At 44.0% G+C, this 144,179-nt stretch overlaps 1 protein-coding gene across 1 annotated transcript; it reads left to right on the top strand.

The window, feature by feature from the left end:
* Positions 1 to 27,574: 27,574 nt before the first annotated feature.
* On the top strand, positions 27,575 to 115,037 carry KCNU1 (potassium calcium-activated channel subfamily U member 1). The gene is made up of 27 exons (XM_082200745.1): positions 27,575 to 27,801; positions 28,668 to 28,763; positions 32,783 to 32,844; positions 36,987 to 37,077; positions 41,217 to 41,328; positions 42,364 to 42,439; positions 44,705 to 44,780; positions 44,898 to 45,068; positions 46,502 to 46,593; positions 49,262 to 49,372; positions 50,713 to 50,818; positions 52,363 to 52,445; positions 53,719 to 53,788; positions 54,152 to 54,304; positions 56,146 to 56,258; positions 56,733 to 56,801; positions 58,391 to 58,477; positions 60,378 to 60,487; positions 64,326 to 64,431; positions 85,544 to 85,643; positions 92,593 to 92,817; positions 94,748 to 94,922; positions 106,545 to 106,631; positions 108,026 to 108,147; positions 111,459 to 111,659; positions 114,249 to 114,349; positions 114,827 to 115,037. The coding sequence occupies exons 1-27, from the start codon at positions 27,619 to 27,621 to the stop codon at positions 114,993 to 114,995; spliced, it is 3,147 nt and encodes a 1,048-aa protein (XP_082056871.1). The 5' UTR covers positions 27,575 to 27,618; the 3' UTR covers positions 114,996 to 115,037.
* Positions 115,038 to 144,179: the final 29,142 nt, after the last annotated feature.

Raw genomic sequence — 144,179 nt, 5'->3', positions numbered from 1 at the left:
CTTCATGGAATGGATAGATATGAGGCACTACCATGTCCACCTCAGATGGCAAAAATGTATTGGGCTCACTCTGCTCAGACTGGTCACTGGGAACATATCAGATTGATTTGACTGTCTTTTAGTCTAGTTCTGAGTTCTGTGTTTCTGAGGCTTACCAATAAGGACTTAAACTGGGGCAGGAACCTTTTTCAGCTCAATTGTCATGTTTCCTTCAGGAGTTTAATCATTCTGATTAGCTGTTTCAATTTTCTGTTACTTTTAATAACTCCAGACTTAATATTGTTTTTACTAGATTTTATGCTATTTGTTTTACATTATTTCAAGCCGCCTTGGAATCCCGTGATGGAGGACACTATACACATTGATTAAACAAACATGTAGAGGAAACACTTAATCTCATTTTGGAATTATCAGGTGCAAAACAAGTCATGCAAAAATAAGATTGTATAGCCACTGTTAGAGCAAGAAAGTGGCTGTTTGGGGCACATACAGAAAAGATCCCACCAGTTTTGTGGCTGTGAATACCATTAAAAGCAGCATCTCCCAATAATTTGGGGAGAATGGAAGGTTCACAGAGTGCAGAATGTAGGGCAGGGCAGGGAGATAATAGTCCCAATTCTCTTTCTCCATCTGCAAAAAGAAATAAGAAACCATACCATTTGCTCCAGCCAAACTTTTTTAATTGCATGTTTTGAGGTCTTTATTCTAAAGGGACCATTTAAATGTGAGATTTCCTTGCAAGAAAAAGAATAATCATGATAAATGCATCCTTCCCACTATTATTTTTTCTCGTAACTCCTGGCCTTATCCATGCACAAGTTCTTTGCAGAGGCCTGAAAACATGGCAGGGTTGCAATGAAGGGTAGGCAAGCAATGAGTGGGGCAAAGAGAGAGAGAGAGAGAGTCTTGAGGACTCATAGGCTGCAATTTGTGGGCTTCAACATCTCAAAAGTTAGTCTCTGCGGATGTTTGGAATATAACCACCATTCTTAGAGTACACCGGCCCTTCACAATGAATGCCACATTAATACAGTAATGAGGCAAGCAGGGATGGGGCCTGATGCTAAGTCTGTATGTAAGAAGAAATCTCCTAGCATTAAAACCACAAGGCAAAGCCATTTCCCCTAATTGCAAACCTACCTGCATGCAGTGGAGCCCCTGCCAATGGGAGCAAAATGGTGCCACTCAAAAATAAAGCAGGGGTTTCTTTCTACATAGCCTACATGGGGAACCCTCTAAGTATGCAGTATATAAGTTTGCAAATCAAAAGGAAAACAACATCAGCAAATAAGAAGCTTGACAGGTGCCTGTGATTTTCCAGGGTATATTGAATGTTTAGGTAGCATTAAGGGGAAACAGAAGGAGTGGGAGATTATTTTCTGATTTAAACTATCCTTAATTTTTGAATACTCAAACCATATCCCCATGCTTTATTCACGTATTGACAGATAAACATAAAACCCATCAGGTGTTTATTAAGGCTAGAACTATCGCCTGTTATGACTTCTTCACCCATCAAGATGACTAGAAGCTAATGATGGGAAAGCTGCATTGGATGCCATAAGGTCATGGAAGATTGGATTTTGTGCAGTGGGCAAGACTCTCACGGGATTTGCTGTGTGGGTGGGGGTTTTGCTTTCTACTTGCAAAGCTGCTGGGCATCAGCGTTTGAAGCACCACTTCTGAGCCACTGTGAACCCTTCTCTGTGGTGCCTGCGATGCCTTAGGCATTTGGCCCCTTATTATTCCTGGCATATATATCTATTTTTTGTACCCTCATTAGGCTTAAGAGGCCCCATCAGATAAAAATACGATATCCAAATCAGCCTGATTGAGGCAATCAAGCTGCTTGCACAAGGCTTTTTTAAAATCCTTCATTAGCCTCAAGGATCCCTTTTTATATGAATGTTGCAGCCAAGGAAACTCATTGACCAACTCACATCGACCCTAAAGAGCCAAAATGATGGGCTGAAAGGGTTCAGAGATGGTTATGCAGACTGGAAACTATGCCAGTCAAACCACTGGAATTGTTTTGAATGTGTTCATCAGAATACACTTCCTTTAGATCTGCATATCCATAACTTGATCTAAAACTGCTGGGTTTACATAGCCTCCAACATTTCACAGATGAAAATAGGGGTGTATTTGCAATGCTCTTAAGATGTTACAGCTTATTGATCTTCCAGAACATGGCTGGGGTTCAGCGGCGTAGCGTGAGTTCTCAGCACCCGGGGCAACGCAAGTAATTTGCGCCCCCTAACCCGGGGCAAGGCAAGTAATTTGCGCCCCCCCTAACCCGCGAGTTGCCGCTGGTGCTGCCGCCCAAACGACGCCGCTTGCCCGGAGGAGGAGGGGGGCAGAGAGGCGAGGAAAATGCAACTGCCCAGCAGCTGCAGCAGCACCGGCGGAGGCGGGGCTGTGAAGAGGGGCTGCCTGGTGCATCCTCCGCGGCGAGCGCTGAGAGCCGCTGCCTGCCGGGCGTCTTCAGCCCGGACGCGCACACAGCTCGGCGGTTCCGCGAGACATGCGGCTCCGCTACAGCCTGCGCCCGAGGCTCTTCGGCGACTCCGGAGGCAGCGAGCGCGCCCCCCCAGATGTTGCGCCCGGTGCGGCCGGCACCCCTGGCACCCCCCACGCTACGCCACTGCTGGGGTTGCATCAGCTAGCAGTAGGGGGCAGGAAAAGGGTAAAGAAATCCCATTGCTTAAGTACCAGGGTGATGAGGAGTAGTCATCACTGAGACTGTGCCCAGGCCCAGGCCCAGGCCCTTCAATAAAGTCAGCCCACCCAGGGCCAACCCAGAGATTACCTGACCCATGATGGATCCATTCACAGCAACTCGGGCTTTCAGAGGATCTCCTGGGTGCTGTGGCTTTCCCAATCACCAAGACCATGTTAAAAACTAGGCTGTGGGACAGAGATTGCCAGGAACTAATCTCAGCTGCAGAAAAAACATGTCCCCCTCTTTATTTTTGACTCTCTTGGGTGCAAGAATTTAACCTGAATTATTTACAATTTTTGTTTAACCCGCAAGAAAGAAGGGCTTTTTCGCTGGCTAGGTTCAGTTCTAACCCTTCTAACCTCCTTTGGGGTAGGTTTGCGGGTATGGCAGAAGGAGATAGGATCTGCCCATGTGATGCCCACCTGGTGGAAACTCTAGCTCACAGGGACCTTAAATGTAAAACGTATGATGATCTCCGCCAACAATTTCTAGACCATCTATGCATTCCAACATGGAAAGCAGAGACAGAGGTTATAAACTTCTTATTACAGGGGAGAGACCAGGAGCTCACCAAGACAGTAGCCAAGTTCCTCTATTTGATGTTTTGTCGCCAAAGGACGCTACAAGATCCTGCCCTTGCTGGAGACCCACAGAGATGAAATAGATTGTTCACCTCTTCTTCCCTTTGGCAAATGAATGTACTGTTGAAATGGTGACAAGATCACACTGGCCTATTTATTCTGAATGTTTGTATGTGATGCCAATAAAGGTTTGATGATGATGAAGGATCCATCCCCAAAGCAATTCAGGGGCAAGGCTAAGGGTTTTTTAAACTCCATTTTCAACACATCGTATAAGGCAGGGATAGGAAAAAGGAGACATAGCCATCTCCTTCTCCACCCCTCCAACCAAGAGCAAGAAGATTTTATCCTGGGGGTGGGGGCACACAGCAAGTGACACTATGCAGGCTCAAACCTCCCTGCTTACGAACTGTAATGTAACTTAGAATAGATGCATACTTTAAAACAGATTTTTTATTTGTTTACTTGTTTTTTCAAATTCAATATGGTATGCATAGACCAGATGCACAGAAAACAAAAACAATCTAACGTGGCAAAATTCAATTGTGCATAGAGTCAGATATCTGAAGAGAGTCTGATTACATAAAGATTGGGGGGTGGGGGTGGGGACACTGTCAGCGCTGAAATGCAAGCCCACAGATGTCTTGGCAATATGTCTTTCCAGAAGGAGTTCTGAGGACTTGATGGTACTAGAAGCCCCTTCCTGCCTAATGAAGAGCTCCCATGGCTCTATAAAAGGACCCTCTGATTTATCGCCTGAGAACTCAGTTTTGCTGTGTTGCCTTCTCAGCTAAGACTATGCACCACACAGTTGACCTTCTCAATGTGACAATCTAATAATGTGAATGTTGAACGGAGACGTATATGTCCAGTGATGGGTAATTTCCAGGTGAGCACAGAACCATTAGCAGAAAAACAATCAAATTTTTATAAAGCAAATCCTACATTGCATTAGGAAATATCAATAGTACAGCTAACCCTGGGTCTAACAAGGCTATGAAAATGCTGCAAAAAATCAATGCCAAAAGGGGCATTAAAGGTAAAGGGACCCCTGACCATTAGGTGGCCGACTCTGGGGTTGCGGCGCTCATCTCGCTTTATTGGCTGAGGGAGCCAGCATACAGCTTCCGGATCATGTGGCCAGCATGACTAAGCCGCTTCTGGCGAACCAGAGTAGTGCATGGAAACGCCATTTACCTTCCCGCCAGAGCAGTACCTATTTGTCTACTTGCACTTGACGTGCTTTTGAACTGCTAGGTTGGCAGGAGCAGGGACCGAGCAACGGAAGCTCACCCCATCGCGGGGATTCGAACTGCCGACCTTCTGATCAACAAGTCCTAGGCTCTGTGGTTTAACCCACAGCACCACCCGCATCCTAAAAGGGGCATTAGTAGCCATTATTTCCAAATTTTGCATATAAGAGGAAAGAAAAGTTACCAAGAGACTGGCATTTTAGGGGCACTACCTTTTAAGTATAATTGTTTAATTCACACTGAAATGGAGAGTGCCTGTGTATTTCTAATGATGGGGATTTCCTGTGGCAGCATACTGAGATCTTTCTGAGCTCTAACCAAGTCAACGATTAACTGAGAATATTAAACACCTGAGTATTTTGCTTTGGATCACATAAGGATCACAATTGCAAATTCTCCATCTCGAAAGGAGTTGCCAGTTAGTCTTTCTCTGGATGCCACAAAGACAACAAAGGATGTGATAATGGCTCTCTAGGAGCTCCTTAGGCTGAATTCAGACCAATGCAGGCAGGAATGGGAGAGTGACACAGTTTTGATTTCTGGAAGAGGTACAGTTATTTCTTATAAGACACTGAGCCTGTGCTGGACATCCATAAGGTATTGTATGCAACTATTTTGGATGTATCACTATTGTTTTTGTTTTGTTTTGAAAAAAAGTTCTGCAAGTAAAGTTTTGAATAACATTTATGGGTCTGGACATAGTTTATTCCAAACAGAGCCAGTTTTTAATGCATCCAGTTGCTTCAAGCTGTGCAATATTAATATCTGCAATACTACCAAATCAATGCTGTACTGTTTTCCATATCAACTTCTTCCTGAAGACAGGTTTAAGCAATGTAGCATCCTGATGAAAAATGAATGCATGCCTATGTTCTACCTCCACTGCTGGGTGCAGTATACCTTTGAAACTGAATGCCAGGTGCAGGGATTCACAAGTGAGGAGGGTAGTGTTGCGCTCAGCTTCTCCTTTCAGGCTTCCCATAGGCAACGGGCTTGCCACTGGGAGAACAGGATGCTGGAGTAGATGGGCCATCGGCCTGATCCACCCAGCTGTTCTAATGTTTGTGTCAGGGACTGTGCTGAGGAGGGCTGTACTGAGGAAGAATGGTGGGAACCACCCCCTCCCCTTGATCCTGATCCTGAATCTTCCCAGGAGCAGGAGGACAGTATAGATTTGGAACAGTGGTTTGCAGAGGAGCATAGTTCAGAAGGCAGAAGCTGGGAAATACTGGATGGGGAGCAACTAGCAGAAGAAACACTAGAAGAGAAAGGGTTAACTGATTCACAGTCTCTGGACAGCATTCAGCCCCCATCCCCAAAGACACGGAGAGCTCAGATAGTGTTAGAATAGAAAGCAGAGAGGGTACAAGCTCAGATTACAAAACGTAGGAGTGACGTAGATTAATAGGTATGCGGGGGAGTAAACCTTAATTTGGAGCACCGCCATTTCTAGGAGAAATGTTCTTTTCTCTCTCACTGTGATTATTAAATAATCTAAATGGTAAGACATTCCTTTCATTTGATCTTATCATTCACGGCCACAGGGGAGGAAGCCGATTCCCCGAAGCCTGACACTATAATGCTATATTTGGTTGAGTTTTTTGTTGTTTGTTCACCTGTTGTGAACAAGGGGTTCACCCATTGTGATAAAAGTGGGTCTTCTCTCCTCCACCCCAACAATTAAAAAAAAAGCATATTGAATCCATGTTTCGTGGTACTAAACCTCTTCAATATTAAAAGAGCATTGTACATAAGAGCATTGTGCATAAGAGCATTGTACAAGAGCATTGTACATAAAATCGCTGCTGAGTGGACATGGATAGTGAGAATCAAAAACAAATATTAACAAGTTATCAGCTAGAAATAAATAACAGAAAGACTATTGGGTGTTTCCTTATAACAAGGCTCAAACAAATATTCAAGCCTACTTTTGGGGGGAAATGTGAAATACACAGACCTACCTTATTAAATGAGTTCTTCAAAGAAATGAAAAACACCTACCACTCAGTGTAGAGATGCGCAGATTTTCTGCATGCCACTAGTGATGGCAGAAAGAAAGTTTTAGTTTGCTAGCACTCAACAAAAACTGCAGGCGTTCTTCAGTGGGGCTAAGGACAGCAGAGCCACCTAGCTGTTTTCTTTATTGAGTGTGACCTTGCAAGTGAAATTGACTTTGGGAAATAATTCATGATTTTGCAATGAAAAAATCCAGAAAAACAAAGCTTTGATGTCCACTGGTTTATTTATAAATGTTTGCAGCCCTATTAGTCCATTAAAATTGTTGGGCGGGGGCGGAATCAAAACATCAACAGGAAAACCTTAAAAAAATCCTTTCATTCTAATAGTCAACGCTTCTGCAATATAATGGCTATGTTAAACCAAAACAGCCACTGCCGAAGCAGCAAGAAATTGTGATATCTTGGGTCATGGTATAACATCCCCCTTTAGCCAACATTCATTATCATCATCATCATTTATACCCCACCCATCTGGCTGGGTTCTCCCAGCCATTCATGTGTACAGTTCAACATGTAAAAAGTGGTGGCATACCTATAAACTTGGATACATGTGTACCATTGTATATGATGGGGGTTCTTGATTGCATGAAAGCTGAACATGCAAAGGGACCTCTTTTAGGCATTCCATTGAATGTGTGGATGTTGAAGTATGACCAAGGGGTTCGGGGCTGTCCTGTCCTGAGGCAGAGAAGTGAGGAGAAGTGGTTGTGGAACCCAGAAGCTGCCACCACAAACCCACATCACCCTGGTAAGCGAGGGTTTAGCCTCAGGTGGATAAATGGGACAGGCTACCTCTGAAGGGAAAGTTTCAGTATCAGAGGACATACCTGGTGAGCGTGCCTCTGCTCCTCATGCACATGTTAAGATAAATATCCGTGCTTTTGTCTGAGATCAATATTAATGTCTTTAGTTTCTGTTGTATATTTCTACTCTGCAATAGACTGGCTTCCATTGGTTGATTATTATTTTTAAAATGTGGTTTTGCTCCTTGGTTAAACATATATGGAGGGGAGAACGGATTGCCCAATAATATGTGACTTTGCATTCATGCACATGTGCTTGCTTATGCATTCACTAAAGACAATATGTATTTGTCCCCATTCAGTGAGTTCAATAATGGCAGCTTTTGTCCCAAATTCAGGCTGTGTGTCAACTGAGTCCTTTTTTGTTTTGTTTCTACCAAGTGTTTGTGTGAAAATGCGTACACTGGTTGATTTGTACACGGCAACTACAGTGTATACCCATATAGCAATTCATGTGTACAACGGTTGCACAACTTGACTATTTGTGTACACAGGAAAATGGTCTGTACACTCACCGAACATAATACGTGACAACTGTTAATGTAATGAGATTTCTGGGATGGAATTCTTTGATTGGTATCATTGTTACAGCCTGGTGGAGAGTCATAAGAGTGCCTGTTTGTCCTTCTTTGGCAGGAAATATCACCATCTTCACAAGGAGAATATGAAACATGAATGAGAATATATATATATATATATAACACTATAAATTCCCCACACCAATACCTTTGATGTTGTGCCTGCATTAACCGGAGTAATGGCCTCTCGGAAAAGATATTAACAAGAAATTTTCCTCTTGGAGCTGGTGGCATTAAGATGAGATGCCCTGGCTATTACGCTGTCAATTTGTTTAATGATTATTAGAGAAGTAGGTGATTTCTATTAAAGAGAACCGACAGACTGCCCATTAGATATAGATGCATGTTTATTAAACTGGAAACTGGGAAGGAACAGAGCCGACTGGGTTATTTGCTTCCAAACTTCGGGCTAACCTCTTTATTTTCTAATCTAGAAAGTTCAGGTGTCTTTTTTCTTTCTTAAGTGACTTGAAAGGAAAGTGCTTAGCCACATGACTTTTATGAATATATGAAAGGATGCTAAGGGTAGGTGTTTATTTTAATCTGAGTGCCAAAGAGGATGGAGAATAATAAGAAGGTTTTAACAGAAACTGGGAATGATGTTATTATTGTGTAGTAGTAGTAGTAGTAGTAGTAAAATTTTCATCTGAGCTGAGCTGAAAATGTCAGTCATTTTTATTATTTTTTTTGCCATTTGATGGATGAGTGGGCAAGAGGGGGCAAACTGGCACCTCCAAAACATGGGAGGGGGAAGAAAAAATAATTAACTAACATTTTCAGTCAGGATTGCCCTTATTCTACTTTAAACCACAGCATTCTCTCAAGACATCATTTTTCTTGTTCTGTACTTTGGGTTAAGGGCTCTGAAGGTTTGGATAGTGCACACAGCTCTTATGGCAGCAGTATCTGTACATCTGTCCTCCTCTACTGATACCTGTAGAACCATGTTCCCAGTGGCGTTGCAACGGGGGTGCTGGGTCGGGTGGGTCTCCCTAGGTGCCATGCCTGGGGGGGGGGTGACAAGAAGGCACCCCATGGGGGCTCGCCCCATGGCAGCAGCACAAGCAGCCGTTGCGCCGCTGCAGCCGCAAGCAGAGGATCCCAGCACTGTCCGTACGGTGCTGGAGCTGCACCGCCAGCAAACCACTATGTACAACTCATGTGCAGCATCGCTACATACAGCGCATGCATTGTACGTAGAGACGCCACACATGTGCCCTACGCAGCAATGCCCCGCCCCGGGTGTCACGATGCCTTCGTTCGCCCCTGGGCCCGATGTCATGTCACGGGGAGTCAGGGGGAGGAGCCAGATGCCCTCTGAACACTGAGGGGTTCCAGCCCCCTGGAAAACAATTGGGGTGCCCAAAACTGCCTTGGCTCCCCAGGAGTCGGTGCCTATGGGTGAATCGGAGATCTGGGAATGGATGGAAAAGGAGATCTCCAGTCTCACCTCACCCTTCCATCTTCTGGTGCAACCCTTGCCGCTGTCGCTGACAGCCTGGGGCATTGTGAAGCATGGTAACTAAAATTATAGAGCTACCTTTCCATCACCTGCTGTTAAGCCCAATTCACTTTTAACTAGTAATAAGTTTCTCTGGGTTTGTGCTGTGAGCCTTTTGCTTACTATACAGGGGAAACTCGGGCCTTGGGGTCTTTCATTTTCTTATAACATGTATCTGGAAAGGAAAATTCCCTGCTTTGCTGTAAGCTGCAGAAATGTAGGTTAAATACAGCCAAGGAAGGATGAAGAGCATGCACACCAGACTAGGATACTCAAATAGCATTTATGCCTACACAAAGATTACCCCAAATCTCTATTTAGCAGAGGAAGACCAGCCTTTGAAAGACTGGATCAGAAATAATTCAGTGGCAGAGGAGATAACACAGAGCATTGGGCTACACTGGGGTGGCCAATGTGGTATCGTCTAGCTCCTGTTGGACTACAACTCCCATCTGCCCAAATCAGCATGGCCCATGGCTGGCCAGGGATGGTGGGAATGGTTGTCCAACGACAACTGGAAGGCACCACATTGGCTATGCTACATTATATAACAGCTGACACTGTTTTCCCTATGAATCCAGGTAATGGCTAAAATAAATACTGTGCCTAAAAACTGAAGAACATCTTTGTGGAATTGTGTATGCATCTGAGTGAGATAACTTTTACTTATCTGTTGTCTTCCCTATAGCCCTACCTAGGCATTCTAACTGTAGTAGAGACACAGGGCCTTCCATCCTAACCCTGGAGCAGAAAGAATTTGAAGGGAGGGTTGCCAGCACATTTGACTCTAGACTCCTGCCCACAATTGGGCAGGGGCATAGCATGGGGAGAGCAAGTGGGGCCATAGCCCCAAGGACATTATGTTGCGGGGGCACAAGCCAGGTGTCCCAGTGCAGAGATCCCCACCTTCCTCTCGGGGTCTATGGGCCACAAAGCCTGGTCTGGCCATCGTGTCTCTGCCCCCCTCACTGACTGGCCACCCAGCCATTGTTGGGGGGGGATGTGTCTGCCAAGAGCCATGCTAGCCGGCTGGGCTCCTCCCTGTGTGGGTGGGCAGGCAGCACAGTGCGGCCCTATGGATCCTCTGTGCCCCATATCTGCCCGGCGGCAGCAAGGCTTGGGCTGGCCTGGTGGGTTTTGTTCACCCTCCACACCCAGCTCCTGGTCTTTGTCATGGGACAGGAGTCAGCTTCACCTGCTGAGCAGCAGCCTAAAGGAGCAGAGGGTGAAGTGACTCCACCTGCTGCTGATCAGCCTTCTTGCTGCTGAGGAGACCCTGTTGGCTCCAGCTTTCTTAAGCAGGATTTCCAGCCTCAGTCAGGTGCTGGAAACAACATCTGTCATTCCTGACCAGATATTGCTGCTTCTTGCTTCTTGTGATCTAGGACCAGGGGCGGAGATGCCTGCTCTGGCACCAGGAGTGGGGGGGGGGCTAGCCAGCCCTCACGGCAAGAGTCCCTAGCCGCCTGCACAGCAAGTGTGGGGGAGTGCCGCGCCGCCCGCGAGGTGAGTGTCCTTAGCCGCCTGCTGCTCATGCGGCGAGTGTCGGTGGGCGCCACTAGTTGCCTGCGGCAGCATCGTCCCTAGTGGTCCACTGCCTGTGCAGCAAGCATGGGTGTGGGTGTGATGCGGTGATGTCACCCACATTCAGGGCTGACACCCGGTGCGCACCGCACCCCCCGCACCCGCTTCCTCTGCCAGTGTCTAGGACCAGAGCCAGGCAGAGGCCCAGGCCAGGTAGATAATGTGCCCCCCTTTTTTTACCCTGGGGATAACTGAAGTCTTATAAATAAGTAAGTATATAAATAATTTTCACAAAAGTTATGTTGACAAATGATTTTATTTCAAGGCTTGAACCGTATCTGCATATAAAGAGTGCATCCACTGCGATTGTGAATATGCTGACCGAGGCCCTCTTTGGAATCGGAGGCCCGGGCCAAGTGGCCCATATGGTCCACCCCCCCCACCCCGTCTGGGCCTGTCTAGGACCCTTGTCTTTCTTGACCCCTGGATTGTCTGACTACGTGAACTGAGATACTCCTGACCTTAGTGTTACGATATAGAAGCAATGCGGCCGCGAGCTGGTAGCTTGAAAGCAAAACATAATGGGAATGTTGGGACTGTTCCGTGGGAAACAGAGGGACAGTCTATTCACAGTGCAAAGCACCGGAATTAGCTCAGAGTGTAATATGAGCTGTACAGGAAGTACAGGAGGAGTTTGTCTCTCGGCTGTTGGAGTTTGAAGAGAGCAGTCGTGTTTTTCTGTAACGCTGCAAAGACAGAAATAAAGGCATGTAAATACGTTTCTGTCTATCTCTTTCCCCTGCCCGGGGGGGCAGGAAAGAGGGGGGGGTGTTCTTCTCATGCCAAGAAGGATCGCCTATCGCAACCTAGCCTGTACCCTGCCAGGGAATGCAGACAGGGAGGTCAACCGGAGATCAAGCCGGGTGCCTGGAGAGTGGCCAGTTTCTCCTGATAAAGGCTTGATTCCCAACACTTAGGACTGGACTGGACCTTGTATCTGGCCTCTGCCTCCAGGCAGGTACCCTCTGAGACTCGGCTGGCTGGCTTCTCCCTCCACTGAGCTCTGCCATGGCTGGCGGCACAGGACTACTGCAGTCTTGCCTTCTGTACGCATGCATGCGGACACTCCAGATGCTAACAAAGGATGGAACACCACTGCAATTGGGGACCACAAGGGGGAGGAGGGGTGAGAATGAGTGCGCACACCTGCTTCCGCAAACTGAACTTAAGAATGTCTCAATAGGGGTGCATTCAAACATGGGAAATATTGTGTTGGCTTTCCTGGTTGTGATGGTAACTTTTGGTCCCCTTTTCTAACAATCCTTTCACACTGCAGTACCTATTGCTTTGTGGACTTGTGGCATTTTGACCAGTATACCAGCATGTCGTGGTAAACTTCATTCACACCAGTAGATGCAGTGTGCCACAGCGGGATTGGACAACGTCACTACTCCCCCACCCTTTTCGCACATGCATGCTTCTCTGCCCCCATGAAAATGGCAGAAAAGAACTGTGTGCCGACGTACTGCCCCAAATTTCGTCACTTTACTTCTCCAATTTTGTGGGTTAATGTGGTTGGAAAACGGATTATTTCTGGAACCAATTAACATGGAAATGAGCACTAAACTTCCACCATATTCTGCTAGATTTTCAGAAGTGGCTCTTACGTGTGAAAGCTCAGAGATAATGTAGAAAGTAACAATTAGGGAGACATGGGGGGAAACAAAATAAACTGCTGTGCACATGCAACCTAGGGCTAGCTACACCCATACCATTCAAACACATCACAACATGTTTGTAACACTATTTCTGCAATGTTAAAGTAAAGGTAAAGGGACCCCTGACCATTAGGTCCAGTCACGGACAACTCTGGGGTTGCGGCACTTATCTTCCTCTATAGGCCGAGGAGCCAGTGTTTGTCTACAGACAACTTCCGGGTCATGTGGCCAGCATCACTAAGCCTCTTCTGGCGAACCAAAGCAGTGCACGGAAACGCCGTTTACCTTCCCACCGGAGCAGTACCTATTTATCTACTTGCACTTGACGTGCTTTCAAACTGCTAGGTTGGCAGAGGCTGGGACTGAGCAATGGGAGCTCACCCTGTCACGGGGATTCGAACTGCCGACCTTCTGATTGGCAAGCCCTAGGCTCTGTGGTTAGACCACAGCCCCACCCACGTCCCATTTCTGCAGTGTTATCAATATTAATCATTATCATTATGAAGTTGAAGAACTCCTTGTCTCCATCACTGCAACCTCCTTGGCTTCACCTCCATTTAGCCACCAGGTACACAAACACACAAACACACATTCTGCCACAGGCCTGGGAATAATGGCAGGGGAAAGGAGAGGCCTGGGGAAAGTCCCAAAGACTAGGGAGGTCTGGAGGACAATATTTGTCCTCGCCTGGGCAGGGGCTCCAACTTGGGCCCCAGATTATGGATGCCCAGTGATGCGCAACATAACATGACATTATGATGTCACACCACACAATGACATGATGTCAGGTTGTGCATGCCGCAGTGGCACCTGGGGAGCTCAGAAATCGTGTCCGGGGCACCCCCCCCCCATATGGTTGGCACTAGTGGATGTGGGGTTTATTGGTTTAGTTTTCCATGTTAATTTGCTAGCACCGTTTTCTAATGTTCCCCTTACACTGCAGTAACTGTTGCCTTATGGATCTGTGACTTTTTCATTGATATACCACCAAGACACACTAAACGATAAGTAGCAGGTGTGGGGGTGGGGGTAGGAGGGGGAATTATATGCCAGGATACTGCCCCAAATTTCAACACATGAAATTGCAACACAAAACTCAAAGTGAACTGGGTTGCAAATAGATCCCTCACCTCTGTAAACAATTAACATGGAAATGAGTGCTAAACCTCCAGCAGATTCCACTAGGTTTCCAGAAGTGGCATTTTCCTTGTGTGGAAGTTCACACAAAAAATGGAAAAATCTGGTAAGGGAATGCCAGGAAAATGGAATAAAACGCTTCCTGGATTCAGTTTAAGAATAATGAAAACACGAAAAAGCCCTTTCCAGCCTTAGTTGCGTATTTCTCACAACCTACCTTCAATCACATTTGTGAGATAGAGTTTGAGTCTAATAGGAACAAAACAAAGGCTACAGTGGTACCTCGCAAGACGAATGCCTCGCAAGACGAAAAACGCGCAAGACGAAAGAGTTTTCCGTTTTTTTAGTCGTTCCGCAAGACGAATTTCCCTATGGGCTTGCTTCGCAAGACGAAACGTCTTGCGAGTTCTTGCGAGTTTGTTTCCTTTTTCTTAAAGCCGCTAAGTCATTAATAGCTGCTAAGCCGTTAGTAGCCGCTAAGCCGCTAATAGCCGCTAAGCCACTAATAGCCGCTAAGCCACTAATAGCCGTGCTTCGCAAGACGAAAAAACCGCAAGACGAAGAGACTCGTGGAACGGATTAATTTCGTCTTGCGAGGCACCACTGTACATACACACCATAGATTTAAACTGCAATTGAATCACTCATCCCCCTTCCCAGAATCCTGGATACAATATTTTTTAAGGGTGTAGTGAATTGCAGCTCTGGGAGGGTTAAACTACAGTTACCAGGATTCCTTGGGGCAGAGGTGGGGTGCTTTAAATGTGTGGCTGCCAAATACAGTTTATCTGTGAGTTAACTTTTTTTTAAAAAAAAAAAAACAAACCAAACTGTCCTTGTTACTTAATGGACAATTTCCATTTGCATGTACTGAAATCAATGATTATACAAGCAGCAATTCATTTCTGGAAGATTGCTAACTACTGATTGTCTTTTATATACTGAAGTAAATGCAAAGTCAACTGCGACACATCCCTCCACGCATCACCAACTCTGCAGTAAATACAACCTTGCAGCTTGAAATCAGAGTAGGAGTAGCAGTGTCTCTAATAAATCACGCACATTTCCCTCTACACCCTTCCTGTTTGTGTTTTTGCTGTACAAATTTGTGATTTGTGACTGACTTGTTTGCACTAAGAAGTGAATGCTGGTGGCACTTCCTTTTAAAGGCAGGAGAATGCTGCCATCCAATGGTAAGCCCTAGATATCAGCCTGCCTTCACCAAAACAAGCTGCAGATGATGGCTGTGACTATAAACCAAGAATGGTGCCCATTTATGTGCTTGCATTGGCATTAAAATGCAAGTTATCGGGAAAGCTACGGATACTGGTGGTTGAATAAGCAGACCACTACAACATTAAGAGATAGGAGGAAGTGTGGCCTGATTGTGGGGGAGATACAGCTGCAAGATTTGGAGGATTACGCTTGCTGTAATGAGTGTTATCTGAAAACAGAGACTATGCAAATATAACAAAGACTACATTTTTAACTGTTGCTATATCTGTATTGTCCCTGTTATACCTAACTGCAAATTCAAATGTATCCCTTTGACTTCCTTGATATTGTATGTGGGCTGGAACTGGTCTGTGACCGAAATAATAAAATTCTTTCTTTCTTTCTTTCTTTCTTTCTTTCTTTCTTTCTTTCTTTCTTTCCTTCCTTCCTTCCTTCCTTCCTTCCTTCCTTCCTTCCTTCCTTCCTTCTTCAGAATTAATGTCTTATTACCTGCCCACTCTCAAGGTGACTTAAGAGACAGGACATTTGGTTTAAGGTTATATTTATTAATATAACATTAGGATCTACAGTCAACAATCCAAACTTAAAAAGTGCAGGCAGGTGGAATCTGTCTGAAACAAGGTCGGGGAATATCCCTCCTTTCATCCTGGGCAATATTTCCCTGCCTCACCTCTTTCTGTAAGAAACACTATCATCTGCGTGAAGTTGCCTGAGCCTTAGGATTGCTTTCTGAGGCCATGCTCTGTGTCTCATCATTTGGGTACGTTTGGCCACTTCTATGCTGTCTAAAAGGAGGATAAAGATTTGCGCAATATTTTCCTACACCTTGTCTAAGGTAATGAGGAGTTTAACATTCCATGATTCTTCGCCCCCTCCCAATTGTTGCAGTCGCTTAACATCTGATCTACTGCCTTCTAGGATTCGGTGGTGAGGTTCTGCTGTGATGATGATCAACTGGTGCCATGATCCACCAGGCCTTTGGCTATTAAATAATCCATGGCCTGTTATATTCGTGTGAGGGAGGCCATTATTGTTATTATTAGTATGCTATTTATCATTATGCTCTGTATTATGCTTTTTAATATTCCATAAAGTATGTTCTTAATATTGTACACCTCCTTGGGATCTTTCGATAAAGGGTGGTATAGAAATCAAACAACAACAATAATCAGTTTACTGTCCATGTTATCAATAACCAGACCTTTCAGTCCCCTAGGATGACAAAATATTTTAAAAAATATAACAATTGTCCAATAGCACCTTAGAGACCAACTAAGTTTGTTCTTGGTATAAGCTTTCGTGTGCATGCACACAAAAGCTTATACCAAGAACAAAATTAAAAAGGTAAAAGACCCCTGACAGTTAAGTCCAGTTGCAAACAATTCTGGGGTTGCGGCACTCATCTCGCTTTACAGGCTGAGGGAGCCAGCGTTTGTCTGCTCTGCAGACAGTTTTTCCGGGTCATGTGGCCAACATAACTAAGCTGCTTCTGGTGCAACAGAGCACCAAAACCAGATCAGAGCACGGAAATGCTGTTTACCTTCCTGCCAGAGCGATACCTATTTATCTACTTGCACTGGCATGCTTTCAAACTGCTGGGTTGGCAGGAGCTGGGACCGAGCAATGGGAGCTCACCCCGTCGCAGGAATTTGAACCGCTGACCTCCTGATCAGCAAGCCCAAGAGGCTCAGGGGTTTAGACCACGGCGCCACCTGCGTCCCAAGAACAAACTTAGTTGGTCTCTAAGGTGCTACTGGATTATATATACAATGGTACCTCGGGTTACATAAGCTTCAGGTTACTTATGCTTCAGGTTACGGACTCCGCTAACCCAGAAATAGTACCTCTGGTTCAGAACTTTGCTTCAGGATGAGAACAGAAATCGCACGGCAGTGGCGCGGCAGCAGCAGGATGCCCCATTAGCTAAAGCGGTGCTTCAGGTTAAGAACAGTTTCAGGTTAAGAACGGTCCTCTGGAATGAATTAAGTATGTAACCAGAGGTGTGTGTGTGTGTGTGTGTGTGTGTGTGTGTGTATTGACTGCGTCAGACCAACACGGCTATCTACCTGAATCTAGAACCCTAGGATGACAGTTTTCACTGCAGTGCCCCATGGAGAATCAGGAGGTTAGACGGGCGTGCATACATTGCATATGAGCAGATCCACCATTCACTGACTCATCTTTATAGAGATGGTGGTATCCACCTTTCTACTGAAGGATGTGATTTATTTATCAAGGATCCACATAGGGGCCTGAACGACCTTGTGCTCTGCAGGTGGGCAGAGGGTAGAAGAAGAAGAAGAAGAGTTTGGATTTGATATCCCGCCTTTCACTCCCCTTCAGGAGTCTCAAAGCGGCTAACATTCTCCTTTCCCTTCCTCCCCCACAACAAACACTCTGTGAGGTGAGTGGGGCTGAGAGGCTTCAAAGAAGTGTGACTGGCCCAAGGTCACCCAGCAGCTGCATGTGGAGGAGCGGAGACGCGAACCCGGTTCCCCAGATTACGTGACTACCGCTCTTAACCACTACACCACAGGGTAGGCCAGCTTAAGCTCTTGTGGCACATAGTATGAGCAGGGAAGGAGTTTAGCTTAGCACCCCGATGAGCACCCAAGGGCAACATCTACCCCGACTCCTCACCAGGAACAGAAGAAAAAGACCTTGAGCATTAGAACAGGCTTCCTTCGAAATGCTGGGATACAACTCTTGGATGCCCACCTCAGCTTGATTTTAAGTGAGCAGACATAAAGGTAAAGGTAAAGGTACCCCTGCCCGTACGGGCCAGTCATGACCGACTCTAGGGTTGCACGCTCATCTCACTCAAGAGGCCGGGAGCCGGCTCCGTCCGAAGACACTTCCGGGTCACGTGGCCAGCGTGACGAAGCTGCTCTGGCGAGCCAGCACCAGCGCCGCACACAGAACGCCGTTTACCTTCCCGCTATAAAGCGGTCCCTATTTATCTGCTTGCACTTAGGGGTGCTTTTGAACTGCTAGGTGGGCAGGAGCTGGGACCGAACGACGGAAGCTCACCCCGCCATGGGGATTCGAACCACCGACCTTGCGATCAGCAAGTCCTAGGCACTGAGGTTTTACCCACAGCGCCACCCGCGTCCCAAGCAGACATAGAGGGGTACTAATCCATTAACCATCTAAATCTGGGACCCTGAGCCAGGACTGGGTTGCCCAGATGATGGGCTGGGGAGTTCTCAAAGCACCTTCATCATGTTAGGCTTCCTACAGTTCCCTAGATTCATTTTCTCTCAGTGCCTTGATAGTTAATAAAGTTGTGACGTTGAATCCCAGTCACGTCTTGCTTCTAGGGGTGGGGACCACCCGTGTATTTGCATGCATACAATCTAATTCTAGAAACTTGCTTTTCAGCAGATGTTGGCTTGAGCATGAGGGTATTCCACAATGGAGAGTTGGTGATAATTGTGCTGGGTCAGCTGGGAAGGACTCACATGTGGAAATATAAAGAAGAAGAGTCACATTGCCAAAGTTACAAAATGGCTACTGTTGGCACATTGCTTTATTCACACGGTAACACTGACTTGAACTGGCCCCCTTTGGCTTTCACAGTGGGGAGGAGAGGCGTTCAGTAATAGCTATATTTAAAGGCCACAAAATATTGCATTCTTTGCCCATCAGCCCTCATGCTAGGGAACTGTTTTGCTGCTTGGCTTTCCTGGGCATGTGTCCCCTTTTCAGACAAAAATCACCATTTCCCCACTCAACTGTTCTGATTGCATGAAGAGAAACCTGATTGCGTTATTATTCATCCATTGGTTTCATAAAAGATTTTTTAAAAACCTCTCTATGAACCCTAGAGATTTTGATGAAATTATATTCCAATGGGGAGTGAACGGCTGAGATAACTAGCTCCATCTGATTCCAGCAGCTGCAGAAGTGAGGCTTGAAGCAGGGGAAGAAGGAAAGAGGGATGTTCCATTATATCAAGCGATATGTAGAATATAGTGCGTCATCCTTTATGTCTCCATTGTCTGTTCCCTCTGCCCAAGGCCTAGCCTGAGACTCAAACTTGTTGTGACACACAGGGGGCTTGTTGTGGCATGGTGGGAGCTACCGGGGTGGTGGGCCCGGGCACATTTGGGGAGGGGCACAGTTTTGGGAGGAATGTCTGTTGCGTCCTCACACTGGCCCTGCACCCTCGCCATGTGCCACTTTGCAAGAGCAACTGTGTTTTGTTTTGCTGCTGGTGCGTTTGCCCAGTGCAGTGCAGGGGTCTCAAGGCAACTGCAAGTGGGGGTGGAGGATGGTGGAGGGTTGCCTGGACCAAAGGAGGGCCATGGCAGGGTGGTGGGTGGGTAGGGAGCTAGCAGTGAGAAAGAGGCACAGAGGAAGGAGGAGGAAGAGGAGCCACTGCTGTGGAGGCCGCTGTAGTTTCTCTACACTTGTGAAGGAGCCAGTTGTGGGAGCAGGGGGGAGGCAGGTGGTGGTCAGGGGGACTGGCAGGGAGGACGCATTGAGAAGGAGCTTCTGCAATCTGTGCAGCCCACTCACCACCTGTTCCCTTAACCTTCTTACACTCTGACAGAGACTGAATCCATTGAATGAGTGCATCCAGGTCCTACGTGTGTAAAAGGTAAAGGTAAAGGTACCCCTGCCCGTACGGGCCAGTCTTGCCAGACTCTAGGGTTGTGCGCCCATCTCACTCAAGAGGCCGGGGGCCAGCGCTGTCCGGAGACACTTCCGGGTCACGTGGCCAGCGTGACATCGCTGCTCTGGCGAGCCAGAGCCGCACACGGAAACGCTGTTTACCTTCCCGCTTGTAAGCAGTCCCTATTTATCTACTTGCACCCGGGGGTGCTTTCGAACTGCTAGGTTGGCAGGCGCTGGGACCGAACGACGGGAGCGCACCCCGCCGCAGGGATTCGAACCGCCGACCTTTCGATCGGCAAGCCCTAGGTGCTGAGGCTTTTACCCACAGCGCCACCTGCGTCCCGCAGGTGTAGACATACCCAAATAGAGACTTAATGCAGGGTTGAGGGACCCCGTAAGTCACACCTCCCTGCTCGCTTCTTCGCCTCTCCTGTGAGGGGTTCCAGCTGCCTCATTGTCCAGGTGGCAGCATCATTCATTGGCTGCGAGGAGCCTCTGGGTTGGGGTGGGACAAGGGAGGAAGGAGCAGTACAACTGTCAACACCAATGTGATTGCCTGGTATGCACCACCACCCCAGTTTCCCAGTCCACTAGGGGGGCACAACACTTCCCCATGCTGGGCACAGGCAACCCACACTACGCCCTTGGTGACATAGGAGATCTGCCAACTCTTTTTATTTACTTCCAATGGATCTGAGAGTTGCTGTAGGATTGTGAAAGGAGTGCTGGGGTTAATTCTTCCCATATTCCATTTGCCAATTGGTGTTGTTTACCAAAGTTACTATGGGTCCCTCTTGAAGAGAACATGCCACTCCCCTGAGTCTCACATGGAGATAAGTTGGGCTCACTCGAATGGAGGAGGAAGCCTTGACAGACTTCCTCCTGAAGGAGGAGAAGAGAAGATGTTTGTACCTTAGTGGGTCAATCAGAAAGGGGATGGGTCTGGCCCATAAAGGCTCATTCCAGCCAAGTGACACCACTGCACCTTGATTGCTGTGGTGTTTCATCCACCCACCCTGGGACAGTGCGGGTTTACCCAGTCACCCTTTCGGGGCTAAGGAAGCAGCAGCTGAGGCAACTTTCTTTGTGTAATCCACATTGTTCCTTGTTCAGCTGGTATTCCATAAACATAGCTGTCAGGGGTTCAGAAGCAGAGACGCAGAGAAGGGTGGAAACAGAGAGCGAGGGGGAGGAAGCCGAAGGGAGAATGAGTGATGATGACGACCCGAGATCTCCAAGCCTAAGCAGTGAGTCAGAGGACTCCCAAAAGGGAGCCCCAGTGAGCAGAGCAAGGGGGGGATCCGGGGGGACACCCCAGGAGGAAGGGAACAGAGGAGATTCAGAGAGCAGCAGCTGGAAGTCGGGACCCACGCTCATAACTGAGGGCGGCAGCAGCTGGAAGTCGGGACCCACGCTCAAGACTGAGAGCAGCAGGGAGGAAGGTAGCCAGGCATCGGGTTCCGGAGGCTGTCAGCAGGAAGGAGGGCACGAGTCAGGGGTGGTCACGCCCTCCTCAGAGAGCGAGGCAACGGTTAAGAGGAAAGTAGAGAGTTGGGCGCGCGCGCCAAGTTCAAATGCAGCGGAAGCTGGAGCAGTAAGCAGCCCGGAGAGTGAGCCAGGTCCTAAAGCCCGCCGCAAGGAGGCAGAAGGATCAGGGGGGTCAGCGTCAGAGGAGAGTAGAAGGGAGGAGGCCCAGGGGGGCAGAAGGACCCAGAGACGTAGGGAGAGGCGAAGGAGGTGGAGCAAGGCTAGGGTATTAAGCTGGTGTGCAAGAGGCGGGGACTCAGACGGGTCTTCGCCGACCTAGAGCAGAAGGTGTAGAGCTGCACGCTGCAGTTCGGAAATGAAACCTGTAACTCAATAAAGACTCTTTTAAAGTGGACGCTGTGTGGCGTGGTCCTATGTGAGCTGGGACCTGGTAGCAGCTCAGACAGTAAGACCCGTCTCTTCAAAGCTTCAGAAACCTGAAACCTCGCAGCGGGAGCAGAAGCCGCTAGGGGAGGAAGAGGGGTGTCTGTAAGCGAGCTCACAAAGGTTAGCAAGATGACGGAAGAACAGAGGATCTCCGCGCTGCAAGAGGCAGTGACCCAGTTGTCCTCAGAGGTATTGGCTTCCAAGAAACGGGAGGAGGAGACTACAGCCGCCTACAGAGACCTACACGCCAGGTTTGAAATGCTTGTTAAGCAAGGGCAACCGGGACCCAGACCGGAGGGCGTGGGATTGGCACGGAGAGCAGGAGGGCTTGTGGCTCACTTCGATGGGACTTTGCAACAGTACCCTAATTTTAGAGCAGACGTAATGTGCGCACTGCAACTGCTGGCAAAAGACTTTAGAGATGAGGAAGAGAAGGTGGGGTTCATATTGTCCCATTTGCATGGGGATGCCAAAGCCTGGCTGCGCAATTTGTGGAGGGATAAAGATCCGGCGCTTCAGAATGCAGATGCCTTTATCAAAGCGATGGATGCGTGTTTTTTGTCTACTATTGATGTGGATCTTGCCAGACGGGAGATTCATGGACTAAAACAAGGGAGGGCGAGCGTCCGGCAGTATCACGCCCGATTTTTTGCGCTGGTCAGTGCTTTAGAATGGGATCGGGATTCGCCCCCTGTCAGAGACCTCTTCTGGGAGGGTCTAAGTTCAGCGGTTAAGGATGAAATTGCAAGGGGGGAGAGGCCCCGAAGCACGCAGGAGGTGGTCCAAAGGGCGCTGACTGTGGGGGTGAGGCTGGAAGAACGTCCATGGTGCAGAGATGAAGGACGTGGAGGGCGCGAAGCAGCGAGAAGTTTCTCTTTCGTTCCGAGGGAAGCAGCGCGTGCGCAATCCACACCTCCGCCAGGAGGGGGAGGGGAACCGATGGAGGTTGGAGGTGCAAGGGCTCAGTCAGCAGCCAGAGCCCTAGCACCGGCAGCAGTGAAAGCGAAGCCTCCTAGAGGGAACAGGAAGTGTTACATCTGCGAGGATCCAGGCCATTTGGCGAAGGAGTGTCCCCGGAGGCTCCACAAGCACACTGCAGCCTCAGCAATGGTGACTGCAGCAACGCAGCAAGGAGAACCACAGCAGGGAAACGACAATGTCTGGCTGGAGACGGAGGCACTGGGGCCCAGCCAGACGCATCTGTGAAGCAGTCCCCAGCAATCTTGCAACCCACGGATCCCCTCCCACCCAAACCAGTAGTGCAGCTCACAGCATCTCTCCAGCTACCCGACGGCGTCACTATCGAAGTGCCGCTTTCTGTGGATTCTGGAAGCAACGCAGACTTTATAGCGCAGAGCTTTGTGGAGCAGCACGCTATACAGCTATTGCCTGCCACTCTGCCCCTGCAAGTCGTCACAGTGGATGGCAGAGAGTTGCTAGGGGGGCAGGTGGTGAAGCAGACGCCACCGATGGTGATGCGCCTTGGCAACCACAGGGAAGTCATCAGTTTTAATGTCACCCAACTGTCGGACACGCCCATTGTGTTGGGCATGAGTTGGCTGGACAGGCACAGTCCGACACTGGCTTGGTACCAGAGACAACTGATCTTCGGCTCCTCTTATTGCGCAGAACACTGCATCCTGCCCCGACGGGAGGGAGAGGAGGAGGAATCACAACTGCAGTTGGGAACGTTGCAAGCGGTCCCCCACAAATACGCGAGCTTTTTGGAGGTCTTCTGCGAGAAGGAGGCGGACAAGCTACCCCCTCACCGGCCATATGACTGCAAGATTGACCTCCTACCGGGGGCGACGCTGCCGAAGGGGCGGCTATACTCCATGTCTGAAGATGAAATGCAGGAACTCAAACAGTTCATCGAGCATAATCTGGAGCGTGGCTTCATCAGAGAGTCCAAGGCAGTGGGGGGCAGTCCCGTTTTCTTCGTGAAAAAGAAAGACACGCCCCAAAAAAGACTAGTTGTGGACTACCGCCTTTTGAACCAGATGACCAAACCGTCTGATTACCCCATGCCCAGGATTGACGACCTCCTCGCGACGGTGCGCAAGGGACGCGTGTTCACCAAGTTGGACCTGCGAGGGGCGTACAATCTCATCCGCATGCGGGAGGGCGATGAGTGGAAGACGGCCATGTTCACACCGCTGGGCACCTACGAATACAGAGTTATGCCCTTTGGATTACAAAATGGCTCTCACTGTTTTCAAGCTTTTATGCATCACGTGTTGGAGGGACTCCTCTACAAGACATGCGTCTGCTTCCTGGATGACATCCTGATTTTCTCTGACTCGCAGCAAGCTCACGACCGAGACGTGAGGGAGGTGCTCAGCAGGTTGCAACAACATAGACTGTACGCCAAGCTGGAGAAGTGCCAGTTCGACACGACGGAGGTGGATTTCCTGGGATACAAGTTGTCGGACAAGGGGATAGCCATGGACAGCACCAAGGTTCGTGCGGTATTGGATTGGAAAAGCCCGCGCAACCGGAAGGAGGTCCAGCGGTTTGTCGGCTTCGCCAACTTCTATCGCAAGTTTATCAAGGGGTTCGCGATGCAGACGGCAGCAATTACGGACACGCTCAGCTCCAAAAAAAAGAAATTCATCTGGACGGAGCAGGCGGAACAGTCCTTTCAAGCGCTCAAGCATCTCTTCGCATCGGAGAAGCAACTGCTGCATATCGACCCCAGTAAACCGTTGAGGGTAGAGACAGACGCGTCAGACAGAGCCGTGGGAGCTGTCCTGCTGCAGCGAGACCCGCAGGGGGTGTGGCGGCCGGGAGCGTTCTACTCCAGAAAGCTCAGCAAGTCGGAGCAGAACTACACCATCTGGGACAGGGAGTTGCTGGCCATTCATGCAGCTTTCAAGGCGTGGAGGCACTTCCTAATCGGCGCCAAGCACACGGTGCAGGTCTGCACGGACCACAAGAATCTGGAGCACTGGCGCACGGCTCAGTTCCTGAACCAGAGGCAGATACGTTGGGCGGAGTTCTTTGCTGACTTCAATTTCCGAATAGAGTACGTCCCAGGCGACACCAACATCATGGCGGATGCACTGTCCCGAAAACCGCAATACCTAGAAGAGGTGACGCCAGCGGCGGCCATGCACATCTTCGCACCGACGGCGTGGGCGTGTGCCTCAGCTACAGTAGACCTGGATGCGGTGCGACGTGCATTGCGGGACGACTCATTCGCGCAAGACAAGATGGCGGAACTGCTCAGAGGCACGGCTACCACGGACGAGTTCCAGGTGCGGGACGGCTTGCTCCTACGCAAAGGGGCTGTCTATGTACCAGGAGACGACCTTCGCGCCAAGGTACTGCAACAGTTGCACGACGCACCCACGGCCGGTCACTTTGGCACAGAGAAAACGATGGAATTAGTCGCGAGAGACTTCTGGTGGCCCAGGCTGAGAGGAGAGGTCGCGGACTACGTCGCGAGGTGCGACACCTGCCAGAGGGCCAAGCCGGTACACAGACCACCGGCGGGACTGTTAGAACCGCTGCAAACACCGTTTGAACCGTGGGAGAGGGTGGCCCTGGACTTTGTGACGGATTTACCCAACTCGAGAGGCAAGACAGCTGTGCTAGTGGTGGTGGACTTGTTCACCAAGATGGCACATTTCATTCCGTGTGCGAAGGTGGCCACGGCGGAACAAACCGCCAAACTGTTCATAGATCACGTGTTCAAAGTGCATGGCCTGCCACGGTCTATCCTGTCCGACCGCGGACGCCAGTTCATCTCGTCTTTCTGGCAGAAGCTGATGGGTTTTCTAAATGTCAAGGTCAATCTGGCATCAGCAAGACACCCGCAGACCAACGGGCAAGCAGAGAGGGTCAATGCCATCATGCAGCAGTACCTGAGATGCTATGCCAATCAACAGCCTGCGACGTGGGTGGATTACCTGCCGCTAGCCGAGTTCGCTTACAACAACACGAAGCACGTGTCCACAGGAGTGACGCCGTTCTTTGCCAACAATGGGAGGAATCCCAGAACCTTCCCGGGACTGGAGAGAGTGGGGGAAGGAGAACCACAGACGGCGGACGCGTTCGCGTCAGAGCTGCAGGCGGTCCACGATCAACTCAGACGGCAGCTGGAGCTAGCTAAGCACGCCTACAAGGTGCAAGCTGACAAGCACAGGCGGGTTGGCGAAGTGATCCAAGTGGGAGACTGGGTCTGGTTGGCAGCCCACGCAGTGCCGACCAGGTCGCTTGCCAAGAAGAAGTTGGGGCACAAGCAGATCGGTCCGTACCAAGTCGAAGCGCAGATCAACCCGGTAGCCTTCCGACTGGCGCTGCCGGAGGGTTCCAGAATGCATCCGGTGTTCCACAGGTCGGTGCTCACTCCCTACAAGGCACCTCACAGGTTCCAGGAGCCAGGGACGGCGCCAAGTCCGCTCCGGGAACGGACGGAGACGCGGGAGGTGAAGCACCAGGACCACATCAACGAGGTCACGGAGATTTTGGACTCCAGATGGGGGGAAGAGGGAGTCGAATACCTCTTAGCCAGAGAGGGCACCCGGGCCAGCGCCAATAGCTGGGCACCAGACTACGCTTTGGAGGAACCCCTGCTCAAGGACGAGTTTCATGCCCTCTTCCCACACAAACCCATGCCAGCGAGCTTCTTCGACGACTGGTTGTTCACACCCACACTTTCTTCCAGCACGTTCCATGGATTCGACTCAGAAGGGGAACCCGCACGGAGCACCCGTTCCCCAGAAGGTTCACCGGCAGGTTCGGCATCAGGCAACTCGTATTGGTGGGACGATCGACCAGAGGAGCGATGGCGCAGGAAGTGGCTGGAGATGCCAGGTCGAGCGACCGACGCAGAGACTGACATGGACGTGTTCGGGGAGGACCTCGGGTTCGAGCACGGCGGTACAGAGATGGAAGAGCAACAAGTCAACGTCGACGACCGCGAGGGGGAAGACTCGGAGGTCTTCAGTTGGCGGCCACCCACGGGGAGCGACCTGTATCCAGCATTCCCTCCCATGATGATGGAGCGCCCAGCACCCACACCTGACAGCGGGGAGGGGGGAAGGGGGGCTTCGAGGGGGGGATGGATGTCAGGGGTTCAGAAGCAGAGACGCAGAGAAGGGTGGAAACAGAGAGCGAGGGGGAGGAAGCCGAAGGGAGAATGAGTGATGATGACGACCCGAGATCTCCAAGCCTAAGCAGTGAGTCAGAGGACTCCCAAAAGGGAGCCCCAGTGAGCAGAGCAAGGGGGGGATCCGGGGGGACACCCCAGGAGGAAGGGAACAGAGGAGATTCAGAGAGCAGCAGCTGGAAGTCGGGACCCACGCTCATAACTGAGGGCGGCAGCAGCTGGAAGTCGGGACCCACGCTCAAGACTGAGAGCAGCAGGGAGGAAGGTAGCCAGGCATCGGGTTCCGGAGGCTGTCAGCAGGAAGGAGGGCACGAGTCAGGGGTGGTCACGCCCTCCTCAGAGAGCGAGGCAACGGTTAAGAGGAAAGTAGAGAGTTGGGCGCGCGCGCCAAGTTCAAATGCAGCGGAAGCTGGAGCAGTAAGCAGCCCGGAGAGTGAGCCAGGTCCTAAAGCCCGCCGCAAGGAGGCAGAAGGATCAGGGGGGTCAGCGTCAGAGGAGAGTAGAAGGGAGGAGGCCCAGGGGGGCAGAAGGACCCAGAGACGTAGGGAGAGGCGAAGGAGGTGGAGCAAGGCTAGGGTATTAAGCTGGTGTGCAAGAGGCGGGGACTCAGACGGGTCTTCGCCGACCTAGAGCAGAAGGTGTAGAGCTGCACGCTGCAGTTCGGAAATGAAACCTGTAACTCAATAAAGACTCTTTTAAAGTGGACGCTGTGTGGCGTGGTCCTATGTGAGCTGGGACCTGGTAGCAGCTCTGACAATAGCTGATGTCTACAGCTCGCTCTATGAATGACATCATATGTTGGCAGTGACATCACAAAGATTCTAGAAAGGAAGGGTATTTCTTAGAACATCCCAAGTGAACAGTAGGAAAAAAGCAGAAGAGACAGCACAGGAATGAGATATGTATTATCATAAAGCGGGTGGAAGCTGGGATGAGGAAATTGGGAGCCACTGCACTGAATATGTTCAGCTGGCCTTTATGTCCGCCTGTCTGTCCATTTTTGTGGGAGGCATCCTCTTCATCTTGATGTTCAGAGTAGTTGAATACACATTGAAGTCCTTGTTTAAATTTACTGGATTGAAGGTAAACACACAATTGGATGCTGAGCAAAGAGGGTTTGCATGCCTGGACAATATACAGCAGATGGAACTAGTTACAGCTGGTTACTAAGAGCCATCCTTGGGGAGGTATCTTGGTTCTTTGGGGTGGGGGCTGCTTTCTCGCCCCCCAACCACGCATCAGGGATAAAATATTGGTGCGATTGTACTCAAATATACCTTTCAATTTATCTTGTGTGATGTTCTGACAACGTACAACAACATCCATGTGCAACAGTAAACAGCTCACGAGCATGACCTTGGGAAATATATCCTAAAAGGCTAAGAAAAATGTAAACAAATTGAAGAAAGTGAAAGCTGGGGCTGGCTGTGAATTATCTAGTTCTGCTGCTCATGATTGCTATCCAGTTGTTCGTTGTATGTTTTTAAAGAATTGGGGGGTGTTAGTGGGATTTGAGTAATTTTTCTCTATTTGTTTTTATTGTTAACACGCCAACACGCTGAGGGGTTTCCAATATTTCCAGAAACCACACTTCTCTCACCCCATTTTACACCTGTGTCTGTTATTTAATATTCGGGCTTGGCGCTCCAATAAGAGATATGCCTTGCTCAACAGCAGGATCAAAATGGGCAGGTGTGTGCTTAGTTTCCCCCCCCCTCCCAGTTTCTTCAAAAGATTCTGTCCCTATTTAAACACCCGGGCAGTGTTCTCATGCTTTTACAGAGACAGCTGTGCAGATCTCACTTGGGTGGAGAAGTGGGGATGTGGAGAAGTAGCAGGGGGCATACAGCAATAATCTGAGAGATGAAAGCACCCTGCTTGCCTGTAGCACAGCAATGTGGATTGTGGCCCATTTCAAGGACTCAGCTCCTTTCTTTCCCCCTTAACAGACTCAAAGGATGCCTAGGTTAAATCTATGGAAGAGACACTTTCAGGTTTGGGTGGTCAGGATGATCTCTGCTCAGACTGTTGTGGGACGTATACTGGTGAGTTGTTTAATTAATATATATGCATTGGGAAGGGAAGTATTATTATTATTATAGTGGTGCCTCGCAAGACGAAATTAATCCGTTCCGCGAATCTCTTCGTCTTGCGGTTTTTTCGTCTTGCGAAGCACAGCTATTAGCGGCTTAGCGGCTTTTAGCGGCTTAGCTGCTATTAACAGCTTAGCGGCTTAGTGGCTATTAACGGCTTAGCGGCTTAGGGGCTTTAAGAAAAAGGAAACAAATTCGCAAGAACTCGCAAGACGTTTCGTCTTGCGAAGCAAGCCCATAGGGAAATTCGTCTTGCGGAACGACTCAAAAAACGGGAAACTCTTTCGTCTTGCGCGTTTTTCGTCTTGCGAGGCATTCGTCTTGCGAGGTACCACTGTATTATTATTATTATTATTAATTGAATTTATATACCACCCTATACCCGGGGTTCTCAAGGCGGTTCACATAATAAAATCAAGCTATAAAACCACAAACTACATAATAAAAATAAGAACAACAACCCAATAGCTCCCCCCACAAAAAAACACATTTTAAAAGGGCATAGGATGTCAATCAAATCAACCAAAGGCCTGGTTAAAAAGGAATGTTTTTGCCTGGCGCCTAAAGGTGTATAATGAAGGGGCCAGGTGAGCTTCCCTCTGAAGAGCATTCCACAGATGGGGAGCCACTGCAGAGAAGGCCCCGTTCTCATGCTGCCACCCTCTGGACCTCTTGAGGAGGAGGGACATGAAGAAGTATTACAAATAATCACACATGATACTGCAGGAGGAGAGGAGGCAGGGCTGCAAGATGATAACCACCCCCATACACATTCCTTGCGTTCAGGCACCACAAAACAACACCACTCATGCAAAATCAGAAGGTACTGGCGGATTCAATAAAATCTCAAGGTTTTCCAAAGTACAAAAAAAAGAACGTTAGGAGAAAAAATTAGCGACATGAGCTCCAGAACATTCTAGAGCCGATGCACACTCTTTATCAGCAGATAATGTACAGCCAAAAGTTGCACTCAGGAGAGCATTATTTACAAGTTTTATTCAATGGACGTAGAACAAAGAAAGACATGCCTGCCTGCGTCAGTGTCTCCAGCAGAGAGAGAGAAACGAAAGCAATAGGAAACATAAACATCCTGTGAACAGGAAATACGCAGACTCTGTGACTCACAGCCTGCTCCCTTTTAAGGTGGAACGGAAATGTCCTAACAAAAACCCTACCCAGAATACTGCAGTCGGAAGCAGTGTCCAGGCGGAATTCATCAAAATGTCTGGGAAAATCCAGACATATGGCAACCCATGTTGGCTGTGTTGTTTTTGCTGATTTTCCATAAAAATAGCTCAAAAACATCAACCCTGGGTATAGCACTCCACACAGTAACTTTATGTTGCAGGTTCAGTTTGTTATTTCAGTTAGTGATGCGTGAGGTTCATTGTGGCTTACATTGGGGATTGGCTCAGATATAAGCTGGGCTACTTTCCCACCAGGGATGTGGGTGGCACTGTGGGTTAAACCACTGAGCCTAGGGCTTGCTGATCAGAAGGTCGGCAGTTTGAATCCCCGCGACGGGGTGAGCTCCCGTTGCTCGGTCCTGTTCCTGCCAACCTAGTGGTTTGAAAGCACATCAAAATGCAACTAGATAAATAGGTACCGCTCTGGCGGGAAGGTGAATGGCGTTTCCATGCACTGCTGTGGTTTGCCAGAAGTGGCTTAGTCATGCTGGCCACATGACCCCGAAGCTGTACGCTGGCTCCCTCGGCCAGTAAAGCGAGATGAGCGCCGCAACCCCAGAGTCATCTGCGACTGGACCTAATGGTCAGGGGTCCCTTTACGTTTACCTTTACTTTCGCACCAAACCCTAAAAAATAGCTCAGCTTATTTCCAAGCCAAGCAATATTTGACTTCCTCTGCTTTGAGGTCAGCATTACATGATATGGAAGCTCGAATGCAGACCCTAAGCCCAGCATGCTCCACCAAAATCTCTGTTGTCAAGAGTTCAAGGCCTATAACGACAATGTACTGCAATATATGGACAGATTGCGCCCTCCCAAAAGATCACAAACTTACATTCCAGTCCTAAGCCTCATAGATTTTACTTCCAACTAAATGTTCTTTGGATTGAAGCCGACCACTTCTGATCTTAAATAGCATTTGCTTGGAGGTAAGCTCCATTGATTTCAGTGGAATTGGCTTGTATTCTGAGTAATAGCATTTTAAGATCCGAGTGTACCAGAGCATTCACACCAGTTTTTCCGTCCTAGTAGATGCCTCATATTCTGGACAGAGTCAGTGATTAGTGCACCACTTCCAACTTCAATTGCAGTCATGCAATCACATCAACCTTCCCCTCCCCAGAGTTTTATGAATGCAAACATGTGCAACCTGGACATGCTACAATTCCTGAATTAGTTTTAGAAATTATAGTTTTAAAACCAAGATTCAGGAGGCGTGGAGAGCAGGGCAAAGTGAAACAGAGAAACAGTTTTTTTAAAAAAAAATGGAACCAGGGGAAGTTGCAAATCCCAAATTCATATAAAGTGTGGCAATGAAACTGCTAGCACATTTGCCAAGCTAAGTAGGGTCTGCTATGGTTTCAAACTGGATGGGGGACCATGTGTTGAGATTCCTGCATTTCATGGGGTTGGACTAGATGGCCCTCGGTGTCCCTTCCAATTCTACAATTCTATTATTCTATGTGTGTAAAAATTGAATGCAGTGTGTAAAATTGAGGGTTGCTTTATGTTACCCTAAGATTTTTTTCTGATGATGGTTGCAAATAATAATAATTTATGTTGTGACATCTGTGTACATTCCTGGACATGTTTAATTTCATGTGCTGATATATATATATATATATATATATATATATATATATATATATATGCATGCAGGCCTTGGCGTCTTCGGGTGTCTTCCCGTGTAAGAGTCGGGGTGTCTGGGCGACGTTTCGACGAGGTCTCACTCGTCATCTTCAGGCTGGTGCTTTCGGCTTCTTGTTACTGGAACAGAGCAGAATCTGGTGTTTGAGTTTCTATAAATACTGTTGAGGGGTGTGGTGTATAGCCTCCAACGTTCTGGGCAGAGAGGAAGTTCCTAGATTAGTGTGTCTTTTCTTCTTTTGTTCCTTAATTACTTGAGGGATATCTTGAGTGATTTCATGAGTGATATTCTGAATACCACGAAACGTCGCCCAGACACCCCGACTCTTACACGGGAAGACACCCGAAGACGCCAAGGCCTGCATTCCTGTACCCGTGAAAATCTACGAAAGCATATATATATATATATATATATATATATATATGCAGGTTTTGGTGTCTTCGGGTGTCTTCCCGTGTAAGAGTCGGGGTGTCTGTGCGACGTTTCGACGAGGTCTCACTCGTCATCTTCAGGCTGGTGCTTTCGGCTTCTTGTTACTGGAACAGAGCTCTGTTCCAGTAACAAGAAGCCGAAAGCACCAGCCTGAAGATGACGAGTGAGACCTCGTCGAAACGTCGCACAGACACCCCGACTCTTACACGGGAAGACACCCGAAGACACCAAAACCTGCATTCCTATACCCGTGAAAATCTACGAAAGCATATATATATATATATATATATATATATAAACAAACAGTGCTTGATACAGATTAATCCATTTGTCCTGTTCCTGCATAGTACGAACTGTGTGATGAACATATGCTTGGAAAGAGACGGTGTATCGTCACAAAATAAAGTGTCTAGTAATCTACACATGAAAGCCATAAGGTGTACATCCACCCAACATTTTAGTGAAGTTTAAAGGAAAGGATGGGGAACTTGTGCCCTCCAGTTATTGTTGCACTTATTTTTCACCAGCCACAGCTAGCATAGGCAACACCCAGGGATAATGGGAGTTAGAGTCCAAGTGAATCTGAAGGGCTACAGAGTCCCCATCCTTGTTTCAAGAAGATAGTAAAATGGTTTCGCATCTTGATATTTGAATGGCATGATTTAGAATCAGCTGGATTTTCATATCAGTTATCACTGTTTTAGGTCATACTGGTGTTCCTGTTTAGCATTGGATCACTCATCATTTACTTCATCAACTGTCAGAGGTAATTATAATTCAGAAATCTATCCTAAAGTGTATTTTTAATTTGTTGCTTTTTAAAAAAAAAAATCAAGTGATATAGCTATTCAAAATATTTGTATCCTCTTTTCTCCTGAAATCACCAAGATGGCAAATAACACAAGCAACAGGGAAGGATAATAATAATAAAATATAAAATATAACATAATAAAAATAAAATAATAATAATAATAAGACAATATTAAAATTCATATTGAAACTCTCAGTAATTCATCAATCACATTAAAAATCAAATGCACAAATTATATTGGGAAGGAGCACTCCAAGAAATGCTCACTAGAATTATATTTGGAGGCAAAATGCCCCCAAATATCTATCTTTGCGGTGAGCAGAGGTTGAAAAGTGAGCAAAACATGGAGCCAGGTGGTCTTCCCTTGGGGACACAGAAAATGCCTTCTCCCCCCAACTATTTGTCATATTTCTGATATTAGAGGAACCTGCAGCAGGAGTCAGACTGACCTCAGCCCTCATAGGAAGCTCCTTATACCAGTCAGAACCATTGGCACACCTGGATTGCTATAGTTCAGACAATGGTTGGCAGCCAGTTTTCCAGTGTTTCAGACGAGTCTTTCCCAGCCCTGTCCAGAAATGGTACAAGGCAGCTCCCTATGTTTCTGAGCCAGACCATTAGACCATCTAGCTAAGTCTTGTCCACAATGGCTGGATCTCTCCTGGTCCTACCTGGAGATGCCAGGGACTAAACCAAGGGTCTACTGCATGCATGGTTTTGACCTTTAAAGCCCTTCACGGCCTAGGACCCTCGTACCTACAGGACCGCCTCTCCTGGTATGCCCCATGGAGAACCTCAAGGTCCATAAATAACAACACCCTTGTGGTCCCGGGCCCTAAGGAAGTTAGATTGGCTTCAACCAGAGACAGGGCCTTTTCAACTCTGGCTCCGGTCTGATGGAACGCTCTGTCTCATGAGACCAGGGCCCTGCAGGATCTGATTTCTTTCCTCAGGGCCTGTAAGACAGAGTTGTTCCGCCTGGCCTTTGGCTTGGAGCTAATTTGATCCCCTCCCCCTCTTTCTTTTTCCTTTCTCCTCCTGTGATGAGGCTGCATTTTAATGTTTTAATGTTGTATTTTAATCTTGTTTTTTTAAGCTGCATTTCAATCAACTTGTTTTTTATTGGTTGTTAGCCGCCCTGAGCCCGGTCTTGGCTGGGGAGGGCAGGGTATAAATAATAAAAATTATTATTATTATTATTATTATTATTATTATTATTATTATTATGCAAAGCAGATGCTCTGCCACAAAGTTATGGCCCTTGCCAATGCCAGGGATTGGGCCTTTTGCATGTGAAGCATAACAACAGAAGAAGAGCTCCTCTGGCTCATTCTCATCCAGTCTAGGACCCTGTTCTCACATGGCTAATCAGGTGTCCATGAGGAACCTGCAAGCAGAACCTAATTGCAACAGCAGTCTCCTTACATGTGTTTAACCACTGAGCTGGTGGTTACTCTTGCTCAGACAGGCTCATATGTGAGTAGACAGTGATACTCTTGTTCTTGGCCATGTAGGGTTTTAATTAAAGCAACAACCTCAGTACTTTGAATTGATCTTTGGAACCTACTGGTAACCAACATAGAGGAGACAGTAGTGGCACTATGTGGTGTGTTTGCACAGTGTGTATGTTTCGGCTTTCACATTCAGATTAAAGTACTATATTCCACACTTTATTCAGAAATTTAAAATACAAGGTATTCTATCAAAGTCGCTAATACTCCAAATTGAGGACCCACATGAGCAGCTGGGGAATAAATGGTGAGAAAACAGCTACTGTATCTGTTAGATACTTGCAACTGAAGCATATGGTCCCACTAAAAGATATAGGGTACAGGCTACATCTTGAAAAGTGGGGGGGGGGGTTCTGGGTTGGAAACAGCAACATCATATTGAAAAGCACAAATCAAAATGGCTTTGGGAATTTCGTTCTGTCATTCTGCACTTGTCAAAAACACAAAATGTGGAAACTGTCAAAGGTGCCAAATGGAATGTGAAATTCAACTTGTTGATATTTGGGAGGGGACATAGCATGGTGATGTAGCATGAGGGTGGTTTTGCTCAGTTGCTGCCAGTTCTGAATATCTCATTAAACCCAAATTTGCTTTTAATGACAAATCTTGCACCAGTCTATACTGGTTGAAGGAAGAGAGTCAGGCATATGTCACACCTTACTATGCTTTACAAGCATATGCTTTGCAAAGGACCATTCATTGCCCATGTCTCCAATCGCTCATGACTCTACACTGGCTGCTGTGTGGTGCCCTATTCAATAGCCTGGCTTATATTAATTTGAAAAGGAACTAGGCCATGTTGGCCTCCTCTTTGGTTAAAATTAGTGCAGTAGCAGCAGCAGCAGCAACAACAACAACTCCAGCTCCTCCTGTGATGAACCCCCAAAATCCACCTCTCTCCTTACCTAATCTAAATTACAGAAAGCTTCTTACTCTTTATACAGAGCCAGGAACTTCAGTTTATCTCAGGCACCTGCCGCGTCTCCTAGTAACTTAACAGTTTCAGATGGATTGACTTAAAGCAAAACAGCACTCCCCCTCCATTTCCCTACAATATATATCATAAAATCATGGAATTATAGTTGGAAGTGATATCAAGGGTCATCTATTTCATTTTTTAAAAAATATAATATTTATTAAAATTTTACAAACAATAAAGAGTTTCAAAGTTTAAACATAAGAAAGTAAAAACAAGGAATAACCCTAATAAAAGAAAAAAGAACTACAAATATACAAAAACAAAACACGTGAAAAATGCAAAATAGAAAACAGTTATAAAGAAGAAGGGAAAAAAAGAAAGAAATCAATATTTTCATATCTTATACTTCATTTACTAGTTTCCTGACCTCCTCACGCCTCCCTTTTTGTATTCCAGTTCAGATATTTAATTCAGCAAGTTCTTACCCTCTGTCATTTGTCCTTACTCAACGTCTTAACCTATTATAAATATATATTTTCCACCATTATCAATCCATATTTACATACTCTTGTTAATCTTTTTACCAGTACCGCATTGTTTTCAATCCAACATCTCTTTAACATTCATTAATTTTACAGTATTTCTGCAAGTAGTCTTTAAATTTTTTCCAATCTTCTCCCACCACCTCTTCTCCCTGATCTCGGATTCTGCCAGTCATTTCTGCCAATTCCATGTAGTCCATCACATCTATTTCAACCCCTGCAATGTAGAAATCAGAGCTAGGGGGTCCCTGCCATGTGGACATCTAGCCTCTGTTTAAAAAATTCCCAATGAAGGAGAGTACAGCACTTTCTGAGGTGCCCCTTCTCAGTTTCTGGCTTCCCACTGAATGGCCTTTGCCCAGAAAAAGGAGTCTTCCATGTTTTTTTGCTAGCTTCACTCCTAGAATAAGTGTTAGTGCTGGTTCTGGCTCCAGATGGTGACGAACCTATGACCCAAAAAAAATGGGTGAAATCATGCTAAAGTCATATTTTGTTCTGCCAACTTGAATCAAAATGTTGCCTGGCATCCTATCATTGACAAAGATTGCCACCCCCACCTCTGGAATGCTTGAATTGGTTGTGGTGACAGTATCTTGAGATGTGGTCGAATCTACGCCAGAAGGCTGGTGAAGTCATGCTAAAATCAGGTTTCAGTCCATCATCTTGTTTCAAAATGGTGCCCTAAATCCAAACATTGGCAAATACTACCACCTCTTCACCTCAGGAACCCTCATGCTGAGTTTGGCGATAGTATATGAAGTGGCATCCAAATCCAAAGAGAGCAGAGGAACAAACAGACAAACAAACCACGTCCCACAATATTTATTTCTATCCCAAATTTCATCCAATGAGCTCAGGGTTATGTGTTTTAACCTTTTAATATTTTGTTGGAAGCCGCCCAGAGTGGCTGGGGAAGCCCAGCCAGATGGGCGGGGTATAAATAAATTATTATTATTATTATTATTATTATTATTATTATTATTATTATTATTATTATTATTATTATTTACATAGAACTCTGGTCTCCCTGGTCTCAGTCCAAGAATCTAACCATTAAACCACACTGACATGGGAATTCATATCGGCCTGTAAACAATAATGAATCACTTTCCCTCTCTTCTCCAGTGTTAAACAGTTCTGTCTCTCATTTGAAGACCAGACAGTTTTTGTTGACCTCTTCTTCAATTTATTCTTCCTCTTTTACTTTGGATTGAGGGTAAGAAATATTTTTCTTTTATAAATTAATAGGGAAAGTCATGGCCATGCATAAAGGAATGTGCAGTTGTTAGAATAACATATGGCAAAACTGAGGAGATATATCTCCCCCAACACTCTCAGTAGCAGGTGAAGTGCTAAACTTTTTTTTCCCCAGGTGGCTGGTGAAAAGTCACGTCATGAAATGCATGATGGGAGACATCTGTCAGCAGGGCTGGCCCACCCATGAAGCAGGGTGAAGTGACTGCCTCAGGTGGTCAGATCCACAGGGGCAACAGATTCTGCTTCTGCCACTCTGGTGGCAGTGACATCTGCAGCCTGCTCCTTGGAGGCCAGGCAGTCTGCCTCCCCAGCAGTCGCCCACCCAAGCTGCCTCTGCTGCAGCCTCTCAGTGACCAGGAGGTGCTGCTGGTCTCATCCCACCCAGAGGAAAGAAATAACACAGGCTGCCCTGCAAAGGGACAGCTGGCCTAGAACCTCATCAATGTGATCAGGAGCCCAGTTCATCCACAGCTCATGTGAAAGAACCTGTGCAAATGAAGCCAGCCTCTGTATAATTGGGAACCCCCTTTGGCTTCTCTCTCTCTCTCTCTCTCTCTCTCACACACACACACACACACACACACACTCTGGGGTTGCGGCGCTTATCTCGCTTTATTGGCTGAGGAAGCCAGCATACAGCTTCCAGGTCATGTGGCCAGCATGACTAAGCCACTTCTGGTGAAGCCACTTCTGGTGAACCAGAGCAGCGCACGGAAATGCCGTTTACCTTCCCGCCAGAGCGGTACCTATTTATCTACTTGCACTTTGATGTGCTTTCAAACCACTAGGTTGGCAGGAACAGGACCGAGCAATGGGAGCTCACCCCGTCGCGGGGATTCAAACCGCCGACCTTCTGATCAGCAAGCCCTAGGATCAGTGGTTTAACCTACAGTGCCACCCGCGTCCCTGGTGGGAAAGTAGTCCAGCTTATATCTGAGCCAATCCCCAATGTAAGCCACAATGAACCTCACACATCACTAACTGAAATAACAAACTGAACCTGCAACATAAAGTTACAGTTTGGCGTGCCATACCCAGGGTGCTGCTAGGTTGGAAGAACAGGGACCGAGCAACGGGAGCTCAACCCATCATGGGGATTTGAACCACTGACCTTCAGATCGGCAAGTCCTAGGCTCTGTGGTTTAACCCACAGTGCCACCCGCGTCCCCCATCAAAGACATATCTTCCTTATTTTGCATATGTCAGTTTTGTCAAAATGAAAATCCAACAAAAGAATGGACAGTTTGAAAGCACGCAGTGCAAGTAGATAAATAGGTACCACTCTGGCGGGAAGGTAAACGGCATTTCCGTGCACTGCTCTGGTTCGCCAGAAGCAGCTTAGTCATGCTGGCTGCATGACCCAGAAGTTGTATGCCAGCTCTCTCTGCCAGTAAAGTGAGATGAGCGCCGCAACCCCAGAGTCTTCCACGACTGGACCTAACTGCCAGGGGTCCCTTTACCTTTACACTATATTTAGTTCATATTTTGACTTCTCATCCTTTCCCAATTTTTCCACTCTAATAAACCTATTACCTCAATATATTAGTCATGAAATAATAATTTTCATACATATATAAATCTGTTTTCTCCCTTTTAACCTATATTACTTGCAGAGGTTACTCAAAGGCTGCTACCAATTTCAGATTGCAACAATTATCCTTTAAATATCTCCTTAGAGGTTCCCAGTTTGAAATGAACTCCTGTTTAGACTTATCTTTGATCTTTTCTGAGAGACTGTCTAATTCAGCATAGTCTACTAGCTTTAGATTTACGAAAGCTACTAATTTAGAAAGCTGCTAGATTTAGATCTACTAGCTTTCAGATTTAGTGGGAATTTTGTCATTCTTCCAATGTTTTGCTATAAGTATTCTTGTGGCAGTGGTGGCACACAGAAAGACTTTTCTTATCTTCCTTACAATGTCTGGACCTGGAATGTCCAATAAAAATGATTCTGGTTTCTTCAGAAAAGATGCATTTAACATTGTTTTGAGCTCTCTCTATATATATCATTCCAAAAGGTCTTAATCTTTTTACACACCCACCACATGTGGAGGAGAGTTCCACCTGGTTCTCCACATCTCCAACATGTATTTGGAACATTTTGTACATTTTGGAAAGCTTACAGGGGGTTAAATACAATCAATATAGCATCTTTTAGAGGTTCTCCCTTAATGTAAAACATGCCGTAAATTTCCAATTAGCTTTCGATAGATGAGGAACCACTTCTGGACTTTTTGTGTGAAAAAGAAAATGAATACGCAATATTTGGGCTGGGAGATTGAGATAATACTGGTTTGTAGAAAGTAGAATAGTTTGATGTTATCGTGGGGCAAATGCTTTGAATAATTCTTTTTATATAACTTACAGGGGGAGAAACGCTTTTTCTTTTCTTTCCCAAAATCTATCTCCCCATTTTCAGACCACCTTAGGTCAACCAGATGTTTTTTAGATTAAATGGCTGGTGGCAGATGTTGATAAATGCATCAGTTATAGGGTGGCACTTTTTGCTCAAGCAGAAAGAAAGGGCAACCTTTATGGATAGTGCAACTGTCAAACCCTAAGGATACTGACCAGAAGGAATGTTTTTTTAAAAAAAAAATAAAAAATCTGGAAATTGTAGATTTGTCTTGGTCCAGTGCATGCAACATCTTTCATTCTGAAGCTGTGTGATTTGTGCTTATATTGTATTGTGATGGCCATTAACCATAAACAATAAAAATCTATTGGAATAATTCTTTTTATATAAATAACAAGGGGAGAATTGGAAACCCTTTTTCTTTTCTTTTCTTTTCTTTCTTTCTTTCTTTCTCTTTCTTTCTTTCTTTCTTTCTTTCTTTTTTTCTTTCTTCTCCCTCTCTCCCTCTGCCCCTTTATCTTGTTGAATCAGGAAAAAGCTTTATGGAAATAAATAAATAAATAAATAAATAAATGGTGGAAAAATGAAAATGGATTCAATTTCTCCCCCATTCCTAGCCGGAAATAATCATCATCATAAGAATTTTATTATTTGTACCCCACCTGTCAGGCTTTGGAGAATGGCTTCCTCCCCCCCCTTTAGACAAGCAGCAGCAGAACAAAGCATTTAGAGACCCTTACCAGTTTAAGAGTGTTTAATGATCACAGCAAAAGAACACAGCAGCCATTCTCAGAGCTAAGGTGCTCCCAATTAAGTTTTCCTCCTCCTCCCCCCCAAGTCACCGTCACTTCCCCTTCTTGCAACCTGATCTCGCAACCATTGAGCCTTCTGCATAGCAACCTTATCAGCTCTCCTTGCCTTTGGAGAGATAGGCTGGGCACTCTCTAGAGAAGGGGAGTCAGTTATCTCTCTCTCTTCCTATTCTGCTTCTTCTAACTGTTTCACACTCAGCTCTGCCCAGCTGCTGTTTTCTGAACCATGTCCCTCTGCAAACCAATTCTCTAAATCTATACTGCTCCACTGTTCCTGAGCAGCTTCAGGATCCTGGTAAAGAGCAGGAAGAGGGGGAGGTTCTCACCATTCCTCTTCAGAGTTGTAATCCTCAGTCTGCTCTCTGACACTGCCCATCTGACTAGGTTGTCCCCGCCACTCTGGGCAGCTTCCAGCATATACAGTGGTACCTTGGGTTACATACACTTCAGGTTACAGATGCTTCAGGTTACACCACTAACCCAGAAATAATACCTCGGGTTAAGAACTTTGCTTCAGAATGAGAACAGAAATTGCACAGCGGCAGCAGGAGGCCCCATTAGCTAAAGTGGTGCTTCAGGTTAAGAACAGTTTCAGGTTAAGAATGGACCTTGAGAACGAATTAAGTTCTTAACCTGAGGTACCACTGTACAAAAAGTAGAGGATAGGACAAGGATGCAGGATTCAGTATAATAACCTTCTCTGTACTAGCTTTTCATATGAAGGGCTAATATCTGAAGCGAAATGGTGGGTGATCATCAGCTGGCAAGCAGGCAAGAAGAAGGCATTGAACAGCAACTTCACCCAGTCACCCTCCCTGAAATGGTGTATATAGCTAGTTTGGGAGGATGGATATTGGATGAGTGGGTGGGTGGAAAGACAGCTAGACAGATATGGTCCTTGTGTCATCTGATTTTGTGCAGTTTTTCTAGTTCTTTGCAGCAAGTGACAAGCTGACCTTCTGGGTTGAACTCAATTCCATTGTGGACTTCTTCACCATTACTCCGGTCTGTATCTCTTTCTATTTAGGAAGAAACTGGCTTGGTGAGTACACCAATATTTCCATTAACTTGCATAGAAAACAGCATAAATTCCCAAGAAAGACTGAGGTAGGGAAAATACCACTCAGTCTCTCTCACTCACACACCAAGGACCCTCTTACCCCAAGGACGGTTGACTGGAGCAAGCTTCTGTCCCCATGAGGGATATGGCAGGCTTCTCCTTTCCACAAACTGCTGTAACTGGAGTGCTCTGAGAACATAATTGTTGTGGTTAAAAGTTAGATCTGCCCATCAAACCTAAAGAACCCCCCTTCCCTGTCAAGCTCTGAGCATTTCCTCAATCTGTTTGGTTTTGTTTTTCAGTAGGGAAAAACCACAGGATTTGAGGGAGGAGGCAAAGCAACCTGCTCCGGTACCCAGAGCATTGCATGTCCCAGGGGGTGTGGCATGCATCCCAGTGGGCGTGGCATGTCATCTGTGGGGGCGTGGCACACGTCCTGGGGTGTGTGGTGCACATTCAGAGGGGTGTGTGCCATTTTGTCACCCCAGGGTGACACCCCCCTTTTGAATGGCACCCGGAGCAGACACACCCCGCCCCCACCTTGGAACACCCCTGTGTGAGGGACAACTGAAGCCCCGGGTTACTCAAAAGCTTAGGCTTTCCCTGCTCCAACTTTGGATGCCTTTTTAATAGTGCAGCGCAACACAGAAATATGTGAACTTTCTGAAAATCAGCCCAATTGACCTTGTATTTCAGGATACGAAAGGAACTGATGTACATACTGCTAAATGACACTGTAATTAGCTATGAAATACTACCAAATACTCAGTACATGCATGCTGACCATCAAATACTACCAATTCTTCTCCTCAAAACCCTGTTTCCATCAGGAGCCATTGCTATACTCTAGTAGTCCACCTCACTGAGTTCAGTGGGACTTACACCTAGGTAAGGAAGCTTAGGCTTTCAACCTAAGCGTAGCAGACCAGATAATAACAGGGGTTATGCACAAATGCTCACCAATACAAGGACATTTCCCCCCGCTCACAAAGCCTCACTCTGCATCCTTTCCTGTAGGTTTACGTTTCTTGCGAGCACTCAGACTGATGGAACTTCCCAAAATTTTACAGTTTCTCCAGATTACGACGACTGCGTAAGTCAGACTCGCATCATACCACCTTTCTCATAAGCAATAGATTTCCCTTCTGTCCCTCCTTCCCCACCTTGGGATTTTGATAGCCTGGGCAGCAAGTCAATTGCTTAGTGTGGAGTTTTGCACACAGGATTGTGATGCAGACAGCTTTTGGTTGGGAGAGACACAGGGCCAGAGCTACTGAAGGTAATGGGGCCCTTTATATGTCCAGCTGTCCTTTGTCAACAACAAATTGTCACTGGTTTTTTGTGTGTTTTTTTGTTGTTGAATATATGCCATATGGTAATTTAAGGACTTAAAAGGTAAAGGGACCCCTGACCATCAGGTCAGGACTTAATTTAAGGACTTAATTTAATTTAATTAATTTTAATTTAAGGACTTAAGAGGTATCTAAAACGATTTGCACATAACAAAGAGGAGCCTACACAACACAAAACACTGTTCCTGTATGTAGGTTTTATTTTATTTTATTTTTATCTTATATTTTGGAAATGTACATCCAGGGTTTTCTTCCTTTAAATTTTTTGGGGGGCCCAAGGGAGTGGGGCCCTAAGCTATAGCTTGTTTAGCTTATACGTAAATCCAGCACTGGAGAGACAGCACAAAACCAAAGATAAATCAGTGGAGGTTTGACTAAGGACTCCTACTTCCTACTCCCTCCCTCCCTCCTTCCTTGGAGGTTTGTAAGCAGGGGTTGGATGGCCATCTGTCATGGATGCTTTAGCTGAGTTTCCTGCAGATTGTAGGGGGTTGGTCTAGATGACCCTTGATGTCCCTTCCAACTCTACAATTCTATGATTCTAACTTCTCCAGCAGTCAGGGGCCAGTTAGAGTGTTTCATCCTTGGAGTTCTGTGGATCCAATTAAATTCCACACTGTGCTTGTGGAATGTCCTCCTGACATCACCATGAATCCTGTATAGAGAACTCATTATCTGAGGCTGTATCCGCACAACATTTAATTCTCAGTATCAATGGAGACTACCTTCTATGTAGTCCGCACACAGTCCAGATCTGATGTATATTTTGCCCTTCAAAAGTGCTTCTTGGGAAACTGGTCTCATTCCAAAAATAAAAGCTCAAAGCTCATTGCAGGTGACTTCTGCATTACACTGCAGTTTGTCCTGGCTACAGGTGTGTGTTTAAACACACATGTGCCCAATGGCATTGCACATAGGTGTATGCCAATATCACAATCCCCATTTCCTTCTTGGTTCACCTGGATAGCAAGAATCTAGAATCAAATTAGATTAAAAGCAGCATGTTGAGGATGAGCATGGATGATTCCTGGGACTGGTACAAGCCTGAGACTGGTCCAAGATCAGCCAACAAATTTTCTTGATCAGTAGGGATTTGACCCCCGGTCTCTCAGGCTTTATCCCAACACTCTAATCACTACACTGGCTTTCTAACTGAGTGTGGTTTCTTATGTAGTCAAAAGGGCTTCATCCATGCATCAGAGGGTCAGGGAAAGCTTTATGATTTGGGAAACAACAACAACTTTAGGGGGGAACCCTAAATGGCCCATTGAGGATTGAACATGCTCAGTGATCACAGAATCCCAGCTGACTGGGGAATGGATGCATAACCTGGGGGTAAGGATGGAATGGTATATCCTGGAAGTGGGTATGGCTGGCTTGCTAGAACCCTGCATACGCTGCACTGCAACATTTTGTTACATGTCCTGTATGTCCTTTGGGAGTCCTACTGTGCATTGGTAAAACACCACACACAAAAAGTGTGTGTTCAAGAGCACACAAAGTTGTATTAATTGCTTTTTTGTAGTTTTTCATCAAAACACAACTGCAGGTTGCTTAAAATGCAATGGATGGGAAGATAAAAAATGAACTGCAGGAACTGAAAGCTATGGCAAAATGTGCTGTGTACAACATATGAAAATTGAAACAGAGCAGTAAAAAAAAATCTAATGTGTTAGTGCCATTTTGTATGCAATAGCAGAAAACCTGGAACTCTGAAATCTGGAGATAAATTAAGATAAAGAGGAAAATGGTATTTTGTTGGGAAATTCATACATACAGTATGTTGCGATTATTGGTGGTTAGTCACTTTGTGTGAACCACAGGCCAAATGGCAGAATGTAAAGCATAATTCATGAATGGATCTATATTTATCTCCAGTTGAATTACTTATGATAGTGGTACGGTGCCCAAGTGGGATTCTACCCATCTGAGTAATGTTAGGAGGAATAAGTAGAGATGACTTTGGCACTTTGGCACTCAGGTCATGTCTTCCCTTGCCGCTTTAGCACTGCAGTCAAGCTGTCCAAACTCCTAGCTGTATCTGTCAGCACTTGTCTCACAGCTGCAGGATTTCTTCATTGGGTACGTAAAGCAATGGCTGCAATGGCTCATGCTTTTAGGTGAAATTATTTTTTTACACAAGGTTTTTTTCTTCTATTTTAATTAATTTATTCATTATTATTTTTGTTTCTTGCACAGATCGAAAATTCTGGTGATCCCTGGGCACATAGTAAAAATTCCCAAAGCCTGACTTACTTTGATTGCTTATACATGATCATGGTAACCATGTCTACAGTTGGATATGGCGATGTGGTGGTAAAAACCTCCTTAGGGCGTTCATTCATCATTATTTTCATCATTGCTGGCTTGGTAAGAAATTTCTTAACCCTTTCAGATCTGCTCTACAGTCTTCTTCAGAATCCTGTATCTGAGGTCTTTAGTTCTACCTAATTTGATGCATTACAGAACAGCCTTTTTTCATTGGCACCTTTAAGTAGCAATTCCCAAGTGCATAAACCACTATAGTAACTCATTTGCCAAACTGACAGATGACATGATGGAGGAGGCCACATTGCTGAATAATCTCAAGGGGAGGACTGAGATTCTCAAAGAGTTCAAGAGGAAAGTTACCCCCCCCCCATTTCCTCAAAACCTTGGTCAGAATTTCTGTCTGAGAAATTTCAGTTCATTAAGTGTGTCAGGTCAATGACATCTTATGTGTACTAGGAAGTGCAGGAAACAGTCTTCTTTTGAATCAGACCAACTTAGCATTGTCTTCACTGACTGGCAGTGACCCTCCAGAATTTCAGGCAGGAGTCTCTTCCCACCCTACCTGGTGCCAGGAGTCAGAGTCAAGCATAGGCTGAAACAGTGTCTGTCCCTTTAATTTCAAAGAAACCAAAACAGTACAGACCTTCTGATCCCAGCAACTCTTCCCAATAGGCCTTACTCCAACGAGGTAGCTGTGAGGACCGAAGCTCCCCACCTTCCCACCACTCTCTAAGGCAGGCTTCCTCAACCTCGGTCCTCCAGATGTTTTTGGCCTACAACTCCCATGATCCCTAGCTAGCAGGACCAATGGTCAGGGATGATGGGAATTGTAGTCTCAAAATATCTGGAGGGCTGAGGTTGAGGAAGCCTGCCCTAAGGCTCCTCCTCTCCAGGGTCTTTCCCAAGCAGCTGCAAACTATACACAACCAATCTCTGCTCTGCTCTTTTCATTTCTCTGCATGTCCTAGGAGACCAAGGGGGAGGAGAGATGGTTGCAGGAAGAGGGGAAATTCCCTGGTTTCTTCCACAGCCTATCTCAACGCTGCCTCTTGGCCAACCTTCTCTCCAGTCTCTGCTGCAGCCTTGGAGTTTGAACTGCTCTCTGCCAAAGTCTCTTCCTCCTCACTAAATCCTGTTACCACTTCTACTTCTGATGCTTCCACCTCCCAATCTGCTCCTTCTTCTCCCTCTGAGCACGCATCGTCGTCCCACCACCAATCCCCTGGCTCTGAGCCTTCTTCCCCATGGGGGTCCCTTGGGGGTCCCCCAACTGGTGCCTCCCACCACTTCTCAGCATCCAGCCAGTCCGTGATACCTGAAGGTTGAACCCAGAGCTTCCTGCATACAAAGCAGATGTTCTACCACTGAGCTGCAGCTCTTCCCAAGACTTCTAAATGTATGGTGAATAATAGCCTCAGTGCTAACATTTATTTTTTTCTTCCTCAAATGTCCTTGGGTTTCCTATTTATTTACTTAAGAATTTTCATCCCGGCATTTCATTTAACTGAGCTTGTATATTTCCATTGTCCTAGATGCTTTTTGCAAATTTGGTGCCTGAAATGGTAGACATTGTTGGAAGTACTAAACTACACAAGGGTTCCTACGTGGCTGTGAAAGGCAGAAAGTGAGTAGATTCAAGTTCTCCTTTACTTTAATTACTAAAACAACAACAGCTCAGAATGAGAAAGTTTAATGTGATTGGTATTGCCTGATCATACTGGCTGCTGTTGAGTAAGAGATTGTGAGTATTGGTTGCCGGTTCATTTCTGAGCCCAATTCCTGGTACTCCCCTTAATTATAAAGCCCTAAATGACTCAGACCCCAAATATCTGAAAGAACTCCTCCTTCTCTGTTGGTGCTTCTAGGTTCTTCCACCACCCTCATAAGTTTGGGGAGTTGTGGCCAGGGATTGGGCATTTTCTGCGGCAGATCCTAGGTTGTGGAATTCCCTCCCCACAGAGGTTGTGTCTGGTACCCTCTTTATACTGTACATCTGCTGAAGTCACATCTCCTTTCCCTGGACTTTCACACGTGACATAGGTGTCTTCAGGACCTACCCTCTTCCTGTGACTGTAACCTGCTCTAGATGTTTTAATATTGAATGTTAAATGGTTATAATTCACTCTGGAACCTGCTGGTGAAGGGTAGAAAAAGAATAGCAATTTAGGGCACATAGACAGTGGGATGTCTTTGCACACTTGTGTCTTCTTAAGCGTCCCACTCTACTCTTCTTCCATACAGCATAGGTGTCTGTTGTAAATGGAGGGGGGGACCATAATCTTTTTCTTTGTATAGAGTTTTATTATACATTTATTATCTGAAATGTAAGTGCAATAAAACAACTTGTATTCCAAAAGCACTTAGTCCACATTTAAGCTTAGTTGTTCTCTCCCTCCAGCCCATCCATCTCTTCCTTAGAGGATTTTAGGTTTCCCGTGAGCATCGTTTTGCCTTCCCAATGCCCTTTCCTAACCACACGTGGGTGTTTTTTCTTGAATTTTAAAGAGATTTTATAAATAAATAAATAAAGTCAAACTGAGGCAAAATAGAGATGTATAAACAAAATGTTGCTAGGAAGAGGAATCCTTTTGAGCTGCACTGCTGGGATACAATCCTAGGGACATGAATGGTGAAATCCAAAGCCATGCTGAGCTCAAACCAATGGGGCAGAAGCAAAAGGGTGTGTGTGTGTGTGCATTTTTCCATATTTTTATCTTTTAGTGCCTCTCCCCACCAATTTTTCCTCCCATTGCTCCCAAACAGAAAGGAAATCAGTATGCCAATTCCAGGGCTGCTGCATTTCCAACTTGTGATGGAACCACGTCAGGAGAGTGGGAGAGCTGTGGATCCAGTGGCTCTAAAGCCTTTCCCAATCCACCCTGGAATGAAATGATCCATTTTTGTTCTTATCATCCTTGGAACTGACAGTGGATTCAGCAGCAAAGCAAGCCAATCGGGCGTCTGGGGTGATGTACATGCCCTGCACCCAGGGGCGGGGCCAGCCACCTGCGGGGTGGAGCGAGCCGGGGCAGGACGCTCCGCGGGCCCTCTGAGGAGTCTGCCTGCCTCCTCCAACTCAGCCTCCCTACAGCTGAGGGGGAGGCGGCAGGCAGACCGTTTGGGCAGCAGGGAGTCTGCTTTTGCCCAAGCCACCGCATCTCTTCCAGGAGAGACGCGTAGCTCGAGTGTGCTGCAGGCCCCGTGGTGAGTGCCACCCGGCATTTTGTCACCTCCCTCAGTGGTGACACCCGGGGCAACCCACCCCCACCGCCCGCCTTCCTCTGCACCTGCATGGATTGACAAATGTGGATGAGGTTTTCACCTCCACGATGGAGTAGTCTGCAAGGATAGACCTCCTTCTATGCAGGGCACATTGACAGATCTGCAGTATCTCTTGGGTTCTGTGACATCTTTCCAAGGACTATAGGATTGCTCTCTAAATATGTGATATAATGATTATATCATTAGACGCAACATCATATGAATAAAAAGCCATACATTATATGAATGAAAACATATAATTTCATCAGGATTATTTTTGTGTAGTGTTTTACCAATCTGCAGGTGAACTTTTTGAAAAATCAAAATCTGAGTAAATATCACAGCAAGCAGAAATAGAGTGGGATTCATGAGGAATGCAAAACACGGTGGATCAAACCAACAGAACGCTAAAGGAATGGAGCAAGGGAAATCTTTTTACCCCCGCTATTTGAACAAGAAATGCTGCTTTCTCTAAATGAATGTAGATTAGGGCGGTAGAATCTTGCTTTCAAATAATGTTTTCTATGCTCTGGTGCAGCATATAAATCGCAAAGCACTGAAGCATAGTTGAGTCCCAGCCTAACAGCACTACATGCAGATGTTTGGGGGTGGAGCAATGTGAAGTACATAACTTTAGATTTCAACCTACTTTTGTCCCTTCATTAAATAAAAAAGTACCTTAGATATTGGTTGATAAAACACAATTACAGTACTTTTAAAATAGATAAATAGCAAAATCAATCAAATTTAGACAAGGAGCTTCTATATGCCTACTTGGGAGTAAGACTCATTTATTCAGTGGGGTATATTTGTGTGTGGACATGCATACATCTCAATTTGCAATATTTATTGTATTATTATTTTCTTAAGAATTATATACTGCTTAATTAACAAAAGCTTCTAAGCAGACTTCAATATAGATTTGGATTGTCTTGGTGGCAGCTACGTTGGTCTGCAGTTTCCTAATTTGTAGTGTTGTGCTACATTTTCCAGACAAGAAAATGATCTGTGGACATTTCTTCTTCCTGCAGATATATTGTGGTCTGTGGTTATATCACTCTGCACAGCGTAACTACTTTCCTAAGGGACTTTTTAGCCCCAGGCTCAGGGCAGGTTGCCACTGAGATTGTCTTTTTGGGAGAGTAAGTATATCACATTGATTTCAATGGGGAAAAAATACATACCATCCAGATTCCTGGAGTGGAAATTGCATTAATTCTTGCATCTACTAGCAACACAACCACCATTCTTAAATACCTTGCATTGTGTGAACATATAATGCTAACCTTCTTTAGTGCTGCACCAAATGTTTCGGGTGCAAGCAAAGCAAAGCACTCAGCAAGTGGGGCTGACTGTCACAATGAAATTGCAGGGGGGAAAACCTATCTCTTACTACTTTATTGAGCAAGCAACACAGAAACAGCCAAAACCACTCTCTTACCTATGGATGCATAAAGTATCTGAGCTGGTACCTGAGTAACATTTCATAAGAAGACACAACTGCACAATTCCTGAGACATCCTTAGTTGTTTTGCCACAGGTCAAAGGCCCAACCATACGGGGACACTCCCTCCACTTATTTTAGCAAGGATCCCTTTTCTGGGTGACTGACAGAAGGAGGTAGGGTTGGAAGAACTTGAGAAATACAAACAAAATACTCTTGGTTAATTTTCAATGGGACCTTGCCTTGCTGAAAGGGAATGATGGGTTTGAACTTTTCAGGATGGGCAAAATTATTACTTGATTTAGTACTTGTTTCACTCTTGTTGCTCCAGCCACACACACACACACACACACACACACACACACACACACACTTTCTTCCAAGGGTGTTACTGCAGATGTTTAGAACGGTACTGAAAAAGCAAGCATATATTGTTGCACATACCCCAGTATCTGAGTGGTGAGAGACTCCAGGGGTGCCCCAGTGCTTACTCAGGGTTCAGTTTCCTTGGGATGGAGGTCAACTGAGACTATGATGTTTGTAGCATTTATGGTTTTATTTATACACGTGTACAACCTGAGCATAGGATAGAAGGTCTCACGGCATTAACATTCCAACAGACCTTGCCTCCCCATTTGGTTCCTAGCCCCCCAGGCATACACTTGGATCCAGCACAGCCTAGAAAGTCAAGCCTTTCTCACCAGCTTCCAACCCAATCAAAACTCAAACACCAAAAACAAATTCCTCTGTCCTATTGTCTTCCTTCATCAGATGACCTGGCATCCAGCCAAGTGGGGGTGGCGGGGTAGGCTTCCCTCCTGAAAGCATAATCAGTTGTCACTTTGGCAAGACATCTCTTTAAGATGCTGATGAGGCCAGCCAAGACCATCACCTTCACAAATGAATTGGTTTAACCAGTTCACTAGTAAATTCTAAGCATCGACACAGAATCACAGGCCTATATATATATGAATATATATTCATTCTCAGGAATTGATGGACACCTTCATTCTCTCTGCATACATTTCTCCTATCTAGAAGTGATCCAGGTCTGGAACTGGAAACTATATTCAGATGTTATGCTGCATATTCCACTTTCTTCCAAGGTTCTGTGATGAAGACTGAAGATCTGCAGAGAGTTCAGGTAGGACTTTCTCTTCTTATTCACAAACAGAGTCTAATGGGAGAGTGCCTTAGCTGTGAATTCTCTTTTGCAGAACCAAAGGAATGATAGAAATATGGGAAGCTGCATTATACCAAGTCAGACAATTGCTCATCTAGTTCAGCGTTGTCCATACTGCAGCAGTTGAGGTTCCCAATCTTAACTTTGAAATGCCAGAGATTAGTGTGGGACTTTCTGTGTGCCAAGCAGATTTTATACTACTGAGCGACAGCCCTGCTTGTAATTTGCAGGTGTTTACTGAGTTTGAGTTGGAAATAATCTTCCTGCACTAGGAAAGTAACACTCCATTTTGAGTTGATCCCAAGTCCCTGTGAGTCTGGGGCAGAGTTGAAAAGGAATGCAGAATGAGCAGAACTTTCCCCCAATATTTATCCTGCAAAGCTTGAGTAGTAGCTATATGAACAGCCAATAACTAAGAGTTGAAAACTTTATCAGAACCACGGAATAACTTATGTTCTGATTCCTGCCTAGGCATAAAAAAACCCACTGTCAACAGCCAGAGTGGAAACTGAAACTAAACCAAAGCATGTGATTTGTTCCTAAGGGGCAATATATACAGTACAGTATATAGTTATTATAGCTATATTGTAGCAGCAGTGGCTGCTGATTCAGTGTAGATGCTTAACTAGGTGGGTCAATGGTTTCATCCATTATTTGGCAGCTTCTTCTAGTCCAAGGATGAGGAATCTTTGGCCCACCAGATGTTGTTACACTCAAACTCCCATCAGCCCCATCCAACAAGAATGGAAGTTGAATTCCAGCAACCTCCAGAATGCCACACATTCCCCATTCCTACCCTATTCTGTTGGGAAACATTCACAATTGCCCACTACAGATATTTGCCCTTGCAACTTACCATTCTCTTTATATGAGCGTTTGTTTCTTTAATGTATTGCACAATTGAGCTGAATTTGGATCATGTGAACTGATGGAGGGAGGGTCTGGAAGCAGACATTCACACACACACACACACACACACACACACACACCCAAGTGCTACCACACCCTCCCATTAGGTTGTAGGAGTTGTCAGCTGAGGGTACTGAGAGGAGCTCTGATGCAGCAGTGAAGCTTAAAATCAAGGAGGAAATTTAGAAAAGCAGAGAAGACCTCAGGCTTCACTCCTGAGAAATAATTTCAATATTTTTATCCTCCCCTGAAAAAGAAAAGAAAACCACCAAAATGTGCTTTTCCAATTTGCTGCTGCCTGTGAATGGAGTATCAAATTGGAGAGGATTACATTTTCCCCAATCCCTTTTCTTAGTTGATGGTGGGAGGGTTGATAAGGGCAGAGAGCAACTCCTATTTGCGAGTCAGGCTCAGCTCAAATTAGAGCCAGACTTTTATTAACAGCAGCGCTTGTACAAAGGTGAGGCTGCAGTCCTGTTCAGATGTAAGGGTGGACTAAGCCCAGCTGAATACAGATTTACTTTAAAGTAAATATGAATAAGATTAGGCTGCCAGCTTACTTCTAGCCTCCCCTCTCTTCTCTTGTTGGGAAATAGATGGGGAAAGCTGAAGCATGTCTCGTCTTGGCTGACACATGTTCTGCCAACCCCTATATCGAGGATACTACTAACATCATGAGGTAAGACAGGGGTTTTTTTTTTTTTTGCTGGGGGGGTAGTGTTAAGTATAATAGTTTAATTGTACATTGAAATAGAAAATGATTCTCTACGTATTGCTAAAGAGGTATGGGAATTGCCATAGGAGTTAAAGAAAAGCTCTCTGATGGGTTATTGTTTAACTGTTAAAGTATCTCTGCTCTGCTCTCTCATGTGGTGTTTAACTTTAGATCACATGAAAAACTTATTCAGTTGCAAACAGCCATTTTGAGGAGAGTTATTCTTTTTCTGAAAGCCACAGAGGACAAAAGATGGGATAATGATTTCTCTTCAGGAGAACATCGCCTTAGGCTGGAATGCAGGCTACGAGAAGGACAGAGCTTTGTTTTTAACTCTGATCATAGTTATTTTATATTTGTAAAAAGCTGAAGCTATACTTAGAATCATAGAAGCAGAGTTGGAAGAGACCACAAGGACCATCGAGTCCAACCCCCTGCCAAGCAGGAAACACATGTGATTTTATATAACTTTCTGGATGTAACATTGATTTTTTTGTGTCTGTTTTGGAACAAGTTCTGTTAGTAAAGCTTTGAAACCATAAACCCAAACCATCTTAAAAAAATATCTTGTAGGTTGCTTATTCTTTCATTTTTTGAATAGGAATAAGCCAGGAAAGACCAGGTGATATGTAGGTTTTCTAGAGCTAAACTCTGCTTTTCAGATTCATTTTTCATGTTATGTAGAGCAGATACAGGCCTAGTTCTAGTACACCTGTGTGTGGAGTGAATCACATTAGATTGCTTGTGGAGAATTACACAGTTGTGAATGCATCTATCTATTTATTTGTAAGGAAAATTCTGAACATAGCCATCTTCTTGATCTACCAATTTTGTTTGCTAAAACCTTACTCTCTGAGAAGAATATTTTTAATGGAGGGCTATTCCTTTATGTAAGTCACTACCTGCAATCTGGAGTGGCTGAAATGAGATTTAGGCTTAATACATTAGTGAAAACTGGGTCTCAGTCATCTGTATAATACATACTGTATCAAGATTAAGCATGGAGAAGTCTGTCAATCCTGGTTTCTCTCAATTTTTAAATTTTCCAATGATAAGTTTAGTTTTCACATAGGCTTATGATTTTTTTAAAAAATAAATATAAAAATACCCTCAGCATGGATCTCAGAAGCAGAACATTCGAAATAGAATGTGTTACATGATTCATTTCTTCTGATTCTGTGGGTGGGTTGGTGGGATTCATGGTTCTGGAACTACAACTATTTTCTTTTTCATTCAGGGTACTGTCCATCAAGAATCACTTCCCAAACACCAAAGTCATAATACAGATCATCCAGTCGTCTAACAAGGTGGGGCTGTCTATTTATCTGTGGTGTATATCAGCTGCAAACGAATCCCAAATCCTAAACCAAAGTGTGGTAACTCAGAGATATTCTTGGAATGTCTCAGGCACCACCCCAAGTTGAAGTGAGGTTGTTCCAAAGTGTCATGTGATGCCTTAGTGACTCAGACACCAACAAAATGTGCTTAGAAACCAGCGGTGGGAAAATGTTTCCAGCCTGAGGGCCAGCTTCCTTTCTTGACATCCTTCCAGGGTGGGTGTCACTTCCTTACTGGCCACATAGTCCTCTTGCTTGTCTGTTTTAATTGGAAACTTAATATTCTGCTGTTTCTCATCCTTCCACATTTCCCCCCTTTTTCACCTGAAACAGGTCTACCTTCCAAAGATCCCCAACTGGGACTGGAGGAGAGGGGATAGTATAATCTGCTTTGCTGAGCTCAAACTTGCGTTAATAGCACAGAGTTGTGTGGTGCCCGGCTTGACTACACTGTTGACCAGTCTGTTCATTAGGGAAGACTCCAAGGTAATTCATTTTCCAATTCTTTAATGGGTGTTGAGTTAACCAGAGCATTCCTTACTGCAGATTTATCAGTACAGCTGTTCCACTGTTTACAGTTAAATAAATAACAGATATATATTTTACAGGTTTGGACATCACCATGGGCTAGGGTGATTCTCCATAGAACCTGCAGCCCTCTGGATAACTGGATAGCAACTAGGGATGCAGAAGGAATTTCTTTGGTCTGCTTTTTGCAGTGGACTCTCCATACCTGACACTCCCAAACTTACTTGTACAGTGGTACCTCGGGTTAAGTACTTAATTCATTCCGGAGGTCCGTTCTTAACCTAAAACTGTTCTTAACCTGAAGCACCACTTTAGCCAATGGGGCCTCCTGTTGCCGGCACGCCGCTGGAGCACGATTTCTGTTCTCATCCTGAAGGAAAGTTCTTAACCCGAGGTACTATTTTTGGGTTAGCGGAGTCTGTAACCTGAAGCGTCTGTAACCTAAAGTGTATGTAACCCGAGGTACCACTGTAGATCAGAATGCAACTCCCAGATTATATAATAATATATGGCAGTATATTACATTGCACACACACATGTGCCTGTGTGCGTGCACACACACACACACACCTCACATCTTTGCTGTCCTGCCTCACTTTCCCCCTTTTATCTCTGTATCACTATAGACACACACAGCTTTTTTGCTGTCCGTAGACTCAACGTACACAGTGCAACAATAGTATATATCAACAGTTAATAAGGTATAAGTTTGGCCTTGCTAGGCAACAGAGGAGCTTTAGCCTATACATACTGATTTCTGATTTTTACTGCCTTGAGAGGAATTTTGCTACAGCCAGTATAATAGCATCAATCTTATTCTCGAGGAGAACATTGACATGAAAAGAGCCAGCAATTCCAGGTTGTTCTGTTAATATTGGATTGATTAGGTGCTGTCTGACCTGTTTATACAGACTACATTATAATAAAATATGCTTCATACATTCAACATCCTGGGAACATGGGCACAGCCTATCTTGGTATGAGACACCAGCCAATCTTCCCCTCAGTACTTCAAATGGCAAAACAGATGGTGATAGATACCATCAAATATATATGGCAATAGTTAGATATGGTCAAATATATATTACTATACAGTGGTACCTCGGGTTACGTATGCTTCAGGTTACAGACGCTTCAGGTTACAGACGCCGCTAACCCAGAAATAGTACCTCGGGTTAAGAACTTTGCTTCAGGATGAGAACACAAATTGTGTGCCAGCAGCGCAGCGGCAGCGGGAGACCCCATTAGCTAAAGTGTTACCTCAGGTTAAGAACGGACCTCTAGAACGAATTAAGTTCTTAACCCGAGGTACCACTGTGTGTGTGTGTGTGTGTGTGTGTGTGTGTATACACACACATACACCATATTTTTCTGTATATAAGATGCCCTCATGTATAAGACGACCCCTATTTTTTTAATCCAAAAATTAAGAAAATACACTATGCACTATCTGTATATAAGACGACCCCTTATTTTAAACTTCGAAAATTTAGGAAAAAATAGCCTTATACACTGAAAAATACAGTGTGTGAGTGTGTGGGTGTATGGTCATATATATTTGAATGCAGCAAGGCTAGAACAAGGTTTAATAAGATAAATGTTTGTTATATCTATTTATATCAATGGTACAGCAATGTTCTTGAAGCAGTTAAACAACAACAAAAATTGACAGTGAAATCAAAGTGTTAAAACAGCAAGCAATCAACAAACTTATAAAAGCAGAGCGCATTTCATCTAACTTAGTTGTTAGATATTGTTAGTTGGCCAGATGATGATGACAATGATGATATTTGTTACAGAAACTGCTCACTTTGAATAAGCACCTACATGAAATAGAAGGCCAGGATTATAAAGTGATGACTCAGCTTCTATCCAACGATTTTATTGACATGTCCTTCAAAGACGTGGCCAAGTAAGTCCAGGATTTCCCACCACCACTGCCTTAGTTGATTAGTAAGAACATGAAATCTTTATTGGGTCACACCAGACTCATCTTGTCCAGCATTCTGTCCCCACAGTGACAAATCAGATATGAGCACAACAACTTCCCTGCTCATGCTTCACAGCCACTGGTATTCAGAAGTCTTGTTGCTTATGGGCCTCATTCCATCCAGGGGTTTGTGTTGTAAGCAAAGCAAGCCAATGGATGGGTCTAGTGTGTGATGACATGGTCTCGCTCTTCACTCATGCATAATCATTTTTCTCAAGTAGAGCTCATGGGACAGCTTACTCACATTGTGTTTTACCTGTTGCGCAAATGTCTCCAGCAGGTTTTAAGAACTGATAAAGTTTTCAGCAATGGTTGCTACTCTGAATCCCCCAGATTCCCCTCCTTTCTTCACTTGCTTGTTCCTTTGTCAATAACACAAACTAATCTCTTTCTTAGATTGTGCTTTTTGAAGCTGGATCTCATGCTGCTTGCTATCGAGTTTCGATCTGGCACGCAAGGAAATAGGTGGGCACCTATCCTTCTGAACTTCTTGCATTTAGAAGGATTAACTATGATATCGTAAAATCTTTGGGTTGGAATGTCACCATGGCCAGAGCAACCTGCCTAGGACCTGAGCAGGACAGATTGCTGTGAGACTACAGAAAAGCAGAGGAAGAAATATGAGAGCCAGTGTGGTGTAGTGGTTAAGAGCGGTAGTCTCGTAATCTGGTGAACCGGGTTCGCGTCTCCGCTCCTCCACATGCAGCTGCTGGGTGACCTTGGGCCAGTCACACTTCTCTGAAGTCTCTCAGCCCCCCTCACCTCACAGAGTGTTTGTTGTGGGGGAGGAAGGGAAAGGAGAATGTTAGCCGCTTTGAGACTCCTGAAGGGGAGTGATAAAGCGGGATATCAAATCCAAACTCCTCCTCCTCCTCCCCTTCTTCTTCTTCTTCTTCTTCTTCTTCTTCTTCTTCTTTACAGATAAACTGGGACAAGAGAGCCACATTGGGCCTCAGAGTAGCCATGCCAAGGGGAGGCTGTACATTACAAAATTGCCCCAACTCTGCTAGCATCAGATCTAAAGCATCTTTGTTCTTCCAACATAACCTCTCCCAAACACTTTTTTTTCTTCTTATCTCCATCAGAAGCCCATGGGGCTTATCCATACTTGTCCCACTGCTTTCCTCCAGGGAAAACTGCTTTTTAGAGCTGAATTGGAGCAAATTGCAATCGGGACTTGCCCTGGATTGCCGTTTATTCTGATCTATCGCTAAAGAGTGGGTCTTTTCAGGGGTGACACAAACGGAAGTGTGGGCGAGCTTTTGAAAAGGCAAAACACCACTCCATTATGTCAGCCTGGATAGCTCAGTTGGTTAAAGCATGGTGCTGATAGCACCAAGGTTTCAGGTTCAATCCCTGTATGGGATGGCTGCATGTTCCTGCATTTCAGGGGTTAGATTAGGTGATTCTTAGTGTATCTTCCAAGTCTATAATTCTATGATTCTATGTTTAATGCCTATGTAAGGAATTCAAGTGGTGAAACTCTGGATGTGATAGCAGATTCACTTACTTTGAGTAGAGATGGGGTACTTACGCCCCTTGCTGGACTACAGATCCTATCTTTCCCTGGTGTTGGCAGGGGCCTGGTGAGAGTTGGAGTCCAACTACATTTGGAGGAAACAGATTTTCTGCCCCTGATTTAAACCCAATTCAGTCTCTGCCTGCTTTGTTTGGCTCATTGAGTAGTCACCCCACTCGGCAGATGGAACAATCAGATTAGTTGCTACGGTCTTGGCAAGGCTTCTCTACTTTTTTCTCTTTTTTTGCTCATGTCAATATTTGCCTTCCACAGAAGAAGTAGGTCACCAGGATAGAATATTGGAGTTATTTTGTTGGAGACACTGAATTCAGTAAATTGGGGGAGCTCTTCCAAGTTATCCTGGAGAAATCTGCATTTGCACCCTCCGTTTGCCCTAAAGATCATCTTTCCCCATCACCTCCTAGTTTCTGATTCTGCATGTAGCAGCTGTACAGATTTAATACAAATGTTTAAACAGTAAACTAAGGGAGGCTTAAATGACATTTCTTGTTGTTCTCAAACTGTTTTACAATAGCATCCTGATCAATCCACCTTCCATTATTAAACTCCATGTCGACACAATGGGCTTTTTCATTGCCAAATCTGCAGCGCAACTCAGAAGGTAATTTCTTTAATTACTTGCATCCATATTTGAACTGTATTCTAAGTTGTTAAACATTGGAGTGGATGTCAAACATTGGGCAGGTGTTTTTTGTAACAGTATTATTTTGTGCTGTGTTTCACAACCAAAGAAGGGAAACTCTCATCGTTTATATATACAGGTGAATACAGATGCGGATGAATCTCACATTTAAATGTGAATCTACCTAATTTGCAGTTTCCAAACAATATGCAAACCCACACAATTCTGCCCTTTGAAATTTGCACAAATTTGGTGATTGCATTATTTTTTAAAAAAATGCTGCAAAAGGCATATTGTCAGGGAAAGCATGCAACACAATGCACATATCCTCCCCCAACACAAAGACAGCCTTGACTCGTGCACAACACATATAATAGGTGTGGGGAACTTTTGGTCTTCCAGATGTTGCTGAACTATAACTCTTATCAGCCCAGCATGCATGGTCAATGGCCAGAGATGATGGGAATAGGAATTCAGCAATATATTGAGGGTCAAAGATTTCCCACACCAGACATATAAGGATATACATTCCTGAATGACATGCCTGACCCCCATTTCTCTCACCCCCCACACACATTTCACTACTATTCCCAGAATTGGGAGAGGTGAAATGAAGTAATTTTCTCCACCATATAACATTCTTACAGGCCTGTATCTTTTCCCATAAAATGAATCAACATTGCAGTCCTCTCTTCCAGATCTCTCTGTACCTTACAAAGCATTCTGTCCCCCTCGCTTTCCATCTTTGTCCACCATAGTCACCCCCAGGACTTTGATTCCAATCTCCCCTCATCCGATGCACTTCACAAATTTATAATAACATTCTCTTCATCCTCACAAGACCCACCGTTCCTTCTCCCTCCTCTCCACCCCCTGGCCTAATTTCCCTAACTGTCGCTTTCCCAAAAGTCAAATTCCCTTGACACTTTTGTCCAGACTGTTCAGAACTATCTCTTTCCCCTCCCTTGCCACACACAACTAGATACATTTTTTTCATTATCACCTGTTTTCCACATACAACTAGCCTTATGAAATATATTAAAAACCAAAACAGAAACTTTATTATGGAAGCATTTAGAAAATTAAAATAGGTTAAGGTACACATATTCTGGAAGCATTCAAGAATTCTTACTTTTTCTATTTTCAGTTAGTTTTATGGTTGCTTTTAAAAAATGTTATCATGCATTGTGAACCTATGTTGAAAAGCAGGCAAAAACAAAACAACAAAAGAAAAAACAGCCAGTGTGGGGTTAAAGGTAAAGGGACCCCTGACCATTAGTTCCAGTCATGGCCGACTTTGGGGTTGCGGCACTCATCTCGCTTTATTGGCCGGGTCATGTGGCCGGCATGACTAAGCCACTTCTGGCAAACCAGAGCAGCACACGGAAATGCCGTTTACCTTCCCGCGGGAGTGGTACCTATTTATGTACTTGCACTTTGACGTGCTTTTGAACTGCTAGGTTGGCAGGAGCTGGGACTGAACAATGGGAGCTCACCCCATCACAGGGATTCGAACTGCCAACCTTCGGCAAGTCCTAGGCTTTGTGGTTTAACCCACAGTGCCACCCGCGTCCCAGGTGTGGGGTTAGAGTGGTTCAAATTACCAGTTGAAATCTCCACTTGGCTGGGAGCTCACTGGGTGACCTTGGACCAGTCACTGCCTGTAAGCCTAACCACAGGGTTGCTTTGGAGACTAAATGTGGGGTGGGGTGGGTGGACCATGTACACCACTTTGAGCTCCTTGGAGAAAAGGGTAGGATATAAATGCAATGCAATGCACAAATAAACAAGGAAATGCATACATACAAATAACTGTTCTGACTATTTTCTGTCCTGTTAAATTTAATCCAGACGATTTTTCTTTTCCTTTGTTGTCTAGGGCGCGGTATTACTGTAGACAATGCCACAGTGACATTCTGAATCCAGAGCTAATTGTAAAGTGTCGTTGCAAAATGAAAGTCCCGAGAAAAGCCTCAATCTCCCTTTCTGGTAAATTCTCCCTACATTTCAACCATGTATAAGTCAGAGGTGGATTGCGTAGCTAGCCTTCAAGTCCATCATCTATCAATTTTATTTTGATATAAAATGTATATCTCCAAAGATACGGGGGAAATGAGACTCTTGTGCTCGTAGCTGTGTGGCTTAGTAACACCGCATGCATGGGGAAAGGCAGTTTATAGCAGTACTAGACTAGACTACTGCAATGCATTCTATGTGGGGCTGACTTTGAAGATAGTTCAGAAGCTGGAGCTTAATTTGGTGGCCAGACTTATAACTATGATTAGGAGGACCAAGCTTACAACACTGGTCCGTCTACACTAGCTTGTGCTTGGTTTCCATACCAAATTCAAAGGGCTGATTTTAACCTGTCAAGTCTTATATAGCTCAGGACCCCACTACCCTTTCCCATATGAACCTGCCTGGACCCTCTTGCCATCTTCAGAAGCCCTTCTCAGAGGACTCCATTCGGGGGAAGGTACAGAGGGAGACGGCACAAGAAAAGGCCTTTTCAGCAGCGGCTCTCCATTTTTTGAATGCTCTTCCTAGGGAGGTGAACCTGGCTCCAAGTCTAAGATCTATTTGGTGCCCTCGCTGAAGTAGGGTTTTTGTTTAGTGCCAAGAATGAGCTGCCACTGTAGTCCAGTGTGTGCAGGGGCATCAGAAAGTGGTTGTAGGGGCATGAGATTGCCAATTGGCTAGCCATCCTTCACCAGGCTGCTGTCAGCGAGCCAACTGGCTAGCCAATTTTAGGACCACATGCTTGCATGGCCCTGACTGAAGCACCCTCTGCTTCCATAATCACTACCTTCTGGTGTTTAGTGATGGGAATTCCTCCTGATGGTTACTGCAAAGGGAGATGGCTGCTTCATTGTTTGGGCTGCTTTACCAGCTACTGCTGAGCACAATCGTAGCCACTTGGGTCTTTGTTACTGGGAGCCATGCTTGTGCTAAGTTGCTAAAACAGCACAGGGCAGCCCTCAGCAACCTAGTGCTCTACACAGCTTTTTTGAAGCTGTGTTTGAACCACAGCTCCCATCAAGCCCATCCTTGCTGGCTGGGGCTGATGGAAGTTGTAGTCCAAAACATCCGGAGGCTACTAGGTTAATGAAGATGAGCACAGAGGCTCGTCAAACAGGAACATTTATCTCCCAGAGTATGTGAAGCTGTAGTTAATGCCAGCTTTACTGCTTTGAGAACTGTTACTCCCACAGAGTGTTTGAACTGGCCATGGTCTGTTCAAGGATTTATCCTTAAACATTCTATCTTTTATTTGAACAGCAGATGGCAGGCAAGCCCCATTGCTAACCCGACTGTTTTGTTGCCTTGGTAGATTTCGCAGGAACACACATCCTCAGTGAGATCTCAGAAGTGCACACCTGTGGGCTTGTTCACACATTACATTCATGAGAGATAGGGGTGGGAGGGGGAATTCAGTTCAGTTCACTTTTAACATGAACCTACTGAATTCACACTTCCCCAAACCAATCTGTGAAACGAAAGACAGCTATCCTTTGAAATTCTCACTTGCTCTGAATTTTGTGCTGTATTTCCCCAACCACATAATGTCTATGCAAATGTATATATTAGGAGAAAGTGTGCATTTAAAAATTCATATATTAGTGAAAATAGCACACATTACATTAGAGGAAATTGATTGTAATAATATTTAGGGTTGGATAAACAACTTACAAAATGAATGTGCATGTTTTTGAGGAGAAATCTGCACTAAAATGCTGATGAAGTCTCTTGAGGTCTAGCAAACTGACATGGAAATGTAGAAAACCCAACGTAAACATCTGCCTATCTTCAGACGAATGTGATTTCTCTATAGTGTTCACGTTTGGTGTCAGTTCCATAGCTACATAAAATAAAAAAGCTACTGCTCAGCCCAGTGTGGTTTCTTGTAATTCCACAGCATTCAATTTCCGCTGAAGGTCTAGTAAGTTCTCTTCCACACACCAAGCAAATGGAGCATTTTTGGCCAATGACTCAGTGGCTTTGGGACAGGTGGGGCATAAGTTTCCCACAGTGCCCTTGCAAGAGTCTACAAGAAGTTGTATTATCCCATGGGAGCTCACATGGCGTGGGAAAGGCCAAGTGCTTAAAAGCTTCACCCACAAGTAGATTGGGCACTTTTTGCCCGGTGAGCTATCGCACCTGCCCACCTGTGATGTTAGTGGCCTCATTGAGCTCCTTGGGTCAGTGATTAACAGGAGCAGAAAGGGATTTTTCTCTCAACGTCAGTTGGCTCTTAATGAGTGCTTCATCATGTTAAGCATTCTCATTATTGTGTAATAACTCTGTGTGGTTATGGTATTGGGTAGGATCATAATAGTAAAGGGGGGGGAATAAGGGGCCTGGAAAGATAGGTTCAAAGTATGCTCCTAGCTGAGGTAGAGTCCTGCCAGGCCAGAATGTCTCCCCTGATTGCCCAGTGGGATCCTGGATGCTGGCCTGTCCTGTATGGTAGCCAGGGTCTAACACTAGTCAACTTCCATGGAAGACAGGACTGGACTGTGCAATCCCAACCATTGAACAGAATGCCATTCCAACAGCAAGTGCTGATGGGAATCAATAATTGATCCTTTAAATATTCTCCATTCCTTATTGACTCTCTGTTTCATGTCGTTTCTTACTCTTCCTGATAACTTTTATATTTAAAGAATACTTAAAAAATAATTATAAGAATGAAATTCTCTTAGCAGAACTAGACTGATTCTTGCAAAACAAAAACTGTAAATAATATTATGTTAGGCTATATGAAGATAACTGAATGTAATATGAGGCTGTGCGTTATAAAGGAAAGAATAGATACAGTATATTAAAATTTTTGGAAGTCTTTTAAAAGTTTATTTATAGAAATCTTTTTTCTTTTCCCCCCTTTTCCCCTTCTTTTTACGAAATTTTATTTGTATGAACATAAAGGACAATTTGTTATTATATTCGTACAGAAGAATTGTATAAAATTATGTCCCGGGTCTCACCACTGAGGGGGTGACAAAATGCCGGGCGGCACTCACCACAGGGCCTGCAGTGCGCCCGAGCCACATGTCCCTCCTGGGAGAGACGTGGTGGCTGGGGCGCGCGCAGGCTCTGCGCTGCCCAAACGGTCTATCTGCTGCCTCCCCCCAGCTGTAGGGCAGCTGAGTGGGAGGAGGCAGACAGAGTCTGGAGGCCCCCCGGTGCACCCTGCCCCCATGGTCAGCTCACCCCACCCTCACCCTGCCCCTATGGGTAGCTCGTCCTGCCCCTGGGCGCACTGCCCCAGGCCCCCGAGCTGCTTCCCTTGCCGCTGGACATTGGTAGCTACTGTTCCTTGTCTTCATAGTGCCATAAATGGCATGCTCACCAGCTCTGGTCCAGAAAGGACAAGGTGAACAAGCAGGTGGGGGGAATTGTGAGGAGGTACAGGGAGCTCTTGCCAGTACGCCCACTTCCTGGAACATGGGTCTTAGCAAGTGCCCAACCATGTTGATGTTGACACCAACTTGGGATGATCTAATTGGTTGAACATTACCATTTCACTTGGCTTACGGCAGGCTTCCTCAACCTCGGCCCTCCAGATGTTTTGAGATTACAATTCCCATCATCCCTGACCACTGGTCCTGCTAGCTAGGGATCATGGGGGTTGCAGGCCAAAAACATCTGGAGGGCTGAGGTTGAGTAAGCCTGGCTTAGGGGCTACCATGAACCTGAAACTGGTAATGAGATGCTTCTACATGCACTTATTTGCCACTATCAAAATGACTTTGATTGACCCTAGGCTATTGAAAAACAATTAAGACTAGCCAGAGAAGAAATGGCCTCTTAATGCTTTTTATTTCAGATAAGATGAAAGCAGAACAGGATTCGAGCAGTCTAGTAGTTTCACGCTCCCTTGGATTTTTCCCTTTCTTGAATTTCCCCTTTCAGACTGACAGTGATGAGGACAGGTAAGACATTGGGGAGATCTATGTGTGCACCATGTGTGCACCATTTCCTGGTCTGAATTCCTTGTGAATTTGTGTGAGCATGAGATGGGAGAAAGGAGGTTATGCTTCTTTTAAAGTTATGATGTCTAAGCCTTCTTTGCACTTTACATCTAATGCGGGGGACAGCTGGATCTGACTGGCTGAAGTTTGTCACTATTTATGGTGGGCATTTTGAAATTTGGGGATTCTGTGCCGCATTATGAGCTGAGCCCAGATCAATCTGAATTCTGGTTTGAAGTGGGCTTCTCACCCAACTGCCATTGGTTACATCTCTCTGCCAGGTCTACCTCTTTCTGAAGCAAAGGTCAGGCTCACTAATGATAGGCTGACACCCCCCCCCATGGCGATATTTTCTTACTGCTTTTTAGGGGGAGAATTCTCCCAAAAATTCCAGAAGAGATTTGGCACATCCTGTAGGTGTGAGGAACCTTTGATATTTCAAATGCTGCTGAACTTCAACCTCCACCCCTGGTGGCCATTGCCCGTTCTTTCTTGGGTTAATGGGAGCTGTAGTTCAGTATTCCCAAACACCTGCTTAAGTCCCACTTAAGTTCCTGTGGGAAGAACCTTGTGTCCCTTTCCACAAGCAACAGTTCCTCAAATGCCTTGGATAGGACACAATGGACTATAGCAGGATATCTATCCAAAGGCATTTCCAGAAGTGAAAACAGTGGAGAGTTACTGGAGAAACTTTATCACTATGCTGTAGATGTTACATTTTAAAATAGTTATTATAAAGCCATATAAAGAAGAAGAAAAACCCTTGGCCACCTCAAAAGGTAAGTAAAGCAAGTAGCAAGCCACAAAAAATTGGAGACTATTCTTCCCTACCTTCATGACCAAGTGGTTGCTTTCATTTATACCTCAAGGAGCTCAATGTTAGCCCCATCATTTAATCCTCACAGCTGTAAGGTAGGTTGGGCTGAGAGGCAGTCACTGGCCTAGGGTCCCCCAGTGAGTTTAATGACTGAGTGGGGCTTTGAATCCTGGTTTCCCAGCTTCTAGTCCAACACTCCAACCACTACACCACACTGTCCCCCAGATTTCACAGGAGGGTTTCGTTTGCCCCAGTGAATGGTAAAAAAGACATTTTCATTTATTGATTTAGACACTGTTTTAGTATCTTCCTTTAATGAGTTAAGTGGTAAAATATTGGGAGGGGAGCACCTTAAATGCCCCCTCCTATATGTATGTGTGTACACAGACAGACATGCACAAGGGCATCCTGCCAATTTGTTCAGGAGGAGAGGAATTTGTCATTAAGTTTACAATACAGTCTCTCCCCGCCCCCTGTGTCCGCAGCATAATTTGAAGAAGGTGGGGAGAGAGAGACTCTCTCAACCTGCTGAAATATCATTATTAAAATGTGCATGAAAAGTCAATTATGCCAGAGGGAGGTATTTAAGAGAAGCGAGTTTCCTTACTGTGGGATTACACCTTGGGGATTACAGAGATTGCTGAAATCTTTGCAGCTGTTTAACTTAAAAGAGGAGAGGATTTTCACTGTCAGATGTTCTCTATAGTCCTCGCAAGAGCAGGGCAAGCACTGAAGGAAAGCCATTGTTCCCGTGGCCCTTGAAACTAACTCCTGCCATCAAACAGCAGAGGAGGAGATTACTGCAGCAAAGGTTTGCCCCATACAGGGCCAGATTAAGACCTTTAGAAGCCCTATACACCAAAAAGATCACAGTTCTCCCCTGCCCCCACCGGTATGTAACTCAAAATACAAACATTACTAAAGAGGAGACTGAGAGGTGATATGATACCCATCTTCAAATATCTGAAGGGCTGTCAAATGGAAGATGGAGCGAGCTTGTTTTCTGCTGCTCCAGAGGGTAGGACCCAAACCAATCGCTTCAAGTTACAAGCAAGGAGGTTCACCAGGAACAACTTTCTGACAGAGCTGTTCAACAGTGGAATGGACTCCCATGGAAGGTGGTGGATTCTCCTTCACAGAAGGTTTTTGTTTTATTTTTTTCAAAAAAATTATTCATTTTATAACACAATTGAACAACATAAACAGAAAACCAAACAATACAAACAAATTCTTGACTTATCCTTATTTTTTCTAAACATTGTTAGGTGAGCTTCCCCAAGTCACCTCCTATCTGATTTTCATTTTAGCTCATCTTTAGCAGTTTACATATATCTTAATTTTTAACCATTTTTTATCACACTTACTTTTACCTTAAAAATCTTCACATTTTATCCCTTACAAATAATATTTTAAAATACACTATATTCTACTTCTAATCCTACCCTAGACAGCATCTTAAAAAGCAGAGACATCACCTTTCCAACAAAGGTCCGTATAGTTAAAACTATGGTTTTCCCAGTAGTGATGTATGGAAGTGAGAGCTGGACCATAAAGAAGGCTGATCACCGAAAAATTGATGCTTTTGAATTATGGTGCTGGAGGAGACTCTTGAGAGTCCCATGGATCAAACCTCTCCATTTTTAAGGAACTCAGCCCTGAGTGCTCACTGGAAGGACAGATCGTGAAGCTGAGGCTCCAATACTCTGGCCACCTCATGAGAAGAGAAGACTCCCTGGAAAAGACCCTGATGTTGTGAAAGATTGAGGGCACAAGGAGAAGGGGATGACAGAGGACGAGATGGTTGGACAGTGTTCTTGAAGTTACCAGCATGAGTTGACCAAACTGCAGGAGGCAGTGGAAGACAGAAGTGCCTGGCGTGCTCTGGTCCATGGGGTCACGAAGAGTCGGACACGACTAAAAACTAAACAACAACAACAAAACCCTACAGCCTATAACCACTTCCAAAGCTATTCTAAGATTTAAATATTAATATGTTTTTCCCCCAAATATTGTTTAAACTTCTTCCAGTCTTCTTCCACTGTCTCTTCTCTCTGGTCTCAGAGTCTCCCAGTCAGTTCGGCAAGTTCCATATAGTCCATCATCTTCATCAGCCATTCTTCGATAGTTGGTAAATCGTGTTTCTTTCAATTCTTTGCTAAACAGAGGTTGGAAGACCATGTGTCAGGGATTCTTTAGCTAGATGACCATTTGGGTGCATTCCAATGATTCTATAAAGTGCTCCACTCAGCTGGTTATGTTTCATCCTAGCTCTGATCTCGGTTATCTTAAGAAGAAAAACAACAACCCACAAATTGCACAATGTATACTATATGCATGAAAGAAAATCAAATCAAGTACAGAAAAAATATATCAACAATAAAACATAGACTGGTTGCAACACGTAACAAGATCTGATTTCCTTGCGTTATTTCGATCTGTGTCAGTAGGCTGCTATAGAAATAAGCAATTTTAAAAGAACAGAAAAAAGGGGGAATAGTAGTGGAGGGCAAGGAAGTCTAACTAAATTCTGATTTTCCCCACAATCCAGAGAATCTCCATAGTTTCAGTTTTTGAAAAACATCAAGTTGGTAGTCCTCGTGATCATAGGCAGAGACGCTTGGAAATATATGGACAGCATTGCAATTAACATCAAAAGATCAGCACTAAGCAACCATATTTTATGCATCATATATTACAGAGCATGCCAATATTCATTTACTATATTTGGGGTAAAGTTCTGTGGGCTGTTTAGCTGGCTGTAAGCCTTATTTAAGGTGGCAAGCTGTGTATATGGTTCCTCCCCCACATTTTATCTTTACAATAACCTTGTGAAGTAGGATTAGTTGAGAGATGGCGAGCTTTTGAAGGTCCCTCGGTGAGCTTTGTGGCTCAAATGGAGTCCTTTCAGTCCAAGTTCACCACTGCAATGCCTCTCAATCGCTTTAGAAGGTAATTCGCTGGATTTTTTATTTTGTTTTGCAGAATGAGTCTGGTGTTTTCTCCCTACCAGCACCGTTGCAATGCCCTTGGTAGCTATAGTGTTTGTTGAGGCTTGTGATATCATATATCCCATAGCCAGAGTTCTGTACAGTGAGTGCCTGTCCCAAACATAGGGAGCTGGTTTCCTTAGAGTTCAGTACTAGAGTTCAATAAATATTTATATATAGCTAGCTATGTCGTTTTGGGCAGAATGCAGTGGGTGCATTTGCACACTGGCACTGTTCATTCAGAGGATGTGGTCACATCTAGACCATACATTGAAAGCATGTGGCTTCTTCCAAAGAATTTTTGTGGGCTGCTATCAGCAGAGATTCCACTAGTGGTACTTCCACCTGTGGATCTGGAGTGAAGAAGCCAATGTGCCATACTGGAGGAGTGGTGCAAGCATCACTCCATGGGTGGAAGCTGTCAGAGGTGACTAGGGCTAGGAAGAGGGACGCACCCGCCCTATCCAAACCCTGATTCCAGCTCAGTGCAAAATGGGTTTAGATTACAGCCTAAATCTAGGATTGACTAGTGATGAAGAGCATTTCCTTTCCCTATTACTACTAAAAATTGCAGTAGTATTAATTGCAGTACTATTAATTGCAGTAGTATTAGTATTTGCAGTACTGCTGTTGTGCCTGCCCTTTTGCTCATACAGTACCCAGAGTGCTGTAGTTTTACAGCACAAAAATACACAAGATGATTTGAACATTAAACTAATCAATGAAAAGCACAGCACCAGTTTAAAAGCAGCAGTGGAAAGATGGACTAAAACAGCACCAAAAGTATATATCAAACCCTCCCGGCCGGGGGTGGGGGGGTGTGTGTTTCAGCCTCTGTCTAAAAGAAATCAAAGAAGGAACCTAATAAGATGTTCCAGAAGCACTGCAGCAGCACTGAAATTAAGGGACAGGTATCATCTAATCTGGCTCATTTTTGGACATCGGATAACATCCAGCTTTACATAATGTGCTTATGTGCGCTGACAATCAAGATTTTGTAGATGGTGGACTAGGACAACAATTCCTGCCTGAAACCCTGGGAAGCCTCTGCCACTTCATGTTGACAGTAGTGAGTAAAAAGCAGCTTCCTATGTTATAATTGAGGACATGGGTGGCACTGTGGTGTAAACCACTGAGCCTCTGGGCTTGCCAATCGGAAGGTCGACAGTTTGAATCCCTGCGAAGGCGTGAGCTCCCATTGTTCAGTTCCAGCTCCTGCCAACCTAGCAGTTCAAAATCACATCAAAGTGCAAGTAGATAAATAGGTACCGCTCCAGCAGGAAGGTAAACGGCATTTCCCTGCGCTGCTTTGGTTTCGCCAGAAGCGGCTTAGTCATGCTGGCCACATGACCCGGAAAAACTGTCTGCGGACAAACGTCGGCTCCCTCGGCCTGTAAAGCGAGATGAGTGCTGCAACCCTAGAGTTGTTCGCAACTGTTATTGTGTAAAGACGAAATCAGTTAGAGCTGGTGTGGTGAACGTTTGGCTCCCGAGAGGTTGTTGAACTACAACTCCCATAAAGGTCCCTCCAGGTCAAAACTGTATGTCCTCAGATTTTCCCCCAAATTGTTTGGCCTTTCCTTTTGCTTCAGGGTTTCAGCTGAAATGTCACTATTATTATTATTATTATTATTATTATTATTATTATTATTATTATTATTTAGTTTGCTAAATTCCTGGAGCAAAACTCAATGACCCAGTAGCTATGCAAAGGTATTTGTTTACTATTTAATATATGTGAAACCTGCTCATAAAACAAGGCGTTGTCCAAAATCAATCAATATAATACAACAGAAAACCCATTACTCTAAGCGATGTAACCTCACTTGAAACTGAAATACGGAAAGACTGATGCAATAAAACAACTTGAATCACAGCAGCTAAAAGACAAACAGGAAATATAGGAGCTGAATCTACATGCCATACCAGAAGAACTGAAATAATTAGATTCTAAAATGCCTGGGGAAAACAAGGAAGTCTTAGCGTGGCACTGAAAGGACAACAGTGTGGATCCCTCGTGAACTTCACTGGAGAGATAATTCCATGGCTTGTTTGGGCACCGAACAGGAACCCTCTTTCATAGCTAGTCTCTGAATTTCAGAATCGGGGGAGAAAAAGACATCAGCAGATAACCACAAGGAACAGAGAGGATGGGGAGCCTTTTCATTCCCAAGGCCCTGTTCCACAGAGGACAACATATCAGGGATTGCTGGGGATCAGAGTCATACAAGTGCAAAAGATGTTACTCTTATTTTTATCCAGAAGGTAGACACTTTTGTCTACCTGGGCTCCACCATATCCAGCAAGCTTTTCATCGACACTGAGCTGGACAAGCACATCGGCAAGACAGTTACAGCAATGGCTGACCTCTCCAAAAGGGTACGGGAGGATGTGATGCTAATGACCAATACCAATATGAAGGTCTACCAGGCTTGCATGTTGACCAAGCTGCTTTATTGGAAGTCAGTCGTGGGCAACTTACAGACTCCAGGAGTAACACCTCAATGCCTTCCATATGCCATCAGGAAGATTTTGGGCATCACATGGCAGGACAGAGTCTCAAGCAAATATGTGCTCTCCCAAGCCACATTCCCAGCATGTTCACACTTCTGTCTCAGCAATGTCTATGCTGGCTTGGTCATGTACACAGAATGGAAGATGGCAAGATCCCCAAGGACTTGCTCAATGGGAAGCGGGTTTCAGGCTCTAGGACTGTTGGCAGACCAACTCTGTGTTACGAAGATGTCTGCAAATGTGACATGAAGGCTGACATTAACCCAGCCATATTGACATTAACCCTTGCAGACTATTGCAATGCTTGCAGGCAGACAGGTCTTCTATCCACAGCAGTGAACAGAGGAAGGAGGAACGCAGGGAGGGATGCAGAGCATCTGCCCCAGCACAACTGGACACCTTCATCTGTCCCCAGCTGCAACAAAACAGGTCTCTGCCATATCTGTCTCTACAGACACAGCAGGCACTGTGACTTTACCTCCGAAGGCGAACTCTTCCGTTGTCTCCCAAGATAGATGGATGAAAACAACAACATACAAAAATCAAGTGTTTCTGAAATGCACACATGGCTCTAGCCTTCATCTAGGCAAGCAACAGGCATGATCCTGGTTCAAGAACACATTCCTGCCATGCAGAAGCACTTGAGGAAGGTGCTGACCAAGAGCTGTGAGGAGTGTTGCCTGAGAAGGAACCATGTCTTGTTGCACGTCCAGAGAGCCCAATAGTTGGGACTAGAGGGATGCATTTGGCCCCCCAAGCCTGAGGTCCCCCACTTGTGAGGTACAGGTGTGTGCATACAGGAGAAGCCTTTCTCTCTTAGGTCAGTGTCATCAATCTTAAAAGTTATAATTCCAACCTGATTATGTTCCCATAGCAATAATCAAGGCTACACCTCTCTTCCATTTAATCCAGACATGGTCAACTTCCAGCTTCTCCTTTTTGAAACCTCCCTTAGGCTGCAATTCTATACACAATTACTTCCCTAGGTGTAATGCCTTCACCCACTGGAATGTTAGTGAGAAACTGCATGTTGTGGATTGAGGGCCCGACCCCGCTATGTGAAATAAATACACAAGGACACGTGATATAAGGTTAATGGGCAAGAAAAGGCCACAACTTTATTGATTACAGCAGTGAAATAGGTATTGGCTTAGGCATTGGATGACTATAGGTGGTGGGTTTATTCAACAGTAGGTGGAGCCTGTTGATGCTCATCCAACTATAGGCTCACCCCCTGATGTCACCGAGGGTCGTGCCATGGCCTCCCGCCAAGCAGGCATCGGACGGAATACACGACCGCCAGATTCCTTTAACGGAATAACCCACGGTAGATAGCATAGGCGATGGCCACACCTAGCCCTTGACACAGCACAACACATGAATCCAATGCCTAACCTACCCACCAATACCACAAAAGTTGTGACGATTGCTACGAGGTAGGCGAAAAAACCAGAAGGCCTAATGGAAAAATTCCTACCAGGCCCCCCAGACAACCAGGGCGACCAACCTAAGGCCCATAGCAAGGCCAAAAACCTATACCCTGAGCTAAATGGGAGTGGAGGGTGGGTGACTCGCTGAGGGACGATGACGAATGAGGAGGAGGCGGAGCTGGCGCCACAGCATTAAGCTGCTACACACGCCCCCCGGAGGCACCTGGTTGGCCACCTCCGGTGGGCGTGGGCGCCAGCCAGGTAGGAGGGGAGGGGGCTAATGCCCCCTACCAGGGGCGGAGCTCGGTCTCCCGCCCACAACCACTCCCCTCTCTTCCAGGGAGGAGAGTCTTTACTGCATTTGATGGTATTCCAAAAGAGTTAGGGAGAGTTAGGGAGTCTACTGGACAAAGTCAGTTGGGAAATAAGAATGTAAATAGAATGAGAGAAATCTTTGTTCAAGGGTAGCCAGCCAAGCACATGCAAGATGTTCTTGGAGTTCAGTGCCCATCAGCCCAGCCAACATGGTCAATGGTCCAAGATGATGGGAGTTGATGTCCAACACCTGAGTTGTTTCGTATCTCATGATTTATAGTTTGTCTCCATTAAGAATCCAATGAGAATCATTGTTGCTTACTAACAACATCTCTTTCTTGTTGAGATCTTCAGCAATTCTAAAGATTTTTTTTCTTGCTTCTGCACAACTTTCTCTGCTTCTCCTATGAATTGGAAGAGAAACTTCTACCATAAACTCTGCCTGTGCTGTCATAAGCTCGGCTGTAGGGCTTGGGAACCTGTGACCTAACTGGTTCTTTTGGTTTCTGACTCTCATTAGCCTCAACAAGCATGACCAATGATCAGGGATGATGGGAGTTGTAGTTGCGCAACAACTGCACATTCTCAGGTTCCTCCATCCCTGCTCTACTGACCTCTGTGGGATTTGATTCAGAGTTAATTTATATAGAATTGCCCTGCACATGAGATTACATTTTGGACATGCTATTGGGAGATGTTTCAGCACTGCAGCCAGAGTCTCTCTTCCCCACTCCAACCCATAACATGTAATAAAAAACAACGCCTTTGTGTAAGTGTATCTCTACACCACCCTCTGCCATCACCTCCATTCGTTGGCTGCTACTTGGAAAAAGGAGCGGAAATAGTAATAGGGTGATTTCATTTCCCATACCTCACTTTCTACAGGACTATACTCAAGGTGGTTTACAGCCTATAGAAGCGCCTAAACATACAACAAATATCACATTGCCATTTTATAACAATTTTTAAAACACCCTAAAGAATTAATAAAATTCAGGAATTCTTTTATATACAGGTAATATGTAGAAAATATCAAAAAGCAATAAAACAAAAACAACCCAAAGGATTACCACAATTAATAATTACAAATCCTTTCCGAAAATACAATGGACAAAATCATGTCATGTCATGTGACATCCCCCCCACCAGTGCCTACCAAACTACCTCTAATTATCCCCCACCACAAGCATTCATTAAATGCTAATATGTTTTTGATCTCTGAACCATTAAACACTTTCTCTTTGTTCCAGGGATAATTATAATGTTGTGGGATAATCTTTTAATGGCTTTCAGGAAACTTAACCCTGGGATGAATTCCTCCACTCAAATTCCACAGGTGGCATTTAACTAAGCCTTATTCAGAGTATACGCACCAGCACGACAAAGTTGGGTCCATTAATTTCAACAGGTCTACATTGAGTAAAACTTAGTTGACTATTACCCCTTGTGTATCTTCAAGCTGTTTCTTGCACTGCTAGGACAAAATCTTATTTGGTTATAGGAAGTTTTTATTCTAGGAAAAAGGTGCCAGTACTTGCCATGAAGTTGTTCCAGTAAGTGCCACACTTTTAACCACTGTCCCCCCCCCGGGGGTACTCCAGGGTCCGCTGTGCTGGCACCTCCCCCCCAGATGTTTGGTTACTCTCCTTTTGGTGAAGCCACCAAGTCTCAAATTTCATTTTGGTTACATTTACAATCTGGGCAGAGGAGGGGTCATTTGCTAATTAATAATTAAGATCAGCTTTTGCCAACCTGGTGCCCTGTAGATACCTTGGACTGTGACCGTGCTGGTAAGGCTGATGAGAGCCATAGCCCAAAACTTCTAGAAGCCACCAGATTGGGCAAGGCTGCATAAGATAGTAATCATACAAAGCTGGCTACAGCAGCACACACTGATTTCTATCTTGAGTTTTTAAAAACCCAAAAGCTTTTAACCAAACCAAACTGTTTTGTTTTTAAATGGGGGAAAAAACCACACCTAGGTTAGAAAAAGTACACTTGTGTTCCATCTTAATTGAAACTTATCTAACACCTGGATAATTGCTCATAAATACCTGTTGAGTTGCCAAGGTACAGTTATAGCATGTCAGTCTTTAATAAATTTCCAGGACCTCAGATCTCACCCTTTGATGATACCCATGAAATCCTGGTCCAAAGGCAAGGCTGGGGGTGCCGGTGGAAGGGTGGGGAGAGAGAGAAAAAGTAATAATACTAAGCACTCCTGCATTCACTTAATCTGGGAGAATGCATTGCACTCTTTATGAATGCGTAGGAGAGGCTGTGCAGGAGTCTGCAGAAAGGTCACTGATATTTTTGGAGCAATAAATCACGAAAGGGGGGAAAAGATTTGCATTTTGGCTGTATAACATTCAGGGACGGATTAGAGAGAGAGAAGGGAGAATTCTTTGAAGTAATATTTCTCCGCTGACTTGTTTTATTAGCTCCCTTTTAACATGTTACATTATTGCTTATAGAATTTCATTTACTTGGATTGGCAGCTTGATAAATATGTCTATTGGCGATGATTTGGATTGCTCTGGGCATTAATATTATTAAAACCTGTCACAAGGAAATGTCTGAAAGATGACTTACTGTAAAGATTACAGCACAAAATAAATCACACAGTGGTATTTGTTACCGTTTATGGCCTCTTGGAGCCGAGTCAATCCCTTTTTATGTTGCATTATTTTTCAAGTTTTTATAGCTTTACATTATATATCGCTGTCAGAAATGAACAGATGGGGTGTCAAACATGAGCTTTCTGAATAATTCCCACCCTCGGGTTATTTGTGTGAAGGACAAGTGTAAAACTCTGTTCTCCAGGAAAGGGAGACAGGCAGGGGTGGGTGAATGTGTTGTTACATTAAAGAAAGCTTCCCCTCCGCCTCTCCCCCCCCCGTCAGCTGGGACAGGGTGGTTTTAACTTCTGACCTCACCTGGCTTTTCCTCCACAGCAGAGCTTCTTGGGAAATCCAAGTTGCCTGCTTTTTTTGCTGGAGGAAAATCTTCATTGCGAGCAAAACAGGCCAGAAGGCAACACCTGGCACATCAGAAACTGGAGTTTGCCACTTCCCCACCCCTCTTTCTTTCTGGGACGGAATCTGTCTGCCAAATCATGGCTGCCATTTGTAGTGCAGCCGATATGATCAAATGTGCCATTGGCTGTTTTCTCTGATGCATGTAGGAAGGGCGCTAATGCTGCCCCTTCTTCCATAATTTGTTTTGTGTAAGGAGAGGGGTAGTACAAGCCTCAGGCTCCTTCAGCCATACAGTAGACTCAGCCTTGGCTCAGTTAGCTGTGCTTTTTTGCTTAGCCTTTTTCCATTGCTGTTGTTTGCCTTGCCTTGCTTTGCTTCAGTCAGATAGAGCCGCAGGACTCCTTCCTCTTAGCCTCTGCTTCTTCTGCCATTTATATGTCTCTCTGCAGCCACTAGGAATGGGCAAAATCTGTCAATTTTGGTTTCTCTCAGGTTCTTGTCCCCCCCTCCCAATCTTAAATTCAGTCATCCACATTTCAACATCAGTTTGGATTTATTTTTTAAAGTCCCCATGTTTATCAACATTTCTCCTAATAGGCACATGGTTTTATGTGCACTTTTGCCTAACGAACACATTTTTACAAAGCAATCTTATAATGCATTTTAATGTTTAATGCATTTATAATGCCTTTTTAATGTTATCCTGGATGATACCTGCACACTTCACCCTGGTAAATGCATTTTTGTACACATTATATGACTAGCGTACGGCACTACAAAATTCAGAGAAGTGCTGGTTTCAAAGGATGGTTGTATCCAACTAAGTTCTGCTTAGAGCAGACACACTGGAATTAATGGACCTTAAATAGTCATGTCCCTTAACTTCGCTGGGTGTACCCTGGGTAAGACTAGCATTTGATACAACCCAAAGCCTGGTCAAATTATGTTGCAAGTTGCACTGATGGCCTCTGGATTATACCATGGATTTGGCAAACATGGTTTAACACCCCTGCCCCGTCCCCCCAAATTAAGACCACAGAATCCATTGCATGTTGATTCCGACAATTGTATGGATTTCCATGACTTTCAGCCTGTAGGGTTATATATGTACATGGGAACACCTTGTATTTCTATGTCCTGCCTTAGCATACAATGAGAAGCTTAGAAAACAAAGCAATGGGGTGGAAAAAGGAATGTGATGTGATGTAGGGCATGCAAGAGCCTCCCATGTAACTTCAAAGCCCATATATAGCAATATAGGGGATCTCAACAGCTAAATATCTAGGTAGGATCTCTCCAACAAGTAATCACGTGCTGTGGATAAACTGGTTATATGAACCCACCCTGCCTACTCCAAGTGCATAAAGATGAGTTGGCTAATTGGTTTTGCCCTGTGAACTTGTGCAAACTTGTCTATTTATAATCTGGCCAGCTCCTTATTCTGTGCTAAGGACATGGAGAATGGCTCAACCCCCTGGCAGTGCACACTTTATATTTTAATTACCCACACTAATTTCTAACATTTACACATATACCATAAATCACGTCATAATGATCCTTATTTAATTGCTGGACTGGGAACTCGAGTTAAACAGGTATGAAGGGGATTAATAAGGAGATCCAGGCTCCAAGGATTGCAGCTGGCTGCATTCTCGTTTTAGATTGGGAGAACAAAACATAAAGCCTTTAGGTAGGACCAAATCTTGAACCCTTTAGTTCAAGATTAGCAGTTTAGTCTGGACAGTTGCACAACTCTCAATTTTATTCCTCCTTTAAAGCACAGAGTCTTATCCTCCCACATGTACAAAGGGGCTTTAGCCTCCTTATTACATTAATAGTTCAATGAAAAGTGGTAAAAGGCTGCTGTCGCATTCAGGTGCTCACATATGTGACTGACATAGCTGGGCACCTTTCAATAGGGGCTCTACCACAAGTGCCGGGAGCCCCATTCCTCCCTCCCTTGTCATTTGACCTCTCCAGGGGCAAAATCAGTAAGATAAATGAGTTCCCCTTGTTCCCCCCACCCTCTCTATTTATTTCTCAATCTCTGGGCTCAACCACACGTCTGCTTGTCCAATGCCTGGGAAGCAAAGTGTGGACATGGATCTCTCTCTCCCCCTCTCTCTGAATTGGAGCCATCTGGGCCCAGAGGAAGAGGCCAGTGAATAGGGAACTGCAACAAACTGAGGAGGGAGAGGACAGGGGGAGGGGGAGCTCCCACTGAGAACAGCTTCTCCAAGCTGCCCCCACCCAACCCCCCAACCCCTGTAATGAGCACTATCCACCACCCTGTTGACAAGCAACATTTTAATTAAATTAACCTACTAACTAGCCGTGCAAATACATAGAGAAGCTGTCAGAAATGTCTCATAAATGACATGCTGTCAGTAGAGATGACTTGATGTCACCCTCTCTCCTTTCTGAAATAGGTAAATATCTAGGATTTAGGGTTGCCATATTTCAAAAAGCAAAAACCAAGACAACCCCAGAAGTCATCGAGCTTTTTTAAGGAAACCGCCAAAGTTGTTGAGCTTTTCTTTACAAACCCGCAAAAAAAAAAAAAAAACCACACACACTCACACGATTTGACTTCCCTAAAATCCAGGACAAAGCTCCACCTTTCAGTAATTCCTCTTGGACCTCAATTCCGCCTTTGAAATCCTGGTAATGTCTGGGAAAATCTGGATGTACGGTAGCCCTATTAGTGTTGCCATACTTTAAAAGGTGAAAATCCAGACATTTCAGTGATTTTTTTTGCCCGGACACTGTTTCCAACTGCTGTATTCCAGATATGTCCAGGAAATTCCAGATGTATGTCAGCCCTATAAATATCCACACTGCAACATTGCTGCTTCCCTCTTCATTGTCTGCCTTTTCTTCTTGTGCCCAGACTCCCCACCCACCCACATTGTCCCTGGCTATCATTTGTATTCCAATTACATACATAATACATACATAATTTTATTTGTATTCCACCTTCCCATAGTTAAAATCATGCTCAAAGCAGCTTACAGCATGAATAAAATACATAATTATGCTCATAACAAAAGTATTCATCAACAATAAATAAAACATAGAAAGTACACAACCAAATCAAACAATTTCTACATACATCATAAGATCTGAAATAATTACAGAAATAATGTCAAAAAAGCAACACTCTTCCCCACACAAGAAACACCCCTAAACAATGCTTTGGCCCAAGAGTCTTTTCAGCAGCCTCAGCTTTTGTAGCTGGAGTCAGTCAAGGCCGGGTGGAGAAAGAGCAGCAAGGCAGGGAGCAGGTCTGGCAAGACTCACAGCCAGGATGGATTCAGGCCCATAGTGTTTATTGCACAGCCTGCCACATCCCTTGCACCCTTCTCATCTCTTATTAGAGCAACAGTAATTTTCTACCAACTCCACCCTCTCTCTCTCTTTCTTTTCCTTCTTTTCAGTATTAATCCCAATTAGCTTGCATAATTTTTGTGCTACATCACAGTGTCACAGTCTTTGCCCCTATGAAAATAATACACAACCTGCACCTAGTTTTTGCAAATCAGGGATGGGGAACCTATAGCCATCCAGATAGGAGTGGCTTCCCTGGTGGGTCAGAGGGGAAGCAAGAGCTTCCCATCTGTGGTATCGCTGCCACATAACAGGAGGGAGAGACACAAGGTAATGGAGGTTGGAGCCCTGTAGTGATTCTGGTAGGAGCGTTAGATTGGTTCTGTAAGTGCACCCTTGCAGCCCCAAACTTGTTTTGCCTTACCTCTCCCAATATGTGGTAGCGACACTGCGGGCAAGAGAGCTTTGTTGTGGCTCCATGGCACTGGTGAGCTGCTCCTGCCTCCAGTTGTTGGGGCTGATGGGGTTGAAATTCTGCAACATCTGGAAGGAAGGAAGGTAGGCAACTCACCAATAAATGGTAGAGAATAGCCCCAAGACTACTGATATCAATCCCTTCCTTTGAACTCCCATCTCATCACAAACACTGTAAGAGGGAATGTCTTGGTTGTCTTTAGTGTGAAAGAGAAAGGAAGTCATGATAAGCTTAAGGGGCTGTTGCTGTAGCTCACCCAAGGCAGATAGAAGCATACGGTCTTCACTAGGATTCAGCCTTGCTACAAAGAGGCAGTGTTGATTTGGTGGTTATAATCACTAGTAGATTATTGCAGCTGGTTTTGTGATTGATTTTACCTGTCCACAGAGGCTTTTTGCTGATTAGGGGCTGGAATGCTCTAAATAATTATCCTTTTTCAATTACAAACAGCGCCTTTATATATGTGCTAATTTATTAAGTTTCGCACAGTGGGTAGCAAAACACTTTGCAGAGTTGTTCTAAATCAAGTGGCATTAATTTGTGGCAATGGTGAGAGGTGGCAGAAAAGGCAATGGATTCAAAAAAAGAAAAACAAAAAACCCCTAGCACTGAAGTGACAAGGGAAACTTCTTTAGCCTTAGGTGAAGAGTATTTCTACACATTCACTTCCCCTATATGCTCTTCTGAAAAAGATCTTTAAGCATTACTGCATGTTGTACAGAGGATGGTGAACTTTGGTGAGGAGTGGTAGGGTGAAAAACCATCACAAAACCCTCTCTTCTACAACTATGAATGGTTCAGAGGCCCACTCCTTGTTTGCCTCTGGTGGCTCTCTGATGCCCTGTTATTTATCATATACTTTTGCTTACAGGAGGTCAGGGTCGAATATTACCGTCTCTCCTTATTCTATCTATACAAGGATACTGTAGGGCAGTTTAGGCTGAGGAAGACTAACTGTTCCACCATCACTCAATAAACTTCACAACAAAACAGGAGTTTGAACATGGGTATCCCAGTTCTGTCGAACATATATGTTATATGGGCTCTCAATCCCACCTCATCCCTATTTATTCAATTTGCCAGTCACTTTATCTTTCCCAAAGCAAGTAACAACCAAAGAAACATACAAGAATCCCCACATAGAGACATTAAAACCAAGAGGAAAGAGAAATACATTAAAAACATCTCATCCGCTTCTAAAAGGAAAGGATTGTTAAAGGTCAAAGGCCTGAAAGTTTTTGCTTGATGTCCTTGAGGTATTGTGGTCCTGTCCTGAGCTGGTCAAACCCAGCACTTTGAATTTGGCTCAGAAACTATTTGGCAGCCTGTGAAGTTGGGACACCATTGGCATTATATGCTCAAATCATCTTGCCCTGGTGAGCAAGCAGGCTGCTGAATTCTGCACCAGCTGAAGTTTCTGAACTATCATCAGAGGCAGCCCCACATATAAGACAGTAGTATAACCTAGAGTTTATCAGAACATACACAACGAAAATTTGGCTATTCCTGTCCAGATAAGGGTGCAGCTGGGCTTGCCGGTGCTGCTGCTCCTTGAAGTTTCTGCCTTTTCAGTGTTAGGAGCAGGGATGAGGAATAAATTCAGTATACATAAATTTTAATGTAAAGCTAATGTTTCACACAGTGAAACAGTATATGAACTGAAACATAACCATCTTTTGAAATTCGCACTTCTCTGAATTTTGCAATGTGGTTCTCCAAGTAACTAATGTAAATAAAAATCCAGAGGAGGTGCCTAAAAATGGATCCATTCTTGAAAATAACAAGCAGAAAGAGAGTAAATTAGTGAAAATGTCTGGAAAAACTGTCAGTTTGAAGAGAAATGCATGTTAAAATTCTGATGGGTTGTTTTTTTAGGGGGTGGGAATCACAAACTGAAAAAAACTGATCTTAGGAGCAGAATAATGAGAAAATAAGAGAAACTGAAATCAACAGATTTGCCAATCCCTGGTCAAGAGTCAGGGAAATGGAGCAGTCTCCTGCACTGGCTTTGCCATAACTTTGTGGGCAACTGTGTGGATTTTGTCCCAAGAAAGGAAGAAAGTGAATGGTCACGCCTTGCCCAAGGACCTAGAGCTGGCACTGCTTGGTAGAAGGCAGTTTCCTAGCTTCCTATTTTAAGAGCTAGATTTCAAAGACAATCTTAGGCTTTAACAAAACCAGATCCAGGCTTGTGAAATTTCCTTGGAAGACCAGGCCATCAGTTATCCCCTTGTGCCCTGTATCTGTGTGTGTACTTCTGCTAAGCCTACCTTCGTCCTGCTTCGTTTTCCTGGAGATCCTCAGTGCAGATACTGGGGAATCACCAGAATGATTCACTGCTCTCCCAAGAAAAGTAGATTTCTGAAAATCTCACATCATTTGCTGAGAATATGGCAGAAGGGAACATTAGTTAAGACACAGAGAGATAGATGAGCATTCGCCCCCTCCCCGCCCCCCGCAATGATATCTGGAGAAGGGTGCCTTTTTGATGAAGTGCGTTTCAAGCAGTCTTGCCTTTTTATTTCCCTACCCAGGGCTCTGACAGGTGTTTCCTTCGGGGCATAGATGCTTCCTATAACATTCTGAGTGAAGGGAGATATCATCTGTGACAGCTTGTGTACATAGATCATGGTTTTATGATGATGGAAAAGTGTGCACTGATTGATTTGCTGAGCTGGGCTGAGTTAAAAGAGCTTGCAACAAGATATCTTCCCTCTTGCCAAAACACAATTTAATCACCACCTGACCGATCCATCATCCAGGCAGAAGGGAGGAGGATTCAAATGCTGGGGAGGTGCCATATGACTAATGGACAGAAATGTCTATTCTTGGCATGGAAGGACTGAGATACACTGCTAACATATTCTCCCATATTATCCACTAGTATTTGGGGAAGGGCTGTAGCTCAGTTGTAGAGTCTCTGCTCTACATGCAGACTGTTCACCTAGCCTCGCATTTCCTGTTCTGGTTGGCAGCAGCCCTCAAGTTTCTCAAGCTGAAAATGGGTTGGGAAATTTGGAGTGGCCATCTGAGCATCCTGTCAGCTATGGGTACGATACAGTCTACGACTGAGCTATGGACAAGGGCCATCATTCAGTTGTAGGGCACCTGCTTTGCATGTAGAAATTCCCAGTTTCAATCCTCCGCACCGCCAGGTAGGTCTAGGATGTCCCTTGCCTCAAACCCTGGAAACCTGCTGCCCATCAGTGTAAACAATGGTCTGACTCAACATAAGGCAGCTTTGTATGTGTTTCCCTTTAAAGAAGCTTATTTGAAATGACAAAGAACATGCCCTCTACTGTGCTTTGCTTTTTGCTTTGTAAACTTGAACCCAGACACACATTCTAGCACCAGCTATTCATTAATGGCTGGAAGGGTATTTGGCAAAGAGCTGTCATTAATTTCTGGTGCCGTTAAGGGCTCAGCTTGTATAACTCTGAGCTGGTTTCACGATGAAAGGGCATTTGTAAACCCTGGAAATCATTTAAGGCAACAAGGCACTCTGTGTATCTGCATGCCCTCTTCTAGAAATGAAACACGCAGCCTCAGCCCTATGCATATTTATTTGGAACTGAGCTTCACAATGATAAATGAAATGATTACCTGAAATGTTTACTTTCAGCTAAACATGGATAGGCTTGCAACCATAACCCTATTCAGGCTTTCAAATAAACACATTTGGACTGAAACTGGGGAGAGGGTCACATGTGCTGAGCGTACTAGTTTAACCCCCCCCCTCCAATATTTGTACTTTGAGTAGAAAGGTCTGAATGGGTCTTGTAAGTGCTTACACTCCTTCCTGTGGTCAGGAAACCAGGGTTCTTGACCACAAGGAAACTTGTAAGTGTGTTTAGCCAAATGTGTTTACACACTCCCATCAGACCTTCTGGGAAAGGTGCAGCGGACATGCTCGGGAATATTTGGGGCGTGGCTGGCATGCATGGGCCCACTTCTTCTTCCAGGTTTAAGCCCTTTATTTATTCTTTTGAATGCTTGAATTATAGCTCTTAGGAACATAGGTCATGATATTTGTCCGTCTAGCCCAGCACTTTCTTCTTGGACCGAAAGCAGTTCTCAAGTTCTTTGGCAGAGGGGTTTCAAGGAACCTGCTACCAGAGGATGGACAAATCCGTCAATTACAGTTTCTCCCAGTTTCTTGTATTTCCCATTGTAAATTCTGTTATCGACATATCCACATCAGTTTGCAACCCATTTATTTTTTTAAAGAGCCCTCATGAAAATTCATCAACATTTCAGAGTGCATTCCCCATAATGTGCAAATTTTGGTATGCAGTTTTGTCCAATACACAATTTTTGCACTCAGTTTCCCCCATCATAATGCATTTTTTTGCAACTTATTTTCACAGATATATTTATTTTGATGCTCACTTTCCCATAATATATGTACAGTGGTATCTCGGAAGTTGAACAGAATCTGTTCTGGAAATCCGTTCGACTTCCAAAATGTCCGGAAACCAAAGTGCAGCTTCTGATTTCCAAATATATATACAGTGGAGTTTCCTGCAGCCAATTGGAAGCCACGTTGGACATTTGGGTTCCAAAGAACGTTCGCAAACCAGAACACTCACTTCCGGGTTTGCAGTATTCAGGGGCCAAAATGTTCGACTCACAAGGTGTTAGGGATCCAAGGTACAACTGTATTTCAGTATACATTAATTGATTAGAAAATTCCATCATGAAATATGGAGAGCTGCAAATTTCAACAGATAAGCTACATTTTGGTTCCCATATTTCATCAGAAAGTGCAAAGTAGATAGGTTTGCCTTGCAGTGTGAACTGAACTAAATGCCTCCTGTATCCCTACTGCTACCTGATCCTTTTAAACTGGAGGTGATGGGGATTGAAACAGTGCACTTTTGGAAACAAAGCTCATGCTTTACCACTGGGCAGTGGTCCATTACTAAATATTACTGGAGGGGCATTATTTCTCCTACTTCTGCCTCATATTTGCTTCAGCCATTCCACCCAAGTGGTTCTTGCCACATGTTCAGTCCCTCTCCTGCATGACATTTGAAGCATAGGAAAAATTTCCCTTGTTTTGCACAACACTTCATTTGCCGCTTCATTGACTAAGCAAAGAGAAGCCTTTTGTTTCACCCAAGTGGTTGGCATCCCATTGGTTTATTTCTGAAGGTTCTCAGATAGCAGTTTGAAAGCACACCAGTGCAAGTTTTTAAATAGGTACCACTGTGGTGGGAATGTTTCCATGCTTTCTGGCACTCGTCAGGTGTCCCGTTCTGACAGAAGCGGTTTAGTCCTGCTGCCCACATGACCCGGAAAGCTGTCTGTGGACAAACACCGGCTCCCTCAACCTGAAAGTGATATGAGCGCTGCACCCCATAGTCACCTTTGATTGGACTTAATCCGTCCAGGGGTCCTTTACCCTTTTACCTTTTTTACCAGTTCAGCCACTACATCTGTTTTCCGAGGAAGCGAGTAAGATGGAGGAAAATACAAGATACAATCCAGCATGTTATTTCCCTAGAACAGCTCTGAGTTGTGATTATCCCATTTATCAATGAAGCTGCTTTTCTGGAGAAGTCCTTATGGATGAGGTCAATGTGATGTTAGCCAGATCACATTTCTTTCCTACAGCATCACCCTTAGTGGCATCAATATGATTTGCTGGACCCATTGCCTTGCACCCTGCTGCCTACTTGCAAAAGTAAACACCGATATGCACATAATGTGTACATGTTTTTGGTCATTTTGAAACCTGCAGCTGCTTTCTTGGATGAGTGGATGGCTCAAAAATAAATCAGGGACCACAGACAAGCAACACCGTGTCTGTCAGACAGCATGTCAACACTTTAACCATAATTGTTGGAGGGATGCAACAACATGCTCTTCTGATTGTCCTTGCAGCAAGCATTTCTAGATGAAATTATCCTGCTTTCGTCTCTCTGGATGCTGTTCTGGGGTTCTCCAGCAGATTTGGGGGAGGCACGCCCAGGGCAACACAAGGGGAGAAAGGGGAAAGCCCCATTGTGCCAGTAGGATCCTGTTGAGCCCTTCCTCCATTACCTTCTCCTCCCTCTTTCTCCCCTTTTGCCCATTTCCAGATAGTAAGCCCTTTGGGTGGAAAGAACGGAGCCTTCACATTCTTTGCACAGTGTCATGCACATACAGTAGATGGTGCCATGTTGCTGATGTTGCTATTGCTAGTATTATTACATCACCTGTTATTTTGTCCCTTTTTGTTCATCCAGACCTTCAGAAATCTTGGATAATGAACACGAAAAAACCACTCTAGACTCTTCAGGAATGTTCCATTGGTGTAAAGCTGTTCCTTTTGACAAGGCCCTCTTGGTAGGTGCACTATATGTAGGGTGGCTGTTAGCTTATTAACTTGTTTCTAGCCAGCTGCCTGTGCCAGTAACACTTGCATGGCATGCACAGATTTGGAAAGGGAAGCTGGAGGCAGCCTCATTTGGGGAAAAGCTTTGCCTGCCAAATAAGAGTTAGTAATGCAGTTCCTAAGGCACCATGTCCAGCCCCAAGTGTGATGGGGTTGCGTGGGGAAAGTGCCCTGTCATTGTTGGACTTGTTGGACTCTGGCGGGCAGGCAGCAATAAGCATTGGTAGCACCCTCAGCCATACTCTGAGTGCATAGGAACAGGGGAAGCTACCTTATTACCACATCAGATCATTGGTCCACGTAGCTCAGTATTGTCTACACTGATTTGCAGTGGCTCTGCAGCATTTTTTTTAAAAAAATGCTCTCTTCCAACCCTATCTGGAAATGCAAAGGATTGAGCCTTTTGTATGCAAAGCAGGTGTTCTACCACTGAGCCAGGCCCCTTCTCCAATATCTAGCTGAGGAGCTAGATCAGCCTTTCTCAACCTTTGGGTCCCCGGATGTTGTTGAACTACAACTCCTATCACCCCTAGCTAGCAAGGCCAGAGCTCAGGGATGATGGGAGTTGTAGTCCAACAACATCTGGGGACCCAAAGGTTGAGAACCACTGAGCTAGATGGAGCCATCATTTAAATTTCCAACAATGCTCCTAAATGACTTTACATCTTGGGTATTGTTGGAAATTAAAATGGCACTTACACTTAGCTGTCAGGAATCATTCAGCACACTTGGGCTGGATCTACTTATTTATTTATTAACTATCAGGATTTATATTCCGTGTAATCACCAAAAACATCTAAGAGGTTTACATAAAACAATATAAAATATTCATTAAAGCATACTGAGAAAATCAAACCTTCAATAAGCTGACCTAAAATTTAGCAAAATGTAAGTATGGTCAGGTTTTTTTTAAAAAAAGCACAATAAAAATAAGATCCCATGTTAAAATTACATGCCTGGCTTAGCAGGTACCGGAAACAACATAGCAAAGGTGCCTGCCTATTCATTTCTTCTCCATGATTTTAAAAACAAGAGATTTTTTTAACCAACTGACAGTCAGAATCCAGGAGCATGACAATAGTTATCATTTAAAAAACTCAGGGAAATTGGAAAGACCACACAGTCATATCATCAAGTACAGTGGTACCTTGGTTTGCAACCGCTTTGGATTACAACTGTTTTGGATTACAACCACATCAAACCTGGAAGTGCATGTCCCTTTTTTTGGATTACAACCCATTTTTTAATATATTACAACCAATTTTTTGGGGGAGGCCTCATTGGCGAAAGCGTGCCTTAGGTTTACAACCGGACCTCCTGAATAGATTATGGTTGTAAACTAAGTTGCACATCTTTACTGAGTTGCACATCTTCCCAAGCATGTTGCAATGTCTACAAAGATAGCATCAGATCCTAACACATTCATGGGAGGGCGAAGGCCCACTGGAGATGGGAGGTATGTGAAGATTTGTTTTATGTGCTGCTTTGGGTAATACTTCAGTCTTCTCCAGATTAATGAAATACAACACAAAAGGTAATCTTGAGTACAACCTGTTTTCTCAAGGCACAAATGCCTGTTGATAACCCAGAGGACATCCAATAAAAGGGGGGGGGGAATCAGGAAGGAAGTGGAAGCACCATCAAACTACCCATGCACAGTACTCTGTACAAAATTTGAAATTGAAAGACGAACATTTGAGAATTCTTAAATCATTGGTATCATTTCAGAAACAAAACTAGTCAATATGGAAATGAACTAAAGTGGATTTTTTTTAAATTTTATTTTTAAGAAGCATCCTTAGCCCCTCTTCTGTCTCCCTCCTCTCTCCCCACGTCTCTCCCCCAACCTCACAATGCCTATGATAACAATGTCTCACACCAAATGTAGCTGACATGTAGAAAGGAGTCTATGAATTGAAAACAGAGACGTTATATGTACCTTTGTTATTCATGAAAATCTTTTAATAAAAAATAAATTAAAAAAAGAAGAGGGACCTTTAGTTCAGGTCAGCAAATGTGTGTTCAAATGATTTCTACCACACTTACAATGTGTGCTTCTCTCCCCCTTGCCCCCCCCCAGACGCCAACTGCCTTTCCCCTCACCATCTCAAATCCTAGTCTAGCTAGGTTGTTGTTCAATAGTTCCTATTAAAAGGTCTATAGAATGGATCATTTCCATTGTTTAGTACCACTTGACAGACTAATAATTGGATTTAAGGCACGTTCCACTAAATACAGCTTGAGGTTTCATTATTCAATTTAGACTAATCCAATTAGTTAAGATGATCATTTAATTTGGCTATGATTCTAATCACTCATCAGCAAAGTTCCCATGACATGAGTCTTTTATTGCCCTCTGAAGAAAAGAAAAAAATCCATTGTGAAGAGAGTGTTTTATGAATGTAATAGTTCGGCAGCTCTTGATTGGGAATGTGGACATATACTTGGGGTTTGTATAGTCTCCATGATTTGGCTTGTATCTGTATCTGTGCATTTTTATTTTAAAAAAAACCAATCTGTTTCTGAGTCACCCTGTGCTCTCTCCACTGAGATCTGTATTTTGGGTTCTGAGCTGCTCCATATAAAATGAACGTTCCCCCATTCACTATGACAGAGAATATAAAAAAAGCTATAACCTTTTACTCTTTTGGCCAAAGTGGATGAAATTTACAGGGACAGGAACCCCTCCAGAGTGAATGAAGCCTGCCAAATTGCAGACTAACATGTTGTTTGTGTGTGTGTGCAAGAAGCAAAAGTGATTCACTTTCTACCATAATATAACCAAGAGATAGCCAAGTGGTGTGTAGCCTTGCATGTACAGCATATTTTGTTTTTTTTTAAATAAAAACTTTGCTACTTCGCACTTACCTTTCCCTTCTGGTGTTGCTTATGGCCTTCAATATAGGCCTTGCAGACCTCCAAGAGGTAGCAGTAGAATTTGGAAGAGTTCCAGTTCCCTTTTGTCAAAGCAGAGCATTTTACCTTTTTAAAAAAGAACCTCCGTTGCTGGGGGGGGGGTTTGGGGGGGTTAAAAGAAAGGAAAGACTCTCCCTAGCTAGATTTCCACAGATCTGATGCACGTCCCTAGCATATACTATGTACCAATCATGGAAAGATTCCATTAATTGATGGAAACATCCCAAAATGTGCTGTGTTGTATGATGCAGTATGACATTGAAATCAAGAAGTACAGCAGATCTCAAAGAAGGGACACCAATTTTTGTTGGTTAGCCTATGAATTGCTTAATTATGCTAGCAGGCTTCAGGGTACCTTGTGCTTTTCAAAGGGCATTGCCACTGGGATGTTGGTGGTGTTCAGTTAAGTGTGAAACTCATTGATCTTAGTGTCAGTGAAGTCCTTAATCTCCAGAATACATTCATGACCAGTGAAGAACATGGCCATGGCTGAATGCTCATTTACCTAAGAGTTTTGCCCAGTGGCAGCTGCCAACCACAAGGCGTCCTGTGCTGATTTCCAGTTGCACTGATTCCACAAGTTGAATCAGACCTATGCATCCCACCCACCCAAAAAAGCCTTGTTACCATAAGAGGTGGCAGTTTGGCTTCCCTAATTAGTTTGTTGTCGTTCGTGGAATGAATGCCCCATAGGAATGACACTGTCTCATGTCATAGCATCCTTCCTATTGGAGCATCTACCCCAGGAATACTGCTGAGTTGCATGACATAACATTATTCTCATTGGCATGCTTAGTGGGCTGTTGAGAAATGTTGCTGGACATCTCTCATTGAAAAAAATCCTATTATTATTATTATTATTTATTTATTTATTTATTTATACCCCGCCCTTCCCGGTTTAAAAACCGGGCTCAGGGTGGCTAACGGCAAATATAAAACATTGATTAAAATGTGACTTAAAAACAGCATAAAACAGCATAAAATACAACATAAAATGCAGCATCAATATCAATAAAATTCAAAAATTCAGGGTCATTTTGGGGAAAGAAAAAAACAACAACCCAGTCATAGACATCAAATGATCACCAGGGCTAACTAGCCAAGTTGGTCCTACTGGGGACAGCAAGGAGATCAGGGAGTAATTTAAATGTGGGGTTCCAGAAAGGGTTTCTTCATAGAAGAGGAAAGGGGAAAAGGGAATAGAGGATCAGGCTAATACAAATTGAAGGCCAGGTGGAATAGCTCTGTTTTATAGGCCCTGCAGGAGGAGATCAAGTCCTGCAGGGCCCTAGTCTCATGGGCCAGAGCATTCCACCCGGTCTGAGCCATCACTGAAAAAGGGGAGGAATTGTGAAAGTGTGTGTGTATGCTAGACCAGTGCTAGGCACAACATATATTTCTGCACCAGACACAAAGTGTCCACCCCCATCGTTGAAGTTCTTCTTGGTATGGGACCTAAAAGTCCAACACAAACCCAAGATCCACCACAATGAGTGAATTTTTTTAATAGATATTTATTAAGATTTTCAAAGATTATATATACACACAAACAGAACACAGACAAAAAACAAGTATAATTTCAATCCCTTATTTTCTTATACCTTAGTTCGCTGACCTCCTCCTACCCCCCCTTTCTGTATTCCAATTTCCAATTATTTATTCAGTAAGTCCTCTCCCTTATTTTCATTTAGTTTTTGCCCTTTCTTTTCTTTTAACTTAGACATTACTGCTGAAAACCATTTAACTTTTAAACTTCTAAATTTGTATTTTGATAACCTTATTTTCATTTAATATAATTCCTTTTTTATAAAAAAAAAAACACCCAACTTTACATTATCCAAACTTAAACATCAATCTTATACATCGGTTCTTATTCTTGAAGCATTTTTTTTCTCTAAGGTCGACCAAAATTCCCTTCCACGAATGAGTGAATTTAGAATAGGCAGATATCCAACTGTCCCAGTTGAGCCAGTGTAACTCTCATCCCAGTTTAGCCAGGGCTCAGCTGGCAGAACATATGCTCATGTAAGTCCCCCAAAAGTGGTATGAAAGGGTGTGATGGGACAAGGAAAGACTGACACCTGTTCACAGCCTCTTTCAGTTGAATCACATCACCTGGCAATCTGGTGGGTGCCATGCTTGCAAAAAGGATGCCAGACTCAGGCCAGTTCACATGGCCGTTGCCCAGCACCTGAAAAATGTCTGGAATAGGTGTAAATTACTTCAGTTTAATTTCACCTGACATAAATTTGGTCAGCTTTTGATAGGATTGCTCTGCCTGTATCTGAAAGACTGCCTATCCAAGCCTTCAGATCATCAAATGATGTCTTTCTTCTAGGATATGCAGCCACTAAGATACAGAAAATGGCCACAACAGAAAGGGCCTTTCCAGCAGTGACTCCTCAGTTGTGAAATGTCCTTCCCAGAGAGGCTTAACTGTTGCCTACTTTAATGGCTTTTCAGTACCAGGGAAAGACACACACACTGCCCGCAGGACTTTTAAAATGTTAACATTTATTTTTAAAAAGGCAACATATGGCTATTTAGCTCTGTGATATTTTAATTATTTCAGCTTTCTGTTCAAATTGGTACTGCAGTGTTTTAATTTCTTGATCTCTGCATTAAAGTGATTTATTTTGATTCAAAATTGCCTTATTTGCTGCTTCTTAACTTGTTTTATCATAACACTGATTTTGAATAGGTTTTTGTTTCTTCGTTCCTGGTTTTTTAAATGTACATTGCCCAGATAATTGCTTATGGGTGGCTGATCAGCTGAATGAATTTGATTTCCTATGAATCACTGGTATTTTAAAGAAGAGAAGTGCCAAAATTTCTGTGTAATTTAAACTGAAATCCACCTTCCAAACTACAGAAGTTGAAATCCTAGAATATCACACTTGTAATTCTGATCTTGGGAGGGGGGAGGGGGAGGGGGTTCCCCTCCATAAGCAAAAAAAGACATTTTGAGATAGTGTGATACATTCTGAACTTCAGATTTGGACAGGGAAATTAAATTGGTATCCCCCCTTCTCAGTTTGTTTCAACCAGCAGTCTTTGTGGTGAACCTGGCTAAAATCATGTATCTGTATCATCAGGCATGACCTCTCTTGCTTTCCCTTGCTGTCACTATCCTTTCGCCTACCCTTTCCAAGAAAACTGGTAGGACTAAGTGGAAGGAGAAGGAACCAAAGACTCTTGATAGTCACTCCCTTTGCTCCTCTCCCTCTCGATAATGGTATGAACTGAGTCCAAGGGGAGAAGGTAAATAATATAATAATATAATAGATAATTATTTATTATTTATACCATGCCCATCTGGATGGGTTTCCCCAGCCACTCTGGGCAGCTTCCAACCGAATATTAAAAACAATACAGCACCAGACATTAAAAACTTCATTAAACAGGGCCGCCTTCAGTTGTCTTTTAAAAGTAAAGTAGTTGTTTATTGCCTTGACATCTGCTGGGGGGGTCATTCCACAGGGCAGACGCCACTACGGAGAAGGCCCTCTGCCTGGTTCCTTGTAACCTCACTTCTCACAATGAGGGAACCACCAGAAGGCCCTCGGCGCTGGATCTCAGTGTCCAGGCAGAATGATGGGGGTGGAGACACTCCTTCAGGTATACAGGACCGAGGGTGTTTAGGGCTTTAAAGGTCAGCACCAAGACTTTGAATTGTGCTCGGAAACGTACTGGGAGCCAGTGAAGATATTTCAGGACTGGTGTTATATCGTCTCGGCGGCCACTCCCAGTCACCAGTCTAGCTGCCGCATTCTGGATTAATTGCAGTCACAATGAATGGGTAGTTGTCGCTGTGACAGCAATGAGCAAGCATCATATTGAAGGGCCCACCAAAATCTGAAAGCAGCACATATGACATTATGTCAAGGATCCCTTTCCCAACATGGGAATCGCCCCCTTGCCCTTTAACTATTTTTCTAAAGTAATGTTTCATTTCTTCATATAGTTCTGTTTTGTCCTGTTTAGAAGCGACACAAGGGGCAATCCAATGATATGCGTGATCACATTGTAGTCTGTGTTTTTGGAGATGCTACCTCTGCGCTGATTGGACTGCGGAACTTTGTGATGCCTCTGCGAGCCAGTAACTTCACACTCAGTGAGCTGAAGGATATTGTCTTTCTTGGATCACTTGACTATCTCCACAGAGAATGGGAATTCATCCAAAATTTCCCCAAACTATTCTTACTGAGGGTATACATATTCTTTACATATTGTACCCCTCCCCAATATTCTCATCTTAAAAATGCATTTATGTTAAAATCATGGAACTCAAAACTTCCTCAGAGCAACTCTAATGATACTGGATCATCAAAATATAAACATCCCTGACATTATTAATCATATAATATCTTCTCTTTGTGGGCATTTGGCATTGAGTTGAACACAACTGATCAAAAGGAGTTAACATGTTCACATGGCATAATTTAAGGAGGCTATGCCTTTGGAAGCCTTGTCAAAAATGAAGAAACAAACAAGTTAGCAATACATAAACAGAGTGTTTTCCCATCATGGTCAGCATGAATAGATGAAACAAACCTTCTCTATTTATTGCCTTAATGTTTCCAAACATCTACTTTATTGTAAGGGTGGGTAAGCCTTTTCAACCCAAGGGTCAGAAAGAAAACTGGCCTACCGTCTGTGAGTTATTTTTGACAAATGGGTGTGTCTGGTCACCTGCCAATCATTTTATGCCATTATGCTGTCACATGACAATGGAAAAAGGATTCACGGTCAGCACTGATTTGCTCTGACAGTGAGCCCAGCTTTGTTAGTTTGCAGGCACAGTTTGGATTCAGAACATTCCTGCGAATAGGTATATTTCCTCTGCAGATCATCAGAGCTGTCTGCAAAAAGGAAACACTCATTTTCAGGAGTGGGTTGGATCTAGCCTGCACCTGCAAATGTATGACTTCAGAGGAGCTTGTTGTCAGCACCAGTGGGCCAATCAGTGCTTTCAGTAAGCTCCACTTGCCAAGAAATTATTTTTCCCTTGGAGACTTAACTCTACCTGCTCCACACCTGATATCACATCAAGTGTGAGATGAGTGAGTGTGGACATCCGTCAGGCCTAATTTGATCCCCACTCCTGGTTTATGGGATTATTCCATTTAGGCAGCTACTTTTCTTTGGATGTGATGAACAATTTCAGCCAATCTAATGCATGGTCACTTTCTCATTTAACTGACAGCACTTGTTGGTGTAATTTGAAGGAAGATCTTGCATAGGAAAGATGTAGCCAGCAGCTGCAACCTGAACAGCTTTCCTATCCAAGATCCCCTTTGGATGAGATGAACAAAAGTCAGTATTACAAAACTGATCACACACTGGCCTGGCTATGCTTGTTCATCACGTCTGAGACGATTTGCCTCTGAAGAAAGAAAACCTTGGAACATGTTATTCCCAACCACATTGTACAACAGCTGCTGGGTTCTCCTTTGGAACTTGGGTTTTGGTTTTCATTCCAAATCCAGTGCATTTGGCTCCAAGAGAAACATCATTTGACTTCCTCTTGAGAGTATCAGTGGAGCACACCTCATGAAATTCTTTTTACTATTAATGCCCTGTTTCTGTGCAGAAGCTCTCTACTTTTTGCTTTCCTGTTCAGGTTGTGATGGCCTCCTGATAGAGCCTCCTTAATCTGAAATCTGCCCCTTGTTCTGAAGCCTCACCTTTTTCTTCATATATTCAACAGAAAATAAGGGATGTATTTTAGTCAGTGTCCCTAAAATGGGACTTACCTGCCTTTATGGGATTCAGGTTTCTCTTGAACAAACACCAAAGCTTCTGAATACATGTTTGCCTGGCGCCTTTGTTATACACCTTTAGGTGCCAGGCAAAAACATTCCTTTTTAACCAGGCCTTTGGTTGATCCAATTTATATCCTATGCCCTTGTAAAATGTGTTTCTTTGGGGGGGGGTATTGGGCTGTTGTTTTTATTTTTATTAGGTATTTTGTGGTTTTATATCTTGATTTTATTATGTGAACTGCCCTGAGACCCTCTGGTATAGGGTGGTATATAAATTCAAATGATGATGATGTTTCAGCTGAAGCTTGGATTTTTAAGTCTTGCCAGTCCTTTGATCCTCATGACTTCCACTCCTTTTCTTTTTTCTTTACCAGGGCAGTGCACTTTCCTGTGCTGATCTCAAAGCAGCCAATATCCAGTTTTGTAGCATGTGTGCCGTTCTCTCAGCCCATGCAAGAGGTCCTGGTGATCAAATCCTGGTGGATACAAAATCTATCCTGGCTACTCTGAACATCCGTTCCTTACATTTTAAAGCAAATTCATCATTAGGTAAGAAAGGGAAAGAGGATACACAGACTTCTCCCCACATCGGCTCCAGAGGGTTAGGGGACCCCCTAGAATATATTCAGGGCCAGATTTAGGTTTGATGAGGTCCTAAGCTACTGAAGATAAGGTAAAGGTACCCCTGAACATTAGATCCAGTCGTGACCGACTCTGGGGTTGCGGCGCTCATCTCGCTTTATTGGCTGAGGGAGCTGGCGTATAGCTTCCGGGTCATGTGGCCAGCAGGACTAAGACGCTTCTGGCGAACCAGAGCAGCGCACGGAAACGCTGTTTACCTTCCCGATGGAGCAGTACCTATTTATCTACTTGCCCTTTGACGTGCTTTCGAACTGCTAGGTTGGCAGGAGCAGGGACCGAGCAATGGGAGCTCACCCCGTCATGGGGATTCGAACCGCCAACCTTCTGATCGGCAAGTCCTAGGCTCTGTGGTTTAACCCATAGCGCCACCTGTGTCCCTTTTACTGAAGGTAATGGGGCCCTGTATATGTCCAGCTGTCCTTTGTCAACAACAAATTGTTGCTGCTTTTGTGTTGAATATATGCTGTATGGTAATTTATGGTAATTGGTATCTAAAGCCATTTGCACATGCAGAATGTAGGCACCCTATATACAGAAATGAGCAAACCAGTGATATTTTAGGGAGCAGGCTAGCAGGCGGGGCCCATTACTTACATCATAGGAGCTCACACAACACAAAACACTGTTGCTGTATGTAGGTTTCGTTATATTTGTTTTTATCTTATATTTTGGAAATGTACGTCCAGGTTTTTTCCCCCTTTAATTTTTTGTGGGGCCTCCAAGAGAGTGGAGTCCTAAGCTATAGCTTGTTTAGCTTATACGTAAATCCAGCACTGAATATATTAAGGGTATGCATGGGTGAAGGCAAAGAAGTGAACACTCTACTGCACAAGGAGAAATCAGCTCCACTTCTGGAGGAATATTATCAAATAGGGAGCCCAATAACTTGGAAGTAGTAGTTATTTTCCTTGGTAAAGGAAGAAACTTGTTTCTGAAGGCATCGTCACATGATCATGTGGATAATTTACCACAGTTTTGAAGTCACTTTGTACTGTAAGTCGGGTGATAAGACTGACAGTGTGTGCGGGCACCTTCATAAGAACGCTTTAACTGTGCAATGACAGAGAAAAATTGTCATGAGGTGACATTTTCCTGTCAAAAAAATATTCCATAAAGTCTCCCACAGAGAAGGTTAACTGTGATAGATGATGGGGAATAAATGCAGCAGACTCAATTCTTGAGTGTTGAATCCAGCAAAGTTCCAGGAGCTGGAAATTCGATCAGTGGTGCATGGCTACTCTGAAGTAAATCCTATTTAGTTAAATGGGGCTTACTCCAAGAAAAATGGGTATGGTATTGCAGCCTTCAGTGGATATTCAACAGAGTAAATATGCATAGGATTGTACTGTTAATGTGATTTTTAGTAAGGCTGAGAAGTTTCTCATCTGTTTTTTAAAAAATAAAATAAAAAATAAAGACAATTAAAAACTTGCCTTTTAAACACAATTCTTCTCAGCTGCTGACAGACCAGTTTCTGAGTTGTTTTGACATACTGCCACCCTGCTGTTCCCATTCAGTTGTTATTTTAAACTTTGCAACAGTAGATAAAGTCTCTTTGTTTCACATCAAAAACTTTGCCAAAAATGCATTTTTTTGTCATGAATGTGATGTAGACTCATAATGTAACTCCCTTGAATAAGTCAGGGGTGTGTGTGTGTGGAATCAGGAAATGATGGGTCTGCATTTTTTAAAAAAGATGATAATAACTAAGCAGGAATGGGGATTTTAAGGGGTTCAGAGGGTGTTGCATCGAAGAGGAAACTCAGTTGTTCAAGAAACATCTTCACACTTACGATCTGGATGTCTCTGGGGCCAAAAACAACCAGTGGTGGTGCTAGACTTGTGCCTTCAAATGAGGGCATGCCTTAACCATTTCTACATGAGCAGAATATGTGATTTTAAAAAATGTCAAAGACCTTTTCCCACCTGCTAGGCTCCATACTGGCTGGGAGGAAAATGGAACAGAAAGGGAGTACGGTACGGAGAATAAGAGGAATAGGTCCAAATCAAACGTCCATCCACCTATCCCAGCATTCTGTCTCCAGGGCTGGTGAAAGGCATATTGTTGCCTAAGATGAAGGACAAAATGCTGTTACCCTCCATTTCACAATGCAGAGGCCAACCTGACTGGAAGTCGACTCTTCTGCATTGGAGTAGGGTCAGTAGGCTAGCTTATGAGGTGCAGGGCAGGTTGTGTGGTACACACAGTTTTTGTTAGGGTTGTTGCAAGTGGAATCCCTGATCTGGACCTTGTGCAGAGTAGAAATGAATGAGCTCTCCACTGCAAGAAAATGTTTTGCTGCCAACTGTTAGAAACTAGTCACATAATAAATGTTGCAAATACAAAGTAACACATTGCTCTTAAACAAACTATTTGGTAACATGATCCAGCTTTCTTTAAGTTCTTCATACAGTTCAAAAACTTTCCTCTCTCTGGCCCCAGAAAGATATCCTATGCATGGAACTTGCTTGTTCAAGAACGCTCAGCTGAGTGGTTGGTTGTCTCTGGTTTTATCTTCTGCTGAGAGAGATTGCTGATTGGGTTTCCAGGGATGAGTCATCAGTTAGCCCAAATACTCAAACTGAAAACTCTACCCTCTTCAGTGCATACAATCATAACATTTTATGTACATTTTATGTACATTAAACTTTTATCTTTAACAGTTTCCTCCTCCAACAGAAAGGAATGGCTAAGGAGCTAAGGATAAATGGCATCTGCCATCTGAGGTGGCTGCCGCATTCCATCTAATGGTAGGACTGGTCCTGTCTGTCTGCTAAAGTGGCTGGCCAAATGTTGCAGTGCAGCATAGAAAGAAGCCAAGATTGTGATAACTACCTCCATAACAATGCTGGACCAATGGGCTCAATACATTTATCCTGTAAATCCTATTTTGTAGAGTTCAGTGCAAGTCCAACACACTCCAATGTCACTTTGGGACTGGTCATCCCAAAACACTAGCTTTTGAACGTAGGGAAAATCTTTATAGAGTAGCAGCAACTTACATCCACACATGCAGAAGTGCCATTTTTTCCTACTCTTGTAAAGTATTGCTACTGTTTCCAGTTATGTGTATTAGAGAGAGAAAATACAGTGGTGCCTCGCAAGACGAAATTAATTCGTTCCGCGAGTTTTGTCGTCTTGCGATTTTTTTCGTCTTGCGAAGCACGGTGTCGGGAAAGTTTTGGAAAAGCTTCGAAAATCACCAAAGTCTTTAAAAACCTCAAAAAAGGCTACCACACCGTGTTCTATGAGTTGCTCCTCAAAGCCAAGTCGCAACTGTATTAACAGTGTTAAGAAAAAGGAAACAAACTTGCAAGACGTTTCCGTCTTGCGAAGCAAGCCCATAGGGAAAATCGTCTTGCGAAGCAGCTCAAAAAACAAAAAACCCTTTCGTCTAGCGAGTTTTTTGTCTTGCGAGGCATTCGTCTTGCGAGGTACCACTGTATGATGACATTGTGATCCCAGAAGTCTGTGTTCTAATTCATCATTTCACTTAGTTTTAAATTTCTTTTATTAAATAGCTTCTCATTAAACTTTGCTTCATGCTTAGATTGTTGTAGCCCTAGATTTAGGGCTGTTTGGGTGCCCCCCCCCAAGGCACCAAGCCTATAACAATAACAACAATAATATCCTACATTTATACTGGTAGCTGCTGGGAAGAGCCATAAAAAACTATACCAAAAGGAATTATTGTGAAAATAAGAAATCTGTAGGGGACATTCAGAGCGCCATATTACTGAAGTCCACCATGATGGTTACCTATGATCTTGCAGAAATATTAAGAAAGAAAACAAATATTAGGTAAATTCCCTCCCCTACTAAGCTTGATATAGCTTGATATAGCTCACCATTCACCTAGAAACCAACTTTCTTTTCCTGTTAGAATTCAGTGTTTTCTACTCAGCATCTGTAAACATGGTTAGAAATATATCTGAGCATAAGATTGGATTCTGTTTTTTGTTTTAAATCATTTGATTATGCTTTCATACCACTGCTTTACTAGTTTAATATCATATTTTTCTTTTAAGGACAGTGCTGGTATGGTGTGGACAGAACCAGTGTGGTGTAGTGGTTAAGAGCAGTGGACTCGTAATCTGGTGAACCGGGTTCACTTCCCCGCTCTTCCTCATGCAGCTGCTGGGTGACCTTGGGCCAGTCAAACTTCTCTGAAGTCCCTCAGCCTCACTCACCTCACAGAGTGTTTGTTGTGGGGGAGGAAGGGAAAAGGAGAATGTTAGCCACTTTGAGACTCCTTAGGGTAGTGATAAAGCGGGATATGAAATCCAAACTCTTCTTCTTTTTGTGTGTGACATTACTTACTCTTACAAAGTACCGTCACACTTTTTTTTTTTTTTTTTTTTTTTTGCTGCCTTTGGCATCCATTTTGTGCTGGTACCCTCAAACAGCACATTTATCAAGTTATGAGTAGCAGCATCTCATTTTTTTACCAAATAAAATATGATTGAATGATATTGTTTACTGCTTTAAAGTTGTACACTGCTTGAAAATTTTATATAATAAGCATTTATATAAATGCTTTTAACTAAATAAGTAAAGTACAGTAATCAGAACCAAATACCAAGAGTCAGGAAATGTCAGAGTAGACAGAAAGCTCATTGCTGCTCACTTGATCTCCTTAGGGAGCTCATTTAATAAAAAGGGTGCCACAGTGGAAAAGGACTTCCTTTGGACCCCTGCCAACCAACCTGCAGTAGGCCATGGAACAGTCAGGGGGGCCCTGTCCCATTACCCATACCTTCAACATGTTGTAGCGGAAAACCAGGATGCTCAACTTCCAAGGGCCATGCTCCCGAATGAGTCACATGACTTATGTAAGAGCACGAAGCCTAAAAAGCATGTTTTCGGGCACCATGCTCCTGTGTGAGATCACAGCCCCAAAGGACGCGCCTTCTGCTGCTGCAATCTCACATGTTTTGGGCACCGAGCTCTCACGCATTTTGGGGTGCCATGCTCTCACACGAGAGCACAGCTCTCAAAAATGGGATGTTCAGATTTCAGCAGGACAACTGAGGGGCATGATAGCACATGCAGTGGACTGGGAAGATTATTCAGGGAAATGTGGTCTTGGAGATAACCTGGTCCTGAACTAGTTAGGTCTCAGCTAGTATTATTAATATCGCTTGCTTACAGGATACAATGAAGGTACAGTGGAAGTAACTTTGGAGCTTAATAAGATATATTGAGAGAATCACAGGTAGGGCACAAACCTTACCTAAAGCCAAGAAATTGTTTAGTGATAAACTGAGCTTCACACAGTTTGTTGTTCAGTGGTAACTTCAAAAGACAAAAATTGGAATAAGGATATTTTGAAAGTTCAAACAAACAGGGTAATAGAATCAGGGACATGTGGTCTAAACCACTGAGCCTCTTGGGCTTGCCAGTCAGAAGGTCAGCGGTTTGAATCCCCCCAACAGAGTGAGCCCCAGTTGCTCTGTCCCAGCCCCTGCCAACCTAGCAGTTCAAAAGCACACCAGTAGATAAAGAGGTACCACTGCAGCAGGAAGATAAACGGCATTTCCATGCGTTCTGGTTTCTGTCATGGTGTTCTGTTGCGCCAGAAGCAGTTTAGTCACGCTGGCCACATGATCCAGAAAGCTGTCTGTGGACAAAATTCAGCTCCCTCGGTCTAAAGTAAGATAAGTGCCACAACCCCATAGTTGCCTTTGACTGGACTTAACCATCCAGGGGTCCTTTACCTTACCTTTACCTATACAAATGAAGCTTATATTCATCTTCTTGTCATAGCTTGTAACACAAATAACTCAGTTGTTAAAAAATGCATGTCAAAGGTATTTTTCAAATTAGGTATCATTAGCAAAGCTCATGGTTTTAAGGGTATAAATATTAGATATTCAGAGAAACTCCTAGACATTCTAGCCCAGGTGTGGGGAACCTTTGGGGTGGGGGGTGGGGAACCTCCAGAGGTTACCGATCTACAACTCCAGTGGCCAGGGATGATGGGAGTTGTAGTTCAGCAACATCTGAAGAGCCACAGCTTTCCCACACCTGACTCAGTCCCTCACATCAATGAGGCTTCTTCTCTTCCTCACTGGAAAAGCTCAGAGGGATCATATGACTAGGATGTCTAATGAAAGACTAACTCCACTTCCTTAGGAATTCATAGTAAGCTTTCAAAATGTGCTTGTACTTATTTCAGCTGCTACACTGAGATTTTTGTTAAATGTTCTGTGCTTTCATACCATCTTTTTTTTTTGTTGTGCAAATATTGTTTGATGTTTTGAAGTTCTTTATAAAATCTTTTTCTTTAAAGATTTTTCATCACTGTAAAAACCTTTCAGAACTCACAATGAGCTCAGGCAGACACACTTCATTCATGGGAGATCTTATATGGCTCAGTTAGCTGATAACCTTCTGTTATCTAAATACAGGGGTATGGAACTCTCCTAATAGGGGTGGAAACATGACATTGTTTCCCATGGGCGGGGGGAATAGATTTCTCAGCATTGCTGTAATTAGTATCCTGTCATGTTCCATCACAAACAGGTTGGCAAACCTAGGTACTGAACTAAATAATCTGTGGCATAATCTAAACATACAACAATAATTAAGCCTGACAGCTTAATATGCTGCTACAATCCAAACATACAGTAGAAATGTGCAATTAAGTAATCTTTTGTAATAGCAGCCTGCTAAGATGAGAGATTTCAGGTATAGGGCTGTGTACTCCTGGGGAGCAAAAATATTGACATAAGGAAACTGTAGCCAGGGCAGGGCTACCTTCATATTAAAATCAAAAACTGTCTCATCTGAATAGGTGCACTGCTGGAATTCTCATTTGATTTTCTCCACCAGTTTTTGGAGTTGTATGGAGCTTCCTTATTAAAGGAGCTTCTTTGTAACATGGAGCGTCCTAATATCTGGTCAGATGATTTGTGTATGTAGCCAAGGATTGTCTCATCAACCTGGCAGAAGCTCTCCAGGGTCTCAGACAGAGAAGGGTCTTTTCCATCCCCTGAGACTCAGCTGGGGATGCCAAGGATCAATCCTGAGGCCTTTTGCATTCAAGGCATGTTTTCCACCATGGATAGTTACCTGTCTCACTTACCTGGCCTTGTTTGTGAAATGTGATGCATCACCATTCTGTCTCCATCGTTGTCGTCTTCTTCTTCTTCTTCTTCTTCTTCTTCTTCTTCTTCTTCTTCTGGCTTTTGTGCAAACACTCTCCCAAGTTTGGGGTAAAAGGGGCCAAGGACAGAAGTCAAGATCCAGCTCCACCGATGGCCTCCAATAACCTCAGTAGGGCACTCCTCCTCCTCCCCCCCTTTAAAACATTTATTTTTTAGAAATACCTTCCATAAAAGCATGAGCAATGGAGTGTCACACAGACACACAAACACAGTCAAATGTCCTCCCCCACCATAACCACTTTAACCATGTCACTGAAATCTTTATACACAGTTTTCCTTATCATCATAGCCACATTCAGTCAAAATAATGCCTTGTGATTTTCTCTCTCCCTCCATTAAATCTTATGCTGTGTGAGAAGAAAGGACCATTAATCTAGAAATCAGAGAAGTGTCCATCAAACAGTGGAGATGGAGATGGTAGCAGCCAAAAAGATAGATTGTAGGTGACAAAGTGGGCAATAGCCTCAGATTCTCTTCCCCGATTCCAGGTGACTTTGCCGCATCTTGGCCCCTACTACGTTCATCATCGTCGTCATCATTTTTTATTTGTGTGCCACCTTTCCACAGTTAAAATAATGCTCAAGGCGGTTTACAATATGGAAAGATTTACATAATTACAAACATAGCAAAGTATTCATAAAAATAAATAAAATGCATTAGAAACTACATAACCAAACTGAACAATTTCCACATACAGTGGTATCTTTGGTTGAGAAGGGGATCCGTTCCAGGGGTCTGGCTGCATCCCAAGGAATTTGCAAGCCGCTTCTGCACATGTGCATGGCATGGTTTAGCACTTCTGCGCATTCGCACGTGATGAAACCCAGAAAAATACTTCCGGGTTTGCCACGTTCGCATCCCAAAGTTTACATATCCAGAGGGATACGTAAGCGGAGGTACGACTGTAGAAATAAAAATACAAAAAGTTAATATCAGTAACATCAGCAAAAACTCCCAACAAAACGTCCCTCAGAATACCCAGGTCCTTGCTGAACAGCAGCCACAGCAGCAGTTCTTATATGGCCTGTCAGGCCCCACCCTAGGCCAGGTGGAGAGTGGCAGGAACGTTGTCCTCCTCGTGTAACAACTTCTTTCTCTATCCTTCTTTCACTTGCTGCATTTTGCCCCTTCTTTCAGGCCTTTTCTATCTGCCCCCTCCTATGGGAGGAACTGTGGTTTAGCATATGCTTCACATGCAGAATGTCCCAAGTTCAATTTCTGGCACAGCAGGTTAAAATAATCCAGTGGCAGAGAAAGTGCAAGACCCTGGAGAGCTGCTACCAATACTGGTCTAGAGTGACTGTTTCCAGTTTTGGTTAGCCATTCCCTAGTTAAAGATAGCTTGGACATAGTAATCCATGCCCTCTGTTGTGGGACTGCCTTGTCCAGCTTGCGCCATGCCCTTAGTTGGCAAAGGCAGCATCTGGCTTCTGCCAGGTCTTGCAAATCCGCCTACAGGACGCTGTGAGGGTCCTGCCAAGCTCACATACCTTCATAGGCAGCAGAACCTGGCTGCTACCTAGCATTGGGGTCTGCCCTTGAAGATGGTTTGGAGGCTGTGGCTGGAATACAGGGCAGTGGCCATTTTGAGTGAAACCTCAAAAAAGATATCGAACAACTCAGTTGCACAAACCTTCCTTTAGGAATATGGCAAATTAATTATACTGCCCCCATAACTTTCCAGTTTCAGTCGTTCGGCCTATTTGTATCAGAAGTGATGTTTCGTCCCATCATTGCACCAGAGTGTGACATTGGTCTATTACCTAGATATTCTCAAATAACTGAAATGAAGTCAGTAAAATACCTACAGTAAAGTACCTACAGATAAGGTATATGATACTTAATTGATAATATTCAACAGGGTGGATCTGCTCTCTAAGACATTGAAGATTTCATTGTCTTAGATAGGTGCCTCTTATAGCACTTAGAAAACATTTTCATCTTCCCGGTCTGTTTTTTTTTAACAACTTGCTGAGTGACTACTATAGGCCTCATTGACTTTGAAATTGGATTAACTGCTGCACAAAGGTGTGCCCCCCTTGAATCCTGTAGGATTGTATTCGTCTATGTGCACTCCGAAATCTATTTTATAATTCCTTTATCTCGTGACAAAAATATCCCACCAACAAGTTTAATACCACCCAAATTCCTGCTTATACAGCCAATTCCATTTTTAATCCAATTTATTTCCACCTTGGTAGTGTGACCTTGTTTTCTTCATTAGCATATGGGAGGGAGAAGAAAATACACCAAGTGCTTTCCTGGGTTTAAATCAAGAAATGGTGGGGGTTAATTCTTGCTTTATTTTACTTTGTCTGCAAGCAAATAAACAGGACTGTGTATTTTTTATGTCACAATCTACAAACAGATTGTACCAATCCTTTAAACTGAAACTGTTCTTATATCATAAATTGGGTCTTTTTTCAGGTGTGTGTATGTAATTTGAAATGAAGACCAACACTCCTTGTTCCCACAGGTTATTCTAATGCCTTTGTAGTCACTGACCAGAAACATAGGAAATGGGAGCCAGCAAGTTTATGTCTAAAGTCTTGTGTTCACACTGCATATAAATAAATATTATGCCAAAAAATCATGGGAAGTGTAGTTTGTTAATAGTGCTGAGAGTTGTTAAGAGACCCCTGTTATGCTCAGAGAGCCACAATTCCCAGAGTTCCCTGGGAAAAGAGATTGATATTAAATCCCTTTTTGTATCATAGCTTTGTGAGGGGAATAGGGGTTTCCTCTTAAAACTTTTTGCACCCTAAAATGTAAAGTGCAGATGGAGGTCTAAGTGAGCAGTTGGGAAGAATACTGCCGGCGTGCATAAGAAAAAGTCATTTTTTTACAGGCAGTGTGGTGGGGATGGCTCTGGGATGACTCACAACCCTTAAATGGCTACAGCTTTGGACTGAGGCGCACTCCATTGTCTCTTGAGATAGATGGGTGCTGACAATACACACAAGCATGCTGACGTATGTATACACACATGCACACTGAAAGATGTCTCTTGCAGACTGGCTTTGGTCTTCATTGAACAATTAATATAACTAAGATAAATTCAACTGATGTCTTGCTAAATCTATTTGTTGAGCAGCTTTCCAATATGCTCAAGGCAACATGGAGGGATAACTAAAACAGTTAGGAGAAAAATTGCAAAGCACACAGGATCTAAGCAGCACTGAAGCAACTCATCAGCTGAGCTGCAATCCATATAAAAAAGATGCCGCCACTTGGTGGAAATGACTGGCAGAATCCGAGACCAGGGAGAAGAGTTGGCGGAAGAAGATTGGGAAAAAAATTAAATTATATTTACAAAAACATTGCAAAATTAATAAATGTTAGAAAGATGCTGGAATGAAGTTACATGGTTTTAGCAGAAAGGTAATAAAGACTTAAGTAAAAGCTGATAATGGGCCAAAATGGAAATTTAAGGTTAGATCATTAAGATAAATTATAGAACAAAAATTGAGAAAGATGGAAAGAATTTGCTGAAACTATTAATTGAACTAGAATACAAAAAAGGGAGGTGTGAGGAGGTCAATGAAACAAGTAAACGAAAGGTAAAGATATGGAATATTGGATGTGTGTTTTAGTGTTATTGGGTTTTTTGTTGTTGTATTGTTGTATTGCCTTTTTATGTTTCTCTTTTTATGTATTGTAATGTAGGCTCTGTTAAATTTTTTGTTGTTTTTTCTTTTCTCTTTTTCTTTTTCTCCTTTTTTCTGTAATTTCTAAACTTCTAATAAATATCATTTAATAAAAAAAAAGATGCCGCCACTATTGGAGGCATTATACCTCTACATAGCAGTCACTAGGAAATTATGCATGGGAAAACTGTTGTTGCACCCAGGTCTTGCTTGGGGGCTTCCTATAGGAATCCAGTTGTCCACTCTTGGTTGTATCCAACATTAGTCCTACTCCATTGAAGCTAATTGATATGACAAACTCTGGTTCATTAATTTCACTAGATGTACTGTGAGTAGAACATGGTTGGATACAACCAATGTGGGACTAGATGGGCTTTGGTCTGATCCATCAGGGATCTTATTACTTTGTACCCTCTCTGGAAGGCTAGTAGAGAAGAGGAATTACAGAATTTAGGATTGACTTCATTTACAGCTTCAGGACCACTGGTTTGACTGACTGATATCTGATGACAATAAACAGCTTCAGGAAGAGCTTTCAAGTAGATATCTCAAATCTTTCAAGATAATGAAGCTTGGGAGAACAGCATGCAAAAAACAGAAGTGTCTTTTATAGTTACAGTAATATACAATAAGCACGTTTGGGCAGTCTCAAAATTTAGCTCTTTGATCCCTGACTTTCTCTTCTTTCTTTTCCCTGCATTGTTACTGAAAGTTACTCAAATGGAAATCAGTCAGGGAACAATTGATAGTCCATCAGCGCCCATCCTTTCCAAACGGACTCCCGTCATCACTGAGCTGAGTAAGTTCTTCTTTGGGAACAAATTTCACCAGTGTTATGCCTGATGCATTATTTATTTACTCCTGAAACCTCTTTAGAATTCAAAGACAGAAAATGACAGCATGCCGTGTCCAAGGAACATAAAAAAGATTTGACTTAAATGTTAATTCACAGGCTTTGAATAAGTCTCAATAGCTTATAAGGAGAATATATGTAACAAAGTGTTACAAAGACTCAGCATGAAACTAAAGCAAAACTTTTTTTTCATCCCTGCAACATCCACATGGATGTTTCTGGAGGATTTGGAAGTGCTTTTAAGTTTTGGTGAGCATCTATTCCTTTCAGTTACCGTTCTTGGATCTTTTGACAGTTTGTAATGATTAAAACTACTGATGTGGCTGGATTTCAGAATTGGAGGTGGTTGAAAACAGCACCTCCACTTTGGAAATAACAAACTTTTTATGTTCCAAGCCAAAACCACTTTGCATTTGGGTTAGGCTTATACAGAAGCTCAGTCTGTTGAAATATTCCTCCATCCTTTCCCCAAATAGTTACTTTCCCCAGCAGCAACTGGGTCCTCAAGATACTTTTGGGCTGTGAAGGTGTAGGGGTCCATTCAAGACCTGAGGAGCAGCCCTTCACTCTCCACATTCAGTTGCTGCTCAAGGAAGATTGCCTTTGGGGAAAAGAAAGGGATGAAATGCAATAATTGAGGGATTTGGTTTCTGAGAAGGCTGGGGGCAGTGGAGGCCTGGCAGTGAGGGATTTGGAATAGTCAAGGTCTCCTGAGATATCATAAACATTCACAATGTTCTTATATGAAAAATGCAGATTTAAAAAGTCACTTTATGGTGGCTTTTCTGCCCCATTAACGATTATCTCAACTGAGAACATCTTTCTTATTTTTACTATTTTTACTTAAGTAACTTTACTTACTTTCCAAATATTGCTTCCCAAATATTGTTGGCCTGCGTCTTCCACTGTATTAATATAAATATGGGCATGTGTGGTAGGGGAAATGTAATTAAATGTTGACTTGTTTGTTTTCACAAACCAGGTGAGTCTTAGTACTCAGCCTCGTCACAAAGCCCAAAAGACTTCTGATCTATCATAATATAATTAATCAAATGCCACCAAGTTATAAATGCATCTAGCTTGCTTGCTTACTGATAACCATCACCATTATTTATTGTCACAAGAGCTCATTTCTTGACTGATCTCTACTCCTGGCCTCAGTAAATAATTTGGTCATACAAGTCCATTAAAGCAACCACTCCTTCCTTTCTCTCACATTATTTCCATTATTTTACAGCACAGGAAATGGTTGAGTTTAATTATGATAATTTCTATTGATTATATACAACCTTGGTGTTTGCAAGTGGCTGAACTTCTGTTATTGCTTTGTCCTCTTTCAGAGATCGCCTCCAATGCACAATTCTTTGAACAGAGCAACACAAATGAATCTGTTTATGGAATGCAACGGATATCCAGAGGAACAGTATTTTCTGACAGCTTTTTGGATGCTGTAATGTGCACTGTAAGTCCCTTCTAGACCTTCCAACTTGAGTCTCATATTAAATCACCCATCTCTAGAAGACTGCTGGGTAGAAATGGTTAAGCATGATTCTCCACTGAATTGTTAACCTCTTCCAGCAAAGTTCTACTATGGGCAGAAATGCAGTTTGACTTGCTGTCCATGTTTGCTTTGTTTACAAAATGTATTATGCACTTCTAACCTATAACATGCATTTATTTCGCATTAAAGCCAGGAATTACTTTTCTGAAATTTGGTGGAATGTATAACTAGGGTTTATAGGAGCAGGGTTTATTTTGACAGAACTATTTCTAGAATGGGCCCAGGGTGCAGTGTATTCCTGTAAGTACCGTATATAAGGCCAGACCTCTACCATGTTCAGCAATGGACAGCTTCTTCTGCAACAGACAAAACCTCTGGACGTGTACATCGAAGTCTAGAGCAGCTCAGGGAGCCTCTGTATAATGTTAGGTCTTTACTTGTGTGGCTATAAGATTTTCACATGGTTAGGATAGTTTTCTTTGGTTCCTGAAAGGTCCTAGAGGATGCAAGGACAACCTGGTGACATCTCTAGATTCCTGGAATGGACTTTGGAATGGAGTTGGACACAATAAGAAATGCAAATTCACTCACTCAGAATACTATACAAATCCATTATAATTTGACTTTAGAGATAGGCTAATGTTGTACTAATGATAGTTAGCACTAGATAACAAAGTTGTGTGGATATGTAACCAATTATCCATATTATTAAAAATCTTAAAGCCAGGTTTGAGTAGATTTCACCCATTTCATTGCTTTGCTGTTTCATAACTTGCCTCTGTCATGCATTCTACTCCTGAATTGTGGTGTTAAGTGGAGGAATTTCTAAAGTTCATGCTGGAATTAGAGCATGTGCAAATTTCTTAACATTTTCAGGGTCCAAAAACTGCCCAAAGACTGCCTAAAACTAATCTTGAACATTGGTGTGTGCGCAGTTTTTACAGTTGTGCATATTCTTGAGCATGGGTAAAACACCACCAAAATAATATTGATGTAATCATGCATACAATTACATCAAGACTGATTTTGTTGTTGTTACCCTGTTTAATCAATGTACAGTGCCTAAGCATATCAGTAATGTCTAGGTGAATTAGGATTTTTGCAGGAGTGCGATCCTTTTCAATGAGACTGAAGCTTCTTTTGAATGTACTCACATTTACTGCAGGGATGTTCTTAAAGAAACTCAGCTCTCTTTAGTTGTCTTTCTTTTCACTCTGCAAACTCAAACAGTGTATAACTCAGCAAATAAAATGCAGGTGACACATAAATCCGATTAATTAAGCCAAGTATGTAAATGAAATCCTTTTGATGTCAAAAAAGTTTAGCCATCATATGTTAAAGAGCTCAGCAAAGTATGTAAAATGTTGATTCCCTCTGAGCTAGATAAGCCTGGCCAAGAGAACATGATAATTCTGAAAAAATCCCTCCTCAAAAAGGCAGAAAGGGCTCAAGTAAAATTGAAGTGCAATTCACCAGCATGGCCTGTAAGTTTGCAAGGACCATTCAGCTATTTAAACGCTTTGCAGGTTTTATGGTATTTACTTTACTATCCTAATAACAATATGCCAGGTCCCAGCTCCTGCCAACCTAGCAGTTCAAAAGCATATCAGCACAAGTAGATAAATAGGTACCGCTGTGGTGGGAAGACAAACGGCATTTCTGTGCTCTCTGGTTTCCGTCACGGTGTTCTGTTGCACCAGAAACGGTTTAATCATGCTGTCCATATGGCCCAGAAAGCTGTCTGTGGACAAATGCCGGCTCCCTCAGCCTGAAAGCGAGATGAGTGGCACAACCCCATAGTCGCCTTTGACTGGACTTAACCATCCAGGGGTCCTCTATTTTTACATTTACCTAAGCCAGGCTTAGGGACGCGGGTGGCGGTGTGGGTAAATCCTCAGCGCCTAGGACTTGCCGATCGTATGGTAGGCGGTTCGAATCCCCGCGGCGGGGTGAGCTCCCGTCGTTCGGTCCCAGCTCCTGCCCACCTAGCAGTTCAAAAGAACTCTTAAGTGCAAGTAGATAAATAGGTACCACTTTATAGCGGGAAGGTAAATGGCGTTTCCGTGTGCTGCACTGGTGCAGGCTCGCCAGAGCAGCTTCATGATATATGTTTTAGGATGTAATTAGGTGATATCACCATTGATGTCTTTTATTTATGAGCAGAGGGCGATGTTTATGTTGCAAATTTACTGTACTGTAATGTATGTTGTTGGTCTTTTGCTTATTCTGCTTTGGTTTTTGTCTGTTTTTGCAAGTTTTTAGCTGTTTTAAACTTGGAGGTTTAAGTATATATATGTTGGTGAGAAACTGTTGTGTGATGGGCCATTGGCCATAATAAATATCAATCAATCAATCAGAGCAGCTTCGTCACGCTGGCCACGTGACCCGGAAGTGTCTCCGGACAGCACTGGCCCCCGGCCTCTTAAGTGAGATGGGCGCACAACCCTAGAGTCGGCTACGACTGGCCCGTACGGGCAGGGGTACCTTTACCTTTACCCTTAAGCCAGGCTGAAAGGAAAGGACTTCACCAACATGTACATCTTCTCTGAAACAAATAAATAACACTCATAAATAATGCAACCATCTACATGTCATATGAATCATCCCTTCAGATTCCCTAAATACCTTTAAGAGGTTGGGGTACTTTGCTGGTTCTTGATCTTCTAGCTAGCAGGTCCAGTGGTCAGGGATAATGGGAACTGTAGAGTCAAAACATCTGGAGAACTGAGGTTGAGGAAGCCTGCTTAAGGCCCCGCTTAAGGCTGTCATGAGAGATTTGGTGTCCCCTTATTTTTCGGAAATAATCATAGTCACCCAGTCATCTGAATGTAATAGTTTGTGGCCCTATAAGAGGTCTCCATGCTGACCCTCTATTTTCTTGCTCATACATCTCCACAATAATATGGAGATTTCCAGTGTCAGACCAGTGAGGATTCAGATTCCTCACAGACATTAAGCTGATGGCCAATACAGCATGCCCTGCACGCTCAAGAGATATCAGTGAGAGTAGCAACCAAACTTTGCTTGATGAAATTTTCCAAGAATCCCTCAAAATTGTTCAGAGGTCCTCATCCTGCAGTCCTAATCCTGCCATATATATTACCTGGCAGAGAGGCTGTCCACCACAACTTTCCCTGCCATTCATTCCTGCTGGAAAATGCATTGCAAGTGCACTCAAATTGTGTTGTGCCCTATCAAGTCTAATTGGATTTGCTGTCTTTTATATCATCTGGTAGAAATGAATGTTTGTCTTCTGTACATTTTCATTGCAGACCTACCATAATCACCATGTGTTGGCTTTACTGCAGTCACTGGTGACTGGGGGGACCAGTCCAGAACTGGAAGAATATCTGGCAGATGAGGCTTCACTGAGTGGCAGTACTAGCAATGTGGGGCACTTTGGATCGAGGAACAGGTGTAAACTGGCACTTTTAGCACTGACAGATTCTCCAAGTGTAGCAGACGGACGACTGGTGAGTTGTATTTAGCTCATTTCCTTCAAGCTACCTCTTTTAAGTCTCATTGATGTGCTTCAAACCATAATGAGCAAGTGAATTAGGAAGATAGGCAGCTGTGTTTACTGTTTTCTTGGATTTGCAATCCATAGACTGTTTTGAATCACATGCATGAGCTTTGTATCAGCATTCATATCAATAACCTCATTTAAAAAGGTCCATTTGAGGCAACAAGAAGTGCTTATGTCAGTGAAGACAATGGGACAAAGGCAGATGAACCTCAGTATAGAACATGCTGAGAAAGTGTGAAATTGGATGGAATAAGAATTGGTCTGATCCATCCATTCTTACCATGTTGGTGCCAATGCCTTTTAACATCTATATCTTTGGTTCCTTTTTTAAAAAAAAAAATATATGCTGATGATCCTGGTGGACCCCCTAATGATTTTTCTGCTAGTGGTAGCAATTGTAATGCACTGCTAGTTGTTGTGTGATTCTTAATTGTATTTTTATTGCTTCTTTTATTTCTTAAGTATCAGATTTTATTGTACTATATAAGAAATAAAAGCATTAAAAGCACAATTACAAATCAATATGAATTTTTAATGCAGTGGATGTTTCTGTTGTGCCCACCGGACTCACTTTTCAAGTGCAGCCACTACATCTGCCATTCTTCAAAAACATGCTGTGTACCATCCAAATGAAGGTATCTGAAGAAGTGGGCATGCACACAAAAGCTCATGCCAGTGACAAACTTAGTTGGTCTCTAAGGTGCTACTGGAAGGAATTTTTATTATTTTGTTTCATCCAAATGAAGCTCAGTTTGGAAAGGCGTGATCTGTATGAATCCCTTGGGAAGTGGTCATCAGGGGATCTGGTGCTAGATATTACCAGTTTGTAGACAATGTGACACTCAGCCAGGGGCATAGGAAGGGGGATACGGGGGTGCACCCCACCCCCGGTGCCATCACTGAATGGGGTGACAAAAAGGCACCCCCCGACTTGCCCCATCGCCCCCGAGGGATCTCACCTCTGCAGCCGTGCGAGAAGGATTGTGCTGCCGCCACACACAGAGGATTGCCCCGCTGCCAAGCACGGAGGATCACCCCGCCCCCGCACAGCGGATTGCCCCTCCCTCACGTGGCAGATCCCCCTCCCCCCGGAGTGCATGGCATGGCTGCCGCTCTGTGTGCCCATGCAGCCAACTCTGCTACCGTAAAGGTAAAGGGACACCTGACCATTCGGTCCATTCGTGGCCGACTCTGGGGTTGCGACGCTCATCTCGCTTTATTGGCCAAAGGAGCCGGCGTACAGCTTCCGAGTCATGTGGCCAGCATGACTAAGCTTCTTCTGGCGAACCAGAGCAGCGCACAGAAACGCTGTTTACCTTCCTGCCGGAGTGGTACCTATTTATCTACTTGAACTTCATGCATTCAAACTGCTAGGTTGGCAGGAGCAGGGACCGAGCAACGGGAGCTCACCCCATCATGGGGATTTGAACCACTGACCTTCTGATCGGCAAGCCCTAGGCTCTCTGGTTTAACCCACAGTGCCACCCGCGTCCCTCTTTCTGCTACTGTACTCAGCTCTATTTCTGTGCATCATTTAAGCAGGGGGAGTCTGTGTAGGACCTAGGCCAGGGCTTGGAAGCAGTTGTGGGGTGGATGAGGGCCAATATACTGGGATTGAGTCCTGACATCCTAAGAGTGGGTGGTTCCTGGATTCAGGACTTTGGCAGGTCACCTGTTCTCTACAAGGTTCACTCCCTCTAAAGCAGCAGTTCTCAACCTGTGGGTCCCCAGATGTTGTTGGACTGCAACTCCCATCATCCCTGAGCTCTGGCCTTTCTAGCTTGGGGTGATGGGAGTTGTAGTTCAACAACATCTGGGGACCCACAGGTTGAGAAAGACTGCATACTTCAGGTGTGCATCTGGATCCAACTTTGCCAGTGGAGGCACCGGTGAACTCGACAGCTACCTGACCCCAGTGACCAATGCATTATATGTGAGGCCACCACAATCCTGACTGGAACCTGTGGTAAAAATGCACATGCATATGAATTCATACAAAATTAAGAATTTTATTTTATTTTAAACCGAATAACAAATGATTCCTAATCTATGTGTTCCACATTTTTTGGGTGAGGGAGATGGGCGCTTTATAAATGAGGAAGGAAAGTGGATGAGGAGAGTTTCAGAGTTAGCTCTAGGTTCCTACCCTGCCAAGGAGAGTAATAAGTTTGGAAACTACTATTTTAAACCAGGGCCGTCAACCAGTAGTTTATGGGACATACACAGTAAGGGAGAGGCTGAAAGGCCCTGCAGGCCAGGCATTTATCCTTGCCATGGGCGCAGTGCCAAGCGCCACTACTGGTCAGTTGGCACCGTGCCCAGGGGGAACACCCTCTACATTCCTGCTGCCATCAGCCAATTTGGTGGCAGAAAGACAATGTGGACTGCAATAGGCCAGTTCACAGGGGAAGCCCAGGGCCCGCCCGCAAAGCCACCCACCCAGGAAGGTACAAACAGACTTATCAATTAAATTAATCTTATCAAGGAATGTTGATACGGCATTAAGACAATATTGTCACTTTCCCCCTGTTCACAGCTCTTCTTTGGGGATATCTACAATCTAGCACTTGAGTTGCTTGGAATCCTTTGCTTTGGCCTCTACCGTCAGAAACATGAGACCAGTCTGATTGAAAATAGGAAAGTATATTGCAAATTGAAACGTACAGATGCTGCTCCGTTTGAGTGTGTCAGTTTCAAAACAAATAAGAAAATAGTTCACATTTGCATGGATCAGTATTGGTCCAAATATTATTATTATTATTATTATTATTATTATTATTATTATTATTATTATTATTTGTATACCTCCCTTCATCCAAAGATCACAGGGCGGTTCACAACATAAAAATGCAAAATGGGAATACTGTACTACTGCATTAAAAGATTGTATCATGTATGTACGATATATTTTAGGGTATTATTACACAAGTAAGAATTAAATTTTCTCTTTCCCATTAACCCCTTCCCATTTTACGCAGATCTTTTGCACTATTATGCAAGTTTTTAAAAACACATTCAAAACCCCTTAATATATATGTCCAAAAAACAATTGCTCCTTTGAGTGTGTAGTTTTTCAAATTGTGATATTGCTGACTCTTTTTTTTCTAAAAACAGATTTGTGATTGCTCGGCCACCTACCAATTTTGAGATCTACGCCTCTGATCAGTTCTTTTGCCTTGTCCCATTCAACACTTTAGTAAATGACCTGACAACTGTGGTAAAGTCCATTCGAACAGTCAGACGAAAGGGTGCTTTGCTGCCAGACCAAGTGTTTTTATTATGAAATATGCTAGCATCTCCCTTCAAATAAAAACTTTGTTCTTTATGAAGTGTCTGCAACCATTTCTCCCTGCTTCCATCCTTTACCCTGGGGTATGATTTAAGGTTAAGCATTCCAGGATCCAAATCCAAAATTCTCACCAAGTATAGTTTAGACAAACCCATGTGATTGTTCCAGGGGCTTCTGGGGAGACCTCACATTTCATGAAGGGAGTGTGATTGGAGTCCGCTTGCATTCTCCTTGCATTCTGCCACTCCCAGGCACTTCTCCTGAAGAGAACAATGAACTCTCTGTCAATCACTGCACCAGAGCCCATAGAGCCACAGCTGGGATGCTTTCCATGGACCCAAGGAACCAAATACCCCCACTCTACCTTGCTGGTCCCATGCAATAGGGAGTGAACCAGGCAGGAGGCCCCTCTACAGGCCAGAGAGTTGGACTGGACACTGAGGTTCAAAGGGCCTCAGTCTACCTCTAGCCTTTGTTGGGTCAAATTGCTTGCTCCAGATGCTCCCTTCTCTGCAAGGCCAGAACGGAACAACAAGGACATTAGGAGTTTGTGTGTGTTTTCTGGTGCACCAGTGCATTTCACAAGGTCTGTGAAGGGTTGGTTAACCCCTGGCCTGGAAGCACATCACCTCCTCACTGTTCCTCCTGTTGATCATCTGACGAGTCAGGAAGGGGCGATTTGCATCCCCATAAGCTGAAGAGTGATGCCATCTCCCAGTCCCTGCTTATCCTGTTGCCAGCAGAGTGTTTTTAGTCTTCAGTCCCAAGAATGTTAGCTGCCCTTCTAAAGTCTCAAATCTGCAAGCGTGGATGAAGTCCTTTATTATGTAATATCAAGATCCCTCCAAATATGTAAGTTACTTGTACCTTGAATAAATCTCTGGCCTTGTTCTGCAAAACTGATTGGGGGGGAGAGGAAAAGGAGGGTTTGTGGGTTCCCCTCCTTCCCTTAACACTAATTAGGTTTGAAAGACTGCAGCTTGAGTCCAGCCACCACATACTGAGAAGAAAGAAGCTTGAACAGCTGACGCAGAGTTCAGACTAAACTAACTGCAAACTCCCTGGAGATGTCCCAAGGTAAATCTGATAGTCTCTGTCATTTATAATCATTATCAGGCAACTGAGCTCACTGCATTTTTACGGGGGAGCCAATTAAGTGATCCCTGAGGCTGGAGACAAAGGTCTGCGCTGCTTTCTCTTTAAAAGGGGAAGCACTAGACTTTGTTTCGAATAAATAGCATGACTTTCACCGTGGAATTTCACAGAGATATTGGACGTAGCAGAGACTAAGCTGGAGAGTGTAAGAAGAGGCCTTATTTTTCAGGGATGGCTAAACATGTCAATTTCTATTTCTCTCCATTTCTCATTTTTCTAATCTTCAATTTAGTTCTCCACACTTTCACATCAGTTTGAGAATTATGGGGGTATGTCATTATAAATTCACCAGCATTTTAGTGAGAATTTCTCCAGATACACCTGTTTGTACGCAATTTAGCCCAATATGCATGTTTTGTAATTTAATTTATCCAAAAATGCATTTTTAATGTTATTTTCATTTATCGATGCATTTTATGCACATTTTCCTACCAGTATACAGATTTTTTTGCACATCAGTGGACTGGAGAACTGTGTTACAGAATTCAGGCATGTGCCAATTTTGAAGCACAGTTGTGTTTCGGTTCTTGTATGGTTTTGAAAATTACAGTGAATTACAGAGGTTCACATGTAAATGCAGATTGAATCAAAATTCTCTCCCATCCCAACTCACACATCTAATGGACAATCAATAGGTCATAACCTCATCTCTCCAGCATTTCAGGCCAAGGTCTCTCCCTGCTTTGAAAATAGATCCCTTTTCACAGAAAATATTGCACCTGTAGCAGCAAAACTGGGTGCCTCATCTGCCTCATCTGCAACAAAACATGTCTCTCTACAGCCACAGCAGAACCTGTAACTCTCCAGTGGTTTGACTTCAGCCCCATAGGTGCACTTTTCCATTGTCTTCCAAGACAGATGGACACCAACAAAATCTCAAGAGTAGGGGACACAACCCTTCCTGTGACAGCCTTCCTCCTTTATTAATGGCATCTCCCCCTGGTTTTCCTCCAAGGACCTCAGGGCATCCTAGTCCAAAACATCTGGAAGACACCTGATTGGTAAAGTCTGTTACTGTTAATTTCCATTTCCAAATAATTCCCTTTTCCCGTGTAAGATAATTAATCCTTTAAATTTTCCAGCACAGCCGTTGGGTTTTTGTTACCTGGATTCCTGTTTAATTCAGGCCCAAGAGATCAAGGTCACCTCTTTGCTATGCCCTTTGTCCATGATCCTAATCATCCATATCTTTTCCACAGCCATTCTGAATATGTGAAGGGAAAACATCTCCGATCATCACTCATCTCTAATTAAGCAGGAGTGACAGTCATCGTAATGTCTTTGAGAGCTTTTCACCTCAGGGATTCTGTTGGGGTAGGCAAGGTGAGCAAACTATCCTCAGGCTTCATTTCATTTGGAAGGGAAGTGATGGCTAGATGATCCCCAAAGTTATTTCAGCTTTGTACCATGTCATTCAAAAAATATCCCATTGGGTCTCAGAGTCGCTCCCTCTTTCAACCTTTTCACTGCTTCACATGCAACATCCCCCCCATGAAAATCATTTCCATGTAGCAAAAGCAAAACAAACAAAAACAACCCTACAAATAAAATGTGCACTGCCTTGTGTGAAGTTGATGTGAGTGGTTATTTTGCTGTTGCCAGAAATATACACACATGCACCAGATCTCCTTCATATCTTCTTGACAAAATAAAAACCTCATGCCATCATCAATTAGTTATGCTGAGTGCCCAGTGAAATGAATGAGACTTAAGTCATGACTTCTTTTAAAAGAATACTTTTTATTCCACATTACAGTCCTGAAAAGCTATCAAAGCAAGTTTCTTCTTTTTAAAAAAAACAAAATCACGCTGCAAAAATGATATACAAGTCTGGTATCAGGAACAAAATTGTCTGGATGGTGACTGGATTATTCAGATGGATTTCCTGCCCTCAATCTTGGTCTTCCTTGATGTTGTCCTCCAAGTCAAGGGAGGGGACTGAGCAGCTGGAACTTACTCAACCCATGACGGGAGGAAGTAATCCCTTCCTGGAATTTATCCCATTGATTTCATTGGCAACTTAGTGCAACTGACATAGTTTGTGTTGTTGTTGTTTAAAAAAGCTCAGCAGTGATTGGCAAGTTAGATCCTCCATGTTGTGCTCGGTCCTGAAACTCTTCCCTAACCGGCTTGTGGGTCGGGCTTGCCCCACTCCAAGCCAGTGGTGCCACAGTTATGCCAATGGCCTTTAGCCAATCAGTAGCGTGGCAAGGTTGGGTGTATCTATTTGGCAGCGTGAAACACTCGCCCACCCACCCATTAATTAGGTTGTGTTTGGCCTTGCTTTGGACTTTGGTTGGTCGCCTGTTTTGGAATGGGGGCCAGGTAGGAATTTTTTCCAATGTGGCAGATTGGCTGTGGCCACTTGGTTTTTGCCTACTTCTTAGCAATCATCACAAGGTTTGGCGGTTAGGCATTGGTTTAGGGGAATGTGGGGAGGGGAGGTGCGGCCATCACCTGCACCTCCAATGAGTAGGGTATTCCGTTAAAGGAATCCGGGGGTCTGGATCTCATCCAAAGCCCAGAGAGGGGCTAGGGCCATGCCAGGACCCCAGGGGAACCCCAGGGGTGAGCACCAGTCAATATACACTGACGGAGATCCCCCTGCTGGTTGTTTACCCTTACAGGTTCCTTGCAGGGTGGGGCAGGAGCCAGATATAGTTTGATACCAATGCCTAAGCCAGAATCAGTCACACGTGTGTATTTTAATAAAGTTGTGGCTAAAATTTGCCTATTAACATTTAAACTAAATTCTGTCTCCACTGTGTCTTTATTTCCATGGGGGATGGGTTTTGGGGCTCGAAGCACAAATTCTCCTCTTTAGGAAATGGTCTCAGTACCCTGGCCTGACAATGTAAAGGAGCCCATGGGGCAGTACGGAGGGTGCCTTAGTAAGACACGTATGTACAGTAAGTCTGGACTCCTTGGACTTTGCATAGCTCCAAGAAGACAACTTGCAAAGTGCAAATCAGATAGATTCACATTTAAGTGCAAACTGAATTGAATTTCTCCTCCATCCTGAGTTGAGATCATAGATCATGCAGGGTTTCTGGTCACATGGAATGCATGGGAATTTGCAACACATGCAGATACTCTATCCACAAACTTTTTGCTCAGCCTATGTGGGTGTCAGGGGCAGAGCTGGCATGGGGCCTGAAGGGAGCAGCCCCTCTTTTCCATGCATTTAGCATATATGCATGAAGAGGGCTATTTTCACATTACATTCCAAGGCATTTGTTTCCAAGACAGATAATTGTCAGGGACTGGCAGAGGAGGAATGGTGGAGACCGCCTCCCCATCCTGAGCCTTCCAGGGAGGAGGAGGAGGAAGACATTATAGATTTACAACAGGGGTTTGCAGGAGGTCACAGCTCAGAGGCAGATGAGGGGAAAAGTTGGGAAATAATGGGAAAGGAGGAGGAAGGACTGGAATGGCAGCTGGCTGACATGTTGTTTTTAGAAAGCATTCCAGACCCACCATCTCCCAGAACCCAGCGAGCCTTAAAAGTAGGAGAGCAAAGAGCTCAGAGGGTATGTAGCAGCACCCGGAGAGAGACGGAGGGTGGAGATTCACTTGGGACAATGTCATTACCCAAGAGGCTGGGTTCTGTAGCCTCTCTCTGTAAATACTGAATAAACAGACGACGGTAAGAACATTTCCTTGTTTTTATACTTTCCTGGGCAACCAGCTGAGAGCCGCTGACAGCATCCTGACAATAATGTTTGTTCAAGCACCAATTTTGGCATCACCAGAAAACAAAAAATTAAGGTAAGGTAAGGTAAACAGGGAGTGTTAGAGTGTACACATTTATGGGAATTAGGATCTGATTACTATACTATACTATACTATACTATACTATACTATACTATACATAATGAAGATGTAGAAAGAAGGAATGGATTTCATTCTGGAGGGGAGAAGATGGATTGGAACTTTATTCTCTCCCCCCAAAACCTCCTTCCATTTACTAAGTATCTCTTTATTCATCACTTTAATTACTTAATCATAAATTTCTTGAGGGGGTTATTTAGAAAGAAAATTACCATCAAAGCTTGGCAGATATTCCAAGGCTTTTTGGAGTAAGGCCAAGCTGTTTCACCTGTGATTAATTAGATGGGGCTTTCCTCCTCCCCCTATAAGTGCCAGAGGGCTGCTAAATTCTTTAAGCAGTTACATGACTTCTGGCAGCTCCAGGATTATGATTGATGGATTAGTCGGTTGTTGCATGCTGCAGTCTTTTTTTCTTTTTAATGGTGTATGCACAAGCATTTGAAAATGGCAACAAGGTAGATAGAGAGCCTCACCAAATATTTTTAGCATTAACAATGTACAATCATTATTCTTTTGGTCAATGGGATCCTTTAAATCGGGACTGGAAAAACCTTTGGCCCCCCCAGATGTTGATGGACTACAACTCCCATCAGTCCCAACCACCATGAGCAGTGGTGAGGGATTATGGCAGTCCAACAAGTGGAACGCCAAAGGCACCTCACTGCTACTTTACAGCTGTCATTCGCCGTTTACAGGTGATTCAGAGCTCTTTCCTCAAATCGGCACTTATTTTGCAAGGAAACCACCTTTCCCCCAGTGTTCAAACAGAAATTTGTTATGTAGGTGCTGATAAAGTACAATTCCTCAGACCTCACCATGTTAGCCTAGCCTGTACTTTGGTTGCTATTGTGAATTTTGTTTAGACAGTGGTTGCGTGGCTCTTACAAGCCCTTTGGGGGGCAGTTCCACTGTCGACATGGCATGATGTGAAGACAAACGATGCAACCAACGGGTTTAAGATGGGAGATCACTTGGAGAACCCATGGAGGCTACTCTGAATTCCAAGGAAGAAAGGAGTACTAGCTTTGTAATGAATAAAAGTGCATTGCAGTTCATGTATGTGTAGCTCCTTAAACTTTTAATTATGCTGGACTAACAAAGACTAACAAACTGTGCACTACCACACTTCAACTCTCCTTCACTGCACAGACCATTTTTATTTTTTTGGTCCTGCAAAAACAGCTTTCTCATCTTTTCCATGTTTTTGATCACACACAACTTTTAATTATCCCATTTATTCAGCCTATGCTTTGCTCCATCAAGCACATTCTGACTCCATCAGCTGTCTGAAGTACCTTGTTCCTGCGAAGAACCTAAATCCTTCCAACATCAAAAAGTAAGATGAGACCATTCACTTCGATGCTCCACCACACACACACAACGCGATTATTTCCGAGTCCTCAGGGTGATAATAGTATTATGCAAAAAAGCCCTTGACCAAATAATGCTTTTACCTTTCTTAAGCTGTGTTTCCACATTTTCTATCTCTTGCAAAGCAGAAACACCTTTGCACATAAAGGAGACTCAGAGAAGAATAAGTGGTATATGACTTTTTATTAACTTCTAATGCTAGCAAAGAGTGAAAGACAGCATGTCAAGACCAGCTGGAATTAGGCCATGCAGGGGAGTGAAGCAGTGACCATATTCTCTGGTTTTAGGGATGCAAGATGGTATCCTTTTCCATTACACCCTGTATTCATTGCATGCAACACTGTTCCTATTCGCCTACAGTTTGTCTTCCACCAAAAACCACATTATTCATTTTACTCTTCATCTGGGCAGATTCATGCAACTTAGGTATTGAGTTTGATCCAAGAGGGCAATTGTTTGCAATTGACTAGTAGTGGTTCTGACAAATGGCTTTCTAATCACTTGCTCACTGATCTTCTTAAATGAAAATTATAGGAATTGTACCTTCTGCACGCAAACCATGTGCTCTGCGAATGAGCCTCCTCTCCCAATTAATTATGCACATGTTAGTGAGAACAAGTACAGTGGTACCTCGGGTTACATACGCTTCAGGTTACATACGCTTCAAGTTACATACGCTTCAGGTTACAGACTCCACTAACCCAGAAATAGTACATTGGGTTAAGAACTTTGCTTCAGGATGGGAACAAAAATCGTGCTCTGGTGGCGCGGCGGCAGCATGAGGCCCCATTAGCTAAAGTGGTGCTTCAGGTTAAGAACAGTTTCAGGTTAAGAACGGACCTCCAGGACGAATTAAGTACTTAACCCGAGGTACCACTGTACGTCTGAAGAAAAGCTGCTGGGTGGAATGAAGTAGAGATTGGCAAGCTGAGAAAGGGTTAATAATACACACAGTCACTCAATCACCCCTCCTAAAATGAAGGTGTCCACAGTAGTTAACAATATAGGCACATTTATTTTTTGAAAAAATAAACTATATGATAAACAACATCAAATAAAACAAGCATTAAAAATGCAACAAGCAACAGTAAAACGGTAGGGGTAATATACCCCCAAAGAAGTTAAAAACCCACATACTGTACAATGAACAACACTATACAGTGGTACCTTGATTGTCGAACTTAATCCATTCCAGGAGCCTGTTTGACTCCTGGAACCATTCGAAGACTAAGGTGCAGCTTCCGATTGGCTGCAGGAGCTTCCTGCACTCAATCAGAAGCTGCAGAAGCCACGTCCGGCTTCCGAAAAGCATTCGCAAACTGGAACACCCACTTCTGGGTTTGTGGTGTTGGGGAGCCGATTTATTCAGGAGCCAAGCTGTTCGACAACCAAGGTACCACTGTACATCAAATATCTCAAAGGTTCAGTGGAAAAGCAAAGTCTGGGTGGTAGTGGTGACCACCAGTGCAGTGGGAGGGATCTTGTCCTCATTGAGCATGGAATGCTACACACTTGAAACCCCAACCAAAGTCTCACTCAAACATCCCTGTGATGTAAAACTCTGGGGGCTGTTCTCTTTAAAAAAAAAAAAATACATCATTTTTATTGATTTTCCAATAAAAAACAGCCAATCAACATGTCCACATCATAATTAAAAACAAAAATAAAAAATAAAAATACCAAATTATTAATTTTTCTGGGCTCCCCATAGTCTGGAGCTCTTGGGTCTGTTCTTAACATTAAGCTTCATTGTCTCCAATTAGGTTTGTAGTACACAGCAACCTCATGATGATTAGCAATGTGTTTTCTGACACTGCCTCCGTGGATCAGCAGCATCTCTTTGCTCTATGATTGGAAATGACAAGCCTAGAAGAGGACGTCTCTCCAGGCCTTGGAACTGCTGTATACAACAAGCCAAACACACCCCAGGGAAGAAATGGGAGGGGGAGAAAGCTACCTTGACAAGCGAACAGTCAAAGCCACCCACACTGTCAGAATGAAAGATTGGAAATCCCCCAGAACAAGTTCTAATCCCTGAGTGACAGATGATTTTGGGTTCTTTTCCTCTGATGAGGGATGAGATCTGCAATGGTTGGGCACCTCTTCAAAAATACCTTTACATCTCATTTCTGTCATCACTCTCTTCTCACCTGTCTCAAGCAAGACTCCACCTGGGTGCTTGCATCTGGCACAGCTATTATGTAATTAGGGAGGGGTTGTGTCTCCCTGTTTACACGGAAGTCTCTCTCCTGTGGAAATACCATGAGCTACAACCGCCCTGTGATGGGAACTCTTCAAAGGTGCTAGAATTTTCTTTCAACAGCAAACAACCCGCCTGCTTGCAGGGAAAGTGAAATCAGCTTTTTCCTTTCTTTTTAGGGTTATGTCTTGATTCTGTTTCACATTCCTCTTTTCATTATAAGAAACGCAGAAAGGTGTTTTAGCATCGATATCTGTGCCAAATTTGATACTCACAACCATTGGAAAACCCAAACTATTATCCCAGATGAAGTGGGAAATTGCTATGAAGTTTCCCGAGAGAATGCCCAAGGGGCTGAACGTTCCACACTGTGGGATGTCACAAGACTTAAGCATAAAACACAGAAATATGGACATTTGTCAAATTTCAGAAGAGGGGTTTGAAATCATTCAAAATCTTAAGAACCAGTTTCAAATTCTGAAGCTTTTTGTGCAAGCTTGGATCTTTCTTTATTTTAAAAATATTTTAAGAGTGTACAACACAAAAACCAGTAAATAACATTAATACTAAACTACAACTCAAAATAGTATTAAAGCATATAAAAACAAGAATTCGGAGAATTCAAACAAATTAAAACTGTGCTCCAATCTTATGGGTCAGAGAAAACCTAATCAAAGAGGATTCTTTTACAAGACATCTGAAACAACTGGTGGTTGCTGCTTCATGTACAGCAATGGGAAGACCATTCCATAATACAGTGGTACCTCGGGTTACATACGCTTCAGGTTACATACACTTCAGGTTACAGACTCCGCTAACCCAGAAATATTACCTCAGGTTAAGAACTTTGCTTCAGGATGAGAACAGAAATCGTGCAGCGGCGGCAGCAGAAGGCCTCATTAGCTAAAGTGGTACTTCAGGTTAAGAACAGTTTCAGGTTAAGAACAGACCTCCAGAATGAATTAAGTTCTTAACCAACCACTCACAATTTGTATGTTTAATAAAGTTGTGGCCAAATTATGCCAAAAACCTTAAACAAAAATTTATGAGTGATGTGTGAGTTATTGGGGTAGGGGTGTTTTGGGAGACTTCAGCACGCAACCACTGTTCTAGACTGTGGAATATTTGGGCAAGAGATCTTACTTTTGCTCCCGGTATTGCTTGGGCCTGGAGTGCTCAGTTGCCCCACCTCTTAAAAACACTGTATAGTAGTAATAATTGTTGTTTTTGTTACTGGTACTACTACTGCTACTACATTTATATGAGGTAGAGTAGCCACATTTGGAAATGCACAGAAGCGTGGACCTTGATAATATGGTGGCCTGAACAAGGACAAAATGCAGCACCCCCCAAAAAAAATAATAATTATTTATTTATTTATTCTTTCATTTCATTTCTATACTACCCTATACCAGAAGAAGAGGAGGAGGAGGAGTTTGGATTTGATATCCCGCTTTTCACTCCCTTTAAGGAGTCTCAAAGCAGCTAACATTCTCCTTTCCCTTCCTCCCCCACAACAAACACTCTGTGAGGTGAGTGGGGCTGAGAGACTTCAGAGAAGTGGGACTAGCCCAAGGTCACCCAGCAGCTGCATGTGGAGGAGTGGTGAATCGAACCCGGTTTACCAGATTATGAGTCCACTGCTCTTAGCCACTACACAACACTGGCTGCCAACCAGTTTGAAAGCACGGCAAAAAGTGCGAGTAGATAAATAGGTACCGCTCTGGCGAGAAGGTAAACAGCGTTTCCGTGCGCTGCTCTGGTTTCGCCAGAAACAGCTTAGTCATGCTGGCCACATGACCCAGAAGCTGTCTGTAGACAAACGCCGGCTCCCTCGGTGAATAAAGCTAGATGAGCATTGCAACCCCAGAGTCGTTAGTGGCTGGACTTAACTGTCAGGGGTCCTTTACCTTTTAGAGTACTTTAATAAATGTTTGGGGGGGGACTGCCTGCACTACCCTAAATCCGGTGCTGTCCACTGCTTGCCAATACCTACCCTAGATGGTCTGTGACTCCATATGAAGCACCCTTCCTGTGTTGCAGTTGTTCAGCCTGTCTGCCACTGGTGGTGGTGATTTTCTGACTAGGTTGCATTTGGGAATAGCAAGTGATCTACAGGAGCAATTAGAAGAGCAAAGGGTTAATCAGTCTCCTTCTACAGCTTCCCCTTCTCTTGATTTTAATGGCCTCAGAGTTTATAGTTTTAATAACAGCAATTATAATTTGAATCGGTCAGTTCTGGGGACTTAACTGTAGCACAAGATAAAGAGGAATCAAAGACACTCTGTTGCCTGCTAATGAAGCGATACCCCCTGCCAGTGGAACGCAGCAAGCTACATGTTCCATGTACAGGGTCAATTAGCTCTTGGTTGAGTCCTGGCACCTAGGGAAATGATTTAGAAAATGCTCAGATTTTCATTTTTCTCCTGCCATTGAGTGGGAGAAGGGTTTGTTTGGTCTGATTCCACAGTGAACTAACCCAGCCTTGCTCCCAAACTTGCCAGATTATGCAGCAAGATTTGACATTGCATAAACCGTGTGCATAAAAGATATGCATTTTGCATAAAATATACATTCATTTTATGGATGCATATACTGAACGCAGGTGGCTCTGTGGTCTAAACCACAGAGCCTAGGGTTTGCTGATCAGAAGGTTGGCAGTTCAAATCCCCACAATGGGGTGAGCTCCCGTTTTTCGGTCCCTGCTCCTGCCAACCTAGCAGTTCGAAAGCACATCAAAGTGCAAGTAGATAAATAGGTACCACTCATGTGGGAAGGTAAAGGGTGTTTCCATGTGCTGCTCTGGTTCGCCAGAAGTGGCTTAGTCATGCTGGCCACATGACCCAGAAGCTGTACGCCGGCTCCTTTGGCCAGTAAAGCAAAATGAGTGCCACAACCCCACAGTTGTCCGAGACTGGACCTAACAGTCAGGGGTCCCTTTACCTTTACATTGAATAGTATGCTCATGTTACCAGCAAAAGGTGCACACAGAATTCATGCAAGATGGTGCGGCAGAGCAAAACAGGACAGAAATGTTCTACAACAGGATGGACCTATGACAATGCCAACGAGATGGAAAGGGGATAGATTTGTCTTCTTTTCCCGCTGCTGCACATTCTATTTCTGTGCTGTCATCCAGCTTTCCTCTCCCTTTTTATTTTTAATCTTAAAAAAAATAATGATGAGAGAACTACTCATATGCATGGCTGCCCTGGTAAAAGGTTTGTCCTCAAAGTCACTGGGAAGAAGATGTCAGCCAAGGTAGTGAAGATGTCATACATTTATAGAATATACTCCAGCTCACAAAAGGGTTTGGCTCAGATATCCTTGCCCACACTGCTCCTCTATACATCACATGAACACAGGAAGTTTTGAATGGGTCAGACAATTTATCCACCTAGCATGGCATAATACACTCTGCTGGTTACAGGAAGATATTTTCATACCACCTGCTACCTGAGCTTTTTCATTGGAAATGGCAGAGACTGAAACTGGGACCATCTGCATGCCGGCTTTGTCAACTGAGCTGTTTGTGTTAATTATAATTGCTTAATGTACATTGAAGTGGAAAATAAATATATAATATACCTGTATTGCACTGTGAAGCATGGCAGGAAATCTCCGTTGAAGCTGAAGAGAGCCTAACAGGTTTAATCTTAAGTGGTGTTGTATATCTGTGGCTAAGTCACATGCAAAGGATTGTGCAGTCTACAGGCATCCATCTTAGATGGAGTACTGTCTATGTTTCAAGTTATTGAAGAGAATGAATGTGTGAATCTCTCCTCTCCAGTAAACGACCTCAGTCTAATGGAGGCTGGAACAGAGATGAGTTGGAGCTTGGATTTTTAGCTCAAGATGCAAAATATTTGTAATCTAAGATACTTATGTTGGGACAAGTATAAGAAATTATGCAACTAAGTGAATGTAACTTTATTTGTTTTAAGTAGGTCTAAAGTTAAGTTCTGTAAGTTGGCCCCCATGGTGGAGGGAGAGGGAGAGGAAAGAGGGGGAAATCACATTATAGACACATCAGTGATAGAGTTGCGGGTTGAACTCATCCCTTTCCTTTGAAAACCATTCCAAGAAACATGCACACAATTTTGATTGACAGCTCCAGCAAAGGCAGATGCTCCCCAGAGTGTTTGCAGACAGCAAACAAATGCTTTGTTTGCACCATCAACTCACCATTGAAAGGTGATGTCAGGAAGCAGCAAGTGGTCTAATTTGTTTCTGCCATTCAACAGGTGAGCTGTTCAGACTGCTTACCAAAAGGAAGTTTGGGAAAATCAAAGATGGGGAACACCGATTCTGTCCAAGGGTTCCAAGTGAATGCCACCCTTCTGGAGTTGAGTGAACGGTGATTCAGTCTTCTTGCAATGAGAACCAAACTTAGGCATCCTAAATGAAATATGGAGAAATTAAGGGCCATGTTAGAAAAAAACTGTAATTTGCACCAGGTGGTAACTACTAAAAGGACTGCAGCTCAGTGGTGTAGCATGCAGAAGGTTCCAGGATCAGTCCCAACAGGGCTGGAAGAGACATACGCCATAAATTCTGGTAAGCCACTACCAAATCAGTATGGGTAATACTGAGCTAGATAGATCAATGTTGGCTGAGACCGGGAAACTTCCATTCTGGTGCAGGCTCCTTCTGGCCCTAGTCAGAACACAGCCTTTCTGTAGATCAGATCCTCTTTCCATGTTTCATCAAGTCAGCTAAACAGCAATGAAGTTGAAGATAATGTTTGCACACAATGACAAAAAACCACACTCAGATTATTGCAAAAGGCACACCGTGTTCTTTCCCCCATTTTTCTTGGCAGCAAATTGGAGGCAAATATGAGATTATACAAAGACATTTATTTCCGAAGTTCCCATTATGTGGAGAACAGATGACAGTCTGGGCTGCAGCATTATTGACCTTAATTTATTTTTAGCAATGGATAATTCTGGAAAATGCTCTTTCTCCTTCACAATTGGACACAAGCAGCAGATAAAATAGAGAGAACAGTTCTAAGGGGCCCGCCTCTTCTTTCTGCTCATAGCATCTATTTAGAACTATTCCCTACCTTCCTTCCTCTTTTCTGAGTCTGTTGGCCAACCAGAATTTGGCGGCTTGGGGAACAGAAAGCCTGGAAAGCATGTGGGCAGGTCTGACTATGGTTCAGCTGGGAGGCTGCCATTAGCACTTCCCGCAGCTGCAGCCATCAGTTTGCTATTGGAGAAAAAGGACAGGGCCACTCACAACAAAGTGGGAGTTTTTCTAGCCGCTAGTTTTATGGGGCTCAGGTTAATTGATTGGGGTGGGGAGAGTTGATAACAAAGCACCTTTGCCGAAGTTGATTTGGTGTCCTCCCTATGTGAGGCCCAAGACAATTGTCTCAGATGAAAATGCCCTATCTTGATTTACTTATCATCTATTAATGTTGCACCCATCAATATCAGGCAAGCGCCTTCACTGTATTGTTTTTGGCGTCTTCTGTTTCTGTTTCGACAACACATCCAGACATGCAATTTAAAAATGTCATTTTATTATGCATATTTGTTCTAAAATGGCTGATTTTATTATATTTTGATACATTTTATGTCAACTTGTTTTTAACTTTTCTGTTTATATGTATTTTGAAAATAAATATTTTGTCTTTTTTTTGAAAACTGCTTGAAGTTTTTTTGTTGATTCAGTGGTTTAATAACCTTGTTAAATAGAAAAAATAAATCTAGCTAGATAAAGAATACTAGGGAATGTGGCAGCTTCCACATAATTCTGTTGACCTATTGGTTGGGCCCGATAAAGGTATTGTGGAGTTTTATACATGTAACCCGAAAGGGCATGCACATTTCTTTATTGACAACAAATATGCACGGAGCACAAATATTCACTCCTCTGTAACTAGGGAAGGGCAAGAAATTCAATTCACTTTGCATTTTAAGGTGATCCTACCTGGTTTGACCTTCTGAAAGTGTATGCAAAACAAAACAAAACAAAATTTGCACTTTTCTGATTTTTGTAATGCAGTTCCACACCCACGTAATGTGTGCAAACATACATTTACTAGGCTAAATTGTTCATAAAAATGCATATAGTGGTGAAAATAACACACAAATGCATTATATTAGGAAAAAGTCGTTGATGACTTTTCATTAGGCCTTTAAAAAGCATAGCACAATGTTGTGAAAAGGTGGAAAACTGAATTTAAGATTGCAAAACCAAGAAAGTGAGATAAACTGAAATTGACAGATTTACTCATACCCACCCCTAAATTAAGGATTATCAATTGACACAGGAACCTATCAGAATAAACCCTTAAAAACAAACAAACTTTATTTTCTATTTTAACAAATATATCAGTAACATACATGTTTCAATTCTTCATCCCCATCCCTCCTGGGCTTCTCCCAGCTCCCATTTCTGGTTTGTTATCCCTTTATCATATACTGCTGTTTCAACCAGTCCACTATGTCATTTCTTTATTGTTTTAAATGTTCTATATCTAAAAAAGTGTGGATGCTTATTTGAATCCTCCCATCAAGTCAATGCTCTTTTTTTTGTTTCTGCAAGTATAATGTAAAAGGTTCCCACTCTTTTTCAAAGTCCCTGTTTTCTTTTTCTCGTCTGTCAGTTTTGCCATTTCTGCATAGTTCGTCAGTTTCTCTTGCCATTGTTCTTTTGTTGGGATTAACATAAACCCTTAACAATATTTGCCAATGTCCCTCCACCATCAAAAGTGAGGTGGATAGTCATCAATGGCCGGGCCTTTTCCATTGTAGCTCTGCAGTTTTGAAATGCCCTCCCCAAGGAGGGTAACTTTCCATGAAATATGATGGCTTTCCAGCAGTTAATATCTTTTCCTTTGCTCCAGCCTTTGGTTAACCCATTACTTTTTCTTACAATGTTGCTGCCATAAGGACTGTTAGCAAGTAATTATGAGTTGTTGTTATTATTATTACTATTATTATTGCTTAGACTCTGTGAAACTTCAGGGTGAACAACAGACGATCACATTTTTGTAACAAATACATAAATTGTCAGGCCCTTATTTCAGGAAACTTAGAACATCAGTTTGGAGCCTTCCTCCTTGATACCCCAGTTTCCTGTGAGCAGAGGCAGCTTTGCTCAAAGGGATGCATGCAAATATAGGATACCCACAGTTACATGCGGATGTAGTGGGAATTATGCACCTTTCCCCTAATGAACAAGTACAGCCTTTGTTAAAATCATATACCCAAATCGCAAATGAGGACAGCTCCCGAGAAATAGAGTGGTGTTGACAGTGGAATCAGTGTAAAAACAAACAAAAGTTCATTTCATTTTGGGAACATTATTTGCAGGCTCAGTTCCCAGAGCACAGAATCAACGGAAGAGGGTGAGGGCATCCAGCGCCTCTGAGTACTTCTTTCTCTAAATTATCCGTCCAACCACCCTGAGACATTGCCACCATTCCTTGTTGCTTTCAACCATCCGGGGCATCAGTTGCAACTCAGCAGTGTCATTTACAAAGTGGAACTCCCTTAATCCCTTGAGCATGTTGCTCCACTCTGACATTTCGAGGACATCTGCTTTGCAAGAGTTATGCAGAAGTAATGGATTAGAGTTTAAAATAGAAGCATTTTATCCTTGCGGTCGTGATTGTTTTGGAGAAATAACTGTCGCGCAGGACATTCTCAATAGTCTTTCCCCACGTATGGAAAACACAAGCAGTGTGGCATGCTCATACAAATGAGTGCTGTGCCAATAAAAAATCTGTACTGTGTTTTATTTCAAGGGCTCTCCATCAATTAATGAGGAAAAATAGCATTCAAAGGAGAGAGAATTTTTGGTGAAATATTTGTGGGTATTGTGCAGAGTCTTGCCATGCTTGCTTCACTTTTGCAGTGGGCAGTGGGTGTTTGTAAGCTGGGGCAAACTTTGGTAATATGGTGCCCTGTACAAGGCCAAAAATTGATGCCCCACCAATCCCTTACGCCATCTTCCTAAGGCCAGGCACCAGGCTTTGGGAAGGAGGCAAGAGGGCTCTGGTAGGGTCCTAGAGCCCTCCTGACTCCTTTTCAAAGCTGGGTAACTGCTAGCTAGGCTTTAGGAAGGAGGAGGGAGAATGCTAGAACCCTGTCAGAGCCCTCCCATCTCCTTCCCAAAGCAAACAATTTATAGGCTTTGGGAAGGAGGCAGGAAGGTGTCCCCTTGGCACAGTACACTGTGCAGGGGAACTGGTTGTGCTGCCCTAAATTGATAATAGTAATAAATTTTATTTATACCCTGCCCTCCCCGACCAAGACGGGGCGGCTAACACCAAATATATAAAATACATTAAAAACGCAAAATCAAACGATTAGTTTAAAATACAATTCGAATCACATTTAAAATAAAAATGAAATTAAGTGGGAACCCACGAATCATAACCGTAGGGGTAAGGAATTAAAATTTCACCAGGCCTGGCCACTTGTGCTGGTCCACATGGGCCGATAGAAATAGCCAAAGAGGCCACTTACATACAGTGTCCCATAGAGAGAAGGGGGTCAGACTGGACCCCGGCCAAAGGCCTGACGGAAAAGCTCCATCTTGCAGGCTCTGCGGAAAGATGTCAAATCCCACAGGGCCCTGGTCTCTTGTGGCAGAGTGTTCCACCAGACTGGGGCCAGGGCTGAAAAGGCCCTGGCCCTGGTCGAGGCCAGTCTAACCTCCTTGAGGCCTGGGACCTCAAAAGTATTATTGTTTGTGGACCATAAGGTCCTCCGCGGGGCATACCAGGAGAGGCGATCCCATAAGTACAAGGCTCCTAGGCTGTATAGGGCTTTAAAGGTTAAAACCAGCACTTTAAACCTGACCTTGTGCTCCACTGGGAGCCAGTGCAGCTGGTGTAGCACTGGATGAATGTGGCCCCGTGGCGAGGACCTCGTAAGAAGCCTCACCATGGCGTTCTGCACCCACTGGAGTTTCTGGGTCAGCTTCAAGGGCAGCCCCGCATAGGGCAAATTACAATAATCTGCCTGTGTGGCATGTGTCGTTTCTTTCATTGTACAAATCATCTCTTTGGTGACCTGCACTATGCAGCCCTCCTGGGTGCCCACCTTTTCTGAAATTCCCATGTTATATTCAGTTCTGCTTTCCCATAAGCAAAGGAAGGTGGGAATGGTGCCCAGTATGGATGACAGCTGACAGCTATGGCTGAGTGAATCTGTGAGTTTCAATTGCCCTCATTTTCTCATTTTTCCACCTATAAGTTCAGTTCTCCACATTTCCACATATGCGTGCACTTTTTTATTTAAAAAGTCCTCATGAAAACTCACCAGCATTTTAGTGTGAATTTATCTTAATACATACATGGTTGTATGTGATTTTGCTGAACATAAAACTTTTCTTGCATAACAATTAGGTAGGTTCATCTTTACATGTGAAGTGAAGTGCATTTATCCCACATTCCCAGGAGAAATACACACGGGGAGAATTTCTAGAGGGGTTTTTTTTGGGGGGGGTCACACTAAAATGCTGATGAATTTCCATGAGGGCTTTAAAAAAATGTAAACTGATACGGAAGCATGGAGAACTGAGTTTTAAGATTGGGGAAAATGAGAAGCAGAGAAAGCAAAATCAACAGATTCACCCATTCCTAGTCCACTTTAAAGATAAAAAGAACTACCTGTACAAGAAAGGCGAACCTTGACAGGGTCCATCTGTGTTTAGCAACTGGGCAACAAACTGAGCTGGCAGACATGTCACCTGGTCACTGTCTTCTTCCCTACTATGTTGCATTTCTATTTATATTACAGTAATTGTTTTTAAACCTGTAACTTTACTTTAGCATATGCAAATGTTACTTTACTTTACTTTTACTTTACTTTTACTTTACTTTTACTTTACTTTTACTTTACTTTTACTTTACTTTTACTTTACTTTTACTTTACTTTTACTTTACTTTAGCATATGCAAATGTTACGCAAATATGTGACTGCTTTTGTCCCCGCTCATTTGGCGATGTATATGTGGCTACCCTATGTCTTATATATATACATTTTGGCTAGCTATACAGTGGTGCTGCTGGGGTATTGCAGCATGAAGCTGCCCTAGAATAATGTTTGGTTTTGAAGCAGCAAGTGATGCAGGTTTCTAGGGGCCTTTAGGCCCTTTTACTATCAAGTAGTATATACATTTAATGAAATAAATAAATACTCTTGCTCATCCCTTTGTTGTTGTTGTTGTTTAGTCATTTAGTCGTGTCCAACTCTTCGTAACCCCATGGACCAGAGCACGCCAGGCACTTCTGTCCTCCACTGCCTCCCGCAGTTTGGTCAAACTCATGCTGGTAGCTTCGAGAACACTGTCCAACCATCTCGTTCTATGTTGTCCCCTTCTCCTTGTGCCCTCCATCTTTCCCAACATCAGGGTCTTTTCCAGGGAGTCTTCTCTTCTCATGAGGTGGCCAAAGTCTTGGAGCCTCAGCTTCAGGATCTGTCCTTGCAGTGAGCACTCAGGGCTGATTTCCTTAAGAATGGATAGGTTTGATCTTCTTGCAGTCCATGGGACTCTCAAGAGTCTCCTCCAGCACCATAATTCAAAAGCATCAATTCTTCAGCGATCAGCCTTCTCTATGGTCCCTGCTGGTGTTCAATTAGTTTCAGCCTAAATTAAAAGTCCTAACTGGTCAAGGAACCACATACCTGAAAGTGGGGTTACAGGGAACCAGACAGAGGGCCTTCTCGGTAGTGGCACCCTCCCTTCAGATGTGAAGGAAATAAGCTGCTATCTTATCTTTAAAAGACATCTGAAGGCAGCCCTGTTTAGGGACATTTTTAATATTTAATGCTGTATTGTTTTTAACACTCAATTGGAAGCCTACCAGAGTGGCTGGGGAAACTCAGCCAGATTGGCGGGGTATAAATAAATTATTATTATTATTATTATTATTATTATTATTATTATTATTCCTTCTTCAGCATGTTCCTCCCCAGTCAGTGAGATCAACTGCAAAGGCTCTGCTTTGGACTCCATCCTTTTAGAAGATTAGATCAATGTAGGTCTGGGGCAGGACCAGTGGCGTAGCGTGGGTTGTCAGCACCCGGGGCAAGGCAAGTAATTTGCGCCCCCTAACCCGTGGATTTGCGCCCCCTAACCCTAACCCCCAGATGTTGCGCCCGGTGCGGTCGGCCCCCCCTGCACCCCCCACGCTACGCCACTGGGCAGGACCTTTCTGATGGTGGTATCAGTGTTTTGTTCTTCTCCTCCCTCTATTATTTTCACCACTGAGAAGAGTGAGAACTGTTTGGCCACTTCTCTCTGTTGCATTCCTCTGCTTGGTAGCGGTAACTACGGGGGACCAGAAATATTTTTTTAAATGGTTGTATTAGTGTTTCATGAATTATTATTTGGTTTTCCCATTCTTATGCAATGATTTGGGTATCACAGTAGAAACACACACACACAAATGAACAATAATGGTATTGGGTTTCTTTAAAAAATTGCACCAAATCTCATTGCAGTTCCAAATGAGCAGTCCACTTTTTTTCTTTCTTCCCCAGGCTCATCTCAGCTGGGAGTTAGCGAGACCTTTGGGTGCACATTGCTGATATGAAGATCTTAAATATGTCAGCTCTCCAGTTCCTTGGGAAATGAAACAGCATCTCCCTTTGGTCAGCAGCAAACATCCAATGGATTTATTGCCCCCAGTTTGCAATAAAGTTCTCAGCAGCTGCATCCGGCGCCCTCTGCCACCCAACACACAAACGCAGTCACACTCCTTTCTCCGTTTGCTTTGTTCTGCTTGCGCATAATGTCAACTCATAAACCTTTCATCAAGTCAACCAGGTGGAAAAAACCCATTACTGAAAGAAGTACTCATTCAGGTTCTGGGGCGGAGAAGAATGGGGCCAAAGGAGGCCGGGAAAGTTCCCCGATGGCTTTAAAAAATAGCTGTGTGTGCTCTTAGCTGAAAAGCCGGCTTTGCTGTGCCCCTCAGGTGCTGCCGGGCCTCTGAGAAGGCTGACACATCAGTCATCCTGGTGACAGGATCTGGAATGCGCTGTGTACATAACCAAAGAGGCAGCACTTTCAGCTTAATATGGGGTGATGAAAGGAAGGTTTCAGCACAAGACGGCTGTGCCAGTTCAAGCACAAACACTTGTACATTTATGGGGAAGGCTTGAGATTGGGGAGGGTAGCTCTTCCCTGCAAAAAGAGATGTGTTCAAAATTCCTCTGGCTGCAGCTCATCTGTTGACAGATAATGTTAGTTACCTGAACTGGCCTATTTCAGCAGGTTCTGATAAATGGGCAGGGTGAGACCACAAATGGAGAAGAACTGGAAGCAGCGGGCCGCTATGGTTAACACACAAATTCAGAGTGAGTCTCTGGCAGATAGAAAGATGACCAGTACAGAAATGCAGGAACCTAGGATGGGGGGGGGGTGAATCCGATCCCTGAAATCTCGGGGGAAATCGGAGCACATGGAATTGGAGTCAAAGTGACTCCAAAGCAATCACCACTATGTCCCATCCCTCCCATGCAGTAGAATGTGGCAGCTAGACTGGTGACTGGGGGCGGCAGCCGAGACCACATAACACCGGTCTTGAAAGACCTACATTGGCTCCCAGTACTTTTCCGAGCACAATTCAAGGTGTTGGTGTTGACATTTAAAGCCCTAAATGGCCTCGGCCCAGTATTCCTGAAGGAGCGTCTCCACCCCCATCATTCTGCCCAGACGCTGAGGTCCAGCACTGAGGGCCTTCTGGCGGTTCCTTCATTGCGAGAAGCAAAGCTACAGGGAACCAGGCAGAGGGCCTTCTTGGTAGTGGCGCCCGCCCTGTGGAACGCCCTCCCATCAGATGTCAAAGCGATAAACAACTACCTGACATTCAGAAGATATCTTGTTGTTGTTGTTTAGTCGTTTAGTCGTGTCCGACTCTTCGTGACCCCATGGACCAGAGCACGCCAGGCACTTCTGTCCTCCACTGCCTCCCGCAGTTTGATCAAACTCATGCTAGTAGCTTCAAGAACACCATCCAACCATTTCATTCTCTGTCGTCCCCTTCTCCTTGTGCCCTCCATCTTTCCCAACATCAGGGTCTTTTCCAGGGAGTCCTCTCTTCTCATGAGGTGGCCAAAGTATTGGAGCCTCAGCTTCACGATCTGTCCTTCCAGTGAGCACTCAGGGCTGATTTCCTTCAGAATGGAGAGGTTTGATCTTCTTGCAGTCCATGGGACTCTCAAGAGTCTCCTCCAGCACCATAATTCAAAAGCATCAATTCTTCGGCGATCAGCCTTCTTTATGGTCCAGCTCTCACTTCCATACATCACTACTGGGAAAACCATGGCTTTTACTATACGGACCTTTGTTGGCAAGGTGATGTCTCTGCTTTTTAAGATGTTGTCTAGGTTTGCCATCGCCTTTCTCCCAAGGAGCAGGCGTCTTTTAATTTCGTAACTGCTGTCACCATCTGCAGTGATCATGGAGCCCAAGAAAGTAAAATCTCTCACTGCCTCCATTTCTTCCCCATCTATTTGCCAGGAGGTGATGGGCCCAGTGGCCATGATCTTCGTTTTTTTGATGTTGAGCTTCAGACCATATTTTGCGCTCTCCTCTTTCACCCTCATTAAAAGGTTCTTTAATTCCTCTTCACTTTCTGCCATCAAGGTTGTGTCATCTGCATATCTGAGGTTGTTGATATTTCTTCCGGCAATCTTAATTCCGGCTTGGGATTCATCCAGCCCAGCCTTTCGCATGATGAATTCTGCATATAAGTTAAATAAGCAGGGAGACAATATACAGCCTTGCCGTACTCCTTTCCCAATTTGGAACCAATCAGTTGTTCCATGTCCATTTCTAACTGTAGCTTCTTGTCCCACATAGAGATTTCGCAGGAGACAGATGAGGTGATCAGGCACTCCCATTTCTTTAAGAACTTGCCATAGTTTGCTGTGGTCAACACAGTCAAAGGCTTTTGCATAGTCAATGAAGCAGCAGTAGATGTCTTTCTGGAACTCTCTGGCTTTCTCCATAATCCAGCGCATGTTTGCAATTTGGTCTCTGGTTCCTCTGCCTCTTCTAAATCCAGCTTGCACTTCTGGGAGTTCTCGGTCCACATACTGCTTGAGCCTTCCTTGTAGAATTTTAAGCATAACCTTGCTAGCATGTGAAATGAGTGAAATTGTGCGGTAGTTGGAGCATTCTTTGGCACTGCCTTTCTTTGGGATTGGAATGTAGACTGATCTTCTCCAATCCTCTGGCCACTGCTGAGTTTTCCAAACTTGCTGGCATATTGAGTGTAGCACCTTAACAGCATCATCTTTTAAAATTTTAAACAGTTCAGCTGGAATACCATCACTTCCACTGGCCTTGTTATTTGCAGTGCTTTCTAAGGCCCATTTGACTTCACTCTCCAGGATGTCTGGCTCAAGGTCAGCAACCACACTACCTGGGGTGTACGAGACATCCATATCTTTCTGGTATAATTCCTCTGTGTATTCTTGCCACCTCTTCTTGATGTCTTCTGCTTCAGTTAGATCTTTACCACTTTTGTCCTTTATTATGGTAATCTTTGTACGAAATGTTCCTTTCATATTTCCGATTTTCTTGAACAGATCTCTGGTTCTTCCCATTCTGTTGCTTTCCTCTATTTCTTTGCATTGCTCGTTTAAGAAGGCCTTCTTGTCTCTCCTTGCTGTTCTTTGGAAATCTGCATTCAATTTCCTGTATCTTTCACTATCTCCCTCGCATTTTGCTTGCCTTCTCTCCTCCGCTATTTGTAAGGCCTCGTTGGACAGCCACTTTGCTTTCTTGCATTTCTTTTTCATTGGGATGGTTTTAGTTGCTGCCTCCTGTATAATGTTGCGAGCCTCCATCCATAGTTCTTCAGGCACTCTGTCCAGCAAATCTAAATCCTTAAACCTGTTCCTCACTTCCACTGTGTATTCATAAGGGATTTGGTTTAGATTGTATCTTACCTGTCCAGTGGTTTTTCCTACTTTCTTCAGTTTAAGCTTGAATTTTGCTATAAGGAGCTGATGATCTGAGCCACAGCTCCAGGTCTTGTTTTTGCTGACTGTATAGAGCTTCTCCATCTTTGGCTGCAGAGAATATAATCAATCTGATTTCGATGTTGCCCATCTGGGGATGTCCATGTGTAGAGTCGTCTCTTGTGTTGTTGGAAAAGCGTGTTTGTGATGACCAGCTTGTTCTCTTGACAGAACTCTATTAGCCTTTGCCCTGCTTCGTTTTGATCTCCAAGGCCAAACTTGCCAGTTGTTCCTTTTATCTCTTGATTCCCTACTTTAGCATTCCAATCCCCTATAATGAGCAGAACATCCTTCTTTGGTGTCACTTCGATGAGGTCTTGTAAGTCTTCATAGAACTGGTCAATTTCAGTTTCTTCAGCACCAGTAGTTGGTGCATAAACTTGGATTACTGTGATGTTAAAAGGTCTGCCTTGGATTCGTATCGAGATCATTCTATCATTTTTGAGACTGCATCCCAGTACAGCTTTCGCCACTCTTTTGTTGACTATGAGGGCCACTCCATTTCTCTTACGGGTTTCTTGCCCACAGTAGTAGATATGGTAGTCATCCGAACTGAATTCGCCCATTCCCGTCCATTTTAGCTCACTGATGCCCAGGATGTCAATATTTATTCTTGCCATCTCATTTTTGACCACATCCAACTTACCCAGGTTCATGGTTCTTACATTCCAGGTTCCTATGCAATATTTTTCTTTACAGCATTGGACTTTCCTTTCTCTTCCATGCATATCCACAACTGAGCGTCCTTTCGGCTTTGGCCCAGCCGCTTCATCAGCTCTGGATCTACTTGTACTTGTCCTCCGCTCTTCCCCAGTAGCATGTTGGACACCTTCCGACCTGAGGGGCTCATCTTCCAGTGTCATAACTTTTATATGCCTGTTGTCTTTGTCCATGGAGTTTTCTTGGCAGGGATACTGGAGTGGCTTGCCGATTCCTACTCCAGGTGGATCACGTTTGGTCAAAACTCTCCACTATGACCTGTTCATCTTGTGTGCCCTGCTCGGCGTAGTTCATAGCTTCTCTGAGTTCTTCAAGCCCCTTCGCCACGGCAAGGCAGTGATCCATGAAGGGGAGAAGACATCTTAAGGCAGCCCTATTCAGGGAAGTTTTTAATGTGTGATATTTTAGTGTATTTTTGGCCTCTGTGGAAGCCGCCCAGAGTGGCTGGGGAAACCCAGCCAGATGTCAGGGTACAAATAATAAATTATTATTATTATTATTATTATTATTATTATTATTATTATTATTATTATAGGCTGGCAGCAGCTCTCCAGGGTTTCAGCCAGGAACTCTCTGCCAGCACTACCTGGAGATGCTAAGGGTTGAATTTGGAAATTCCTGCACACAAGACATGTTATCTAATACTAAACTACAGCCCTCCCCTCATAAAAAACCCAGTGAGTCTAGATGACCAGTATTCTACATGAAATATCCATGTGAACTTGTAAAATAGCAAACCAGAAAAGGAGGAAGGAGATTTGTCTGTTCTAATAAATATTGAAATCAAATCAGCCAGTGTTGGCTGGTGCCTTCCCGAGTTCATGTCTAGCAGGACTGCAGTGATTTCCACATAAATGAACTCAAGTAATTCATTTCTTCTTCTTCTTTTTACTCATATGGGATAAGAACAAAGCCATCTGGCTCTTGCTTTAGGTGTCAGAACCACTCACAAAACCAAACCCTAATCTTGAACGATGTACTCTGACTGGCTATGTTAATGTTCTCCTTTCTCTCTGCCTCCCAGAAACCAGATTCAGATGTTGCCATCCCATTAGAGACCCGACAATCACACACAATCAAGAGCCATAATAGGAGTACATGATTCAGCCAGAATTGCCACAAAAGGTTTCTGGCATCTATGGGCACAGGGACAAGCAAGTAATTCTATCCTTTGGCATGATTCATTGGCGGCACTGAGCTTAAGCAAGCCCTATGCATGCACTATTGAGATGGTAGCCATAATAAGGTACACCACTGCCCTCCTTTGATGTGAAAAGACATCATTTTAAAAGTGCAAGAATCAAGTAGCACATGTAGGGGCTCCCATACTATGACTGGTCCCCAGTTTGTCCTGGGTTCACACAAGAGTCTGCTCAATTTGGTATTGAACTGACTTTCAGAGGAAAGATGCTACCACTCCTACTACACAAATACACCAGATACTCTGAACTCCAACACCTCATTAACCCAAGACCATGGTCTGGAAAGATGGGCATTGCAGTCCAACAACTCCTGGGGAGCACCATGTTGCTACCTCTGCATTAATTTAATGAGGGGTTAAGGGACACAGGTGGCGCTGTGGGCTTTCCGATCAGAAGGTCGGCGGTTCAAATCCCCACAATGGGGTGAGCTCCTGTCATTCGGTCCCAGTTCCTGCCCACCTAGCAGTTTGAAAGCACATCAAAGTGCAAGTAGATAAATAGGTACCACTCCGGCAGGAAGGTAAATGGTGTTTCCGTGCGCTGCTCTGGTTCGCCAGAAGTGGCTTAGTCTTGCTGGCCACATGACCCAGAAGCTGTCTGCGGACAAACGCCGGCTCCCTCGGCCTATAGAGCAAGATGAGGAAGCAACCCCAGCGTCGTCTGCAACTGGACCTAATGGTCAGGGGTACCTTTAATCAGAGGCTAGGTGTGAAGTAATGTATGAGCATTTTCCAGCTACATATAATGAATGCACATGCCCTTTTGTCAAAAATGTATGGTGTTCAAATAAAGAGACATACAAGCAGCTGAAGGACATTGATCCATTATCCAGTGTTTTGAAGTGATTCAACACTTACCAGTCCCAGAGAGACTAGTGGTGAGGCATGGCATGTAACATGCAGTTTGACAATCAGACAGAGCTCAGAGTACACCCACCCACCCACCCACCCACATGCACACACGCACCCCCACACCCCCACACCCCCACATGGTAAACCAAGGGTAAGGCTAAGAGGCAAGATTATGTGGATTTCTTTCGGGGAGGGTTAAATGTGGCTTTTACTGCTTTCAACCCTATTCTTTTCTTTTCTTTTCTTTTCTTTTCTTTTCTGGAAAGCTGAAGTTCTAATGTAACAAATACATCTGAAATATGATATTTAAACTCATTATCCCTTACACACCCAAGAATTCCCCTTCCCCAAATGATTCCCCCCTTTCTTTTCACTTTAGGACTTTGACTGAAATACCCCCCCCCCAATAATAAAGACATATAAGGCCTTGTTCTTATGTGACCTCCCACCTGAGAAGAGCACCCTCCATGTTTTGTCTCTAAGCTTAGGGACTCAGACTGTGTGTTAGCACATTTCCTTAAAGGCCCCAAAGAAGACCTGGAGCTAGTTATAATTTTGTTGGTGTCCAAACAAAGCATTTCAAGCATGCCTAAATGAAATGTTTTGACATTCAAAATCATGCTCATTCATACAGTCCCCCAAAACAAGTGCTTCAGGTTTGACATTCTCAAAATATTTTTCTTCCGAAATGTGGAAAAATTCAGTTTTGTCACAAAACAATGACAGCTGTGTCACAATTCAGTCTGTACATGATTTTGAAATATTGTACATTCTGGAAAATTAACCCCCCCCCCTTTCTCTCTGACCACCTGATACACTGACGTTCACATACAAAATCTGTGCACAAAGGCAGCCAGGGATTTCATGCTGGGAGATGTTCAGAAACAAAACAGAGCTATGCAGACACTATTTCTCCGGGAAGTTTCTCCCAGCCCAAACAGAGAACACTAATTCCTGTCCAAGAGGGCTTAATGGCTATTTTGGGTAGGTATAGCCAGGCCAGGGCTAGGGAATACCTCACTACCAGGAAGATGTTCTGTGATACATTTCTAATAGCACACCAGATGGGGCAGCCCCAAACAGAACAAACAGTTCCGGGAACTTTCCTTGTTAGCTACCAAGAGGGTGAAAGTACTAAGCCAGAGGTGGGGAACCTCCAGCCCATACAGTATGTTGATGTCAGGGAACTGACATCGGAGCGAGAGGCGAAGGGGAGGCTCCCAGATGATGCTGGCGAAGGACCCAGCAGCAGGGGGAGAAACAGCTCAGGAGAGGGGGAAGCAAATCAGCGCAACACCAGGGATAAAGGGGGGCAGACGGGGGAATTGGAGGGAGGGCTCAGGGACTCTTCACTGGACATCAGTGAGGAGAGCCCAGGTCCTCCGCTACCCACGCCTTCCCTGCGCAGAAGACTCCCGCGCAGTGAGAGGAGGAGGAGACTGGGTGTCAAACAACTTTTATGTTGGAAGAGGTTCAAGAAACGCCCACTGACGGATTCTGCCAGTGACTGAGGCAGCCACCATGAGAAGGGGTTGCGCAGTCAGAAAGTTTTAACAAGGCAAATTAACCGAGAAAGGCTCCAGTTTACGCACGAGTAACTCATACCCATTACAGTTGAGTTGACAGAGCTCACACAGATGCATGAATTCTTTATCATGATAGTTCAGAACAAAGGTCCACAGTACCGGATTGCCAAATAGGCACCAGCCTATGGTCCCCATACCTTTTAGGGGTCCCCCAACAACGGATCAAAATAAAAAATGATTTGATCTTGAAAGAAAATTGCAATCAAGCTTTCTTAGTTCAGTGTTATCCTATCAGAGCACGGACATGAAAACACACACACACACCCAAGATTTTGACTGTCTGAGGGCCTCCACAGGATTATCTGGCACCAAAGGTCCATGTGCTCCAGTAGTAAGCCTCCAACTATCATCCCAACATGTTCATAAGAGCAGAAGAATAAGGCACACCAGAAACCAGCTAAGCCTTGACCATAAAGGGTAAAGGTAAAGGGACCCCTGACCGTTAGGTCCAGTCACGGATGACTCTGGGGTTTCAGTACTCATCTCACTTTACTGGCCGAGGAAGCCGGCGTACAGCTTCTGGGTCATGTGGCCAGCATGACTAAGCCGCTTTCTGGTGAACCAGAGCAGCACACGGAAGTGCCGTTTACCTTCCCGCAGGAGCAGTACCTATTTATCTACTTGCACTTTGAGGTGTTATCGAACTGCTAGGTTGGCAGGAGCAGGAACTGAGCAACGGGAGCTCATCCCATTGCGGGGATTCAAACCGCCAACCTTCTGATCGGCAAGCCTTAGGCTCTGTGGTTAAACCCACAGCACCACCCACGTCCCTCTAGTCTCGACCATAGAGAATTGCACTACTTGGGTGGGTGGGGAGAGGAACAGAAATCCCCCACCATCGGAGTATACTGAAACTGTTGCATAATCCTGCCCCACTCATTGCTCATGCTGGAACAATCCTCAGCTTTTGATAGCATTAGAGTGAAACAACTGGGAGTTTTCCTTGGCAATTACACTTCAGCCTCATGGACAAGAATTGCTGTGGTTGCATTGCATTTTGCAGCTGTTCTAGTGATGAAATACCGTACCCTGCAGAAGGGAACATGGGAGCGCACCTGGGAGAGGAGGATGAAACAAGCTTGTATTAATGAAAAACAAATTGTTGGCTGTTAGGGTCAGATGAAGCAGATGTTTGGGGGGGAAATAGCCAAGGTTAGGTTCATTCAAAAGCAGAAATCTATCTGTAATGATGGTAATAAAATATGTATTGCTTTTCTTTCATGCCGCCTGAGGTCAGTTCTTAATGTGGCCATGTGTATT

Source organism: Podarcis vaucheri (assembly GCF_965113315.1).
Source record: "Podarcis vaucheri genome assembly, chromosome: 15".
NCBI lineage: Eukaryota > Metazoa > Chordata > Lepidosauria > Squamata > Lacertidae > Podarcis > Podarcis vaucheri.
The sequence above is the reverse complement of the archived record's forward strand: the minus strand, read 5'-3'. Positions and strand labels throughout refer to the sequence as shown.

Excerpts from the sequence above, each read along its gene's own strand:
- KCNU1 (XM_082200745.1), top strand. The coding sequence starts at position 27,619 with ATGTATTATCATAAAGCGGGTGGAAGCTGGGATGAGGAAATTGGGAGC. Across the intron at positions 54,305-56,145 it reads TCATTAGGGAAGACTCCAAG|AAACTGCTCACTTTGAATAA; the intron begins GTAATTCATTTT and ends TATTTGTTACAG. Across the intron at positions 58,478-60,377 it reads TCTGCAGCGCAACTCAGAAG|GGCGCGGTATTACTGTAGAC; the intron begins GTAATTTCTTTA and ends TTTGTTGTCTAG.